This window comes from Sturnus vulgaris, chromosome 1 (genome assembly GCF_052056855.1).
Source record: "Sturnus vulgaris isolate bStuVul1 chromosome 1, bStuVul1.hap1, whole genome shotgun sequence".
Taxonomy (NCBI): domain Eukaryota; kingdom Metazoa; phylum Chordata; class Aves; order Passeriformes; family Sturnidae; genus Sturnus; species Sturnus vulgaris.
This window is the reverse complement of record NC_142243.1, coordinates 118,455,781-118,599,959: the sequence shown is the minus strand read 5'-3', so window position 1 is coordinate 118,599,959 and position 144,179 is coordinate 118,455,781. Positions and strand designations below refer to the sequence as shown.

Sequence of the window (144,179 nt, the reverse complement as noted above, 5' to 3'; positions counted from 1 at the left end):
CCTTTTTCTGCTTCCTAGGAGCCATTTGTAGCCCAGCAGCCAAAGAGCCAAAAAGAGCACTTTCTTTCAAAGTGCTATAGATGAAAACACTTCTTTCTCAGAAACAGCAAACAGGCATTTGAAGTCAATAAATAGTTTCATATTGTAACTTTTTCCTTCAAATCTTTCCTTGCAAACACTCTCCTGTTCTAATTCTGTCACCTAGCAATTTCCACATTCGTTTTCCCTGTTTCTTTAAGAAATGAGTTTTCTAAGGTGTTATCACACCATAGTTTACTGTCCTAAAGGACCATCAGATGCATGGTCCATCTGATGCAGTCTGTCCATCAAATGATTCTTTGCACAGCGACTTTTCCTCGGACAATTTCAACCCTTTACATAGCCCAAAGAGAAAAATAAAAGAAGAAATGTCAGTCTGGAACTTACTGGAAAAACATTTTGTGTGACAGGGACAACACATGCTTACCGAAAGATCTCTGAGTAAAACTGCTCTGGCCAGGAAAAGCTTTACCTTCCTCAGGAGCAGCTGCAGAACACCTCTGCTCACAGATCTTCTCTCTTATCTTCAGATAGAACACCTTGCTGCACACCTCTTCACTATGCTGACTGCCAAAGCCCCAGAGGCAGTTACATCTGCCCATGCCTCAGAGAACAGGGCAATTAATCTCATTTATATGATCAGAGGAGTTACTTTCCTGCCAAAACTAGTCCTGGCTAATGGTTGCTCCTAAATTAGTTACATTTGGAAAAGAAAGTATTAATAGTTCTAACGAGCAGGCAAAAATATTCAAGAAAAGGATTTTGAAGAAAAATTATTCTGATTCTACAACCCACAAAGGTGTGAATTTTTTTTTTCTAAAACAATACAGAAAACAGATACCCCATGACTCGGTTATCAATTAATGGGAAATATATTTTTTCCCTGTAAATCTACTTATTAGGTAATAGGCATCATAACATCAGAAATGAAGAGTGGCAAATAAAAAAAAAATTTGTGAAAGTAAATAATCTTCTGATATGTATCTTGAATGGCAAAATTGTAATTTCTGTGTATTATTTTACATCATTGCAAAATCAAGTATCATCTGTACTAGTTCAAGGTTTATTCTAGCAAATGTGCTATTTATATTTACACCTAAATACAGGAAGTTAGGGATCCCATGTGCCTGCATGCAGAGTTATAATCATGCAGACACCTTCTCTCATGCTTTCTGTGCTATCTTCTGATGACATGACTTTAAAACCACTATATGAATTTTTCTTTTCATTTCATCATACTGACTGTCTCAAATAGAAATGTGTTTTCCATTTAGTTTCTAAATTACTGTGCCATTATAAGCCTTCAGCAGCACTAGCCTTTAAATTGCATCTTTTCTAAAGAAGATCCAACAATAACATAAAGGTTGAAAATCCGAATAAATCACATGACACATCAGCTACAAGCACATGCAGTGTTAAAAAGTAAGTCTTCAATAACAAAGAATTTCTTTTATTTTCAGTATTCTATTTCTATATTTGTTTTGTTCTTTCAGTAACAAAGGAAAATGAATCATGAATCCTGTCTCAGGCTAAGATACTCTTGAAATTAAACAAAATCCAGTGCAACAGCTGGATCTCTATTGCTGCCTTTTTCTTTGAAGGCCCTGATGCTAAAGCAAGACTTGGGACCTGAGCATAATAAACCTTTCCCGTCAGAAACTGAAAGAACAATTTGGGAGGATCTTGGAGGGATTTTTCCTTCCTTTTGAATTATTCCATTGGCTCTTCCCTATCTCTTCAGGGAACCATCCCTGCTCACTGATCCTCCATGTTTTCCTTTGTGTCTCCTCCCTAGCAGATATTGCAGGGGGAGAACCTTTCAGATGGGTCTCCACTTTCAGTCAAAAAAATACCAAACATATTCCTTGAAGGAAGAGAGAGGTACCCTAAAACTCAGGATGGCAAAACTCAGGTGATGCCCTGTTTAGGGTCCATTCCCGGGATTTTGATGTCTTCAGCTTTTGGAGTTCTGGGATGCTTTCTGAACTGAATCTCCCTGCAAGGACACCAGGAAAGCTGTGCTCTTTAGAAAATATGTCTTGGTGGAGCTGCACTTCTGAGTAATGAACTTTCCTCCCCAGGCTTCTTCCTTCTCTGAGATATTGTACTAACAAAAAACACACATTCCCACCAACCTGCAGCTGGAAGAGGTCTCAGTCTAGTTCATCATTCCATCTGACAGAACCATTCTTGAAGCCTAAACCCTGGCAGTGCAGGAGCTTTCCCAACTGTGCTTGCCTGGTACAGGCTCTTTTTAAAATACCATTGATGATTTTTGCTCTAGCTCATGAGAGTTGAATTCATTCACTTAAAAGGAAACAGATTAAGAAACTTGCTTTGTCTTTAAAATAATTCTCCTTGAGATCAATATCAGGCTAAGCCAAGTGTAGCAGAATGAAAATTATGTGCATTTACTTAAATATTTTCTTACCCATGCTTGAATGAATTTTGCAAATGTGACACTTTCTTGGGATCACTATCTTTATAGATATCCAAGAGCTAGAAGAGCTGCAATTGCAATTTGTGATATTGCATGTCATTTCACAGAAGTTGTTCTAGGTAGGAAAGTCACAGTTTAGCTAAGGAAAATTAGATTCCCCAGTGTTTAATGGGATGAGAATTGCTTTTGAATGAAAAAAGACATTAATGGCTTTTTCATCAAGTTCAGAAAAACTATTATTAGCTCTATAAGACTGTTTCTTCATTTCACAGGAATCTTTAGACAGTTCGTCTTCAGAATTGCCCTTCTATGAAGGACGAACTTTTTTTTATGAGAAGCTGTGATATATTAGAGTTGCACTTTCTAGCAATATGTGGGAGTTAGATGATCCCTAACTAGCACGGAATAACTGCTGGCTAAAAGATAAATTAAACCTGGTAAACAGGAGGGGAATTTTTCTATACCCTGTATAATATGGTCAACAGCAATTTGACAGCAATTTTAGCTGTACCTCATGGTTTATAACATTATCTTGGAGAAAACTAACAATTGAGTTTCACAGATGTATGGCAGTACTTATTCATTTCCTGGCAACTTTAATTTAAACTTGATTATCTTACTGTATGTTCCATGACTGTGAGGTCCTTACTTACTTGCAGTCACTTAGTTTTGAAATTGCTCTCGCCAGAAAAACCTCACAATTATTCCTCCAATGTTCCAAACCCTTCTATCTGCAGAATTATGTGTTAGAGCTCATCCAGCAGAGTGGCTGCTGGCTGTGCTGAGATAGACATCTCTTGAGCTGATCTTGGTTATATAATCCAGCAAGGGTCTGTTTGAATTTTTTTTGTGCCCTCAGACCTTTATTTCATATGGGATACAAAATTTTGCAGCCTAGCAGCACATGTAATGCAGGGATAATGGAAAAGACAGAAAGTGCATTTCCACAATCTTCCCCATTCTCCAGATCATTTAGCCAAGCCATGTGCTTTCACTAGGTCTCTCAGAGTGAAGATGGAAAATACTGGAGCAGTGTAGTACTTTAGAACACCACTTCACTCTGGGATTCTCTCTCCAGATTGCTGGGGGCAGGCAGTGAGGACTGACTGGTGCTTGCCATTTTGCTCTCAAACAGCTTGGTCCAGCTTGGGGTTTTTTTCAAAAGATATGCTCTCCAAGCCATGACTCAGACAGCATGACTGTTTTATTTGCAGGCAGAACCCTTTCAGATTTCATTTTTTCTGTTTGCTGAGCAACGGGATGGACAGATTATGAAAGAGGTGACTAGAGGACACAAGGTACTGAGCTTGTCACTTCCAGGCAGAAGCTCAAGCTCCTGATGCAAAGCTGGCATGATGCAGGGATCAATCTCCTTTAGTTCTAATTATTGCACAAGCAGTATAATAGGGTAAGAAAGGAGTTTTCTTGGTGCCAAATATCTTCCTTTGATTTGACAGTTGTGACAACGAACAACTGTCCCTATTCAAGGAACGATTCGCCCAACCAGTCTCAGTGTTTCAGTGTCACTAACAGCTCCTTCCTTCTGTTCCAGTTCTCTCTTTCTTATTTTGCCATTTCAGTGACTGGTATATATATTGTGTTGTATGGTCACAAAACAGTCATATTTTTTTTCTTCCTTTGTGTAAATTGGAGTGCATAAGCAAATTGCTATCATGATGGGTTTTTTTGTCCCAGTCATTCTAGTAACAAGTTCCACCCATTCAATCGGATTGTTTGGACAGGCAGAGATGAAAATTTTTCCTGATGGATGCTTATAGATGCTTACAGCATCCTGTTTTGTATAGGCTGGGGAGGTTTGTGAAGAAAGCCCAAACTCAAAACAGTTTTAGGTCTTTCTTAGTCTTTTGCATCTCTTATTTCTGTTCTGCTCTCCTCCAAACACAGCAGAATTTCCAGTAGCTTATTTTAAGATACTATTTGCTTTAGATCCAGCAAAATGAAAAACCCCTGCTCCTCTTTCCTGCTCTATGGACCCAAGTGTAATGCATTTCACACACACAAAATAAAAACTGTTCATCTCATAGCTGCAACTCAGTTTAAATGTATCATTGTGCTTAATCTTGCTTACTTAACAAAGCCTGCCTTGCCTTGGTTTCTGAACTTCAGCTTTGAAAAGCTTCTTCAACTCATGAATGGGGCTGTTTAAGATCCAAGCTGCAGAATAACTCTCAGCCAAAGAGTTTAGAAAGGCTCAAAATGAATGAGATTCATAAGAAACACAGCTACAGAGATAGGCTGCAAGTTCTTAAAATATATCAAGTTTTGTGGGTTTAGATAACAGATATTTTCCAAATACCGAGAGCTGAAGAGAAACTTCCCTCATGGCGCAATGGCAAGGGACAGCCAGAGCACAGCAATTCAGTTTCATGACAACTTGGGAGAGTTTGGAATTCATTTTTGTCTTTCACTGGAGCAAAAATGAAACCTCTCCTATATATTCCCAAAGAAGATTTGTGCTAATCTCAAAACCTCTTTTTTAAATTTGAATTCTTCTCTAGCCCTTGTCTTCTCTTCAGAAATGACCAGAAAAGATGCCCTGAACCTTAGAAAAAACACTGCCCAAGTTTTTAACCCCTCAGCTATGTGGTGTTCACACACAGATGTTCACAAAGACAAATGCCTTTGTGTCAGCAAAAGGAAGAAACAGCAGCCTTCCCCAGCCCGAGTCCATTTTCATGCAGTTGTGAAGCACCTTGCTCCTTACAGCAAGGCATCAGACCCTGCCTGCTTTCTGGGTATGGGTCAGCGAATCACAGAATCACCTTGAGCTGGAACAGACCTTCAAGGGTCATCCAGTCCAACTCCCTGCCCTGCCCAGGACAGCCCCAGGAGTCACACCATGTGCCTGAAAACATTGTCCAAATGCTTCTTGAACTCTGTCAGGCTTGGTGCTGTGAGCACTTCCCTGGGGAGCCTGTTCCAGTGCCCAGCCACTCTCTGGGTGAAGAACATTTCTCTAATACCCAACCTAAACATCCTCTGACAGAGCTTAAGGCCATTCCCTCAGGTCCTGTCACTGGTCACCACAGAGAAGAGTGGGACCACAGGGAGCAAATTCTTGGTCTCTAAGCATCAGAAGAGCTTTAAGAAATTTCCTAGTTTTGGGGATTATTTGTTTCTCTCACATGCTCTACATACCCATGGATGGATGCAGCCTCACAGGAGCATGCAGGGGATGAAGAAGCAGCACCAAGCAGCCACACACACTCCTCCAGCTGACACTTGGACCCAGGACAGTGAGCACTCAGTGCTCCAGCCAGACACTCTGTGCTGAGCAGCAGCATGAGCTTCAGGACATCAGAGTTCAGATAGGTCCTGACACATGAAACAGGGCAACTGCAATTCTTCATTAGCAATTTCAAGAGTATCTCACTTGTTTTCTCTCTTTGGGGTTTTGTTTCCTCATTTATTTGTTTGCCTTTGTCTTTGTTAGGATTTCTATTTTCCCCGCACTGACATTTAACGTGACCACTCGCTTGGCTCCATGACTGACAGCAGCAGCATTAGAAAGGAGATGAGACCAGCTCTGGAAAGGATTAAACAGCATGAAGCCCACAACGACTGCTTTTCAATGAGGCATTCTCTGCCCAAGTGCTCCCTGCTGCTGCTGACACCAGCACAGGGGACAAATGGATGTGACAAGGGGGAGAAAATCTAGGGATGGGGAGCAGCAAGAGAGGATATTTGTGCATCCACAGCCTTTGTGAGAGCAGAGAGAGCCCATACACAGTGCAGATCTGGAGGGGCAGGGGAGCCAGCAAAGTCATGTGAAGACCTGCTTTAACTTGCCCAGTTCTGCAGCTGTTTGAGTCATAAAACTGACCTGAGCAGCAGCCACACAGAACACCTTTCCACTCTCATGATCACTGGACTCCTGAAATAAAAATTATTTCCAGAAGTTAAACACCTACCACTCAAAAAATAGATTTCTATTTTGAGTGAGCAATATTCAGCCTCTCTGAAAATCAGGACTACAAGATCTTTCCTCTTATTGTGTAATGGATTCATTGTGCACATTTTTACATTGCTATTTTGAGGTAGATTTGAAAAGCAGTATTTCATACAAAATGGTGGAGGCCACTGCTAAACTCAGGGAACAGCTGGATTTTGTTAAATTAGCTTTTATATAGCTATTGTTGTGCCATTTTTCCACCCAGCTCTTCTCAGAAACAGTGAATGAAATTGTATAAAGAACTTAACATAATAGTCATTTTAATTTGGAATACTAAATTATTTCTAGAAACTGAATTAAATTTCATTGAAACTTTCAGCCAATTAAATGAAATCATAGTATTTTGCTTCAGGCTGGCTTGAGCATTTAATGTAAAAATGTTCTAAGTATTTAATATCTATTTCATCTTCTTTTACCTTCTCATTTTGAACAGTTCTTTTAATTTTGAACATTCTAAGGTTTTAAAATGGGAAACCTTTCTGTGTCTGGATTTTGGTGATTTGAGGGATCTCTCCAGTGAACTGATGAAATCCTAGAATGAATTTCACTTTGCCTGTTCATAAAATCCAGGGATCAAACTCAGTCTTAATCCTTACAGTACATCATACAGTACAGTGCATAGTCTCTGCAAGATATCCATATGCTTTCCTCGAAATATAAACCCCAATACCAAAGCTAGTGATACTTTAAACTCATGCAATAATTAAGACTAGGTATGCAACACCTAAAAATGTGCAGCTCAGATGGTTATGTGATAAAAACTGCTCTGCATCTCCATAAAAAAGCAGAAAGAGACATGGTGGGGGAAGACCAAATAATAACCTGCCAGGCTTTTCCAGTGTCCATCACAGAGCCATTAACCCATCAAAGATTGTCCATCTCTACAAGTCAGAGGAGCACAGGGGCATGTGAAAAGCTAGATTATGGACTCAGAGGAAGGGACAGCCTGTCCAGATCTGTCCCAAGAGACCCTCAGCCCCAACATCCAGCCATGAAAACCACCACAATGAGTCAATGCTGAAGCATCTCTCAGACCGTGGGGGTTTGCTGCCTGAGGGTGTCAGACACAACACGGGACACAGAGAAAGAGATTGCACAGGGCTTACTATGGGATGTTGAGGAATTAAAAGAGCCAGTTCCTCACCAGAGTGAGCAAAATCAAGTGCCAGCCTCTGTGTTGGAATCAGAGCTGAGAGGCCTGTATATCCATGGTCCTGCTAAGATGGAGAGACTGGGATCCCGGGGTATCTAAATACATGCATATCTTTCCAGTAGCATCACTCCATCCTGATTATACAGAGAGGAGCTCAGGATGAGGCTCCTGACTGCACTGAGTGTTAGTGTGAGTCCTCAGAGTTTTTTTGGGTGTCAATCTGTATGGTTGGCTATGTGTGTGTGTGTTTATGACTTTTCATGGTGCACATGCTTACTAGAAACATATGCTAGCTGTGAAACTTGCTGCTGGTTGTACCTGGGGGAAAAGAGCCACACACATCTTAGAAGAGCTGGTGGTATCCAGTTTTATAACATGACCTTTCCCCCTAGGAAAGCCAATTACTCCATTATATCTTTAGAAATAGTAGTTGAGTTCACCCTGTCTTTGTGAAATGTGCTTGGTACTCGATCAGTTTAATCCTCACTGGGCTACACTCTAGGAGCAATAGAGCTACATTATTGCTTGGGGGGAAAAACGGGGCTACAGGTGAAGCCTGCTCCAGAAATTCTTAAAAGCAACATGAACCTGTGAAGTGTTTGAGCTCTACCCAGGTGATTGATGAACTGGAGGTTTCTGGCTGCTGTGTTGATGTTCACCAGGCTTTCATTGGCACAGCTCAAAAAGAAAGAGGAAACAAAAGAGATTTTCATTTTCTGCTAGTGAAGTTCTCTCTTTTGCGCCTGCTAGAGTGTTTTCAAATGCTTAGGACAGAAACAAAATAGAGCATTTTCAGTTCCCAAATTGGCATGACAGGCTTTTGTTCTTAGTTATGTCTTTCCCATATTCTCTTAGATTCCTCAGTTTTCCTTAAGGAGATCTCCACAGGCTTCCCCACACTTTCCTCCAGGATTCCAAAAAGGAAGATAAATAGTGAATCAATAGCCACAGCATGAGGATCTGCAGTTTGTCTGTTCTGAACAAAGGCAAAATCATTTTCAACTCTCTACAAATTTTCATTCTCATTTTTAATCCATCAAGTTGATGGGCTTACCTCATCTTTCATTTTTCAGATACGAATATCCCTCCCAAGTATGATTTAGCCATTTATTCAAAAATCAAAATAGAATGTGAGTACAGTAAACTGAAGTTCCTGATGTGGGCTGGTGTAACTGAAAACTGTGCATACTTGTTACATCCACAGTAAAGAAGAACATGACTAAGAAGACTGAATTTCACTCACAACATGAGACAGGAAAGTGCTGAAAATCTTGGACCTGATGAGACAAACTGGGGTCTCTCGGTGCTTGTCTGAGGCCCAAACCTCTCAGGCACAATTTGTGCTAATGTACAGGTCAAAAGCAGAGTTTTAGTCAGAGTCTGCAGCCCACTTCTGTTATGGTGTATCCCAAAAGCCAGCTGTGAGGCTACATTTTTTCTGTTAAAATGCCAGCATTATCCATTATTACAGTGTGATGGTGTCTGAGAGTTTGTGTATATCATTGGTGCTGGAACTACAGAGTTACTATAGGTAATGGGTAAATAGGTCTGGACAGATTATGGTTGCATTGTCCCATAGGAGTTTTTGAAGTTTTGATGTTTCTTTTGAGCCCATTTCAGAAAGAAAAACATGTTCAATGGTTTTCGTTCACAGCCAGCAAAAAGAACAAAATTTTTCTCAGCTCACTAAGATTTTTGGTTTTTTTACCTTTCTGCTCTTTTTACTTTTCCAGGGATGACTATAACTAACATTTTGGAATAAAGAAGGCTTTAAAAAAAAAAGACCTGGTCTGACCATCTGACTTTTTCATCTTCTCTACCACAGAGGAGCAACAGTCAACACAAAGCCCTTCTCACCACTTGTGTTTGCTAACTGCACATTGGGTTCAAAATTACAAATACCACTGATGGGTTTGAAACTGTAGACTCTTCAGAATAAAGGCAGTAGGGTAAGATGCCCCACAGGCACTTCTAGAATGACATAGTGAAAACCCAGAAAATAATATTCTCTTTAAGATTTTCATTTTTGCAACGACCTCAAATTCTCTGCCTTTAAAGAGGGCTTGCTTTTATGCGCTGTCTTCCTCTCTCATCTTTCGTAGACCATAATATTTCTTTTCTTATATGCAACACTTTAATATGCAACAGCCACTTCTGCCTGCTTCTTCTAGCCTTTAACTAACCATTTATTGAATCAATGAGGAAAATCCATACAGAATTTCCTCCATCTCTATAAAAGCTTAATCTTATATATACATAGGCTATGTGACTATTTGTTCTTCCCCTTCCACTCACTCTTAGTGACTTATATGAAAACCTGTTAAAAGATGCATGTTTGCTTTCCCTGAAGGAGTCACTCTAGAGCCACCCATTTACCAGATCTGAGAGGCAAAAACCTTAACTTATGTACATGCCATCCCAAATATCCATGAGATTAGAAACATGACCTTGTCACAAAAATGGATTAAGGCTGTATTTTTTTCCTGTATTTATATTTCAGAACAGATTAATCTGGTTTCAACTTTTGATATAATCTCTGTCTGAGTACCAAAGCCTGAATAAAATAAGCACCACAATATATTGCAATAAGCCATTCTCATAAGAACAATTTTGCTTGGAAAAGAGCTGAAAGCAGCGTGTTTATCCTTTATAAAAACAATCTTATCTTGCAATGAACACAACCAAAAGGTCTGGCAGCTATCAGTTCTTATGACAAAAATAAGCTGAAGAAGAGAAATTGCACTCAAATCTACTTGCTTCATGGTAGCTTGAAAGAGAATACAGTCATGTGTTTTCCTCCTTTGTTCCTTAGCATTGATAAGGGATGCAGAAACACAGTGGGATTGGAGTCTTTACACAGGAAAGTCCCTAATTGTGCTTTTAGAGCAACCAGCACAGCAAGTATTCTTTCTCAGCTGTGGATTGCCCAGTTGCCACACCTGCTGTTGCTCCTCATCCCAGGAGTTCTGAGTCAACCCCTGATGATGTAACACCACAGACAGGGATTCCCCCGTACAAACACCAAAGGTGCACATGTCAGTTGCTTCCATCATTACCAAGTGAGTTGCAAATGAGCTTTTTATCAGTATCAGCAGGGAATATCTTGTTTCAGCATGAGACAAAGAGCATACTGAAGCCAAAGTCTTTCTAGCAATATCTGTTTCATCTTCGGTCTTAAAACAAAGGCCAGAACTATCAAATTTGTCACTGCTCAGCAGCTTGGCATGGTCTTCAGAGAGCCATACCCTGACATCCACTGACACATCAGCTATATGCCCATTAATTTAATTTAGTATTTTTTCACTTCTGCTAAGCAAAAAGATAAGTTAATTTTCCATCTCTCGGTATTCAATTTCTCCACTTTTTTTTCCTTGTCTTTTCTCTCCTGATGTAGGTGTTTGAATATTTACAGGGTTGGTTTGGTGACTTGCAGGAGCCATCTGTCATCCCCGTGGTGTGCCACAGCTCATGCTATACAGTGCTACTCTGTTAGCACTCTGCTGTCAAAAGAGCCAGACCTCTGTCAGTTCCTCAGCTTCAAGTGAGTGCTGCAAAAGGCACAGCATGGGGGTAAAATGTACACTGAGAAATTAAAACAGTTGGATCACAAAGCACTTGAACGACCAAACACAGCTGGAGCTTTCAGAAAATTTGAAGGAAACACAGAGGTTTGAGGATAATGTTGAGGCCACCATCACCACACTTTTCTGAAGGAGCAAAGAAATCCCTTTAGCAAGATCCCTGTAAAACCCCTGTAATGGTGAGCAGTGTAAGGAAAATGGTGCTTACTTTTGCTAACTGAACCAAGAACTCGAGGCCCATTCCTGTAAAAATTGGGGTGGACATGGGATACAAAGCTAAATACAGAACTTAGGAAATGGAAGGAGACAATTTAGACACCACTCTTCCAAGACACACTGACAGTAAAAAGGAAGTAAATTGTCTGTAGGTGTCTCCAGGATGGTTGTTTGCACAGCTGCCAGATGAGGATGAACTCAGAAATGGAAATCAGGTGTTTGTGTTGCTGCTGCACAAAAAGAAAACTGAGTATCTTCTGTTGAAAAGGCAAGGAGGGTTTGAACAGGGAAAGATATGACACTGATGTATTTTGAAGTGCAAGGTTGAGCTTGAAATTCCCTTCATATAAATGCAGAGTATGCTTGTATTTATCCCAAGCTATAGGTAACCCCAGCAATAAGGAATATTGAAGAAATCTCTCATCAAACCTGGATCAGTTTTTCAGTGCTATGAGTGCTCGCCAGCTTTTCAACTCAATACCAGGAAAAAGCACAGTCATTTCCCATTAAACACTACAGATTAGATCTGCCACACAGGGAGCATGGCATGAAATTTAACAGTATTCCAGAGTGTGTCAACTCTCCTTAAGTCAAAGTCAATAATAGGGAGGGAGGATGCCCTTTTTTTTTTCTTGTTTCAATGCCAAACTCAACAGGAGACTTTCAACCTTTTGAAGGAGCAATAGAAAATCAAAGACCTAGGAGAGCTATATGCCAAGTTCATCCTTTGCAAACGTGTCACAGGGTACAGTCTATGCACGTTGCTTTCAAAAGCAAGAAATCATTTATTTTAAGGACATCTGTGCATCTTTAAAGGAATAAGGTAACTTCTACTGTAATTGTTATACACTCTGTGATGATTTTAATACAGTCTTTCCATAACCAAGTTCTCAAGCACATTTTAACTTAGCATTATTCACAACTGAAAAGTTCAGTTTGCGTTGACAGTCACAACATAAGTGTCTGCCAAGAGACGAATCCTGGCCATGCAAACGTTCAGACGGGATAGAAAGTTCTGTCAATGTGTGAAAAGAGGACAGGGCACAATAGAACTAAAGATGACTCTCTATTTTTTCATTTCCTCCTTTGAAAATAGAACTGGAAGCCCCAATCTCAGGCTCTATCAGTTAATTAGAGATTTTTAAAAATGTAATTCTATTTTATTCTTCCTATATTCTTCTATGAAGGTTACATATAATGCCTAATACATCTGACAAATTACCTGCAACACTGATAAAAGATCAAACAGATCCAGAGTTCATAGAAATATTTATAGAAATATGTTATAAATGGAGGAAGAGTGACGTATTCAATGAAGCCTTTTAGCAACACTGCTTTGATCTGTCTATATCTGAGTCCAGTCAGAGCAACTTTTCTTGACAATTTAAAGTTAATCATACATCAAAGAATGCAGTGTTTTGGAAAATTACATAGAAGTGTTACTTAGGTTAAAAAAATTGTCCTAAACAGGCACAAATAAAAGATTAATGAAGAAGATTTTGCTGGGGTTTTGTAGAACTTTATTTTACTTGTAGAAATTTGAAAGACAAACTGAAAAGAAGAGAAGATAACATCATTTATTCTTTTTTAAATGCTTTCATTTTAAAAATATAACTGGAACTAGATGATTTTTTTCAAGCTGTGCAATTGTTACATGATTTTGTTTGTTTCTTTGGGGTTTTTTTGTAAACTGCATCCTTTTATTTTTGTTTCAGATGAAATCAGAAATTCCTCAACTCAGTCTGCGAGCTGTTACAGCACTCAGCAATGGCACAGTAGGTTGTCAGGGTTGGTCTTGGTCTGATGTCTGTAGGTAATGTAGGAGCACAAATAGTGTAAAATTGACATTATGCAACAGGTCTGGCAAGACCATGAACAAGAGATGTGAGTACAGTTTTTATGCAGTGAGTCTCAGGGACATGAGAGAAGCTATGTCTGAAGGAAGCTGTATTCAATAAAAGCACAAAAGTACATAAGTTACTATACTAATTACTTAGAGGAGTAATTTTTGGTGGAGGAAAAGCAAGTTTTACTCAGATAAGACCCCACACCACTCACGTACTAGGAGAAACCCCTACCATCATCTGTGACTGCTGCTTGTGTTAGATACTAGAAAGAAGGGATGGATTAATGGACTAGCTAATGACCTTCCTGCCTCCATCAGCAATTCAGTATCCTGCCTTTCACTCATTGTATGAAAGAAATGGATTCTACATACACTATGACAGGAATAAGTCATGAAGGTTCATCAGGACACAATTTGTAGGTGATAAAAACATCCTCCATCCTGGGCCCTATTTTATTCCCTTCAGGACTGGTACTCCATAAATCCTTCCAAAGGAAAAGTGCCTCTCAGTGCCCATAAGTGCCAGTGTTTCTGTTCTTTTCCATCAGCCTGAATGAAGATCACATATGCAAGCAGCCAATCTTAAGGAATGAATCATTAATCTAATATAGGAAGCCACCTTGGTATATTTTCATTCCTAGACTGACTCAACATCTGTTTTAATTAGATATTCTGCATGGGTTCTGCTTTATGTTTGGTTACATATTCATTCCAAGAGGAAGAGGAACATGTAGAGCATGGGAAGAGTTGAGCTTTCATATTGAAGAAATTGCATTAATACTTAATAATCTGAATAAGCAATTGAAAGGAAAGTAACCAAAATGCACTGAAGGTATCTTTTCTACTGACAGTTATAAAGCTCTCTACTGAAATTCCAGCTCTTTTACTCCATTGCCATTCTCTTACTGCACTGCATTTTAACCCCATGGCCAAGTACTGACTACCCCTTATCTTATGATTATCTATGTTCTAAAACTGCAATGAAGAAAAACAGCAGAGAATTTAGCAATTTGGGCAGTTTCATCCCCTTAGGGACCGTGAAAATGACAATATGAGCAGTAGAAGCCAAACTCCAGCGTGCTGGGAAAGGAGTGGAAAAGAGGAACATCTCCCTTCCTCATTCACTCCTACAGCCAGAGGAGACCCAGATGCTTTCCATCCCTGGGCATCCTGAGCCATTCCTGGGACTGCACAGCCGTCTTTGCCTCCCTAAGTGCTAAGGCAAGCTGCCAATGAGATTAAATCAAGTAATGCTGAAGGCTGAATGTCTAACTGGAGCTAATATTTACAATAATGCCTGTGATGACATTCTTTGAACTATATGGAAATGACACACAGATAATCTTTGATGAAGGGACATAGTGACTTCATTGAAACATAATTCATACAGCAGTTAGTGGAGAAAAATCTGATGTTCATGGAATCACTACTTGGAAGCACTGATTTCAGCCCTACACTTTCAATCTCTAGGAGAAAAATTATATCAAGAGCTCTCCAGGCAGTTTCACCTCTTTGAACTGACTGGATGACAAAATGACAACAGCATTTCTTACAGTTGTTCATTGTTGATTTTGCCAGACACAGAGAATCAAATAAGCAAATCAATACATTTTTGGCAACTGGACGAAAAATACCTCTTTGGATCACTATAAATACACTACCTGTAATAGAAGTTAAACCATACCTGACCTAAACTGATGGAAAAAATTTAAGACTTTATTTAGGCCATTTCTTACGGTTTTCCTCTACAACTAATCAATGTACTCTCTGCAAGAAGCTACATGACTGGGCTTGCAGCTTTGCTATCAATCTTATTCTCATCTATCAATCCTTACTAGTGATGGCAAAATTCTACAGAATTTAGCAAATCGTCATCCATGGTAAATATGCCAGCAGTAGATCCCAGAGGGTTGTGATCAGTGGCACAGGGACTCATCGAAGGCATGTCACCAGTGGTATCCCCCAGGGCTCTACACTGAGCCCAGTATAGTTTCACATATTCATCAATACCTCGGATGAAGGAGCACATGCCTCCTCAGCAAGTTCACTGGTGATGGGCTGGAAGACAGAGAAGAAGTGTGTCAGTCCAGAGAAAACATTGGGAGTAAGCCAGAGAGGTTGTCGGGCTTTGGCCAGAACAAAGATTTAGTTGGCAGGATATGGCAGAATAATACACATGACTAATAAATCGCTATAAATGGATACAAATTAATGCAAATGGCCTGTTCTGGAAAAACAGGCAAGACAATAGAGAGGAAATGCTGGATAAATTAAAGAGACAGTATCCAGGCTGCTTTGGTAGGTGTTGGTTACAAACCAGAACACCAGGCAAGGCAGAATCCTCCAGAGCACAAACTGTGGTCCCTCCAGAGGATTTTAGCTGATTAAATGCCAGATGTAAAAGGGACACAGTAAGACACAGTCTGTGAGGGTCATGACATGTATCATATGCACACTTTCTATATGGAACCCAGCTGAAAATCCAGCCAGGTCTGAAAGTAGGTGATTTGCAGAAAATTCAGCAGTAATAGAAATGTGACCACCTGTTCATGTTATGACTGAAAATTGAACATTTTAACTGATTTTATTTTTTTCATAGAAATGTCAGATAATTCTTTGGACTTTTATCCTGACATCCAGTATTTTCCATGTAGATCTGTAATTTTTTAAAATGAGTATGTGTGGAAAGGCAATGAGAACAAAAAGTGGAGTTTTGCTTAACAGAACGCAAACCTGATAATTATTGCTAATATTCATTTGTGATGCGTATCACACTGAGCTGCCAAAGAAAATTCTTGCTGCCCTGCAATACTGAAATGCTTTCCACCAAGAACTGAGTAATTTCGCCTGTCAAGAAAACAATCAGCGTGCTTTATTCCATGGTGATGGTTCCATCACCATCTCTCATTCTTCTTCAAGGGGCAGAATCCACTCTCTGCTTAACTTTCCCATAAACACCTGCTTAACATTTCTTTTAAATACCACACATTGTCACCGTGTGCAATTAGCGATCTTTGGCTAAGTGAGGAACCTTATGTATGTTTCAGACTGGCTGACAGGTGACAGATTTACTTCCCACATCCACAAGTTGTTATGAAGCACAGCTCCCCCACTGAAGACTGACAGCTGCCTGCATTTGCAAAGCCAAAGCCCCTCTCAGACTGATTTGTACCAACACACCAGGCAAGATTGGGAAGATGTTCCTATTGCTTCATACACCCACATTGTAGGTGATAAAGCTGGTCAGGTGATCAGGTTTTTCACACTGCCACAAGCAATTTTCTGATTTAATATCCAGAGCTCCTAGACCAATTCACTGTTAATTCTGTAGGTTGCTTTGGGCTTTTTCCCTGCAAAAGCTTAATGAGATACCATTTGCTGCGCATTTCATGGCTTCTTACTCCTTCCTACCATTTGTGACATGGAAAGGTTTATCTCCATTTACAGCATTAAAAATAGGCTTTTGTAGCTCAATGGCTATTTCAGCAGTCACTTCATCTAAAGACTTTCTGATGAACTGTGGACTTGCCCTGGTATAGAAAGAGTCCCCACATGACTGAGCCACAAGACTAGCTAGAGTGACATGTAGAAGAAACAATTTCATTCAACGTTGCCAGAGGACTCCACAAGATAAAGAGATAAAGGACTTCCAGAAAAAGACCTTTATCAAGGTTTTTCAATTACTACCTTGGTTCTGATTATGTGACTTCTTCCACCATATAGGATAAGACCATTAGGGCTTCAAGGCACATGACAGGAGCTTGCCTGTGGGAAAATGAGGATGAAATCTATCATCCAAAGTTGATAGTAAAAGAAATCTTTTGGATACAAATTAAGGTGATATTTAAAACATTTAATATATCTTCTTGTCCAGAATATATCTTTTCCTTATTTTTCTTGGCCACTAATCACATTGAGTTAAATGTCACCTTGCAAGTAGGCCCCGGAAACAAGTGGAAATATTCAGCAAGGTGTTAGTCACTGACAGAAGGAGCACCAGACTTTGGAGAAGATACTACTGACTTGTGATTTTTTTTTATTTTTTTTTTTCTGTCAACAAGAAAATTGGCAGTACTTTTTTCCAGGATGAATGGACTGTCAGTCATCCCAAGGGGAGCACAGTCTAGCCTCGTGTGGGGTTTGATCTGTGCTGCAGGAGAAAGGAGAGGGAGTTAGAGCCGCTGAAATTGTTTCTCCTGCCAGAGGAGGGAGGGATCTACCTTGAAACCTGCTAATGGGAGTCATTGAACACAGGCTTGTCTTAATCCACAAACCATATAGATAACTTCAGCAATTCCACATGCAATCCACTCCACACGTGTTGTGTTTTAACAAGGGGAGATGATAACTTTACCCAGTCTTTGTGAAGATTGTTGTGCACTGGCTGAGGAAGATCCAAGGAGAACTGGCAATTTAAAGGACCTGCAATGAGCAGACTGTGACTATGTTACTGAACATATAAAAGAGATTGAGCAAAATGGGGAAAGACTAAGACATAGAAGTATATTTCTGTGGGTTGTAAGCTGCTTACAAAAAAAGGGTTTGGGGCTAGTTGTTATTTGACTGCAAATCAAATAGCTTCAGATCAAGAAATAAATCCATGAAGTGGCACACAATATGCCTGCCTGCACTCATATACATAGCAGGAATATTTTGGGGGGAAAATCCCAAGAATTACCAGTGGGATTTGCAATTTCTTGAAAAAACAGGAGAATTGTTTAGGAAACAGGCCTACTCAGATCAGCTAATCTGTGCCCAGAATCCATTAAGAAGCATAATTTCTTGTTTTGACAGAATTTGATTTCATTTAAATCATTAAATGAATGCAAAGCCCTATGTTCCATTATCACTGAGCTAATCCACAGCAAATATTTTTAATTCAATTATACGGAGATTAAAATACCTTAGAGATGATATAATTATGCCTCAGCATTTGGCAAGTGCACATGGGGATTTAAGAAATTGCTGAAAAAAGCAGGAAGGAAACCTTTTAAGTCTTTGATGAATAAGAACATGTACTGCAAAGTGGATGAAGTTCTCAAAACTATTAGACAATTCAGATTGTGAAAATTAAAATTCATAGGGATTCTGCAATGGAGCTGAAAATAGGCAATCTGAACAAAGTGCTTCCTTTCTAGCAACTTTCCATTTTTATCATTTAAATTATGTCATTACATCAAGGTTCTCCTAATTCTGAGGAAACTTTCAAAAACACCAAAGCACAAGTTTCTGATTTTCCATTTATGCAAATCTATACTGACAATATGTAGTCTTGTCATATATAATACCTTTGTCAAATGGGTCTAGCTCAGCTCCTGTTACTGTGGAAAGTGAGCCCAATGAAAGCTGATCTGGTTGCTTAAGATAGACTTTGATCTGCAAGAGCAGCTGCATGAACTGTAGTAAACTTTCTCATGCTCAGACAGCCAGAAATTTGAAATTTTACATTTCCTATTGACTCAAAAGGGAAGACCAAGGACAGATCCTAGGCTGAGTCTGTCTTTAGCTGAGTTTTATTTAAGAGCTGTCTCTTTGGGAAAAATTAGTTGCTGTGATGTCTAAGCCTGCTTCCCAAAGGAGGCACAGGTCCCTTTCCCTGGCTCCTGGGGCTCCTCCTGGAAGACCCTGTGGATCAGCACCTGCCTTGCACTGTCAGGTGCTGGTTGCAAGGTTGAGATCAGTGAGGAGGGTACAGATGTCATCCGTTAGTTGACACTGAGTGCAGGAGACTGAGTATGTGTTGGATAATAATGTTTATGTTGCCTCCACAAGCAAATAGAAACCCAGGAAACTGATCCATTTTTGCCAATCCTAAGGCAGAGGTTGTGCTCTTACCAGCTAGTGGGTCTGTCAGTGCTGGGGGCATGAGCCAGAGGGACAACAAAGGCCATCATGACATACTTCAGCTCTGAAGACCTCATGGGAAGGGCACCCTGAGCCATCACTGAGCTGCTGGGAGCTGGTGGGAAAAAGCAGTGCACAGGCTGCCCAGCACAGCTGGGGAAGATGCCTCTGGTGTGTCGTGCACAGCTGATAACACACAGGATCTTCCCTCACTTGACCCCAGTGCCCTCCACTCATCTGCTGGCAGATGGTGAGAAAAAACAATGAATTCTCTTAATACAGGGTATTGCAGTAGAGTCCTGGGCTGAGCAAACAGCAGTCTGTGGGGGCAAGCACTATCCTGGAGGTGTCTCATAGACAAACAAGTGGAGGCTGGCAGTCTGCACTGCAATCTTCAAGGTTTCTTGCTTTTCTAATATAGAATCACCAGCCAGGAATTAATGCCCTGGGACTTACCCTGAAGACCATGAGTTGCAAAGCTAGTGCAATATGTGTGCTGTCAGAGAGAAGGAGAGTGCAGCTCAGAAGTACCAAAAATTATGATTGCATTTCAGGTTTCACCCAAGTGATCATAGGAAATATGGGAGAGAAATGCACTCCAGATTTTAAGATTATAAATGTTCCATTAAACAATGAGAAATTACTTCAACAGGATACTGTCACTGGCTAACTGCTAAGACATTCTTATATTATGTAACTAAATCACTATTCATAACCAGCAGGAGTTGTTAAGGGTCTCTGCATGCAGTCCACTGGCATGACTACTTTGTTCTCACTAATATCATATGTCAAATGTTCATTTCACTGGTGTTTCTTCTGAAGGTAGAGAAAAATATAATACTCATCAAAGGTTCCTTTATCATTGCCAAGGCACAAAGACATCTTCAGCTCTGCTCTTGCTAAGCTGAAATTTAACATAGAATTATCATCTACAATGATACTCAGTGATTAATTGCCTTAGTACATCCCTAGCCAGAACCCCTGTGGCCAAACTTCTTATGAAATGAGTACCAATAGCTATTAGTACTGCTTTGAAATTATAATCAGTGACTGATGGCTCAAAAGATAACATAAACTCTCCCTGTAGAACTCCAGAATATATTTTTGTAGAAGGGAAAATTATAATTTTCAACTGACATTGAAACATGAAAACTATTAAGAAAATGTGCCACATTCGTTCTCCTCACTCTGGGAACTTACTCCAGTGTCCTCTTTCCATATAAAACAGGACAAAAATGTATAAACCTACAATTGGAATCTGTTCATGAAGAGCAGCACCAGATGACCATTGCTCTTTCTGGCAAAAAAAATAGAACATATATTTCATCCAAGCAAAGGAAATATATACTTGCTCTTGTGAAAGTTTATTGAAAATACCTACAGGAACTGCAGATGAGGGGATCTCAGTTGAGGTGCTCTGGGAAACAACCTCAAATAAGCAGTGGTCCATGTGGACAAGGTTGATTTTAGTCAACAGAAAACACCAGAGGTGTAACAGTAGCTGTAGGACAGTTGGGAAGAGAAAACAATTCACCACAGACACAGGTGTGCTCTTTATTAGCATTCACATCACGTTTGTGCCCCCACTAAAATTGAATTTTAAAAAAGTTACAGTGTATATAAAAACAATATGTATATAAAAAATACTTTAAAATACTATAAAAATTATCTTCCCAATTTGAAAATTTTATACATTTTAATTAATTTTAAAATGCTTTTTTGAATGTGTCCTTTAAAGATTTATCTTAGTATTGACTGAACCATAAAGTCAAAAATACAATTTCAGCAAAATGAAAAACTTTTAACTTTTAAAACATCTGAGGAGAATAATCTGGTTATTTTGAAAAAACTCACAAGTACGAAATACATTAAAACTGCTATTTCTCTGTGAAGTGTTATGAATAAAAAGAAATTTTATTTTACAATACATGAAATATTGCTTCAGAAAAGTCAGGGTTCTTTAGGGTAGATGGAAATGTAGTGACATAGGGTGAGGAGAGGAAGTCAGCAAGAAAATTCTCAGTTCTCAAAAGTTTTATTCTGAATCTGTGTTAAAGTTTCCCTAGGACTATTCAACTGTGAATTTACCATACTTTTTAATTCATGTCCATGATAGAATTGGCTCTGTATTGCCACTTACTCAGATAAGAAGTGGACCTTCACTTCTATTTACCTCTGAATCACAGGTCTGTCTTCACAGGTAAGATAATAACTGGTACCCAGGCTTCCTGAGTGCAGAAGTTAAAGGTATCTGACATGTTTGCAAGTGGTCAGATGACAATGACAAATGTCCAGGTCGACTTCAAGTGCCTCCAGAGCTCGTTCACTCTGAGCTGGAGGCAATCCCATCCTTGCACAGGGAGGCTGAATGGGAGAAATGAGCCCAGAAATCAGCCCAGCACAGTTACAGCTCAAGTGATGGCACTGGGCTAGCCTGGTGGCTGGAAGGGCAAGTGGCAGCAAGTTCATGAGCCCAAAATCCCCTCTTCTCTCACTACAAGATCAAGTCTCACCTTACTGTAAGTGCATGTAGAGCACAAACTCCCCTGTCCTTTGAACCCTCCATGGAGCCTGCACTGACCCCAGGGAGGGGGAAGGGGGTTCATTTCCCCCTGTTCTCCCCTGCCCTCTGCCACTCTCCCTGCCATCTCCAGTAAGGAAGATTCACACAGGGAGAGGCAAGAGTAGCTCCAGGAAGACCTCTGCCCACAAACAGGGTGCCAGAACCAACAAGAAATGCTGAATAATGTCCTTCACAAAGGTCGTTCTCACGGTTACAATTAGACCAGGGCACTCTCTGGACTGAGCCCTAACACACAGGCAGGCCCACATAGGGATCTGCATTCATTCATCTCTTGTTGCCCAATTCAGAAAAAAAGACACAAGGTCTTGCCTGTCTGAGGTAATAGTCCACACAAGCAAACAAACTCCATATTTCCTGGCCACGAAAGTTAGAAGGAAATTATCAACCCTTTCCAAATGCAGCAAAAGATCTGGTCCAACATGACTAGCACTGGTCTAACAAGAAAACTGTAGAAAACATTCCTTCAGCTTTTCTTTCCCTGTTAGTTTGATATTTTGCCTTTTTATTTCAACATCTGCCGAACCATTATCCCACTAAACAGCACTAAGATCACAGCCATTCCACTGACTGTTTACATTCTACCATCAAACACAGATTTTATCTTTACCCTGTCTGAGAAGAAACATGACAATTCATGTTAAAGATGGATTTGTAACACTAGCAGAAAGATTCAATAACTGTTTACAATTCCATCTGGGCAATTAAACAGTGTTAATTTTTGGTATCCCACTTCACTCAATAATATAATAGGCACTTTTCTGATTAATAAGAGATTAGACTATGCATAAACTCTCTGCTGGATGCTAAAAGCTTTGTTGTGACAAAAGTCTTTCACTGTGTGACAATTAAGACATGCATCTAGCTTCCTAGTTTCCAAATTTTTCCATGAACTGATATGCTCCTTTGTCGTCATAGCATCCACAGAAAATGCGCAATATTTTGTCACAGACACCTGCTCAGTTCAACTCAAAAAAAGGCTACATGAAAAGAGATGTTCCTCAAACACTGTTTCTAAAATATGAAAGACTTGAAAACCAATTTAACCACAATAAAGGGGAGAATTTATTTTGCTGAGTAAAAGCCATCCATAAGTACAAGGTGTGAGACAGGATGCTCTACACCAGTGACAGACACATCCTCTATCTAATATTAATTTGTCTTTTTTTAACTTGGTTTGTTCTTCGTGAATTAGATGATTTATTCCTTACCTAACTTTCTCCTGTATGCAGTCAGTGATGAGCACAGACAGAAAAAAAACATTAGGCAATGATGATATCCCACCATTCTCCATGCCCAGCATGACTGAACTAAATTTTGCCCTGAGTTTAGTGGATAGGCTAAAAGGTAGGGCTGATTTTTCATAAAATAGTTACTTAGGCTTACATGTTAGGAAGATTCAAATTGCTCTAGTTCTTAATTTGGAAAACAGTCTTTTATTTAGCTTAGAGTCCCTTTCTTAGAACAATGAAATCTAAGCAGGTATTTCTCTTTTCTTATATCTCAAGAAAAGCGAGAGAAAAGATATAAGGAAAAACTGTAGGTATTCCAAAGCTGTTAGGAAATCAACATTCAGAAAAAATCATACAGGTTCCCCAAGTTAAAATGTTTTATTCTTTTTTAGTATCCTCTTTTAAAAATGTTGACTGTACCATTTCTTCTCAAGCTCCTAGAAGTATTGAATTTTTAAATTGCCCCAAGAAAGAGGATAGCATAATATTCAATTCTCACCATTACTAGTTTTCAGGTTCCTTCTGGCCTAATTAAAATTCTCCTAAATTAGTCAGCAAAAATTTTGCTACAAGGCCATGGACACACATCACAAGCAAAGTTTCAAGCATTTCTAACATAAGGAGCTTGAGATGGAATTGAAACAAGAATTCTGTGAAACCTTTTCCAAGTCTCGGATACTTTGTTAATATAAAAGGTGAAATATGCCCTCTTTTTCCGAATTGTCAGTGATTTTAATTAAACTTGAAAATTCTAAAAATCCTGGGATAAGTTTAAAATAAAAAAAAAATACCCAGCAGCCACACGATCACAGTAGCCACGAGATAGGTCAGGTATTGTGTGTCAGGTCATCAATCAGTATTGATCCTTCTATTTTATCTTGAGATCCCACCAAGTAACCCAGTATTTTTTATATCTGTGCCAGATTACAATTCCTGTGCATGGTCCTATCCCTGTTCCTGTTGGTCTCTCCCATCATGGTATAAGAACCACTGAGGCAAGAGAGGCAATCATATTAACATGATTTAGCTAAATCCCAGAAAAAAATGTGAGATAAAATTTGCTAATACCTTGTAAAAATACTATCATTTGACAGACAAAAATAACATTTCAATACACTAAGTACTAGGTTTTCACTTCTTTTTCATTGGGAAAAAAACAAACATTATTGGTTGACTGATGTTTTCCCAATTATCTGCATTTCAGGCATCCAAGTTTTTCATACACCACTGTTACTGCCAAATTAAAGGAAAGTGTATATGTGTATATAAAAGGAAAATACATATATATTATATATACTAGATTATATGTATAAAATTGCAATAAAACCGAGGGAAGTATACATACAGTACAGTAGAAATACACATTTGAATATAATGTTTGTGAGTAAATTGGCAATGAGGAAACAGTGACACACTTTAATATAAGAGTGCAACCTTGGTTCTTATCCAGGATCCTCTTTTTTCAAGGAATAAAAGGCTACTGAGTATGTCTCAACACAAGGACTCATACAGGGCATGGACTTGAAATTTCCTATGAAACTGTCAGACAGAGGTGAAAGGTTGGTCTTTAAAAATGTTTGTCTATTTGTTTTGAGACAGCAAAGGAAAATATTTCTTTTTCTCTAATAGTAAGGTCAAAGAATTTGTTTTCTTCCCAGCTAGAGACAAAAACAATAATGGGAAGCTCTCCAAACTAATGTTCAAAAGAGGAAAAGGGAGCCAACAGATGATTAACTTCTCAGCAGGGAAGAGGTTATTACAGTCAAAAGACTTCAAAATCTCTTTTCTTATGTGATTCATTAACAGATTTCCAGACCTCTTTGCCCTCAGAAGAGGAGTGTATATGTTTCTCCAGTGGTGTGTCTTCTGGGGAGTTGAGACAATCAGTGCAAATCCTGTTGTCCAATGATTTGTCTCAAATATGGCACTTCTGGAAATGTCAGTGCTAGATGGGTATTAAAGTCATTCATCTGTGCATTCTTCTGAGTTTTATTAAACAATAAAAGAAAATTATATCTCTGCACTCTGGAAGAACAAAAAAATAATTTTTAATGACTTTACTGTTTCCTCACTACCCTCACTACAAATATCTCATGCAGATTCTATATATTAATGAAACTTCTAACACAGTTACTGAAAAATTTGAAAATGGAGGGAAAATCCATCTCCTTTCTACCACAACAAAAAACCTCTCTTGAAAAACATACTGTAGTTCCCATTATGGAGCACTATCTTGGGAGGAAAGGGGTGGATGTGTTTAATTTGCAGGTAAAAACACATTTCAGAAATAAAACTTAGATTCTAAACTCTTCATGAGATTATCTGAATATGTTTATCAGACAATAATAAGCTTATTTGTGTCACTTAATAAAGATATCTCATTCTCATAATTAATAACTACGTTATACTAGTCTTGAGTATTCTAAAAAAAGTTTAGTAGCTAGAGAATTTATGAAATTCATTTTCTGAGGCAACAAATACCTTCTCAATATTTACAAAAATCTCACAACTATGAAGATCTTTACAAGAACTTTATTATTAGTCACACTTATCCAAAAGGAAAAAAGAAGTGTGTAAAATATGCTATAAATATAATCCAGATATTAATTTCATATATGAATACACATAAGGCACAGCCGTGAAAAAACTATAATTAATATATTCAAAGAAATCATGATGTGATTAAAATCACACAGAAACACTGATTACATTCATGCAAATTGATACAGACATTTTCTGTATCTGTGATATGCTTAAAAATAGTAGATTGGTTACCTCAACCACAAAAATGATAAAAATATGTCCCCAGAGCTGACTCACTCTTTAAACCATCAATGGCGTCATTGTTTGCCTGACACTGTATAAACTGACTAACAAGGCATTTAAAATACGTGCACGTTTTACCAAAAAAAAAGGGAATTAAAGTAGAAAACAAGTGAATTTTGAGTGAGTGTACAGTACAAACAAATAATTCCTCCTGCTATCCAGCATAACATGCAATGGTAGAACATTCTGTAGGGGTCAGATATGTCCCCTGGTTTTGTTTTCTACAAATAAATAATTCCTTCCAGAAACCAAGTCTGGTGTATAATTTATGATTCTCAAATTTTAAAAAAATTAAATGCATAAACTGAAATCATAGACAAATATCTTTATCAGTTCAAAAAGTATAATTCCACATTAACAATATAAAAGACTCTATCTTAAAAGTCTTAATTTAACTTTAATAAACAAGAACTTTGCCAGCCACACAAACTTTTTAAGAATGGCACCACATACAGTATTTAGTATAACTACTATGTGGCAGACCATAGTAATTGTGACCATAAGAAGTCTGGTTTTGCTTTGTGATGGGGCACAAAGCTAACTCTTTTTTTATACCATCTCTAAATATTTTTAAACCTTTCAAGTTTAAAATACAGAAAAAATTGCAAAGCTTTAGAAAAACATCCTTTCACTGAGAATTTTACAATTCCTGAGAACACAGCTAAATCTGAAGGCTTAAACCTTCTCACAGGAAAATTTTAGAGGCAAAGGTTAACTTCTGATCAGTGGAAATATTGTATTTCAAATTCCTTTATATTTGGCCTCCTAAACTTTGTGTATAATACATTAAAATTCACTCAATAAATAATTTCAAAGTCAAAAACTTTCGTAATTTACTTCTTGCTTAGAAACTACAGTACTCAGAGAGCAGCTGCAACTTAGAGATACATTTGGATCCTCTTCTGTGAAAAGGCAAACTGCAAAGCCCCATTTAGCAACCCCTTTAATCCTGTATTTTTGAATACAGATAGGCTTATTCTCACTTCTGGTTATCCCTACTCCTCACCTTCCCCTACCTGAAGCTAAACCCATGAGCCAGCCCTGCTCCAAAGCTTAGTTTAGACCCTGGTCTTGCCTGTTTTACAGCTGCTCCCTGCTTTTGCCATCCTGCGTGAGACTTATTTCCCATCTGAGACTGAAGTCGTGAAAAGAGAACAGTTGAGCCATTTATTCTCTGATCCCTGAATTTCAAACCCTGTGTTTCAAAACAGCCATATATTGCCAGCATTTTGTTCCCAAGCACAGGATGACTACTAAGAGACTGGCACTGGCTGCTGGCTGCATGTGGCCCTTACAGATGGAGGAGTCCCAGGGAAATAAGATGGTTTCATGAGACAATCTTCTGCCTGTCTGCCCATCCCTTTCCTCTTACCATATGATGCCTGTTATGACTACATCACAATCCAAAAGCCAGTTATTGATATTTGTTTTGCATTTCACTTGAATTTAAAAAAAATCACTTCAATTTTAAGAAATCTGCAGTATAAAGCATTTTCCTAAAACTGCTAATCAACTACTAAGCAAGTGTTTGGAAAAGAGAAGAAGACACTTTCTAAAGAAAAATAAAATTAAAATTCACCTTAGCAACAGCCTTCCACAGCCCCCACAATGCCACTCACTGCGTGCTCACAAACAGGCTGCAGGGTTTGTCACCAAAGTGAGCATTGATGGGAAAAAGGCAAGTTAGAATTTTAAAACTCCATAAACTCCATGCTGGTTAGACCTTTCCATTCTCCATTACTCATCTCTGCTCTTTGTTGCAGAGAGACAAGAGGCTCAGGAATGGCACATGGCATGCAGAGCTGCAGAATGAGAAGGGAAGCTTACCCTCCTGCTTTGCAGGGAGTTCAGGGACCTCTTTACATGCAATTTCAAGAGTACTTTAATCCAAAATCCATCAAATAATTGATCCAAAATGCCTCATAATTAGTCTGAAACTATAGGTAGCCCTGTTTAGAGTAGATTCCCTCAGAGATGTGAGCTGAGGGCTCCTGCTGGCATCTGTCTTGGAGGTGTGTTCGTTTAATGGGATAAGACTATGGCTGGGTGGCTGCAGTTCTCTGCCCTGCTATCAGCCTAGGTCTGTATCACACATAACATCTCTAAACAGGTGCAAAAGAGTGTTAGAAAATGGAGGATTTAATTCCAGGGCATACAATAATACAGATTCAGCACCTTTAAATATTTCATCTCATAGTTCAGAAGTTTTAACAACAGATCAAACTTAAGCCTGAATTCCTAGCCCCTTTACTGTATTCATACAAAAAAATACATAAATAATTTCTAATATAGTCTTGAGTTTTCCCATGTCTCTGCTAAGAGGGCATTGTACAGTGGTGTTTCAGACTAAGACATGTTCAGTAAGGGCTGAAAGGGAAGCAAACAACCTCTTAGAAAAAAGAATGCCAGGGACAAAAAAACATACATCCAGCTGAGCACTGGGAGGAATGAAAGATACTTGACGCTGGAAATAAAGCAGTTATAAAAAATAGACTGTTTTAAGAAAAAATTACCTAAATCAATACCTAAAGTAACTTTGTTTCTTTCAATCTCACGGTTGTCTTCTCCTATAATGACAAAACAGCAGTAAAAATTCCCACCTCTGAATAATTACATGTGCTGATATTCTGTCAGTTAAATCAAAATGTTCTAAATGTCCAAGCAGGTGAGCATACTGTCCTTGACCCTTGATAGCAGCTGCCTCTTGCTGCTGCTAACACCATCCAGGCTGGATCCGGTTGGGCTGAATGTGGAGAGAAGGAGAGCTCTGGTATGGATGTCAGACTGCCAGGCTATGGCAGAGCAGAACTGGTTTCCTCCAGCTCCCTCTTCAATTCCTTCCACACCCCACAGAGTCAGCAGTTTATCTGTGTTTGCTCCACAAAAGCCACTCTGAGCAGCAGTGACAGACACATGTCATTTTTTTGCCTGCTGCAGAAGGCTGAAGCAGACACACTGCAACGCATTTTAGATTAGGATGCAGCAAATTAATTTTACAAAATTCAGGGGACCTGGCACTGTGGCTCTTGTAAAATTATAAATGAAAATGTGATGGATTGCAGGCACCGATGTGATGAGGTACAGGCATTATGCAAGTGAATGTACATTAACCTTAGGTTCATTAATATTAACCAAACAGCATTTATTACTGGATATACAGACTGTGTCTTCAGTTGTTCACAGAAGCTTACAGGAGGATATAAAAATCTACCAACTACTGATTATCATAAAAATAAACAATAATTTCTAGAAATTCTCAAGGCAAACTGAAGATTGTGTAAGTCCTCCTTAACTAAGACGCTTATAGAGTAGTCACAACAAAAATGCAAACTTGTGGGCCCATTTAATATTTTAACTTAGGCTAAATGTAGAGGAGCAAATGCATTTACATATACAAGGTATAAAATGTGGATGAAATTGAAAGCAAAGGCACAGAAAGTATGCCAGAAAAAGATGAAGATTAATTATTGGGGCATTACATTTTATTCTCCTGTTTCTATCAAAATTGTGCAATAAAGGACAGCTTGAAAAATACAGAGTAAAAACAATCAAAGTGATAGCATATATAAGGGAATGTTTATAGTTTATCAAGTTATAAAAGAGAAAATAGCCTCCCGTCAGCTTTGAAATATCCGCTTTCACTTTCAATTTCAATATTCATTATTAAAATCACTGATTCCCAAATCCAGGGATTGAAACTGTTCTGATATCCATATATTTGTTTGATCTGTCAAATCTCTCTGCATTAATCCATTGTTATGGGCTGGCAAAGCATTGAAATTGGTAAGAAAGCTGTTTTCAGGGAGTTTCACAGTGTCAAAACTGACACGAACACTGAGGGATGCTGCAGCATTTGGTCACAGTATGCCTGGGGGCTTGAGGTTGTAGCTGATGCTTCCTCCCCCTGAACAGGTGAGAGATAAACAGGATACAAAGGATTTTAACCCACAATCCATGAAGTAGAGATTTTGTACTTGTGGGTCCATCAGCACCTCTGCTGCCACCACAAAGATTTCCAAAATCCTGCTTTTCTGAGTCAGGGTGTTGTAAAAACACTGCTCCACAAGCAGCATATTCATGGAACTGATGCTCTTTTCTTGCTCTGGCTGGTTGCTCTTTGTCTTCTAAACACCACCACAAAAATTGTCTCTATCTACATATGTTCCAGCACTTCACCTCCACAGCAGTGCTCATGCTGGCTGGCCAGTACCCCAGAGATGACTGCCAGCTGGCTGATAAAAACCAGGGCTTCCACAGCTGCCCCTGTTTTTTTACCTTTTTTTTTTTTTTCAGTAATCTCATTCCCTGTACATTATGCATTCACCAGCCTGCACAGAAATAGTGAACACGTGGTTTGCAAACTTACTCAAAACAAATAAATAATAATTTCTCCTTCCTTTATTTAGGAACCCAAGCTAACACTGCTAGAAATTTTTTTTCCTGCTGTCATTGAGCACCATTATTCTGACATTTATTTTTCATGTTGTCTTCTTTGTCATTAAGGCAGCCCGAGCAATACAGTCCTTTCTGTTATAGGTAAGTTGGAAAACTCACCTTTACATGTCTGCCACAAGCCACAGCATTAGCAAACAGCACTGTACTGATGCTTCAATGACACAGGCTGGCAAGATCACTGTGCTGCAGCTCCTCAGCTCACGTCCTGAAAAGTACTTTCATGGAGAATGACTATTTTAGTCATGCTAGGGGCTGTGAAGAGTGTAAAACATCAGTGTGTGATGCACAAAATGAGCTAGAGGGAAATTGAATATGCATTTATGTAAGGAGTTGCAAAAGTAAGTACTTTATGCAAATAAATGCAAACTATGCAGCAGAGGCAGAATTTGACAGGAATTTGAGAAGGAGAGAGGGAGTGGAAAGATCTCAGACTAGAAAAGCACAAGAACCATCCAACAGAGCAGGGAGCTGGTGGCCTGTGCGTGGCTCAGCCTGGAAGTGCAGCAGGTGCTCTGACACAGCAGCTGCCCTTGCAAAAGACCAGCTGCCTGCAGGTGAAAGAAGAAAAGCAAACAGTGTTAGGAACATTGGCACTTCCACTGACGCTCGTGTGACAGGTAACACTGGGAATGTGTGAAGGACAGTGGGTTCACAAAGCAAACACTTGAGTACAGTCAACAGGAACACACACTGTGGTACCTGAAAATATGACCATGCATTTATCTTTTCTTCTTGGTAGGGCACGTCTGCCTTCACACTCAGCGAATAACCTGGGCAAATGTATGCAGGGGTGATTCAAATAATTCTTACTTGCACCTCCTGAAAAAATTTTATAGTCCCCCCTGCTCAGTCCTTGCTCTCCAACAGACTAGGAATGCAACTTTTAGTAGACAGTCATAGAGCCATGGAATGGCGTCGGGTGGAAGGGACCTTCAAGATCATCTAGTTCCAACCTCTTTGCCATGGGCAGGGACACCTTCCACTAGACCAAGCTGCTCAAAGCCCCATCCAACCTAGCCTTGAACATTTCTGGGGTGGGACATCAACAGCTTCTCTGGGCAACCTATGACAGTGTCTCACCACTTTCACAGTAAAGAATTTCTTACTAATATCTACTCTAAATCTGCCTTCCTTCAGCTCCTCTTATCACTGCATGCCCTTGCATAAAGGGCATTATCATTAGGGGAAAAAACCAATTATTTGGTATTGTCAAAAGCAAAAATTGTTCATCAGAGTTGAGATCGCCTGTACAACCTGAAAGCACCTCTAAGGCTCTTCAAGAGATAAACTGTGCCTCAAATCTGGCGTTCTGGCTATAGCCTATTTCATCTATAGGCTAATACACCTATAGAAAGTAATCTTTAGAACAGAAATACTGCAATGAATAATTAGAAATGGATTGTCCTAGAGGCAGTGGAGCTAGACTCAGATGGTACTTCACACTTACTCTTTTTAATTCCTTGGCTCACAGATACTGGAATGATCAGTCATGCTGGTAGGAAGTAGCCAGCATCTGTGTTCCCTTACATGTCTGGCCTTTTTAGGAAGTTAGGGGTTTTTTTTGGTTGCTTTTGCTTAACATTTCTTTAAGAACTAAGACAAAGAGAGCACAGTGAAGGTTTTCAAGTGCACCTGGACAGAAATTGTGCTGCTGCAATCTTGTTTTGCTGTTGTGTGTGCAGGAGCCCTTTCTTTGTGCAAATCACTTCTCAGTTCTCTTCTTTCACTTCACATATTTGGATAATGTTTTGTGAGATTCCTAAAAGTTTATGCAAATATTGAAAACCTGGGATGTAAAAACTAAATCATACCATTACTGTTAGCACTGTCTCCCATCTCTGTATACCTTCAAACAGTACTATAACCAAAGGTGTCATTTCATTCAAGATATGCCTCATAAGAAGGATTAAAACACTGGTACAGAAACAAATATCACAGAACAGAGGATTCTAGGGAATTCCTTCATCACTTAATCTTTCCTACAGGGAGTTAAGATTTGTCTGGGTGTTAACTCCAGTGCATTAAAAATGTTTTGGCTCGTGTTAGATCATTATTACTAGAAAGATCCAGAGGCAGTTCTACTTATATAAAAGAGGGAATAATTGCATAGAGATTTTTTTCCCCTTTTCTACAATGGAATTAATCCTTCTCACAGTGCAAAAGAGGCCCCAGAATGCCTAAAATAATGGGAAGAGAAGGGGCTGTGCTAAACTCAGTGGGAAGAGGAGGAAGCAGCCACTCAGCACAAGAGCACACAATGTACCAGCCAGGGTTTATGTAGGAAGTTAAACATTCTCTACCTTTCCAGTCTGTCTTGGGCCTGGAAGACAATGCAGCAGCCTCTTATTTCAGCTTCTAAAGCAAAATATGAGAACTCGTGATTTCCTTTTCAGTATACCTAGAGAGAGACAGCAAAGCTACGAGGAGCAAGTCCTGCATTTATGTGTTATCAGCACTACAGTCTGCACCAATTGCCTTCTAAAGGTTCATCTGCAAAAGCAGATACATCACTGTGGACAGGAGCCAAACTGTGTATTAAGTCCAGCTTGGGGGGGGACCTGCAGGCTGGACTAGACCAGGACTCCAAATACTGCCTGCAAATACAACAGGCACTGATTTTAATCAAGTGTGCAGAGGGTGATGAGGACTTTCAGACCAGGACATGCCCACCCTCACAGCTAATTTTAGCACCAGCTGGCATCAGTCTGAGTGTGGAGCATGTGAACAAAGAAATTCACTCATGAGGAAACTCAGGGTAGATACATGCCTGTGACAATGAGGCAAAGTGGGATGCAATGTCCTGAGGATCAGCAGAAAACAAAGAAGATCTCACCACCGTAGTGATGAAATGCTGGATCAGCAGATATCCACAACTTTTCCCATCTGGTATCTCCTTCCAAAGTGACCTGAGCAATGGATTGGGTGGAAGGGAGGAGATCCAGAGAGGCACAGCTGCTTCTCTTAATAAGGTAGGTGGGCTTGGAAAAGCAAATCCAACATTGAAAAGTAGCTCCAAGGCCCGACTGACTCTCTCGTGCGAATTTTAAAAGTAGTGAGGAAGGGTTTGAAACAAACTGAAATACAGATCTTTTTCTATGCTTACGTATTTGCTTAATCCATTCAAATATCCTGCATAAGATAGGTTCTGTCATTCTTCAGCAGAAAAAATGTGAACTACTGCATTTGATCAACAGGAGAGAAAAAGGGATTTATATTGAGCTTTCCTGGACCCCAAATTGCTGAGGTACTGAAAAATCCGAATGCATCTTGAGAAAAGATGATAGTACATCTCTTGATCAATGAATAATTAATAAAATACTTCATTGAAGTTTTAATACAGATCAAAAGTGTTTAATGCAGATCAAAAGGATTTAATATAGATTCTGGAGGTGTTCAAGGCCAGGTTGGATGTGGCCCTGAGCAACCTGATCTAGTGAGTGCCATCCCTGCCTACGGCAGGGAGGTTGAAACTAGATGGTCTTTAAGGTCTCTTCCAACCCAAATCATTTTATGATTCTGTGCTTCTAAAACAAAAATTAATAAAGTAGAAAGGGGACAATTCAGTGTAAGTATGCAATACAAGCTGTATATGACCTTTCCAAAGTTATTTTAAAAGATAAACTGATAAACCTAACATGACAATGGCAATAGTCATATTGAGTTTCAAGCAATTGCCAGGCCACCATGTGTGTGGATGTTGAGTTTTACAGGCCATTCACTCTGAAGATTTTCCCACATTGCACTGCAGTGTACAATCAAGTGATAGATAATGCCATGTAACCACAAAGCCTCAGGGAACCACTGATTATGATTGCCAGTGTCCACATCCCCAAAATCAGGAGACTTTTCAATTACACAGCTTTGTATTAAACATGCAATTGTCTTCCCACTGCACTCAGGAGAATTTTCCCCGTAGCCTGTGGGGAGCTGGATGACCTTCTTTCTCTCCAGCTGCCAAACTGCATTAATGGATTAAAAAACATACACAAGAGACATTCCTAAAAATACTTGTCAGTAAACAACAGCAGCCCTGCCACAGAGATGTTATGCAACTGAGAGTGCAAGCCACGATATAGTTTCTGTATTAACAGGGGGCCAATACAGCAAAGTGCTCCAAAAGTACCAAACAAAGTGGAAAGTTTAGTTAGCTAGCCTTGGTTATCTGCACTTTCTGCCCATTCTTCCTTTTGTTCACACTCTAGTCAAATTGCCATGTTTCCTCTCTGCCCACACTTGTACAGACAAACCTTTGTAACAGCTCAAATATCTGAACTTTTTAGTAATTGCCAACCTGGACACCCTCTGCTCCACAGGTCAACGAATTCTTTCTATGGGGGGACAAGTCACAATATTTCCTCCCCTCTGCAGAGCCAGTCCCTGTATTCATGAAATCCCTGGGGTAAGGTTTGCCATAAACATCATTTCATCCCTAACGTTTTCAGGTTAAACTGAATGAAGCACAAATATATCTCAAATCCTCTTTCCCGACAGTTACTCAGAATACATGACTTTGACTGGAGAATCGTCCCATCTCCCTCCAAAACAGAGTGCTGCTTTAGACTCCATTAGAGTCCATAATCATTAATTTCTCTGCTCTCTTCTTCTGGGGATGCAGGTCAAGAGATTGACAAAGATTTGAGGTTCCATCAAAACCACTCCAAATTCCCATTTGTTCGTTCTCATGCAAAATGTTCTAATGTCATCATCCCATGCATATTTAGCTCCCAAAGCTGAAATGATGTTAAAAGAAAGCTCCTTCAGGGTTCTGAGTCACAGAAACCTTCTGGGAAGTATTACAAGTTTGTGACTGTGGCCAGTCCACCCGGGTAACTTATCCTAGCTGCAATGCCTAAACAACAGCAGTACCTCAAGTAACACACGATTTTAGCTCTAGAGACCTTTGTTCAAGCTCCTGCAAAATCTTCCAGTGCACAATCACCCACCATAAGCATGGAGACCAGAAAAGAAGAAGAGAACAGGGAATGAATACGAGCATTTAAGTTAAAAATTCTTCATGGCAAGACTGAATGCAACTGGAGTAGATGACCCAGAAAGGTTGTGGCAATTCCATCCTGGAGAGTTTAAAAATTTGACTCAACAAGATCCTGGAGTACATGATTCCTGCTTTGAGCAGGATTCTGACCCAGACAACATCCAGAGATCATTTCCAGCCCTCATTTTGCTGTGATTCTTGATTCTCATGTGCACTGTTGTGCCTGGAATAGAGGCTACATGCACAGGAGCAGATGTGCCATAGTAAGATCCAACAGGACTCTCTTGTCAGCCACTAAAAAACCACTTCCAGTTGTGTACAAGGAGAGGATACCACGAGCAGCTCAGGTAGATACTTGGGCTCCTAAAAGGCTTCTGATCCCAGTCCCAAATATAATGTAGCATTGAAAGTGTTGAGTATAACAACTTCTGCAATTTGTTGTAAATCTGAGACAGGAGCTTTGAAATATTTCTAACTTCTCTCACAACAAAGAGGCAGTAATGACCAACTTATTTTCTGTGATGTTCAGGAGGGATACAGGAGGTATTAATGGTCTGTTAAACTCAAGTGAGAGACATCTACTTCATATCTATGGTTTTGGGGTTTTTTCCATTCAGTCATAGGACAGTGTTAAGTCTACAGCCATGACATGACAGCATTGCTCTCTTCTTGCAAGCACTGCCATCTTTTAACTAAACAAGTATTTTAGGTGTTTCATTTCAAGAGGTTCATGTCTGTGTTCTCCTGGAGGCTTCCTCTCCTCCCTCCTTTATATAATCGTCCCATAAACTATGACAAAATGTTGAATAATAATATGCAGTGCTGAATTCACACAAATCAGCTGAGGAATGTAAATTTATGTGGGTCATTATAATTCAGTAATTGTCAGGAGCCATTTTTTGTGCTGAAAGCAAGCATTTTAACAACTTTCAGGATTAAAAATCTCTGAAGTGACAACACTGAAAAAGTTTCCAAAGACAACCAATTTGATAAAGAGCAGAACTAATGAAACCTAAATTTGGAGTTTCTCTTTCCTTTGCAGATTCTGATGTCTGATAAAGGGGGAACCTCTCAGCACTTCTATCTACAAGGGGGCCTGTTGTCCTAAGTCTTTTAGGAATTTATGAGCTAAGAGGTTTCCAAAGTTTTGTTAAAGGGAATTGAAATTGAGCAAGTTCAAAACTTGTTATGGGTTGCCTGATACAAGCACATGCACACACAACAGGACTACACAGATCTTATTTCATTCAGAAATCTAGGTATAAAAACAGGATATGAAAGCAAAACATGTCTTTGGATGAAAGGTGGAAAATTATGAGGAGAAACTCAACATCCTGTTTCTGGGAAAAGAAAGCATTACTGTAAAAGGGAAAAAACCAAAACAAAACAAAAATAAAAATGAAACAGGAGCAACCATTCTTGTCCCCAGAGTATCTTTAACCATACGATGACAATATGGTAAAAGAGAGGTATCTACATACACTGAAAGCTGATGTGTTTTAAACTACACTTTGTCTAAGAGCCTGATAAGCAAACTGGGAAGAAAGGAATGGAGAATTTACAGCACCCCTTGGGGTTTCCATTGCCTGAAATGACTTTGTTGCATCCCATTTGTCTTTGCTTTGTTTTGAAACAATGAAAGCACCTGAAGGCCCACTAAGAAATGCGTCATCAGAGTATTTATTGTATGCCATGAGTGCTATTGAATATGTTTCCAGATAACAATAGCAAAAAGTATCTCTCACCAAGAGAGGCATTCATGAAATGCAGAAATAAATAAGACAGCACTCTATCAGCAATTACAAATACACAAATGAGCCATGTCTCACTGCAATACAAAAGGTCAGGGATCAATTGAAGTTATAAAAATTCTTGCTGATTGACGTGGCTAAACACGCACTGCAACGGTTGATTTTGTCAATTTAGTGGTAGGTGGTAAAGCAAATAGAAAAAATAATTTAGGGTGCAGTAATAGATACATTTATATAACTGAATATCTAGCATGTCACATCAAAAATGTAACATTATATCTCTATTTTACTCTCCACAATAAATTAGAATTTCACTTTCTGAAGCAGGTTTTTTTTATAGAAATAAAAATGTGAGGGGCACACACACGCACACACACAAAAATAGGTTTATGTGATGAAATACAGTGAAATACAGTTTTAAGCACCATGAATCAGGGCAATAGCTCATTTTTCTTGCCATTACTTTTACACATTAGTCACTGCCACAAGGTTTTCATCCCCACGAATTACATGCACCCCAATTCAGTACACTGAATCGCAGATCTTTCTGATTAGTTGCTTTTATTTAGCTGTCCCATAATCATTTTATTTTCTCCATTCAAGTACAAAACAGATCTGTGATCCATCTGTTAAGTTATAGACCATAAGTTCCCATCTGTCATCCATGGATCAGTGGTAGTCCCCAGAGCACTCTCTGTCTGTCTGCAGAGAGTTGGCTGCTCTTTTGGTGCTGCCTTCCCCTCATCTCCAGCTGTTAAATCACATTAAAAGATGGATTAAAAAAATGTAGAAGTAAAAAAAGTGAATAACATTACTTTTCCCTGTAAACAATTGCTTTAGCTGCCAAAGGGATGTTATTCAATTGTGAATGCACAGAACCTCGGAGACATCTGCCTTTCTCAGGGACAGCTTTGTGCACCCAAGATCCCTTCCAGAATGAGCAGCAAGGGCTGTGAGGTGCTCCTCCACAGACTCAGGGCCCACGTTCAAGGGTCACACCATTACCTGGCTCACTGCTCATCACTTCAACAGCAGTATCTACCACTTTAGGGAAGAAAGAGCAGTTCATCCTGCACCCAAAGCCCCAGCCCAGACCACAGCTAAACAGTCTTGTGACAACTCTCCCATTGCCACAGTTTACAGCCTGGAGTAGGAAACATCATTTTTGTTTACTTCAATCTGTTAAACTGATGTAGTTCAATAATTGCTATAGATTGATGGACATGAGGAACTAGTGGTGCATTTCAGTCATTCCAGTTCATTCTGGCCCCAAGCACAAGTTGATCTTGCCAAGCACCTCCTCCTCACTGTCTGTCAGGCCACGCTGTGGCCACAGCAGCATTGGTTTCTGTCCTCTCATCCCCAAGGCTCCCGACCCCACCCACACCACATCTGAACGTGCTCTGCAGCCCCCTCACTCACAGCCCAGCACTGTGCCATCAGTTCTGGTTTCTTTCAAAATAGCTCAGGCCTTTTCATGCCCAATCCCCAACAGATGATCTGACAGGGTAACTTCTTCAGCTATCACACCAAAATCTGACTGAGATCCTGAAAGCAATAATACCATCCCACTCTGTCTCACAGATACTGGAACTGTATGGACTGTCCTCCAGCCAGCACTCTCCAGGCTCTGCACACAATATTGCCATTGCAGATCAGCTGGAAACTGAGGATGCAAGAACATCTTAACCAATCAATATTTAATTTCACCTAAGAGTACCTGAAGGGAAGATGGGTGTGGCAGAGGATCTGTTATCAGATTTTACTCATATTTAACTCAGTGACATTTCCCATTTCAATGTGTGCCAAAATACTTTAAAGAGTTCCTGTGCACTGTGCCAAAGAAGTATAGGCAAGAGCCACTGGCTCTTTAGGCGAGACTTAGGTGCTTGTGGAGTTGGTACATGATGTTTATTCTACATGGCTGATCACCTGCAGCCCCCTGCCCACCTGGATCTGTTTGGTACAGCAAATGTATTTCTGTGGCAAACAGCACACACCACAGAGTAGTGCTGCTGACATCCATCATGACTTCTAACAGCCCAGCACAAATTTACTGCTGGGTCTGGTGGGATCATCCTTGCACAAACAGCTGGGACAGGGCTCCAGTTCATACATGTGGATTAACACAGAGCTCTGCTGCCAGTCCTCACAGCAGCAATGTGTCTAAAAACAGGCTGATGTGGGAAAACTCTGACATAAAGTAAAATATCCCTCACTTAACTACTCCCAAAAATTTTATTTCAAACCTGACCTACTCATTCTTGTAGCACACATGCATCCACTTACTGCCTAGTAAAACCAGACCTACTGACTCTATTTGAATTACAACATGAGTGAAGATGGGGTCCACTGTGCCAGGCTCAAGGTTCTTTGGCCACTTCAAATTCAAAATGTGCTTTAGCACTTTATAGAGCTTAATTCTGGATTTACAGGAGCCCAGAATATTCCATGCACTAAATATGTTGAGCAACTGACAGCCAATGCCCTCAGTGTCTCTCAGTTATTCACTTGGAACAAAAAGCTGCACTCTTCCTGAGCTTTATGCTTTGCTTTGCTGGAATTAGCTTTTTACCAGTCCCTAAAGCAAAAATCTGATCTCATCCAAACTTTGGGAAAGATGGATTTGGCTCCCAGCCCTATATTTCAAGGACATCTTTAATATAGAGCTAGCAAAGGGTTGGGGGGTTTTTGTGCCAATTCCCTGTTTTTGCATCAACTAATGGAACAAAAAGAAGGAAAAGCTGTCTAGGTCCTAGGAATATCATCTTCACTTTCTTTTGAACATAGATGATGAACCAATCAGGCTGTGAATGATAAACCACTGTCTTAAATAGATAAGAAGCAAATAGGCAAAGAGAAAATAAGGTTATTAAGGGATAATACTGGGAAACTGAGAAACAGATGATTATCTGAACTTCATTTAATTTCAAATTTAGCATTTATTTTATGCTCACTCCTATAATTTTTCTTTTCTCTATTGTAGAGTAAAAATACAGAATTTATCATCATCAAAAGCAAAAATTAAACAACTCACCAAAAAAAAGAAAATAGTACCTTGCCACAGGTCTCCAGGATTACATGTGGGGGGTCTCATGGAGAAGCCAGCAGTGGCTGATACAGGAACAGTTCAGTGCAGTTGGTAAGTCCTGCCCTGTCTGCCTACTTTTGATACTTGCTCAGGCTTTGTTCTCTGCTGTGCTGGAGTATGGGCAGAGATAATATGTGGTTTTCTATCCCAATAATGCAGCATCACTTCAGAAACTTTTGCTTGGAAAAGAAAATGTAAAGATAAAAAGATCTCCCTTTGATTTTATTTTTTTTTTTTTATTAATAAGATGAAACTTACTTGTGAGACATAGCAGTTCATTTTACTGTTCATTTTCCCTAGAATAAACAAGAAATTTTATTAACTGAGATTGTCTTAGCTTCATAGGACTGGATAGTGAGATCCTCTTTTACCCATATACACGGAAAGGGTTAAATGCTCTTTTGGATGGTCTTGATAGTTTCTGGACATGGGGAGAAGGAGGGGAAGATTGATTGCACACCAAAATCCATGGAAGGAGCAGCAATGTGCCTCTCATGTGGAAGTTGTCTATTTTAAAACTGCTGACCTGCAGCTCCATAACTCTGTCATGCACTGTTCCTAAAAGAGCCAACACCAAAACTTCAATCAGTTCTCTCTCCTCTACATTTGGAGACCCCAAAACCATCTGGCAGCTTCCATTCAAAAGTACAGAGCACCCTTTGCTCTAAATTTTATCACCTTGAGCAAAAAGAAATCCTCATTCTCTCATCCTCCCCACTCCCCTCACCTTACTCCATAGTATTTTCTCTTCAGGGATGAGTAGCTTACAACCTCTTTCAATAAAGTATTCAGCAGTTTTCCTATGCATGGTTTCATTCACTTGGCAGTTTTACAGCTGCTAATGCTACTGTGGATACCATCCTTTTAAATAATGCCTGAAACTATTGTCATTTTACCCTCAGAAAATATCAAGGTTATGTGGCTCTACTGGTACGTGAACACACCATCCTTTAACCAAAAAGGGTCATTATATTGTTTAAATAGTTTTCAATCTCAGCAACAAGGAAAGCATAAAAAAAATCCTGTTTTTATACAAAATTAAGGCAAAAGACTCCTGCAATAGTATCTATGATTTTATGTGCATAGGGCATACAAGGTGATATAATAAACGTCACTTTAGTGCTGATACTTTTCATCAAAAGAATAATTCAATATGGAATGACATCAGCATTCTAACTAAGGTTTATTCATTGGTTTTTGGCAAAACATCAAAGAAATGCTGTGAACTGATTTTTCATTCTATTTAGTTGAGGTACACAAGAAATATATAATGACTTTTCAGATAAGATATTGGCTAGTAGGAAATGTAGGACAGACATAGATAAACTTTAAAATTATTGACCAGAGCCATGGAAAACAACTTTTTCTTTGTGGAAAATTCAGACTACTCATAATCCTTAAAAGGATTCAGCCAATCAAGTTGTAAAGAACATCAGCAGGGTTTTATTGAAATTAACCTTAAAACTCAGTCCTTTTTAGTCTTTTGAGGTGGCTACTGTTTTTTACTCTTTGAGAGGAGATATTTAGCTAAATTTTATTTGATTTTTTTTTTTTAACTACATAACTGTTCTCAAATTCAGCTAAATTCTACATGACTGTAGACAAGTAGTCCCTTCTGTAATGCAAAACAACCTGGATAAAAGCAAGAGAGGAGGTCTTTGGGGAACACTACTGCACATCAGGGGAAATACCTGTACCTTGCCAGGAGTTAAACTCTGTGAATTTATATACTAAGTGAATTCCAACACAACCACAACTCTGCAGATAAGAATTTAATATATATGCTTTCTAGTTAAAAATTTCTTCATCCTAACATATCTTGGGAGTAACACTTACAAGAAAGTCCCCTAGCATTATTTCAATGGAAAAGCTTTACTGAGTTATCTCATGGAAATACAAAGCAGGCTAAATATAACTTCATTTGCCTACTTTGCTGCCCTGTAGCAGTTGTGTTCTTTGGGGGAACCTTTTACATTTACACCAAATTCTTTGGAAGTTAAAGCAAGAGAGACCCCATGTCCTCAGAGTGGAACTATAGAATAGAATTGAACCTGTATTTGAGCTTACATCTTTCTATAGTGAGAAAAATAAATGGACCATCACCATGTCTTTCAGAACCCAAGTGGAATGGAACACCAATGTAAAGCAGAACAGCTGCTGCTGACGAACAGCAGCAAAGAAATATTCTGTTGTGAGGATACAGTAAATCTAAAAAAAAAAACCAAAAAACAAAAAAAAAGGCAAACAAGCTGATATGAACAGCCTGCTGTTCATTATCCTCTTGAGAAATATGTTCAGAGCATCATACCGCCAGAGATATTGAAGAATCAGTAATGCTTTGACATGTCTCTACATTATCCTGCTTACAAAACAAGCACTAGTCTTACTGCCAGTGAAGCTTGGAATTATATTTCCAGTTATTCACTTTGTCTACCAAAGAACAATAAGGTAAAAGCTTATTACAATAAAGCTTGTGCAGAACTAGCATGGAGCATAAAACTAAATCATGTAACTACACTATTATTTGTGCTATGGTGCTACATTGTCTATCAAGTACAGCTACAGTGAAGCAATGTAAACGAATACATTTAGTCTTTATAGGTAATACAGCAAAAAGTCTAATCTGCACATCTAGGTATGCATTTTACTTTTACCCTAAAATATCTTTATAGAACAAGCGTACATCTGAGCTGATGTGAAAAACAAGTTTGCATTCATTTGTTTTGGATAGATGTGTTCCAAAGAACTGAGCCAATGTACGGAGCAGGAGCACTGCTCATACACATCTCAGGGTGGCTGGAAGCAATGGCAGTGATGGTGACAGCAGCACAGAGCAGAGGCAATGTTACCGAGCCTGAGTGATGCTTCCTTGTACACAGCCTGCTCAGCAGCCTTTAAAAATATTTCAGCCTAAAAGGAGGAAAAGATGTCTTCAGCTTCTGAGTACTTCAGAAAGTGGATAAACAGTTGCATGAGTGTATGCTGTTAGACATATGCACAACTTTCCTTCCCCCTGGACTCCTAAAACAGCTATTGTATATCCTCCCAATGTTCACACACATTATTTCTTAAGGCAAATAGGAAAGCCAAAACTAATGAAAACATCCCTATAAATGTTATAGAAGGAAAACTTTACTATATAAATCCATGGTCCATCCATGTCATGAACACAACACAGCTCTAATCTCCTCATCTTAAAGAAATATACAGAATTAGAAAACTTTCAGAGCAGGGAAGGAAGGGCAATCTGTTTCAAGACCAGTTTCTCCGTGAGGAACTCCTTTGTAAACCAATGTGTTTCCATGGAAAGGGAATATTGATGGAGATATATAAGAAAGCTGCAAAATCATTGGTGATCTGTAAAGAGTGGATAGGATTCAACTGTTCACTGCCTCTTCACATAGCAGAGCTACAAATGAAGCTACTAGGAATCATCTTAAAAAAGGATTTGAGTTAGGGGAAGCTGGTGGTCCTTCGCGTATGGAGCAGCAGATCTGCAGAGCTCCTGAGAGATGACCCTGTGAACTAAAAACTGATGAAGTTTTCAGGGAAGCTGCTCATGTGAGAGGAGTCCTTTCCTATGGGACACACAGGAACCCATCCAGCTCAGGAGATGCCCACACTGAAATAACTGAATGCTAAGAAAATACAAGAGAGAAGTATTACAAACGCTTGGCTTCCTGTTGCACTTTCCTAGACAGTGATGTAACTGAGTACTTATGGACACAGTGGGATACTGGATTTTGAACTAAATGGACTGTTGGTCTAAGCCAGGATGGCTCATTTTATTCGGGTGAGAGAAGGCAAATAGATTTTTTTGACAGGATAAAAATATTTTTTAAAATTAGCTTGATTTATGACCATAAATTCTTGTGCTTCACTTTAATGAAGAGAAAATGTATCAGTATCTATCCTGACTCCTGCTTTTTTAAATTTTTTTCCCCATCAAAATGTCACCAGTATTCAAGTTAAACACACTTCTAGTTCGGAAAACCAGCATTTCACAACCACATCTTTTCCTCAGCTCCTATTGATCAAGGGCTCAGCTGTCTTGAAGTTCTGACTACAGGATTGCAGAGGTAGGGAGGCAATCAAGCAATTTTCTACAAACATGTTAGAAAAAGAATTATAAAGACTGTCACCAAATAAGAGTTATTTCATTATGAATCTCTACAAACTTCAAGTGTTTTCTGGCTATTCTCGTTCAAAGTGTGTGTTAAGATCTTGCATTTTGAGAGCTATTCTCAAAGCCATTCTCCAGGATTGTTTCCTTTGTGTCAAAAATGTTGCTAGGGAGCACAGAGGACTCTGCATGTCCCACGCTGTGAGACAGATAACAGTGCTCAGATCAGTGAAGTTAATTTCCTGAGAGGGTTTTGTTCAATATAAAAAAAAACATTGATAAGCTTTCTGCATTTTTCAGCTCTTGAAAAATGCTATAAAGATTATTTTTGTAGTATTTAAGTAGTAAAAACTGTGCTTAGGATCTTTCAATCTGACAATTGTGTAAAAAGATTGCATAGAATATTAACTACTTGGAATAAAATCATTAATTGTCTTGTTAACAAGATAGCCATCAGCTACCTGGACATGGTGCCAGTGGATTGGCATAAAAGAGAGCTTTCAATGGGCTGGGGAGAAAAAAACAAGAGAAATAGTCAGGCTCTATTCTAATTGCTTCAGCATTAAAATAACTGCAAAGGGAGATGAGCATGAGTCATTTTCTTTGGGGCCAAATTTTTCTAATTTTGAGTCACGTTGAGCAATACCATGCTGCATGTGTGGCTTTGCAGAAATTAATGCAATACTCATCAAATATTCAGTGTTAATCAGAATGCCTGCAACTGCATTGTAGAGTTTGAGAATGAATTTTGAAACAAGCTTGGGATGAAGAAATAGATCATGGCATGGATCGAAGACCTTCCTCTTTTCAGTGGCATCTCCTGGCATCAGAGAGGGTTCATATCTCATTCCTATCTTTGTGTTTGGTTTCGAAACTTGCAAATTATCTCCCAAGTTTTCACACAATTTAGATCATCTTTCACAAAGAACAATCTCTCCTCCTGCCCTAAGAGGCTTTGACACGCTTGATTTTAAGACATTTTGGGAGAGGTGAAGTGTTGAAGGGGGAAGCTAACCACTTTGTACGGGAAGCTTGGAATCTGTAAACTGTCAAGCATTTGCAATTCCCAAGGATGTTGGAGGGGAAAAAAAATAAAACATCTGTTATTTGATTTATTATAAATATTTGTTGATGTTCCTGTTCATGTTAGAGACAGGAAGAGTATTTCTTCAGGTATGAGCTGAAATAATTGCAGATTCAATAGAAAACTAAGAAGCGTTTACCAAGAAAAAAAGTAGCTAACATTTGTCAATATTACAAAATAACTATGTCAAAAACATCTGATTTCCTTCTTTAAGATAACAATATTGATAAAGATCAGTGCTGGAATGATATGTCCACTTCTGGGATCAATGTTCTCTAAAGGCAGTAGGAAAACAGAAAGACGACAAGAACTATTTGAGAGTTGGAAAAAATCCTTTACTGTGACAGACCAGACAAGACAGACTTTAATAACTCATTTGAAAAAGTACATTTAGAAAAGATCTGATTATAGTGCATAAATACTACCCTGGAAAGAAAACATCAGACAGGAAAGCCTACGTAATATGCAGAAGGAAGATTATGCAAGGATCAAGAGCTGAACTCTAAGCAAAATTAATCTAAATTAAAAATAAGGCATCACTACTTAATTATGGGGAAAGAGGTTAATTACTGGAAAAAAACACTTTGGAAAGAATCTGAGCACTTTATCCCCACTGTACACCATTACAACAACATGTTTCTTCTAAAACCAAGGTGTTGCCTTGTAACAGGGTAACTGGATGGAGTTGGCTGACCTATGATGACAAGGTAGGATTGGCCTTAGTAGTCAATTTTTGGTCTTAAAATCAGCAGTAAATAACAAGAATAAAAATTTAGGAAGCTGAAAAATGTGCTTAATAATTACTCTGCAGACTTCATGGAATCCCTCTCACCTACACAAGTACTGCTGCTGAAATACCACAGCACTTTGGTGCAAAGTCATAGCCCAAAGGGCAATCTGCTGTAGTAATGCAAGGCAGAAAAAAACCAAACAAAAATATTTTGGTTGTCTTTATGCTTGAAGAAAATGGAAAAAAGTTCACAGATATTTTGCAGTGCTCACCTTCAGAACAAGAGAATAAAAAATTAAAAAATTAAATAACTTGCATTTAAAGTCCTTTCAATGAATTAATGCATCTGACTGATGGCTCATGATGGATGTACACAAGAATGGAAAGTACTTCAAATAGAATCTGAGTCTTTCTAAAATTCAGGGAATTGAAAGAGGAAATTTAAATAGATAGTTTTGACCCTGTGTGACAAGATGCAGGAGGAAATGGCATGGAAAGTCATTTCACAAATCCCAGATTTACATTTGAGGTTTTTAATGAAGATGTGTCCAATTTCATTTTAACAAGACAACTAATATGCACTATTTTCATGGAATTTATTGGAGGAAAATGATTCAAGAAGATACTTATTAGACCTTACCATTGATTTATATGATGATTATCCAATAATAACAATTTCTATGCTTGTGATAGCTTTAAATGTCATAAATTGGACTTTTTTATTATTGTTAAAATTAATCCTTCCTGATATCTATGACAAGAGGACATTGGGTGATTTTCTTCTTTCATTGCTATCATACCTCATTCTAAAAAAAAAAATCACTCTTCATCATCTGGCAACAAAAAATAGGATGCCTTTGCTTTTCAGGGCAGAAGAATGAGAGTTGGACTTAAAAGAGAAGCTAACATTTGTATTTGGTATTTCACAATGAAAAGGACTCATTGAGCACGGCTTTAGGCCCATTTATTTAGCAGCTGCAAAGGCTTTGTTTCTTTAAAAGCCAGCTAGTATGAACTCATTCTAGGGTACATGGGATTCAAATAAAAATGTAAGAACTAAGTTCTTGGTTTAGTACCTCTTTCATTAAAAAGTAATGTTAAACATCTTTATGTATATTGAACTAAGATAATGATGGCAAAAAGCATTGGCAGAACACAGGGACATGTGCACTGCTTCTTCAGGGAGCAGTACACAACAGACAGATACAGATTGCTCACACACAAGAGCACCACTTCACCCACAGACTGTATTTCTAAGGGAGGAAGTAATTGCAATATCTGCAACACTACACAGCAGAGAACTGGATTGGAATTTCTGGAATATTTGTCATAAATTACTAAAATCTAGGAAAACTGAATAGAAGTTGGATGAAACCTAAACCTTCATGAATTAGAGATGATAAAGATGTTCCTCAGCCACAGAACTCCTCAAAAGCATAATAATGGCATTCAAAATGCTTTGATCTCTGGGTGTTCCTTTGTGCCTGCAAACTGCTGCCCATAGATCAACATTGTTTGGCTACCATTTCCTTCTGAGCTTCCTACTAAGTCATGGAGAGAATCCTCTGCCATTTCAGCACTCCGACTTACAAGAAGGTTCTCTAGTGTGGGCTCAATAGTGGCTTGTTTCATTAAACAGCCTAAGCAAGTTGTGGCTTTTATAACTTTTTCAGTGGTCCATTTATTCCAGCAGTTTTCCATGCCAGCAGGACTGAAGAGCTGCTTTCTTTCCTACATCTTTAGATGAGACACACAGTGTTATGCTGCAGACTTCCAGGACTGCATTTTGCTTAAAGACCCATGCGTGATGAATAAACATAGATTTTTATCCCTTGAAAGTCAACTTTAAAATAAGAATAATCAACATATTTCTGTGACCGAGATTTTTATTGTTAGGCAAGACTTGGCAAGATAATATGCTGCCTAGATCTAGGTTACTTCCCAAAGTTTATTTCCATATTGACCAATTTGCTAAACAAAATTTTCTTTTCAGTTTAAGGAGTACATAGAAAAGGCTGTGATGTGCAGTCTGAAATGAAGGAAAGCTATCCTTTGTGCAAGTAATCCTATCTTATCAAATCTGTCTTGCAATAAAACAAGATGCAGAAAGTGATGGGTGAGAAATAATTTACTGTTGAGATAACCTTAGCCTGACTGAGCCTTGCAAACTGCAGCTCCAAATTATTTATCAGACTTTAGAGAGTTTGTCTTGGATTTGACAAATGTAGACACGTTAGACAAAGGTCTAACTGAAATCTGTAATCACATGTATTTATTTTTTGCTTCATCTGTTTTGCATCCTGCTGCCTCTCCGCTGCTTCTACTAAAATGGATAAGTTTAAAAATTGTGTTATGAAAAGTTTATATTTTCTGTCTCCTGTCCCTGAGTAGTAAAAGCATCATTGTCTAATCAATGGAAATAAAATTTCATATCCATGATGCTACCAACATTTTCTTAAACATAGCTCTCTTTTATGCATAAACAATTCCAGTGATAGACAGTTAACATTATCTGATCATTATCTGCCATTACCTACATTTTTCAAACTTGTTTACAGGATTGCTTTTGAAACTTCAAGAAATTGAAATAAGATTTTTCCCTATCAACACAAAGCATGAGGAGTCATCAGTAAGAGAAGCAGTAAAGCTGGAGCGTGACAGAGTAAAACCCAAGCAACTGAGGGCTATAGATGGCTTTAAAATAAATGTAAGTACCTATTTGAATATGAACAATTGCTTTGCTCGTTTATATATGTTTATAATAAATATGCAACAGCAATTTAGCTGAATTTAAAATTCAGCAGACTCTGTAGCACATGTATTTTGTGTACAAGACAATAAAAGTCCTTGGAATCTATGCAAATCAACACTTAGAAATGTGGCCACATAAACTCTGTTCTGTCAGCAAAGGAAATCGTTGTCTATTCTATTATGTTGTCTGAGATGCAGCAATGTGAATGTTAAATGGGAAATGTCATTCAAGAGGACACAGAAATAGGAATCACAAAGTTCTGATCTTCTCACTACTCATGAAGGTACAAACCTGAGATAACAAAGAAATGTCAAATTTTTGTAAATGTCACCCTTGAAAGGTTTAGTAATCTGTAGTCACTCTTCAGGTAAAGGCTTCACCTCCCCCATATTTTTTTCTCTAATGAAATATTCTCATATTTCATTAGAGAAAAATGACAAAGTAACATCAGAAAAGTTCAAAGCATATAGGAACACACAAAGAAATTAATGCTATATGAAGCAAATTTTAATAGTTTATTCTGAAGGAAGCAATTCAGGTAACATAGCACCCATCAGTAGGAATTACACTCATCCTTAAACCACATAGACAGAAATGCCGTTGTAAGAATGAGATTGACTAAATCAAAGGTTTTGAGATTCATAGATGGGAAGAGTACAGACTTTAAAAAAATTATCAAAAATTGTACTGAATTTTAAAATAATTTTTTTGATTCAGTTAAGTTTGCCTCTCCCAACAGTAACTGAATTAACAAGATTTTCAAGGTCTCTCTTCAATGTATAGTTATTTATGGGTTTACTGGTACATTCTTATTGAAATGTTGAAATAAACTGTGCATCAAAGCATCAAAATAAGAATTAAAGTGACCTTTCCTAAACATCCATACTACACTGATATACTGTTCCCCACTGCATAATTAAATCAGCTGTCTGAAACTAAATCAAGAGATAGGGGTGCCACCACTTACCTCATATGCAGTTTAATTTGGGGGAACAATCATTATCTTAAAAGGTTTTCCTGAAAAGTGCATCAGATGTTAGCTCAGTTTAATGTCAGCGCTCACCATCCTGCATCTCTCTTCTTCTTTCCTGGTGTTTTTTTCTTTATAATAAAGCAGTTATAAATCACTGTCTGCAATGGAATTAAATCAAATGATGCATAACAAGTAAAAAGATCAGTGCCATAAAAACTGGCAGACTGGAAAAATATTAACATGAGTACATGACACATAGACAAGAAAAAGTAGTTTTGAACTTCATCAAGACTACAAAATATGGCATCACTGTAGCTACATGAATTTGGACCAGACAAGATACTGGCAGTAATTTCCAAAGTGTGACACTTTATGAAAGATTCCTCATGGGACTGAGACAACAGATCTTAATTGTTAGGTAGTGATTAAGTAAGATTAGACAAGGAGATTGCTCTGAACAGGCAGGGAAAGGTGGAGTACTGAAAATCTCTCATTGTTTCATGGATTGTTTTATTAAAGAGTGAGTTAAATGCTGATAGGTGGGGTCCACTCAAGACAGCCAGCAGATTACCTGTAACCCTTTCCTTACACTCAAAAAAACCCAGCAGAACAAAAAGGAGCAACTTGGAGAGTAAATATTAGCAGGAGTACTATTGCCATGAGTTTCTTTTCTTTACTGTAATTTCTATCTATTTTGATATGATGTTTGAGAAGCAATGATCCATAAAAGTAGCAATTATTTAATACTTAGATCACTGCACTTCAGTACTATTCCCCCACAACTACCATATGTTCTGACTTGTAACTCAGGTAACACCACAAAAGACTTTAATCACAACTCAAACAAAATAAAGAGTTTCTTTTCACGAGATCAAGGAAGAAGTACACAATTAAAACCAAACCTCTGTTTTTAATCGGCCTCCTGGAACTAAATATGATACTGCCACATAGAAAATAGCCATAAACCTCTGCAAAAGAGTTTTACAAATTGATATTAATTCAGCCTTTGCAAAATGCGTTAGAAAATACCAGATTCAGTTCGATTATAATTTTCTTTCAGATGAAAAGTTTTACAGGAATGTTCTCATTCTGTAAAAATATATGCATTACTCACTTCCATGTATGCATAGTGGATATTACTGGATTCTGCACTTTCATAGTGGTAACCTTGTGAGGAAACTTTGAGTTATAATTTAATTAAACTCTACTGAAAACATTACTGAGAGATGAAATCACCACCTTTCTTTGAACTTCATATCATTCTATATTACTTACATCTAATTTAGCATTTTATTGCCATAAACAAAAACGAATTAATCCATATATGATTAATTTAAAATGTATTTATCCTTTAAAGAATTAAAATTTACATCTCTCTTCATTATTCTCCACCCATTTTGTAGAGTTTTTGGAATGCCTCATATTAGTTTCTTTCTTTGAAGAAATACAATAAAATTACTGTATTGAACTATGAAATATTCACATAAATCGTACATAAGACATAGATGTCAAAAAAATTAACACTGAATTTCCTTGCCTTTTGCTTTCATTTTTTTTCCTTACTAGCTTACCGACCATAATAACCTATAAGGGGTCCCTAAATCATAAGTTTTCGATTCTATTGCCTAACTTTTTGATGAAAAACTTTGCAGGTGTAAAATAGAAAGTGCACACTCCTGTGAATCCTAGCAGAGCAGGCAGGTAGCTTGTGGGAGAAAGGAAGGGGTGATTTGAACTCAAAACACTGAGATTCAGAAACAAGTGCAGTTCATCACAGTTAAACAGTCAAACCAGGTTCAAAGCACCAACCTTGGGTTTCAAACTTTAGTTATCTCCACACAGAGCACATTTTTATTAAAAGGGATTGGTAATTATTTTCTTGGACTCAAGTGCACATTTAGACTATGGAATCACTTCTCTCCTCCGAAGTAACTTTCAACAGCCCATGAAAAGGACAAAAAAAATATGGATATCAGACTAAACCTCATAATGTGTGTAAGATTTTCACCATAAGATTAAATAATTGGCAAGACTGAAAAAGATGATTGAGCCTTACATTTTCTCCCAGCTCTGTTTTCTATTGCTACAGCTATCTTTTTAATGAGAAGTGTTCAAAGGAGATTTTCATCAGGCCATGGCCCACCACACTCCCTGGAGACAGGGAGTTCCACCTGGGACACATCAAACACCCACAAGACTAAAGGAAACTGCAGACTAAATAAAGTAGAAATCTCTGGAATTGTATGTGTCTAGCAGACCTCCACAAAAACTACATTTTGAAAGACTTAGAAATTACTTAAATGAGGTATTTTCTCTAACATTCTTCTTCATAAGCTGTAACTTCGTTACATTTCACTGATTCATGGTTATGGTTTGCTGATTTATAATTAGTTTGCTTCACAAATCCTTTCTCTAGTCTTTCTTTCACAAATCCTTTCTGCCAGTCATGTTGGGCATCCCATCTGCAACTCTCTTCTGAGTTCATTTATGGTCTTAACAGAAGAACCAGAAGCTCCACTGCTGAGTGCTGTCAGAGGCTCCATGATTCATGATTCTCCTAACAAAAGCAGAAATGTACCATGAAGAAAAAAAAATTCTATCTCACACATATTTAGAAGGCAACTGGCCTGCATACTCTGTCAGTGATAAAATCTGCTCCCCTGTCAGGAACCTCTCCACTTTCTGGTAATTCTATATGTTTCTGCACTGTTTAAATGAAGAAAATCAATGGGCTAAGTAAGGCTCAAAACAACAGTCAGCTCTTCCATCTGCAATGGAAGCTCTACATCTACAATCCCATCTCCAAAGGGAAGCAAAGCACCTGTGAGATAATACACAGCTCTATCTTCCAGGGCTGAAGCCAGGAGCTGCACAACCAGATTGGTGACAATGGAGCCTTTCCTAGAAGCTCCCTGACCTCTTTGAAAGCTCCCTACCTCTTTCCTGTTGGTTTGCAGTGGTATTATTGAACAGCTGACCAGCAGTACACTGCTGCATTTTTAGAGAGTAATCCTCATTTCAGTAAATGCTTTATGTCTAGATACAGTGTGCCATGATAAAACTCCACCTCATCCTGAAGATGTGGGTGCGGTGGAAAGGCAGTTACCAGGATGCTCTCAGAACCAGGCACAGTGTCTGCCTCAGGCACTGATCAGCCCTGCTGCCTGCAGAGAAGTGGCAAATGCACAGCAGGAAACAGCAGAAAAGACAGAGAAGGACGCTCAGCTTGAGGAATGCTTAATGACATAAACTAGCCTAATCCCATAAAAACTTCACAGCTGTGACTTGCAGTAGTCATTATCTATACTTAAGGTGCTGATGCACTTGAGCAAGCTGAAGTACAGCTTATTACTGCTTAAAATACATTCGTATTTTAACACTGTGAGAGTTGTATTATTTTATATTTTACACCTTTTTTTTTCTGGGATCTTACCAGAAACCACACAGCAGTCTCTTTACCTTATATGTGTCTTAACACATCAGCTGATTAAATTCTAGGGTACCACTAGTACACAAGGGATACTCCAAAGGAAGTTCAAACCCCAAAGCTAAAAGTTTGAAATACCTGATTTTTTTAGTCCTGTCTTAGAGGTATATATACTATACCTCATATTTTAATTAACACAATCAAAGGCTATGAAATGGCATCAATTGTTTTATTGAGCAAAATGCTGCCAAGCTAGTCATTATCAGGTCGAAATTGGTAGCAGTTATTTTATGTTAGAGGGAAGAGGTGAATTCACCACGTTAAGGTGGCACAGAAAGCTTTTGCCAACATAGACAGTGCTGGTTAGCTGTGTAGAAATATTATTGCAAGCATTTTTATATTACAAATATCCTTGTATTGTACCTCCACTTCAGCAGTGGTTGCCACCCTAATTTTTCAAGCTTTCAAACTCACAAAGGAAAAACTAGATGTCATTATAACATGGGTATATAACAATAAAAATGCAAGATGTCCCTTTGCAAGTTGGAAAAGGAGTCAACCACAAGGCAATCTTCTCCAATATATTTATGTCATCTCAAAATAATCAAAACATCACATCTGTTGTTTTCCTTTCTTGTGCACTGTCACTGCACCTACATTTTCACTCGATGTAGTAAGTCTTCTGCTTCCAAAGCCATTCAGGGTCTTCCCAACTTCTCCTTAAATACAATCTTCAGATTAAACTTAGACCCCAGTTAAATTCAATACTTAACCTTCATGAAATATTTTCACCAGTGTGCTATAGCAAAAGCAATAAGGACTCAGATGTCCGAGGTCACTTTTAAGTTTTTGAAATGTTCAGTTATGCAGCAGGAGAAATGAAATTACTTTCAAGTATAAAGCAAGCAGCTTGGAAGGAAAGGAAAATAATCTGAGAAGGGAAAGGTCAGAGTTACGTTTCTAGGATTTTTAATAGAAATTCAAAGCACAAAGAGCTACAAACAATGGCCAGCAGAACAGGTCAAATATGTGTGAAATGAGGGAATGAGATAATGTTTTTTTATTTCATTTTTAAATGCTCGTAGGATACTTTTATGTCAGCATCTTCTTCCCCTTCCTAGCTAGATAACTTGATAAATTGAACCTTTCCTTCCCTATGGAAAAGTTTCTGGAGCATAACTGGGGGCCCAATTCGGGTAAAACAGCTGAAAATCATTCACCTTGAAAGAAAAATTATGGACCTTGAAAGAGTGCTTGTGAAAACCCTGTGTTTTTGTACCTTTCCACTCTATTTTTTGCATGGACATCATCCACTTAGTATTTGCAATTCCCTGGGGATTGCAACAGTGACAGTAGCTAATCCAGAGTGGACCCTACATTCGATGAGCAAAATGTTGCTTTTGCAGCTGAGGAATTCAGTGCCCTGGTGGGAGTGGAGAGAGCTCAGTGATCACCTGAGAAACACTCCGTGTTGTGCAGCTGGAAATCACAGCAACCTCCAACACTGCTTTAAGCTACATTTCTGAAGCACCCAAAATATGGGAGTTTCGAGTCACCTCTGCCTGCCCTGCAGCCCCATGCTGTGCCCCACGAGGAGGAAACCAGCCAGCCTTCACCCTGCCTGCATGTCACACATCAGGCTCTCCTCACAGCTACAGCCTGCAAAAACAACTTGTTTTGGATGCTGTGCTAAAGTGGGAACACAGCACTCCCCAACTGGGCAATAAAATACTAGCAATGAAAATGTAAGGCTGGAACTGGAGAAAAAGCTCCAAAATTCTGCTGCCTCAAAGTGAATAATCAGAAAATAATTGAAACTCGCATTCCAAATACATTATTTAGATTCTGTTTGTTTGGTTTTCTTAGTATGACTGAAGTGATAAAAATCTCTCATTTACAATTTTCAGCTAATCCTTCCACATATGCATTAGACACTGCAATCCTTTTCATAGATGGAGTCTAATACTTCCTTTGTAATTCATGGACGAGTTATCTTAATTGAAAAAATTAGGATAAATTGCTCCACTTATGTGGAGTAGTTATTGTCTTAAATAATAACCACTGTGTCTGGATTCCATCACAATTTATTCTGGTACTGAGCACCCTGTTTTTCTTCTTATTTTATTGGAAATACCTTTCCTATAGCCTCTGTGGAAATGAGAGAAACAGTGCTTTTATAAAAAATACATTTAGGGTTTTTTTTTTTACAGTTTGTTCAATTCACTTTGCAGCACATCATATTTACTGCAGTTCAGGCCTGACCTCAGAAATCTTGGAGTGCACATATTCCTCTCTCTCTGAGAAACAGAGGAGTGTTTAATAAAGTGAACCTCCTTGTATTTCCATAGACCAGTATAAAATTCTTGGCTTCATTGTTACTTTGTCTGATACAATTCCGGGTAAGTAAATGCACCAATAATTGCATTTGCTGCATTTGCTTATACTGAGTGGATATCACACTATTTCTTTCGCTCAGATAAAGTTGCAAGAAGCCTCCTTTCTTTTCAAAGCTACAGGCATCAACAACCACTAGGCGGGGACAATAGCTGTCAGTGCTCTTTCCGTGAAAATATCACCTTATTGCCACCAGATCTGTCCATGGTTTTGCCGTCTAAAAGAGGTGAAAATTGTTCAAAGGCAAAAGTATTATTAATAAGAGCCAGATTCATCTGAGATACAAAGTTTAGCATTCCAGTTCTTCACGTAAGATTGCCTTCAGCACCTCTGAGCAGGAATATCTGCATCATTGAGATATTTCTTACTTTTTTCGTATCTTAAATGATACACCTAGACATTTATTAAGGAATATAAAGATACTGGGAAGCACTGGAACTCTGTTTTCTAAAGGCACATTTTAGGCAATGCATATCAACTGTAATTGACTACCTCTCTGTATTATAGCTCCTCTCTGCTTACATTAGACATAATTTAATAAAGATATTTTAAAAGTAACAATGCACATCTTGTATATTCAGATTAATAACTCATGTCTTTTAATTACTTTGATTATATTTGCTATAGGAGAGTTGACCTGCAATGTTTTTCTTGGCTCTGATACCAGTTATGTATTTTCCCATTAAAAATTAAGCCCATTTAGGCTGAGGTAAATGGAACCTGACTGTTTGATCTTAAGAAATACTGTGACCTTTTACTCTGAGCTGAAGAAAATAATCAACATGCTGCTCTACATTCCCTACTCTTCAATTCCATCAAAAAGGTTCTGTGTTGTGAGGACGATTGCTTGAGGTGCTAAAAGGATGTTAATTTCATATTATATTAATTCATCTTCATTTAATGACTTTGTAGCAGCTTGATTATCATGACGAGTATAGTTTGGAAAGGAAAGCTGGTCCTGCAGAAAAGATACCAATGTGAATTCTAAGAGAGATTTCATTTCTAACTCAGCTGCTCATTTTTTGCTACACTTCAGAAATTCTTTCAAATTCTTTTCTCCATCAGTAAAATGAGGATAATTTCATCTTGGCTTCACCTTGTTCTACCTTGAGTTTGGAAACTAGACAAACCACAGGGTAACAGGGCTGTCCTATGTGCAACCTGGACAGTGCTGGCATTGCAAGCACTACTGCTCTAAAAGCAGTTTTTCTTTTGGCTGGTATATTTTAATGGCAGATAAAAAGGTGTTTGTGTCTGTGGTAATTCTGGATTATACAAATGCTAAAGTTCTTATCAATACCAGGATATTTTTATTATAACATCAGTAGCAAACAACAAGATAATGTCTTTACTGCCATGAAAAGTGTTCTCTTTCTCTTTCTCTCTTCCTATTTCTTCGTTTCTCATTTCACCATTGCAGAGGAAATATTACCCTCCATCCCTACAGTGAGTACTTTTCCTTAGGTAGTTTTTGCTCTGCAGTATTTTGTCAAATTTTGCCAATCTCTCTATTTGTTTCATCCTCTCTGTGCAAAGAATACTTTCCTTGTACAAAACTGAACTCAGACAGGGGATTCCAGAGCTTTCATCTGATGACACTGGGAAAAGTGAGCTCTTCAAGAAATATCCTCTACATCACTCCTTTCTTGTATCACATCCTCTGTGAAAATTAGCATCTTTCAGGAGGAATGAAAGGACTCTGTAGTAGGCACTGTAGGAAAGGGTAAAACAAGAGTGCAGCTGGGACCTTCTTCCCACTCTCCACCCTGCCAGGCCCTGGGAACCCCTTTAGAACCTTCATAGGGGTGTAGGTTGAGGACTAGTGACAGAGAGGAGCCAGCTAAAGATGCAAATGACAGATAGGGAGAAGCAGATGAACCAAAGAGTCAGGGATATCTGTACTACTTGCAACAGCCACAGCTGGATTTCTTCTGTCCAGTGCTGGCTCTACACAGATACCTCTGCTCTCTCTCTCACTTGCTGAAAATGTCCTTGCAGATGTACATTTCACACTAGATCTCTTCCCATCTTTTCCCTGTTTCCTACCATCAGCCAAAAGGCTTACACACAGTAAAACAACCCTCTTCACTAGTTCACTTCTACACAGAATTTACAAGCCTTTTATTTGGTCCTTTAATATGCTTTACTCTTCCTTCATCCTTTTTCTTTTCGTGCTGTAATCTGTATTTTACCCACAGGGATTATCTGCACCTCTACACACAGTGAGATTCTAACACTGGCTGGTTTTCATCATGAACAGATTAAGCACAGTGAGTGACATTAAACAGAGTACTGAAGGCTATGGCAGGCTGAGGAGCTGAGGGAGCTGGCTGATCACAGATGCTCGTGTGCAGAATGATGAAAGCAGCAGCCTCTCAGCCCAGGAACATGGGATGTACTCTGCCAGAGGAACAGGACACTATCTGTCCTGTCACACCGTGCTGACTATTAGAGTATCATGGCAGAGCTGAGAGTCAGTAAGTGACCCAGGAGGACTCCTCTGATGATGTCCATCACAAAAAGCTCTGCTCGTACTGAGCAACTTCACAGCAAAAGAGACATCAAATGTGTCACTTCTGTAGTTAGTCAGTGCTTCCCTAACCAACTCAGGAACAAACTTGAAAGTAATCCTGCTGATTCAGAGGCATAGCAATTTACTCATTGTTCCAAATGCAGATGCCTCACATGCTAACATAAATATACCCACTGGGATGGTTTTTAAAATGTCTACCTCTTCTCTTGAGGGTTCACTTACAAAGTTGGCTGATATTACTGCATAAAGAGAGAGTCTGATTCTCTTCTCACATACACTGATTATAAGCAAGAGCAATGCCTTTGGCTGGAATGGATGTATTTCTGAAAATCCACACAAACATCTGAGCATCCTTAACCTGAGTCTGATAGCTGATGTAAAGACAAAATGGTAAAAAAATCACGGTTTCCATACAGTAATAGTACTGACTTTTCTCTTGCTTCTAAAGGATAAAGATCTGTCTGTATCTCAGTGAGTGTGTGACATCAATGTACTGCAGCATCAGGAAAGGCAAATGAGACCTGGGGAGGTATAAATTGAGGTGTCTTCTTCCTCCAGGGAACATAATTACACATTATTGTCCTAATGAAATTTTAACTGACATACTCTGTTCTGTTCCCATCACTCATGCACAGAAATTATGAACTCCAACCATAGCAAATACAGAGCAGAACATTCACATGACATCTTAGGACAGACTGATGAAGAGCACAGCTTGTTCACTTCGGCAAAATGAGGACTAAAGAGAATAATCCCACCCCAGAGACACAGCAGGATGAGGGGAAAATGCTCTTTTAACTGAAGAACAATGCTGGAAGAAAATCAATTTAATATATACCAGCTAGAAATAATTAGGAGCTGGAAGCAGAAGTTGGCATCTGACAGTCAAAGAAATGCAGCTGAGCATGGCTGGGGCAGAGCACTCTACAAACAAGAGGTGTCGGGGATCAGTGTCATTGCTTTATGTCCGTTCCCCAAGATGTCAGTCAGAGCACAACAGTGAACAGCCCTGGCTGCTATGCTTGAGAACCTTGTAGAAGTGCTTGGAGGTTTGCCTCTCTCTGGTTCGTTCCTATTTGTGTTTTCCTGGGCACCAAAATTGTGACAACGATGCAAATCTACCCGTACTTGTGAGTTCCAGTAGTTCCAAATTAGAACCCTTGGTCTAATAAAATCTGCTTCCCTCAAATTTTACACCCTGTTTTACACCCGAGGCTCAGGGAGGGAGGCAGAAGACGTGCAGCAAGAACTCAGCACCAGCAGCTTGGGGGTTTGGCGGAGCAGCAGAGAGGGGGGAAACAAAGAAGGAAAAATGAATTAAAAACAAACAAACAAAGAAAAAGAGCCAACCAAACAACAAACCAACAAAAAGCAAGCCCATACCAAAAAATTCCCAAACCCAGTCCCACTCTCTGCGTTGTGCGAGGCTCTTTCGGGAGCCGGCGCCCGCTGTCCCGAGGAGTGGGGTTACCTCCGGGGGCTGCCGCCAGCCTCGGGGCGCCTTTCCCCGTCCCTCACGCCCACCCCCGCATGACTCACTCGCTGTCTCATTCCCCGCCCGCCCCCGGTGAAAACTTCCCCGCTAACTTTCGCGGGGCCGATTCCCCGCTCCCCTCTCCGCGATGGCAGGGGCACACACACGCCCTCATCCCGAGCCCCGCTGGAGTCACGGGCGGCGGGGCGGTGGTGCCGGGGGGGATGTCGTAGTCGCCGCGTCAGCGGGAGCCCGACGGCGATTGGGGGAGGCCGCCTTCTCCCCGCGGTCACGAATTATAAAGTGCCGCCGCCGCCGCCCGCACACGCTCCGCAGCGGCGCGCCCGGCCCCGGCAGCGGGCTCGGCTCCGCGCCCCCCGAGCCGCCCTCGCTGCAGCTGCCAGCGGGCCCCGGCTGTGCCCGCCTCCCCCGGGGCTCCTCCGCAGGCTGCTCGGTCTCGCTATAAATAATAGTGGCTCCGACGCCAAGGCTTCAGCAAGGAGCAGCTTCTTCCTCGGCAACTCCCGGGAGCCCCGAGGGCAGCGTGTGTGTCTGTGAGTGAGCGAGTGAGCTGCTCTGCCCGCGGTCGGGACCGAGGGACGGCCGGGGTGGCTCTGCCGGGGCTGGTGCCCGGCGTCGGGGGGATTGCTTGGGGCATCCCGGTGGGAAACCCTTCCCGGCACGGGCTGGGATCCCGTCCGTGCCGCTCCGCGGTGAGTCTCTTCCTCCCCCTGTGGTGCCGGCTTTTGCAGGCAGGAAGGGATAAAGTGTTTGGGCACGAACACTTTCACCAAACGGGATCTTTGGGGCGCTTCATCCTCCTGGTCCGTTCCTGCTCCGAAGGCAGCTCAGTTGCCTCGCAGCTGCCTGCTTAGTTAAAACTCCCGCTTACCTCGCTAGCGCGATCACCCCGGCTCTAAAAAGCGTGGGTTTAGCGGAGTTGGTTGGAATCTTTCACTCCGGCTTTTCCTTCTCCGGGGCTGGGGGAGGCCGTGCCGGGGATGGGAGCGGGAGGAGGCGGCTGCCGGCTGACCTGTCCTTCTTGCAGCTCCATGGCGCTGCTCCTGAGACTCGGCTGCTCGCTGCTGGCCCTCAGCACCTGCCTGCTCCCGAGGGCAAGGGCGGAATGCGGCCGGGACTGCGCCGCCTGCGCCTACCGCCTGGGACCCCACGCCGGCATCCATCCCCTGGTAAGGGCACGGCCCGGAGCCGCCCCAGCGCCCCGCGATCCCCGCGGCCGGGCTGCTCCCCCGCTAGCTGTGAAGGGAGGGAAGGGGGAGCGGGGACAAGCAGCGAAATAATAATAAAAAAAAAAACTAGTGGGGGAAGTGACCGGGATGGCTTGGAAGACCCTTTTTCTGAAGTGGGGAGAGAGGGAGAAGCGGGTTTGGGAGCGCTGGGCAGAGGGCGAGGAGCGAGCGGAGAGCGCTAATACAAACCCGGAGCGCTCCGAGGAGCCCTCAAAGCCCGCCCGTCCCTCCCGCTGCCCGACGGCGAGCGGCGGCCTTCGGGCACAGGGACAAGCGACACGGCACGGAGAGCAGCCCCGCGGGCAGCGAGGAAAAGGCCGAAGGAAAACGTGAGGAAGGGAAATCCGACCGGAGAGGGCATCTCTGCAGGGGAAGGACGGGTGGCTGCTAGGTATTCCAGCACCGACAGGGCTAGGGGAAGCCGAGCAGAACGGGAGGGAGGGTCTCGACCCTTGTCCGCTGGTTCCATGGTAAGATGAGCTCTCTCCGGGCAGGATGGCCGTCGAGCTGAAGAGATCTGCCTGAAACCTCACTTTCAAAAAGTGGGTTTAAAGCCTATTTGAGCAGCAGTACCTTCGCTGCTTCTCCTCTCGGCGCGGTGCTGCACAGCGCTAGGGATATGCCTGTGAAAGATATTGGCTTCCAAAACAAATAGTGCTTAATCCAGAATGAGGGAGACTGGGGTTGGGGGTTATCAGTAAACTTTATGACATTGAAATTATTTAAAAGAATAGTCACAGAGGCAACTGAACTTGAAATTTAAAGATTGGGATCAGTGAAAGTCTGAGATCTCTCAGCCGCTCCTGAAGAAGGTGAGAACTCTGGCTGCCAAGTACTTTGCCAGTGGCATCGATTGTTCCTGACCTCAAACACACACACACTGAAGCATCATGCTCTCAGCACATCTAAATGATCTTAAAAGTTTTGTTCCTATCATGTCATTGGTTACTTGCGAGCATGCAAAAGGAAGGACTTTGCTCTCTAGCCTTTCACGTAATTAGGAACCACTGAGTACTTCTACTTACTCCAAAAGCTCAAGAACTCCTAACCATAGCAGGCTCGGAAGGGCAATATTGTTTGGACAGCTGGCAAAATAATTCCCTCTACTTCTTTTCTCTTTTCTTTTCCCTTTGCTTACATTAGCTTTCGATCAAACTTTAGCTTTGATGTCAACTAAGGTAAAAAAGTGGTAGTTTGCCCTTATGGAGGGAGGGCTTTTCAGAGTATATGTTCTGCAGGTCTATATTGACAGTATCTCTTGTGCACATTCAGTAATCATTAAAAAAAGAATCAAAGTCCTAATCTGTAACAATGTTGATTATCTAAATAGGTAAAGGAGCAATGTAGCATACCTTGTATTTGTTAAACATGTATGAACAATTCTTGGAAACTATCATAACATAATAACTGAATTTATCACCAGGCTTTTCACACTGTACCTGGTTACTCACACTTACAGAGTACATTCATCTGACAATAGAAGGTTATTAAAACTAACTGAGAAAGGGGAGAGACCTATTCTTGCTTTGATTTAGAGCACTTCCAAAGTCAGACTGAAGCTGAAATCTTATTCTCTTTACAGCATGACTATAATATATAGTAATAAGCATGTAGTGTCAGTTAATTGTTGTGTTGCAAAATATACACAAACCCCTTTAATTTTCTTGTGATCATACAAAAGAAATCATATTTAAATTTCTCAGACTAAAGTGAGGCTCAAGAGACAGGTTGTGCAGTGGACAATGAGCTATCAGAGAGAGCTGTGCTGGAGTTGAATTTCACACTTTAAAGTGTGTTAGGATCCTCAGAACACATCATCTATAATCAGAATGAGTGTTTCTCTTATTGAAAATATTGATATTTTTTCTTTATCTGTTGTGGGCAAGAAGAAAAAACACTGAAATGACCTTATTTTACAACTGAAGAGGTAAATTCCCCTGACAGAGATAATAGTAGCTAATATCTGTGTTATTATCATCACAAGACAGGCTATGAGATATGCATAAGGTACTGAAAGCTTTTTTTATGTCGTAGCCTGAAAATTTTTCAGTACAGTCAGAAACAGCACAGCTTAGGATATTTTTCCCTCTCTTTGATGGTCACTACTTTCCAGGTAGAAAAAAATGGAACTTTGATCCTTCCCTAAGAGAGCCTGTATTTCTGCATTTCTATTGGTACACGTTGGAATGACCTGTTCCACAAAGAGAAACTAATGGCAACACACAGCCTTTAAAGCTATGCAATGTATTGAAGATACTGAACAGTACAGTGCAGCTGATTTCTTTGCAATGACCATGCTGTGTAACTTCTTTTCTAAAACTTGTGAATGATACTTTTAATTATGAAGACTGAATACTCTTTTACACTTGTGTTATGAAGCAAACCACAATTGGTTTTTAGCTTCCCAGTAGTAAATTAAAAAAATAAATCATAACTCACACAAGTGTAAGAGAGATGCAGGAACTGTACTTGTGGCTTCCTTTGAAACAGAAACATAGGGGCAACCTTGACATAGAGGACCCACAATTCATATTATCTGGTAGTCTGTCTCCTAGAGTGGGAGACTACCTTGTCCTTCAGAGAGGGATATGAATAACTACAAAACAGACAGGTACCAAATCATCTGTTCCCAAAGAGCATTTCTTCCAAGCCACTCACAAAGAAAGGCTGGCTCATGCTCTTTTATAAGCAAGTAAATCTAAGATAAGGTTGTAGCGAGGTGATAGTTACTATCAAATCCTTCTCAGTAAACCACATCAATTTTTCAGGCTTGTACACTAGAATGTGAAGGAAAACTGCCTTCTGCCAAGGCTTGGGAGACCTGCAAGGAGCTCTTGCAGCTGACAAAGCTGGATCTTTCTGAGGATGGCAACATTGCTCCGGGAGACAAGAAAGAGCTGGATGAGAACCACTTGCTTGCGAAGAAGTACGGAGGCTTCATGAAAAGATATGGGGGGTTCATGAAGAAAATGGATGAGCTCTATCGGGCAGAACCAGAGGATGAAGCTAATGGAGGAGGAGAAGTCCTGGCTAAGAGGTATGGAGGGTTTATGAAGAAAGACTCAGATGATGATGCCCTGGCCAACTCCTCTGATCTGCTGAAGGAGCTTCTAGGAACAGGGGATAACCCTGAAGCGGCGCACTATCGAGACATAAATGAAAACGACGGCGATGTCAGCAAAAGATATGGAGGCTTCATGAGAAGCATAAAGCGCAGCCCTGAATTGGAAGATGAGGCCAAGGAGCTGCAAAAGAGATACGGTGGCTTCATGAGAAGAGTGGGCAGGCCGGAGTGGTGGCTGGATTACCAGAAACGATATGGTGGGTTTCTTAAGCGCTTTGCCGATTCCATTCTCCCTTCAGAAGAAGATGGGGAAACTTATTCCAAAGAAGTCCCAGAGATGGAGAAGAGATATGGTGGTTTTATGAGATTTTAATACCGTTCCCTTTGTCCCTTTTGTCCTAAATGAGAAAGACTGCCTTATTTGTCATAACTTATTGTAACGTGTTGCTTGTACTGTACAGTTTTTTACTGTCCTTAGTTAATGATGCAAACTGCAATTTGTTGTTTCAGGTTCCGTGTTCTTTCAAGTCAAATAACTAATTTCTGGTTTAGTCAAGTTTCAGTCTGTATCGTAATTTCCATGCTAGATCTATTTTGATTACTGTATTCGTTTTCTTTAAAGAGGAACTACATCTACAGTAGAGTTGCTTAACTGTACATACAATAAATTCTTCATCCTAACTGCAAAAATTCTGAAGTGCTATTTCTCCTCTCTGTCATTTAATCAAATATCATCTCAATTTTTCCTTAAGCCATCAGAGCAATACCAAGTAGTTTTTCCATAACTACAGAATTTGTACTGCACACACCACAGTTGAAACATATTTCGGTCTTTAGTTTTCTGTTTCTTAGAACACTAGAATAATTCTAATCAGTTAACAGAATAAATATTTAAAGCCTAAATTTATAATTCATAGTTTTCAACAGTTGACATTAAAAAAGAAAAATTACAAGTGTGTTTGACTTTAAGCACTAAAATAATTTCTCCAGAGTACAACACAGTGATATGTTTGATTAGTTACATCTTTTATATACATGCAGGATAGGATTGTACACTTAGCCTTAAAATAATAAGCACTAATTTAAAAAGCGGTAAGATGGTTTGTGCAAAATAAACATGACCCAAAACTGCATAAAAAATACCTGATTTTGCAGGGCACCCGACAAATGTTATAAATCACTTTGGCACAACTGAAATATAGGAAACTGCTGGTCAGACTTCTCTGTTTCAAACAAAGGCAGTATAAATAAAGCTGAGAACAAACAGTAAAGCCAACACTAACGCTGTAGATCCTTTGCAATTTACACAGGTGATGCTTATATCAAAGGTCATATCTCATCCCAACTCCTTCCATAATTCTGACTGTCTCCCTCTATCCCTAATCTGTGAGTAGTTTTCCCCCACCTACTACTACTAGTTACTGGTCACTTCTCACCTAAATTAAAGTGATGAAAATTGCCTTGACCATGGCACTGCCTAAAACCTTCTGTGACTCTGCAATCAGTATCTGTATTTCAGTTTTGCACAGTACTACCTATTTACATAAAGGGAAAAAATTCTGACTTTAATTTAAAGGCAAGGGGATTGTCTAGGTGCTCATGACTTGTAAAAATTAAGATGTGTTTCAAAACGCACTTGAAGGCTTCATGACATACAGTTAGTTATGATGATTTTAGACTTGGCCCTTAGAGAATGGTACAGGTGGTCTGAAGTGGTTAATATCCTGCTTGTTAAAGTGTAAGGCATTCCTTTTCCTTCAGGAAAAAAAAAACAGGGCACCTATTTTCCTGCTGTACAGAACTGATATGAATTTTTAAATCCAGAAAATATAGGTGCCTGGAGAAGCTCCATGGCCTCTTCAGGATTCAGTTGTGTTCCCTATCACCTTTCTATAGAGCTCTTCAAGTGTCCACCAGCCACAGGAAAAGTCTTCTCATTCTTTCCTCCATTGCACCTGCCCATAGTGGCTGGAGAACAACACATCACCTGAGTGGTTTCATCCACAAGAACCTTGGGTTGTGCACACTAGGGCTGTTCTGGAGCACAAACCCACATATGGGATGCAGCCATCAGCAACAGGTTTGCTTTAAACATACACTCCAGGAAGAACTAAAATGACATCCTTCGTATTTCATGTCAACATTTAGTCACTTCTTTTCCCTAAAAAGTTACCTGTAATTTAGCCAAGGAGGGACCCTTGCTGGCTTTCAAACTAAAACCAGCATTGGTGTACCTGATGATGCAGTTTACCAGTTATTTTTACACATCCTTCACAGTTAACAAAAACTCAGAAATTTAACAAGGAATAAACACCCCAGATCTCAAGAGATCTGGTATGTATATTGAGGAATGAAGAGTTTTGACCAACCAAACCTTTAAATTTATATCAGTATGACACCTTTGCCACCATCTTTGTTTCCTTTTGAGCCCTAAAATCAAGAGCCAAACAAGGTTAGGTGATAAAATGTGGTTATGATTTTAATGAAGGTCCCTCCAGGTGCGCAACACCCCAAAATACACACCAAAAATGCACCAAGGATACACACATGATATAGGGCACGTAGAGTTTTATGAGTTTAGAAAATTAGCATAATTGACAAGAGTCCCCAGCTAGAAACAAGTGATGAAGTAATTCCCCCCTCTTGTTTCAACCCCTTCTGAAGCCCACCTTCTTTGCTAGTTGTTTATAGGAAAGTGTCTTGGGCACGTGTCTTGACTTGATTCCCATAAGAAGTGGGATTAGAACAGGCCCTCAGGAATTTGTTTGTCTAATAGGAAAAGTACTGAAGTTAGGTAACTGTATAACTATATAATAGCAGTCTACAGAGCTATGAATATATATGAACAATATGCAAAAGGAAAAATCATTTTGGCATCATCTCCTTGGCATACTCTTGCAAAAGCTGGCAGCTCATGGCTTGGACAGGTGAACTCTTCACTGAGTTAAGAACTGTCTGGTTGGCCAGACCCAGAGAGTGGTGGTGCTGCATCCAGTCATTAGTGGTGTCCCCCAGGGATCAGTGCTGGGGCCTGTCCTGTTTAATATCTTCATTGATGATCTGAAGGAGGGGATTGAATCAGCAAATTCATGGATGACACTGAGTTGGGTGCAAGTGTCAATCTGTTGGAGGGTAGGAAGGCTCTGCAGAGGGACCTGGACAGGCTGGATTGATGGGCAGAATCCAACAATATATGAGGTTTAACAACTCCAAGTGCCAAGTCTTGCACTTTGGCCACAACAACCCCTGCATTGCTATAGGCGGGGGACAGAGTGGCTGGACAGCAGCCTGGCAGAAAAGGTCCTGAAGGCTCTGGTTGACAGCTTCTGAACGTGAGCCAGCAGTGTGCCCTGGTGGCCAAGAAGGTATACAGCATCCTGGCCTGTATCAGGAATAGTGTGGCCAGCAGGAGCAGGGCAGTGATTGTCCCTCTGTCCTTGGCACTGGTGAGGTCACACCTCGAGTCCTGTGTCCAGTTCTGAGCCTCTCGGTTCAGGAAGGACTTTGAGGTGCTGGAGTGTGTCCAGAGAAATGCAACGAAGCTGGTGAAGGGTCCAGGGTACAAGTCTGGTGAGCATCAGAGGGAGCTGGGGTGGTTTAGTCTGAAGAAAATGAGTCTCAGGAGAAACTTTATTGCTCTCTCTAACTCTCTGAAAGGAGGCTGTAGCCAGGTGGGGTACAGCCTCTTCTCCAAGGCAGCCAGCAACAGGACACAAGAATATAATCTTAAGGTTCACCAGGGACCAGGGAAGGCTTAGGTTGGATATTAGGAAGAATTTCTTTACAGAAAGGGTGATTAGACATTGGAATGTGCTGCCCAGGAAGGTGAGGGAGTCACCCTCCCCGGAGGTGTTTAAGGAAAGACTAAATGTGGCACTCTGTGCCGTGGTCTAGCTGAACATGGTGGTGTTGGGTCACAGGTTGGATTCAATGATCTCAGAGGTCTTTTCCAACCTGATTGATTCTGTGATTCTGTGAATTCATATAGAAAAACAAAAGCACTTAGTACAAACATTTAGCTGGGACATATGCATGCAACCCAAAACTGGAGTGAAGCCATCCAAACTGGAGTTAGTCCCTTCCAGGGCTGAACAGGGAGGAGGCAATGTACATGGAAGGGAGATGTGACTTTGACTCTAGGAATGAAATAGTAAAACTGAATAGTCCCCATTCCTTCCATTATAAATGAAAATATCTCCAGGCACACGCTTTCTTGCTTTAATAATTACAATTTTAAAGATGTGAAATTACAATAAGATCTAATTTTTTCTGTTGATGTGGAATTTCTTATTTTATGCCATCATTCAGGCACTCTTTAACTCTAAAGTGTTCCAACATTTCCAGTAATTAACATTTCAGATTAAATCTGCTCAAAATCTGCCAGTGAATCAATCAAGGTTTCCTGAATCACAAATCAAAAATAAGTTTAAGATAGGATCTACTGAGCTGGGAAATGAAAAAAGGCATCTCTGTCTCTGTCCAGGTTCTGAAAGGCTCCACTAATTTTCCTCTTACAATACATTCCTAGAACTATCAGTTCATCAGAAGATTATTGAAATAGCTGAATTGCTTTATATAAATAAAACCAGAAAGGAGGAAAGCCTGATGTCTAGAAAGAAGATTAATTGCGAGAGTATTCTGAAGAAAGAAATGTCATTCTGAGACCAAAACCAGGATTCTACATTTCCTTTTTCTGGCTTTTATCATTGTTCCAGAATAGAATCATTGGTCTGAATATCAAGTATTAAAAAAAAAAAAAATTAATATGAACAATGTATGCTGGAAGGGCCCAAACCAGTCAAAGAGATTAATGCCTCTTCATTAGGAACAAAAGGGGAAAAAAGATAGTCTAATTTAGGTTAGACAAGGATGAGTTGGGCTTTTTAATAGGAACTAATTACAGGAAGGAACAACAAAAAAAATTATTTCCTGAACTAAATGGAGTTCACATACAGGAGAGAGACAGAAGCTGAATACACTGATTTCTGAATACCAAACTACTTGTAGCTGAAGCTCTGCCTGAAAACCTAATCTTAAATCTTTGGATAATGAGCAAAGGCCATAAATCTATTTCCACATTTCGGCTGAACTTGGTATATTCTGTGAGCTGAAATATGCAAAGCATAACTTTGAATTTCCTGTTTGTTTATTTCTGGGAAATTAAAATATAGTATGATATATAATAAATATAAATAACTACAATGTTATTACAATCATTATTTTGTAATTATTTCTAAATATTTACGATAATTTACTTTATAATTGCTTATAACTATATCATAAATACAAGTAAATATAACATCTAATGTTGTTAGCTGTTTCAGATAATGTTTCCCAAGATAGAATCTTTAGAACAGAAACATGTTCTAATTTAATATACTGAAATAAGTATTATTATACTGTGTTCAACAGAGAGTCTAAATATGCACTGGTTCTTTTTAATTCTGAAAGGAACTTAATTAAGAAGAACCTAAATTTTCAGTTTATGGTCTATAAGAGTCTCTCTGTCATTAAGAGTGGTTTTGGAGGCCTACATATAAGGCAAAGTGACAAATTCATGGCACAGCCCTGTAATTTATGTATACATCTCAGTGCCTCAGAAAGTTTTCCTTTTGGCTTTCTTCCTCAAGCACTACAGTGATCAGCTGGACACAATAAACAAAATTCCTCTTTATACCAACAAGACCATGATAGAACTTTCAAATTAAAAGGCAAATGAGTGGTAAAGTTTTCTGACTCTGTTTTGCTGTGAGAATTAAGAGATTCCTGGAACAGGTTAGCTGGCCCTGAAACCTGTGACACCCCAAGGAGCATGCTGTATTTCTGGTCTTTTAAAGCTGTAAAGAGAGATCTTAAAAATCATTCAGAGAACAGTGTAACCACTGCCCTATCAGAGTCATAAGGAACAGTGTGACTACTTCCCTGTCAGAGTCATAATGCTTCTATCCTTCTCTTCAGTTCCCAACAAGATCAGAGATTCAAGAATCACCCATGAGACTCCTCTACATGACTAAACTTTGCAGTCGGGTCTCTTTCTCCAACAGCAGACACTTTGGCAGTGTGCAGACTTCGTCTCTTCCACTCCCTTTGAAACCCTACTACCTCTTGCAGAAATCCCTTTGTCAGCCTGCACTCACAGCCTTGGATTTAATTTCACCACCCACCACACTAAGGTTTGCTTTCTGACTCAAACCATAAAAGACTCCTTTAATTGGTGAGTGACTGAGACCTTCGGTTCCAACTGCTAGCTGTGGAAGTTAGGTGGCCGTTCTTATATTTTTGCTTTTAGCATTTTGATCATGACTCTTTGCTCCCTGCAGTATTAAAAATAGTTCTATATGTCAACAGGAATACACTGGCTATATCAAACCTGTATCATACCTGCATTTCATTCTATCATAGCTATACCACAGTTACAGCATTACACTGTTCCATCCACCTGAGAAGGATAGGGAGCTATGGGCATAGCTGTAAGCAAGGAACAGGGCAGCAAAGCCAGCTGTAAATCATTAATCCAAGCATTCAATTACTAATCCCATCAGCCTCATTTAAAGCATTTAAACTGACAGTTGCATATCCAATTAACTGTTGCTATAGAAAATGAAAATGCTTAGAGGTATTTGACAGACAAATCTTTACTGGCCCAGCAGGGATTTAGACTGAATTTGTTTAATTAGATTGTGACTTTACCTAAATTGATCATTTACAGTTTCCTTGCTGAAACCATGGAATGAAATCTCTCAAGGTTAAATAGTTGTCACAAAATCACTCTGCTAAAAGATTAGTTAAAAGCTCTGCGCTGTGTTGCTTCCTCAGGGAGAAGGATGGCATTTCCTTGTGCACAGATCACAAGTGCTAAACGTTTTCATAGTTATCCATGTCTGTCAGGACATACATGACCTTTGCCTCTTGCCTCTCTGGCATTACTCTGTTTCTCAACACAGTCTGCCCCAGTCCACATGACTGCTTACAAGAGACCCTGTATTTCCCTACTTTTTAAATGTTTGTGCTGTTTGAATGAATGCACTGACTTGCACTCCAATTGCAGTGAGATCTGTGTGCCTTCATCTGGTCTGAGCTCATCACAATTCCAATCCATATAAAATTACAGGACACCAAATTAGGAAAACCACTCCTACAGTCCTATGAGAATCTGCATCTTAACTTTTAGACTTAGTGCCCCGCAAAACATTCTAAAGAACTTATTTAGGCAATGCTTTTTTCCTTGAGGAGGAGGCAATGGCAGCAATAGCACAAATGATAGGCAATTTTCTGTCATAAAAGTAGTTGAAGCAGACAAGCCACATAAGCCCCTCTTAGTACATACAAACCAGAGTTTTTCAATCATGACCTGCACTATAAATGGATTTACAGTGAAACTTTCACATTTCTCTACACTTTGATCTCTGCAAATAACTAGCTGACAAGGGCTGAAATTTCAAGTGCACCACATTTCTCTATCTAGAAAAATATTACGTGGAAGTATACCTTTTTATTTTAATTTTTGTTAATACAGCGTGGCTGTCATGCTATGACAGCAATTGACACAGTTAATGTGACAAAGTCATTCTCAGAACATGATTAACTGATTGCCCATCAACCAGAAGAAAAGCTGTCAGCTTCCATCTGAACAGACGCAGTGGAAATTAATCAAAGCAAAGCACTTCTATGGGAGTTGTTGCATGCTTAAACTTTGCTAACCAAGCTGTTGATCAGCAGATTGAACACAGGGGATGTGTTTCACACCCAGGTATCCATCATACTGAATTTCTCTGTAGTAACTGTGACAAAAAATATGAAACAAGGTTCTCAGGCTAGATGAGGTTCAGAAGTGGTATCTTCTCCCTGTGGATTCTTCAGAGATCCTTTAGACTCCAGGAGTTTCACCATCACTACATAAAATCTTGAATGAATCTGTTGCCAGTATCATCACCATTCAGAGCATGTAGTGCCTGCAAATTCCTTTTAAACTCACGAACCTCACTGTCCCAGCACCAAACCTGGCAGGCCCTCGAAAGGCTAAGGTCACTGGTGAAGATGACCAAAATGGTGACAGCATGACAACAAATCTGCTCTACATTCTTTGTGTGAATGTGAATACCATCGTCATTCAGTTTCTCAGTATCTTAATGAGAAGAGAAATTAAATTACTAAATGACCTTAACCTGAGGCAAAATAAATAGGCATAGCAGTGATAAAGATAAATTCTTAGAGGAAATCCTTTTCCGAATAATATCCCACACTACTGAAGACATCCCCTCCAGTTCTTGCACTGCTTTGAGGTGTTTTTGTGGTTTGCTGGCACTGTTAGGGTACTCCATCTCTTCTGGTCTCCTGGTTGCACTTCTTCCTGGGATAATTATTCTCTAGTTAGTGATTTTCAGACTATTTGATTATTCAAGTTCAGCAGGTGCATGAAGTCACACCTTGAAGAAGCTTCAGCTATTATGAAACAGCAGTTTGCCAGCCTAAATGCCCAGACATCCATCAGCGCATCCCCATCCCCTTTGTCTTCTACTCTGTATTGTTGTAGTTCAAAGTGTCTAATCCAACCCAGTCTCTGATCTCAGAAAGTGATCTCAGAAAAGGGATACTTCCTGAGCAGGAATACCATCTTTCCTTCCCCTTACTATCAGTCTCCTCATCACTGCTATTACTGCCCCATCACTATTAGGCTCCACAGCTGCACAGTGACAGTGAATATTGTTTAGTCAGGCTAAAAGAGATCAGTTAGCCCATTTTTTTCAGTCCTCAGTACTACCATCACTTAAATAAGAACTCATTTTTTTCAGTATACAAGAAAAAATGTGAATTATTAATGAGTACATTCAAGTGCCATTATACCTACATGTAAATAAACAACCTATCCTAGTAAAATAATGTGAATGCTTGTCATTCAACATGAAAAGAGTTAATGAGGGTTATTCCAGCCTTTCAATTAATTGGGAGGAAGGGAATACCATTTGACAGGAAGAACTGGTCAGGCTACACACAAAATAACTTTGTATGTCTGACTAACTTAAAGAAGACATCACTCTCTTCCGTGGTTTCCTTTGGGGAATATATTTCACTACAGGAAACAAAGCCAGTTTTCTACACATGACAGAAAACGTTATCCTTTTGTCCTCTATTAATTTACCTAAAATTGTCCCCAAGACACTTGTTTTTTCCCTTGTGAAGAGCACAGATAACATCAGCTTTTTCCCAAATGTTTCACATTTCTAGGGATGTGGAGCTCTGCAGCTTATATTCTTAAGTGTCTTTGGACACAATAATGACAGGCTCTGTGCTCTACGCCCTCTTCCTAGGGAATGTAGCATCAGCTGTGTGTTTTCACTGGAATGAAGCAGCAGACAAGCACTGGTGCCCTGCAGCTGGTGGCCCCACACCAGATATGACTGTAATCTCACACCACACCTGGATACTGCCAGGTCACAAACCAGGAGCTCCAAGCACTCCAAGCACCTTCTCAGTCACAGGGTGGAGCTGCCCTTTGACTAACATGGTAATTACCAACTGGCAGAGCATTAAGCATCTGCAGGGTTAGATGTGGCTGCAGACAAGCAACATGTTTGAAGATGGATGTGGCATGCACAGGCCTGCAGAGGGATCCCTGCACATCTCCACAGCTCTGGGGCTGCAGAGTCTCTCTAGGCTCACTGCAGGATGGCTTAAAATCATTAGCTATGGATTTTCTTTACAGTACTGAAAGTTTTTCTTGCATGCCTATTAGCAAAAACTCTCCCATAACTGCAGTAGCCTATAGTTATCCTCTGGATCATGCCTCAGCAGTATTACAACAGCTATCTCATATAGCAGTTACTAATTTTTAGTTCAGTGGAGGTTAAATTAGTTTGACTGACTGTGTGATTAAGTATATTGAACCAATTAAAAGAAAAAAAAAAACTACCATAGGAAAGGAGGTCTTCTGTGCTCCCTACTATTCTTCATAAAGAAAGCAATTCATGCTTTGATTCAGGACACAAGATCCAAGTTTTGTGAGCTGGAACTCATTTTCTTCTTCATTTATAGAGTGTACAGTCACTTCCTGCATATCTCTGATCAACTTCATCTTGAGGTAGGATGACAGGTTCACTGCAGAGCGAATGCTTAGTGGATGCTCCATTGTAGTCCTGAGTTTTGGTCCAAGCTGTTAGAAAGAATATGCACAGATCCGAGGGATACATTAAATTTGTGCTGAGGAAACATAAAAAACATTAAAAATTTAAAATGTTCCATTTAATAAATCATTTAACCAAAAAGCACCTGTTTTAAAAATCTTTGCCCTAAAAAAAAATCTCAGTTTTCTGAAAATAAAGCATAAACAAAACTAAAAAAAAAAAAAAAAAATAAAAAGAACCTTTGCTATAAAACATTTAATTCTTAAAAATAACACCCCATTAAAAAATGACCCACATCTACAGCTTTAAAAAGGCTGTAGAGTTAAAAAAAAATGTCACAATTGGAAGTCCAAGCAGATACAAATCATAAAAATAAAACCACAAAAAACTGTTTTCTTCCTTCTTATGAAAAAATCCCTACAGCTTCAACAAAAAAAAGTTCTCTCTCCAAAAATAAACTAAAAAAAACTAAGCTAAAAACTAATTATTATATGTTTGTTTTGTTATTATAAAATTTTTTTAAGTAGTCTAAAAAATCTTATTCTAAATTTATTTTTTCCCTTTGTTTGTAATACATTTCTTTTTTATACCCTCTTAAGTTTTAAGCCTGCCTTACCTTTAGTCCTAGTTGTCTCACAACAAAAAATAAATATATTTAATTTAACAAATCAAAACTAAAACATTATTTAGTGAGTTAGACAAAAAAAAATTAAATCAAAACATTTTTTAAAAAATTAAATTAAACCAAAACACACAGGAAACAATTGGAGCTTTACCTGCTGTTCTGAAAGTTAAAATTATTAAAAGTGGAGAATTAAGGTTGTCACATACACTGTGCAGTAAGGGATTCCCACTTGTCATCTTGTGTTCAATACTGGATTACTTTTAAAAGTCAATGTCATTACTTAATTCACTATCACTCTATGTGCTTCTTTCTGGTTCTTTAAAAACATGGACATTTTGTCTTTATAATATCAATTCACTAACTTCAACAAATGCTAGTGACCTACAGAGAGGTTCTTTTTCAACCAGTCTTTACCAGTGCTAAACAGTTCACCTTTTGAGGAATTATGTATATTTGGGGGTTATTTTGGTCCTCCAAATATATGAATGCAAATTACCACATGATTTAAACAATTTGAAACAAATTATTAGCACTGATATGACATGAAACCATTTTGAATGTCAAATAAAATTCTTCCACAAATTCAGCAGAGGCCTAAAGGATTGTTAGACCCTGCAGAAATTTGTTTTGTCAGAAAATGTTAGAATATCACTCGTCTGTATTTATCAAAGAATTTGTTTCTCACATCTGTTTGCAGCGTATGAATGGCTTGCATTAAATCCTAAAAAGACAAACCCAAGTCATTCATTATCAATAAGACAACTACTTATCAAGCACTTTAATAAAGTAATCCTATACTACTAAATCCATATTTTTCTTTTTGGGAGTAGATTTTTAAGTTTTACATGCTGGTAATACATTAATGACTTATTAATATATTGATAAATACTTAATAACTATTTATTAAAAGCTGTGGGATATAATGATTACCGGTAATTAATCACATATATTTAAAACACCTATTGCACCTCAGCAGTGAAGATACTTTTCAATACCATTCATCTGAGTGCCTTGCAAGTAAGCATCTTCACAATTTTAGTAATGAAAAGTATTAGTTAATGTATAATCCACCAGAAATATTCAAAAGGTCCAGCTGGCTTGAGGACAAGAGTAATTCTCTACCCTAATCTTTGCTACCAATCAAAAGGCCCATAAAATGAATTATGCTTACAATTACTATGCATGGCCATTAGCAGTTGTTACAAATTCATGCATCAAACAAACATATACTCACTGAAACACTGGTAACTTTATCACCTTGACAATTACAAATATGCCAGAGGATTTACAGCATGAGAAAACCTCAGCCAAATCCCTCACTACAGGGATAGATTTCAGCATATGTGTTTGATTGATTCTTATGCACATAGAAAAAGGATACTGAATTATTTCAATAGACTTGCTTGATAGACTTGATAGGCTTAATTTGACATGCCTCTGTGCAGGTTTTGGCTGGAGAAGTTTTCTTCACAATGGTTGATTTGGGTGTCATGTTTGGATTTTTGTGCTGAACACAGGGTTGATAATGATGGTTTTGTTGGTGCTGAGCAGGACTTACACAGAGCCAAGGTCTTCTCTGCTTCTCCTGCTGCCATGAGGGTATGGGAGCACATGGTAGGAGACAGAGTCAGGACAGGTCACCCCAACTGACCAAGGAGATATTCCAGATCATATGGCATCATGCCCAGACAATCTGGGAGGAAGAAGGAGGAGGAGGAGAGCCTTTGGAGTGATGGTGTTTGTTTTCCCAAATAACCATTACACATGATGGGGCCCTGCTCTCCTGGAGATGGCTGAATATCTGCCTGCCCATGGGAAACAGTGAATTAATTCCTTGTTTTACTTTGCTTGTGTGCACAGCTTTTGCTTTCTGCATTAAACTGTCTTTATCTCACGAGTTTTCCAGTTTTTGCACTCCCAGTTCTCTCCCTGATCCCACTGGTGGGGAGTGAGCAAACAGCTGCATGAGGCTTCGTTGATGTCTGTGGTAAAACCTCAACAGTCTCTCATGACGTCTCTTAATTTCTCATAACATGGAGTATATACAAAGTGTACAGAGGTGAATAGACACACTGGTGAACTGTCGTTTTTAGACATTCTTGGTTGTGTGAATATCCCTACTCTTGGTATTGTTAGTGATGTACTTTTAACTGTTAGATTGATCTATTTGTGCATTTGCCCTGTTTCCTACATTTAATAGATTTGTTATGATTAAAACAAATGCAAGACATGTGAAGGTTTGTTACTGGAAGGTCAATAATAAAAATATCACTCACAGAACTGTTTCCGTGGCTTCTCTAGCTGCAGCAATTTTCTGCTGTTGTTCTTTTTTTCAGTACAATCAAATGTGAACAAGCTTCTGGTACAAATTCAAAGCTAATTGCAGAGAAAGGTAAGTTTGGGGCTAGAGACCAATTATAGCTCATATATCAGTCAGGAGAAGAAGTTTTTGTTTGACAACAAAATTCAATGTTTTGAAACACTGGGACAAAAGTGAGACAAAACTGAGACAAAGCCACACAAATACTTAATTTCAAAATGCTAAACAATTCTCTAAAGGAATCATCAAATCTAGCTGGCAGTGGGCAGAATGCAAGCTATCTTAAATCACTCTGCATTCCCCAAGACCCTTGTCACTTACCATGTCCACTCTTTACCTCAAGATGGCAATGAGCTGTAACATTCCACTACCACACCAAAGTGTCTAATTTAGGTATATAAATTATTAATCATCATTGTCATTTTCATCACTTATAGAATGATAGCTGGCTGGTCCTTAGGCCAGGTCAGCATAAGAGCAAAGAAGTCACGTGTTTCCATACTTGCATAAGCATGTGCTTTGAAACAGGCTCCTCCTGCTGACTTACAGGTTACGAAGTCCTGGTTGCAACACCATTCCTCACCGATGCTGTTCACCTTGAAATGTCATCATAACAAGCAAGCATCTTCCCTGGTTTGTTTCATAACCAAGAATTCCTTGCTGACTCATTTCAACTTCCCTTCACCATAAGCTGCTGCTTTTGCCATGTAATTACTGATTTCAGCATAGGACACTTGGAGTTAGGTTACCCACCTATTTTGCATTTCTTGGCACCTTGTTTGGAACTACAGCTCACTGAGGCTTTGAGATCTGCCTTCATCCTCCATGCGGGTATTTCAGCTTCCCCTTTTGCTGACACCTAAATAGAATATTCAACAGTTAACTGTGCATGGAAATATATCCCTTCTATACAACTGTTTACACTGACAGAGTACAGTTTTCCATCATATTTCTTGGTGTAAATTACATCAAATCTTGTGAGCTATCATTTTATCTCAGCTTGTGAGAAAAATATCTTATGAATCCCCATAAATTGTAGTCTGAATGGTGTATACAACACAGATATGTACATCAAAGCACACTGTGAATTTATTCCATTTTTTTCCTTTTATGACTTGCCAATAAACAAGACCTCTAATGTAACTCATTTGAAATGCAAAGGACACCAAATAAGTAACAGATAAGTTCTCTTCATTGCCTTTTTACATAAACAGTGTATGGAAGATGTTATGGTGATTGAGACAAGTTGATGTCACAGGAGAAGCACATTCTTACAGACCTAAGTATGCGAGTGGCTTTCTATTCAAAAATATTGATGATACAGTGGTGTGGGGCTGCAGTTTTAGAGTTGGATAACGCATGTCTGGGAAACTGAGGACACACAAAAGTCATTTTAAAGGTGTGAAATGATAATCAGGGGATTCGCTGATTTAGGGCACGTGTTTATGATTATCATCTTTTGCTCCCACCCGGGCAAGCTGGAGAACAATAATTTATTCTATAGATTAAGAAGTTGTACGTCCAGCGAAGCAGCAGAAGCACAGGGAGGAGAGAACACTTGCCCTCCGATCTCCGGCCGGGTGGGATGGAGAGGCCAGGAGGGATGGAGCCAGCAGTGCCGGCCGGGCACGGGAGGGCTACCGAAGCAGCAGCAGCAGCAGCAGTGTGATGTCCCGACGTGGAAGAGGGCGCTGCCGCCCCGCAGGTGCCCTGGGAAGCTTCCCAGGCTGGGTTGGTGCCCTGTGCCTCAGAGCCGGGCGGTCCCGCACCCGCCCAGCCGGGAAGCGCCGCCCGCCCGGGCCCGCACCCCGCACCTTCCCGGGCCGCCCCCGCCCCCGCACGGAGCCAGGTCCTCGGGAAGGGCTGGGCAGGGCCGGGCCAGCCCTGCTCCGGCGGGCAGGAGGGTGCGGGACAGTCGGGAGCCGGCGGTGAGTGCGGCGGGAGCGGGCGCAGGGAAGGGGCGAGGATGTGACTGCTGGGGCAGGGCCGGGAGGGGCCAAGGGGCCGCAGCCGCGGGGGACGGGACAGGACGGGACGGGTCCGATCCGATCCGCCGAGACCGTGCGGGAGCTTCTTCTCCTGAGCCTCTCCTGTCCCGTCCCGACCACTGTAAAGGGAGCGGTGCTGCCTAACGCAGGATGAAAACCAGCGCTCCCCAGCGCCAGGGCCAGGCTTTTCCCAGTTGCTGGCAAATGAGAATACGTGGTGTGATTCCGGCAGCGCGGCACTGGAAAATACGCAAGGTGTGGGAACCTGGCTTCCGAAACAGGTCACGTTTCCTGCGAAGGAGGACAACCCTCCTAAGGTTGATATCGCACCACTGTGTTCAGTACTTTTTTGTTCTTCTAGCATCACCTTGCTGTGAAAACAAAGTGCTCTACAGCTATTGCCGCAACATGCCTGCCTAAAATCAGTATTACTAAATGTTTTTAAAGACAGAGTTGGAAGCTGAGGAGTCCGGGATGAAACCGGTCCATAGGATCTAGAGGAAGACATTTGCTTTAATCCTTCTAATACTAAGGCAGCTTTCACAAAACAAGTCTTTAATAATGTATTTTTTACCCACACAGAAGAACACTGCCAAAGAACTTGGTGTTTGAAGGTCAACCTCTCCTTTCCTTCAGTCAATATCCCACTGCTGCAACATATTGTGTTCTGGGTTTGCACAACAGGACAGTGGTGCTTGTATCTGAGAAATTATGTTCAACTTCAGATGCATCCAGAAGTTACTACAGTACCTGAAATTATTTTTTTTTTTACTTACTGAGAACATCTTCTGTGTATTTTCTCTACCCAAAAAATATTTTGCTGGTGAAATAGTGCTTATTACTGGCTCTGCAAATGGGATTGGAAGGCAGGTTGCCTTAAAATTGGCTCCTTTGGGAGTAACCTTGGTTCTTTGGGACATTGATGATGAAGGTAACAAAGAAACAAGCAGATTAGCCCAACAAAAAGGAGCCAACCGGGTGTTTGTCTACCACTGTGACTGCAGCAATAGGGAGAATGTCTATGAACAGGCAGACAAGGTAAGATCTGCATTTTTGCTTCTTTTTAATAGAATATCCTATTGAGTTTATTACTGTTTTAGAAACCATACTATTCCCTAGAGGAAAGTAATCATGTTTTTCAATGTCTTTCTCCTTTTGAATAGTTCCCAGATGGAACTTAAACTGTGGTTGCAACAAAGTAACTGGTTTAATCAGTTTTGTTGAGATTTATCTGTTTCTATTCTTCATTGCGAGATGGGAATGTTTAGATTAAGAGTATGGTAAAACATGCAGCAGGGATTATCTCCATATATTAACCTATTTAAGCTTTCTAATTCCTTTCAGATATCAATAAATAATTTTTAAAGAAAAGAACAATCAGTGGATATTGTAAAAGGAGGATTCTTTCCTTTGCCTATTTGTTTAGGAAACTGTATTTCTTTTAAGGTTAATTTGGGATATAATGTTTTCAGACGTCATTAGGATGTGGCTGGTCTCCAGTCAAATTGATGATTCAGCTTCAGTTCCTTTTTTCATCAATACAGGTGGAAAATAAAGTAAAGAAGAGCTCAATTTTCAATGAAACTCTTCTGCTGTGCTGACCTACGCTTTGTAAACTATTACCTTATTATTGTCAGAGTTCAGAAACTGGACATTGAATTAACATGATTCATTTTTACTGTTCCTTAAACTGCCTGGAAATGCTTCTCAGTGTAACTTCATTTAAAATTCAGTTAGCCACTCTGCAACTTCATCCAAGTGTAAACTTCTGTTAAATTCTCAATGTATATGCTTATATACATGACTCTTATGTCACATCTTTGACGTTCTGTGCCTGAAGGCATACATCAGAGAAATTAGCTAAATTATTTTATGATGTGAATGTTGATAGATTGTTTCAGAATAGACTTAAAATATAACATACGAGTCTTGGATGGCAAGGTGAGGACATGGGGGGGCTAAATTCTTTGTTTTGTGCTTGTTGTTTTTAATTTTAACCAAATCAGATTGAGTCTTTCTGAGCACAGTTATGAAAGTTTGAAACACCTTTTTTCCTCAAGAAACATTCTTGAGGAAAAGTACTTCTAAAAGGTAAGTTGGATTCAGGATCTGTAAGTATCTGGAACTGCAATTCTCATGCTTGCAAGTCAGAAAGGGTTTCTTTTACCCATACTCATAACTGGCATGTGGGCCACAGATCACTCACACTGTAAAGAAAAAAAACCGAACGTTTTGAAATTATTTGTTTGCTCTTACTTTAGCAGAATCTCAAAAGGTTCGTTTTGTGCCCCCCAGTAATTTTCGATCTCCAAACACATTAAGCAAATCAGCCACAGGACTCCAGCCTGTGGAATTTGTTGTGCTCAAATCAGCAAACACTATTCTGAAGTGCACACACTGACCTGCCAACAGAAACTTAAAGAACAGTTCAAATTTTAAAAATTGCTGTTAAGGTGTCAAATTATTGTTAACAACACCAACATATTGACAGATATCTGCATGTATTGTTCAGTCCTGCTGGAGACAGAAATATTCTTAGTAAAGAGTTTTTCAACTGCAGCCCTCCTCTCCTCTTGGAAATACCTGCAAATTTTTTGATTGGTAATATGAAAAGTCTTGATCTTGGATACAAGAAGAGAAAGCAATAGCAAGAAATTTAAATTAATTGGTATTTTCCCATAATGTAAGTTTTGTTTCTAGGAAAAAAAAGAGACCATTGAAGTCTCTAAAGAAGAGGTTTTGGAACAAACTGGTCAAGTGAACAACAACCAATTTTCAGGAACAAGAGGTGTCCACCTGGGAATTCTGAAGGAAATCAGACATGGATCTGCTGGGCTAGAAATGCAGAATGTGTCTTTTGCTGTAACAGATGATCAAGGAACAAAGCATAGCAAATATGCCAGTCTTAAAGGGCACTTGAGAGGACGCAAACACACTATGAACCTGTCTTACAAAAAACTAGTAGAAATTATGTTAACAGCAGAATTAACAGACACCTAAAAAATACATCATGTAGAATAATCAGCTTGACTTTTTCTAAATGGAAGCCAAGCTTCACACATATTTTTGTAGTAGTGAGTAAACAGGACAACCGATGGCATGGTAAATAGAATGCTGCTGTTGGTGAAGATATGTTGTCATGTTAAGAAAAAGAGGATCATCATATGGGTCTGACTAAAAGAGTGGGGGAAAAGTACAGATGTTTTCCTTGAAGGAAGAATTGAGTATTCCTGCCATACTGAACAGTGTCTAGGTTTGCATTAATTTATGCAGGTGGAAAGGGGTAAGTATCTGAGCCCTACGTGTCAATGAGAAGGTCTAAACCTGACATAGCTGGAGAAATATCAAATGAATCTCCACTGAATGCTAAGGTTCCTGAGAAAGCCAAAGGAAGGTCAGATGTTGGGACCAGATCCAATCACCTGTTTCCAAATTGCCAGACAGCAGCACATGAATTTTAACGTTTTTGTAGCCATAATATAATTTTTGAGATCTCAGATAATCATCTATCTTTAGCAGAGAAATCTGTGAGACTGATTCTTCATACTACAAGTAAATCTTGGTCATTTGCTTAGATATAAATTCAAACCATGGCACAAAATCTTTTGAAAACAAACCCAAATGGAACTAATGATGATTTTATCTATCTATTTTATGATAGATGCCATTGTGCTCAGAGGATTAGTAACCCCCAGTTATCTGAGCTGAATTCTTTCCACTTCAGTAGAAATTATATAGAAAATGGGTTGAGCAAGCTTGGTACAGGATTGCGGGTTCTCACAATTCCAAAAATAGTGGATTGGAAACATTCAGATTGCAGTCAAATGCTCACAGTACACACTAAAGCTTCATAACGTTTTACCTTTGGTTTTTGTGGAAGCCAAAAGTATTCTGGAGTTCAGGAAGCAATTAGGCAAATGTGGGAAAAGGGGCAGGGTGAAGAATCACTGGGATATATTAAAAACAATGATATAGCTATCTTATACCTCTCAAAATATCCTGAGTTGCAACATGTGAAAAGTTGAGCAGACAGGAGACCTTAGAGCCTGGATCCCTTTTTTTATTGCTTTCCACCATGAGACAAGGGTTGGGGGGCTTAGATGGACCTTTGATCTGATGCAGTACAACAGTTCTTGCATATTTATGTTTTCATACATATCAATTATTGCAAATATTGCTAAACATTTTCTTAAATGAAGTACAAGAGGCAAGGATACCTTCTAAAGCTTTCTGTTTATCTTTTTTTCTTTTATTCAGGTTAGAAAAGAAGTTGGGGATGTTACTATTCTAATCAATAATGCTGGCAAAATGATTGGGAAAAAGTTCTGTGAACTTACAGATGAAGATTTTGAAAATACCCTCAAAACCAACTTCTTTTCTCAAGTCTGGGTAAAGTTTTTGTGAGTTTTTTACTCCTAAGTGACCAAAAGGTACAGACAAGTATTTTGGTGTTAAAACCACAATTGTGGCATCTACCTTAAAAACTCAGCTCGGAATAGGGATGTGAAGGACCTTGATTGGGGAATATATGTTTTCATGACCATCCTGTAACTGGAGACAGTCTCCCCAGAATGTCTCAGTAATGTTAACACAAACCTACCTGGGCACTCTGGTAAATCAAAGTTTGTGCAGCTGTACCATGAAACACGCCCTACCTGTAACAGCTGAGGTTGAAGGCAGTGCTGACATGACGGCAAGTGACTTCCCTGCTCCTGATGGCTTTGCCTAAGAGACTTGCAGCATTCCTGGAGACACAACCATGGTTTACTGGCAGTCTTAGCAGTGTTACATTTAGAGGTGGACTCAGTGATTTGAAAGGTCTCTTCCAGCCTAAATGATTCCCTGATTTTATGCTGCACATGTTGGTCTTCAGGCTATGCTTTCATTCCCAGTCACCATCTGATTGAAGTACATAGAAAACTAATCTAGCTAGTAAGAATTTGGTTTGATTTTTTTACCTCTGAAGGAATTTGCAGTTATTTGAGGTCTCAGTAGATTTAGGAGGGCTTTTTTGTGAGAGAGTGTTACTATTGCCCCCTCTTGCACTTTTTGTTTATATGCCTGAGTGAACAGCCTGCATCGGGGAACAATACAGCATTGCAACTCCTTTGTTAAAAGGCAGTTCTCAACTGAAAATCATTGCAGATAGAAGTTCTCTAAGTACTCCCCAGCCACACTGCACCATTCTTCCAAATACTTGGGGAAAATGGACTGGAAGAGGCGTTCCCCCTGACAAGTCTGAAGAAACCCAGGGCAGGAGGAAAATGATGTACTAGGCACTCACATCTGGAGTCTAATAGGATTCCTCAGCTACTGAAAAAAAATTGTTACTGCTCTTGTCTCTTTTTCTTCTCTCCCCCTTTGTCAAACATTAGCATTCTTCCCAGTGAGTATCATCTACAGTGGTGTCCTGGATTGCTGGAATTGTCAGGCAGTTCAACTTGTAACAAAAAGGGCTCACAGACAGCTGAGCTCTCCTTAATATGTTGACTTCTAGCTCCCTCTTGTGTACCAAACCTTTGGCGATAGACAAATTGCGAGGAACCAGGAAAGCAGAGAAAATACAATATACAATATTGCTGCTTTTAATAAGATGACTTTAACGCTGCTAGATCTTCAGACAGAGGGCAGTTATTCAAGGAAATGTTGTCTCTCATTTAAAAAATATTACAGAGATAAAATGTTTGGGCTTCTTGTGTGTTGAAGATCCAGAAAGCAAGTCAGGTTGTATCACCAGATTTTGGAATGAAACATTTTTCTTATGCCTATTTATAAAGGGGATTTTAAAATTATTATATTTGTATTCTTTTAGACTCTCAAGGCCTTTCTTCCAGCCATGGTGGCCTGTAACCGTGGGCACCTGGTTAGCACAGCCAGTGCACCTGGATTAATAGGACAATACAGAGGATCAGGTAATTATTACCAACTGCCATTACAAATTAGATCTACATACTAATCACTTTTCTTGGTCACCTCACAAATGCTTGGCTTTAGCAGCCTGCACTGACAAGAAGCTGTGGGTGCCAAAGGTGATGGTGTCCTGGAGTGAGATGGTGTCGCCTGCCTGAGTGGAGCACTCTGCAGATTTTACTGTCTGGTCACTGACTGTCTTTTCTCCACATAAGGAGGACAATTCAGCTTGTACACGTGCAGTGGGAGGGAGCCCTGCATACAGGTTGTCTAATACTTTCTCATGACAGCTTTTCTACAGGTGAATGTTCACAGACCTGAGACACACAAGGATTATACCTGGAACTACATATTCAGCTGGAATATGGTTTTTCGAGTGCAGAAAGCAGAATTTTCAATAAAATTAATTTGAATTAATTGTGGTTTAAGCTATTAAAAGCTCAATATTCTCAGATGTTTCCCTCAGGAGAGCAGTCTGCTAGTCTAGACTATTTCATCAGTCTAGGTCTGCTGCCCAGTCTCTCCTCAAGCCTCTCTTTGATGTTGATTATATCTCTCAGGTCACCCTATGAGAACTTGAACTTTAGTGTACTAAGGATCTCTTGTTTCTTCTCCTGATTCATGGTGTTACAATAGTGTTTATTTGCTACCTGTTACCTAAGGGTTACCTTGATATATTATCAATATTTGGTATTGGTAATATAAGTCACATTCAACTTTCAACTGTAAGGTTCATGGGAGTGGGCCTATGAGTTTTGATTATCTGCAAGGATGGGGTTCCATACATTCATCAAACAATAAAAATCAGATGAGTTTCAGTCTTCCTGGGCAAACAAAATGGTATTGCAGTTGTAGGACAAATCAAAAGTAATAGGCTGAAGCAGCATTTATAAGCAGAGTGTTTTTATTTTACCATTAGAAATAGTTATTTCTGAAATGTAACCTGTGATATCAAAAGTTGGAGACATTCTGAACTGAAAGAATGCCTGGTTGGTATATGAGTATTTGAAAAATTGAAGAAAATGCTGAATAAGCTCATTTGCCTATATCTTTCTATAGTGCACTGAAAAAAACCTCCTCTGAAAAGAATTCATTTTATCCTTTAGGCAACTGTGCATTATTCATGGGAAGAGCCATTAATCTCCAGAGTTAGGATCACCAATATGCTTCAAATACTAATTGCAAGACTGTCAATGATAGAACTAAATAATATTGTGGCTTACATAGTATTACAAATAATTCAGTTCTGTATATACCTTTTACTGTGATGTTTTTAAAATTTTGGCTATTTCTCCTTTCTTCACTTTCTAGATTATTGTGCAAGTAAGAGTGCAATCATTGGAATGATGGAAGCCATAAATTCAGAACTGTATCATGGAGGAAAACGTGGCATTAAAACCACAATCATTTGCCCTTATTTTATTAGTACTAGGTTAAGCAGAGGCTTCAAAAGCAGGTAAGTAAAGCTTAGATTTATACTATTTCATATGTAAAAAACAATTGCCACTCACCGGGTATATCATAATCAGTTTTTGCTTGGTTGATTTGATTTTCAATTCAGTATTTTTGCCCTATTGGCACAGACAACTAGATTTTTGACATAAAGAAATGCAAGTCTTGCATGCAATCAATTACAAAAACTGTGTCATAACCTCACAGTCAAGGAACAGTTGGGGATACACAGCAGTATTTAAGGGTTAAAGGAACCTTATTTGTCAGGAGAGTGCTGATGTTCTCTGCCCCAAGTAATTTTGGCAGTGTAATTATGGTTATGGCTTTCAGGATACCAATGACCAGTCTTTATTAACTGTGCCCTGCTGCCTGTACAGGCAGGTACTGTACTTCTGAGTGAGAACACCTGTGGTGATGGTATCTGGAGATGTTGTAAGCACTGAAAGAGCCATTGCAGGAGTGCAGAAGCAGTGATCTTGGTCTTTCAGTGCTCTGCTCCTTCTTGCACCATTCATCATCGTGCAGCAGTGTATGTATGCAGAGCAGAGCCCTTCTCCTGGCTGGTGACAAAGATGGTCCTGTTCTATTTGGCTGTCACCTCAGCATTTACAGCAGAAAAGGACTGCTGGAGAGCAATGATGCATAGAACAGTGCATAGTACAGCTAAGTTTGGAAGTTTCCAAAGCAGCAGTCAGTGTGGGCATCAACTTCATTGTGGTCAGCTTACAAAAAAAAGTCATTAAATTCACATCATGGGAATGTTTGCAATTTATTTTGATGATAGCACAAAGTTTGGAGATTCCCTTTTAAGACAACTTGAAGGGAAGGTGGGAAATGCATAAATTATTTAATTATGTATGTGCGTGTGTTTATCTTGAAAGTAAAGTTTTATAATTTCATAACCCCTTTTTCTTGTTTTACAGAAAACCCTGTTTACTTCCTGTTTATGATCCAGAGTATGCAGCCAGCAGGATCGTGGATGCAATTAAAAAGGAAAAATTTTATCTGATCATGCCTCCAGCTGTACACTTACTTGGACTCAAAATGTAAGCATGTGACTTGTCTTCTAGCATTACCTTCTTTGCCTCACCATATGCCTGTAAAATCAGCAGGAAAGTTTAGTCAAAACAGTCTTTTAGTTAATATTCCTGCAGCCAATCCAGTTATATGTACCCAATTTTAAAGAAACAGATAGTTTGATATTTTAATAATCTAGGTGAATAACATTCCTCTGGCCCCTTCTGTCTCTAAGAAATATTTTGAGCTGCAGTTGGGTATAGAAACTTCAAAAATTTTCCTGAGATGGTGCACTGGGAGTAATGCCTGGTCTAGCACTGTCTGCTTCCAGTCCCTGCCACCACAGCAGGCTGGGCTTTCACAAAATGTCTTTGGTCTGTCATTCGTTTTCCCGATTTATAACATTGAAGTGCCAAATGTGTTACTGCCAGATGTTAGAAGTATTGAGCACATATAATTTATTTGTCTTTTTTTTTTTATTTATAGAGTACCTTTTTTGAAAAAAAAAATAGGCTAATTCAGTGTTTGTCTCATCAGTTTCCTTCCTAGAAAAGTAGTGCTATTCCTCGAGTCTTATATTAAGTTCCCTGAGAGTATGGAAGAAGCTTTTGGTCAGAAGAAAAAGGATTGAAACATAAAGTATTCTGAAGACCTCAAGTGCCATTTAATTGAACATTTTCAGTAAAATATATTTTTAAATCATATTTATTCCTTGACAAAAAAATTTACTTCTTTTATGCTATTTTATATTGGTGAGCATGACATTCAATTCCTCACAACTGTCTTTATACTTGGCAATTTTCTGATAAACTTTTGAAAAATCACTACAATTTAAAATTAATTTGGTATTACATCGAGTGACCAAGCAACAGCTTTGTATGGACTGTACTGTTTTCAGACTGAAACTTCGATGAGGTATTCTGTTAGTGTGGAACACAATTCTGTTATAAATCATGGGATAATGAAGACAGGAGGAGTACCTCATATATTCTTGGAAAATTACAGGCAAAATATCTCCATGTATTTGGAGAGAAGTCACATCCATGTTCTTCAACTGTCTTGAAATGAAATTACAACCTAAAGGTCCTAAAGAACAAAAAAAATTCCCCAATAGCAGAAGTCTGGAGATTAGTTACACAAAATATGTGCTGGTATTTAATCGATAAAAATCAATCCTCATGTAAATTTTCAGAAAATGCTAATATAAAATGTTCATAATTTAGAAACAAATAAATAAACTGCATATCAGAATAGTGAATCTACAAAGCCTAGTTTATAAAACCCTAAGGAATTACAGAGAGCCTTTAACAGTCATCTATTGACCACATTTGCCATCATAATTCAATTGTACTTAACTAAACTCATACTTACAAGCTCCCAGACACAAATAGTAATAAGAGTACACCCTATTGAAATCCTTATGTTTCCAAAGCATGCACACATTCAATAAATTCTTTCATGTACCAGTAGATACTACAGGGAAACTTTTCTCTGAGAGAAGGAAGAAGCTATCTGAAGTTTGGCTCTTCACTCTTGCTGTCTTTGGAAAGCAAGGTTTATTGATTTATATTGCTTAAAACTCTCTAGTACCCTATTTTCTAAGCTATATTTCACCTATTCTGCACAGCCACCCTGCAAAACCTAATTCTGTATTGCAGCAACCTCAACCAAGGGCTCATTTGGCTCCATATTCTATTCAGGATAATCTGCTTGTCTCAAGAAGGAATTTGTAAAGCTTAAACTTTCTAAGTCTCACAGTGATCTGTTAGATCTTCTTATCAGTCCTAGAAATCAGTAACTCACTCTTTTGCCTGAAAATACCAGGAAAATAGTTTCAGGGTTTGGGGTTGGTTGTTGGTGGTGGTGTTTAGCGGGGAGTAGTTTCTCTTTTTCATACAGAAATATGATAGATCCATTAATACAATTCATAAACTGTAAGCCAAAACCTTCCTATTAAAGCTCAGAAGATGCATTTGAATGGTGTTCCTGTTTTTCTAATAGAAAATTACCTTCGTATTTTGAAATATAGTGTTCCACTTAAGAAGTATCTCAGAGTTATCAACAACTCCTGAGTATTGTGTCCTGTCTTTCTTTGATGCTTTCATCTTATTTTTAATTCCTCCATGACAAAACTCTTCTTACAGGAGAAATTCTGTTACTACAGGAGCTGCAAATGAGACTGGAATACAGTTTATCTTAAATTTTCTCTTTTTTTCTCACTCCTTTTTCTCTGCAAAACTGATGAAGAAAGGCCTGTGTTGCTGTACAAGTAGTGACATAATCTGTGATGCAATTTCTTGCTCTTGTTTTATGCCCATTGGTACAGCATAACTCTTCAGAGCACATTTTTCATATAAAGGAAATTGTAGTATTGAGTGTCTCAGGAAGAATATTAATTCAAATTATAAGCCTTTTGAGAAAGAAACATTAGAAATATTCTGGGTCACTTTGTAATCTAAATCTTTGAATAAACCTTAGAGGCGATGATATGCAACTTTTATTTCTCATTAATTTCATTCTTCTACATTACTTAGTTCCTCTTTTACTTCAGAATTTAATGTTTCCACCCAAATTTATTATGTGTTCCCTATAAGTCATTATTACAGTTTTTCATAGATGCTCAAGTTCTTAATTTATATACCTAAGCATGTAACAAAAGCCCAGAGACACTGAGATGGAACTCACAGCAAATCACAGAAACTGGACTTTCCCAGAAATTCTGATATCCTGTTCTGCTTTATCACCTGAATTGCCATTGCCCCATTAAATTTGAAAATATTCCCGTAAAAACCTCTCTCTTTCTAAAAGCCTGATCACCCTCTATTATTTTAGAAGGATGGCTTTTATAGAAGACACTCTAGGACTACTCAAAGCTAATTTGAGGCTAGTTTAATAAACTTAAATGAAAAACGTATTTCCAAATCCTGCAATATTTGAAGTGTTTTTCATGAGTAACTCGTATTGTGTCAGCTTCTCTCTGGAAAGATGTTTAGTTCACAGTTCCCACAGGTTATGGGACAATTGTGGAGAGACGGATTTGACACTGGAAGTCAGGAAATTCCCTGTTTCTCTGTCACTACCTTTGTCTTTGACCTAACTTATACTCTGGGAAACATAACAAATAGTGAAAGCTGCATAAACTATGTATAAGTGTACTGTCTCTGTCTTTCATATTTACCTGTCCTGTGAAAAGGAGGCTTCATGTTTATACAATTTTTCATGGAAACTAGAAAAAGAATTTTCATCTCTTTACTTTTACACTTAGAGAAATGTTATTACTTTCTATATTGCCTGATGATTTTCAATATTTCATATAATTTCATGAGGAAATATCTGAATCAATCCAAAGACCCCAGTTATTAACAGATCAAAATTCTACATTGATTACTATTATGGATTTTTCTAGTTTCTTTCTGTAATCAATACAATGCCTCTGTTCAATACTTCAGATTCTTCAGGATGCTACAGACTGCTAACAAAGAATGACTTTAATTTTAAAAAGAATTAACGCAGCTCTAATTGCCTTCTCCCATTGCACAGAACTGTTGCTGAGGCCAAATAAATGGTCAGGTGGCCTTCCACTTCATTAACTAATCCCAGCTGGCAGCAGTGCCTGAGGTGGCACATTTACAGAGTCACCAGGCGTTGCTCAATGCTTTCATCAACCCCACGCTTCCCAGGTGCTCATCGACCCAGTGCACTGTGTTGGTGGAAGGGGCGTTCTAGCAGTTGCTCTGTTGCTTCCTCCATAGCTTCTTCTTCAGAAATGTCGTCAACAAATGAAGCATTAATAGTTCCAATATCCATTTTGAGCGCATTTACTCACTTACAGATACTTTCTTTTCTGCAACTGTATGGGCTGGCCTCAAGAGTCTGTGGTGTTGCCTGTCTGCCTGGGATGATATGCTAGGAGGTAACAGGAAATAAGGAATTAGATACTCCTACAGAACAGGAAAAGAAGCCAGAGAGTGTGATAGTCCAGAAAAGATCTTTGAAAGTTACTTAGAGTGTGGCAGTAAATAAATGAAAAGTAGGAAAGCAGGCTAGACGTGATGTCAATTTGTTGTCTAAAGCCCTTGATTACCTATTGTTTGGATTTCCCTGAAAGCTGAAGGAATATCAGTGCCCTGACTGCTAAACTGGCAAACCTGAGAGTCCTCATACAAATTTAGAGAAGACCTGTGATTCTAAAAATGTCTTCAAAAGCAGGAGATGAGAGACCACACTGTGGGACCATGCAGGAATGGAAATTAGAAGGAAATTGCTCCTCTTCAATATTTAAGAATATAATGCAATGTTGCATAGGACTCTGCTTGCCTTACATCTGTTTACCACCTGGTAAACTGGTGGTGTTTATTTAATATACATAATTCTTTAATATATAATTTCATGGAAGCTGATTTCCTGTTTTGCAAAGGTTTTACAATGACTTTCTAATCAATTATTTCCTTCCATTTGCACTTTTACAATCTGCTTTCCAAGGAAGGACCTTACTTTTACACAAAAGTCAGAAGCCACTGCAATAACTAAAGCAAGAATCAGAAAAATAAATGCCACTTCTTTTATATAAGGAACAAATGTTTTATAAATCAGCAGATACAACACACAGAATTCCTACATAAGGAACAACCTCCATAATTTGAGAATCATGTCAGAATGGAAAACTTACATTATTTCAACCACACATAATAGCAACTAATGCATTGTTGGGATAAATTCTCATCACACGTGCTCTGTAAATGAAAGGTGTTTCCATCTTGGAGATGGCATAATATCTAGTGACAATGATAACAACTAGTTTTAGTGGTTTCCACCACATGCAAAATACCTTTAAAATAACTCCTTCAATACTATTGCAACACAGATGCATTCAGGTACTTCTTAACATAACCTGATAAAATATCTAAAAGGGAAGTGCAGAAGGCTGCCATTAGTAGAATTTGATAATACTTGCAGCATTGCGATGCTCTTGTACTATTAATAGGAAACATCATCTTTCTGGGGAAATATGAAAAAGAAGCATTTAACATTAGGTGGTACTGCATGCAACAAAGAGGTTATACATGCTTAATTCTTGAGTGCACAAGTCTTGTTTTTGTCCTAGTATTTTTATATTTCCAGCTTTTTACTTCTGGTTTCTTTGCTTTCTTGCTAGAAAATTATCCTTAGTATTTCCCATATGCAGCTTTAAAATTGTCTCTGAGACAGTTCAGTCACTGGTAATCTTCTTTGAAGCTTTTGTATCAGTCTTATCACAAAAGCACACAAAATCACTAGGTTGGAAGAGACTTTCAAGATCATTGAGTCCAACCCATGCCCTAACACCTCAACTAAACCATGGCACTGAGTGCCACATCCAGTCTTTTTCTAAACACATCCAGGGATGGTGACTCCACCAGATCTCCAGGCAGACGATTCCAGTACTTTATTACTCTTTCCGTAAGAAACATTTTCCAAATATCCAATCTATATTTCCCTTGGCACAGCTTGAGACTGTGTCCTCTTGCTCTGTCAGTTGCTGCCTGGAGAAAGAGACCAACCCCAACCTGACTACAAACACCTTTCAGGAGGTTGTAGAGAGTGATGAGGTCACCTCTGAGTCTCCTTTTCTCCAGGCTGAACAACCCCAGCTCCCTCAGTCGTTCCTCACAGGGTTTGTGTTCCAAGCCCCTCTCCAGCCTTGTTGCCTCCTCTGGATGTGCTCAGTCATCTCAAGGTCCTTCCTAAACTGAGGGGCCAGAACTGGACACAGCACTCAGGGTGTGACCTCATCAGTGCTGAGTACAGGGGGAGAATGACCTCCCTGCTCCTGCTGGCCACACTATTCCTGATACAGGCCAGGGGCCATTGGCCTTCTTGGCCATCAGGGCACACTGCTGGCTCATGTTCAGCTGGCTGAACAGCACCCCCAGGTCCCTTTCTGCCTGGGCACTGTCCAGCCACACCGTCCCCAGCCTATAACGCTGCAGGGGGTTATTGTGGCCAAAATGCAGGACTCAGCACTTGAATTTATTAAACTTCATCTCATTGGACTCTGCACATCCATCCAAATGTTCCAGGTCTCTCTGCAGAGCCCTCCTCCCAGCAGATCAACACACGCTCCCAGCTTAGTGTCATCTGCAAATTTACTAATGAAAGACCCAATACCCTCATCCAGATCATCAATAAAAATATTGAACAGGACTGGTCCCAGCACAGACCCCTGAGGGACACCACTGGTGCCTGGTCCCCAGCTGGATGCAGCACCATTCTCCAGCACTCTCTGTGCCCGGCCATCCAGCCAGTTCCTAACCCAGCACAGAGGGCTCCTGTCCAAGCCGAGGGCTGCCAGCTTTTCCAGGAGTGTGCTGTGGGAGACAGTGTCAAAGGCCTTGCTGAAGTCCAAATAGGCAACATTCACAGCCTTTCCCCAAAAATATAAAATCAGAACTTCAGATTGTATGAAAGGCAGTTTGCCTTCAACTGAGAGACAGCAGGAGCTACCCTAGTGCTCTAGGTCATTGACAGAGAAAGCAAAAAGAGCAGCTTAGGTTGTCTGGAGAAAATTATGTGTATTGCCTACTAACAGGGCAAGGAGGAAGACCATAGCGGAAGGACAGGATTTCTTGCTTATGTGTTGTTATTCATTAAAGGAGTAAATCTTCCAAAATCATGTTTATTAAATTGTGACATTTAGGAAAGGGGATTAAACAAACTGGTCTGTGATCTTTTTCTAATTCAACAAGTTGTATCTTTTTCTAATTCAAGGAAGTTGCAAAAAACCACTTTAACTGTGTCTGTAATAAATATTCTTGGAAAGTACTTCACTTTAAGCTTTCCCATAAAACATATTAGGTGCTTTGGTCAAAGATCAGAATTAGCTGTAAAAATTGAAGTTTTTTCCCTTTGTCTGGCTGAGACTCAGAGTTTCCAAAGGGTACCAAGAAAGAAAAAGGAGAAGGAAACTTCTGGTTTTGCACTTTATGTTTAGCCAAATGTGTATGAGCAGCAGTGCCTGGTATACTGTGGTTTCAGGGTATGTCTAGGATCCAGGATAGTGTGAGGTTCTCACAGACCCTCAACCTTGCTGCTGCCTTCTGCCTGGGTGGCATAAGGGTAAAGCTCAGAGCTACAGCACAAAGACCCAGCATGATCTGCCTTCACTTGGCTCTTCTACCACACTTCTCATCACCTTTGCTGTCTGGCACCTAGATGTTGTTAAAATCTAACAGCCAAACAGTATTCCACTTATTGCAAAAATAAAAAAAACCAGCACATTTTTGAACTCTCATGGCTTGTAAATGATGCCCATTTGCAAGAGGCAAAAACTTCAAAGACTCTTTCTTATAGGGAGTACTTATCTCCAGATATATTTATTTCAGCCTGTCATAGCCAGAAAGAACTAACCACTTCGCCCAAAATTGTATGTCACAACAAGATCAATGAAAAACAACAAAATAGAAAACTAAATGAAAAAAAAAATTGCATCTATGATAGCAGCAACATCCTGCTTCCACACAAATGCAGGGGGAAAAAACGTAGACGTTTGCAGTCATTTTGAGAACCATGTATCAGAAAGGTACTGGATAAAAATATGTCTCCAAACAATGTAATATTTAGCAGAAATATTCTGTTAAAAGTGACTATTTCACTAGCAATACACATTTCCATTAATACAAAAACTGTTCCTACAAGTCTGATAAATGCCTAGCTGACTACTTGTCCACAGCTTAATTTTCCCATCCTGAAAAAAGGAACCAAGAGTAGACAACTTAGAAAAAGGAAAAGTGTGTTCAAAGTTGGCTGCCACCATTCTTAGTACAAACAGGCAGGCTAGTGCTTGGAAGCAAGGGCAATTTCTCTGAAAAATACTGCTTCACAATATTTAGAAAGGCAGAAAAGTTGTCTTCCCTGCCAGTAAAATTCTCTGACCAAACTAAAAATACAAAGGAGTTGATCTTTTTTTTTTTTTAACCAATCATTATGAAACAGATTTGATTAATAAATTTCAAACGTATTTACAGCATTTTTCTAGGTGTCCTATTTTTCCTCACAGAAAAGCCACAGAACAAACAATGCTAATTAAATCTATTTAAATCTTTCCTAATTTTCACTTTTTAATAACATGATGGCATTTGCTTTGCTTACACATAAACGCCTTCCTTTTAATCACCAACTATCCTGTAAGGTTCCTCCAAAGCCTAAACAGCAGAATGAACATTCCTGACGGTGCTAGTTAGAATTCAAAGTACATTACATAGAATTACAGCACACTTTAAACTGAAGATTGAACTGTGCAGCACTTGCTTATTCAAGCTAAAATGTATTTTCTCACCTGAATGATCCTGCAGCAGTAAATAAGTGATCTGTCTTATTTAATTTTTGTTACCTGGAGGTGAAGTGGCAGACCCAAACTACTCATTTCACTGCCTGATTGCTTTCTGAGAGCAGCAATTTATTTCCAAGAGCAGATGAGGAAGTTTGGATGGATTTCCTATCCTGAGATGTCCACTTAACTGTTTAAAAATGGAGTAAAGGAATTTCAACCTATATTCTTAGTGATATCGGCTCAAATATTCGGACATTTGATATGCATCACAAAACAGACAGTAAGAATATAGCTAATTTATATCCAAATTTAAACATATTAAAAATAACATATATACTATAACTACATGTAATGCCAAAACATCACCATGCCGTCGATATGTTGGATTATTCCTTCTTTCTTCACTTCATAGATTAGCAATTACTTATAATTAATAAACTTATACTGACTGGGCAAGCTGTAAACAATGGATTCTGAGTTGAGTGCAGCAGGCAATTGAAACACCAGATGTCTTCCTTATGGCTATTGAATTAGCAATAGGCATTCAAACTGGTATTTTAGATAAAAACCTTCTTCTGGTAAAATCTGGCTCACACCACTCTTTCTCCATGGAAATCAATGTGGAGTGAAAGGTTTTTGCACTTTAGAGGATATTTTCCTCAAAAATGCTGCTGAGGTTAGGAATGAGTACTACCCATTTCTAAAGCAGCTTTAGTGAATGTGGTCTTGGCTAAAAGGTTTGTCTGCCCTTTCTTATTTCACAGCTTCAGAAAGGAAACCATGTCCTGAAATGCACTGATGCAGACACAAAGATTGAGTTCAAGCTCTGATTTTTTTTTTTATCTCTTTATTATCATGCAAATTTCCAGGGTGCCTTTTAAGATTTTATGTTAATTAGAAATGCTAGTTTTCACCTATGCAAACTAAGCTGCTGTAAATGAGGAAATTAAGGTCCTTGTGTAGGTAGACAAGGCTTAATATGGAAGGACAACTAGGAAGAGTGAAGAGTTGATTTCCAGAGTGGAGCTGGGCAGTTTGGAAAACCCCAGAGAAACCTGTGCCACAGGCTGTGCTTATTTCATGTATTTGTTATTAATCTGGAATAGAGGACAAAGCAGCAAAATCATCTGACAATATTAAGGACACTTGAATTTATTTCACTCCCTTCTTCATTCAGCACCTTTGTGTCCCAGGCATCCCTAGAGCATATGTAATAGCTAGCTACCAGCTAAACTAAGGCAAACTCAGTTTCATTTTTTCCTCAAATGAAAACTGGTCAACATTTCCAGATTAGTTCATGGAAGGCATGACTGTGGGGATGGTGACCTGCATTATGGCCAGAATACAGGAGAAAAGAGGAACCACAGTGGCCCGTTATAAGTCTGAAAGAGAGGTACATGAGCAAGGGGGAAAGGTGTCATGGTCCCTGTGAGGCTGGCACTTGGGCATAGACATAGCTAAGCTTTATGTACCAACAGGTACACGAAACGTCAGAGAGCACCCTGGCACAATGGCATTCATCACACACAGAGATCCCTTTATGTTGGAAAGGACCTATAAAATCATTGACTCCAGCTGTTAACCCAGCACTGCCAAGTCCACCATTAAACCATGTCCCCAAGGGCCACATGTACATGTCTTTAAATACCTCCAGGGACAGTGATTCCACCACTTCTCTGGGATGCCTGATCCATTGCTTGACTACTTATTCAGAGAAGATTTTTTTTCTTAATCTCCAGTCTAAACCTCTGCTGGTACAATCTCTGACCCTCTTCCAATTTCCTCTTGTCCATGGTTTCTCTCCCATACAGTACAGTTCTCACTGAATTTTCCTTCAGCTCATCAACTGCTCCCGAAATTAGGGTAGGAGAGACCACGGTCCTGCACGAAAATAAACCTGCCCTAAACCTGCTCCCTCCTCCCATTCCTGCTGTTGCTGGCTTTTTTTTTTTTTTTTTTTTTTTTTTTTTTTTTTTTTTTTTTTTTTTGTTTCCCAGACCATATGATTTAAGCGCACAGCCCTCGGCGGCAGCACAGATTCCCTGGAGAAAGAAGAGGGCTCTCATCTCCCATGACAGCGATGCCTTGGGCAGAGTCACCGCCCCGATGGGAACCCGCTGGAGAGAGAGGAGCATCGGCAGCTCCGTCCTGCATCTCTAAGAGGCAATTTCACAGACTCTTCACTTGCTCCTCGAATGCTGTCCGCAAAATTTGAAAGGCAGAAGGGTACTTGTGCTGAATTCTTTACCTTTTTCCAGGCTATTTATATTTCCCGCTCACACTGGGGTGTGTGATTTAAGGCGAGAGCATCCAACACAGGAGAAGACAGAGGGGGTCAGTCCCTGTTTTCACTCCCTTCTTCAATCCCCGGCCTTCACAAGCCCCCAGATGAAAAGTTCGCCTTTCAGTGGCACAATAGAATTGTGAGAAAGACAGAAACATGAAGGAAACAGCTCACATAAAGCTGTTATAAAAGCACTAGATCCTAAATTCAGCTGATCTTGCCGGACTGTACATCAGCTTTGTGCACACAGGAGTGCCCTCTTCCAAATAACAATATCTGTATATTGAAAGAAATATTTTGCAGTGAACATTTAGAAGTTAAGAGAAATCGCCATAGTTTTGAACTGCAAGTAATTTTTTGCTTTTTGTTTAGAAAACTGTCCCGTGTATGAGAAAATCCATATACACCTTCTAAAACATCTTGTAGTCATTCATATGCCAGGACACTTCTTTGTGGTTTTTGACAAGAGCATTTATAATCCCTTAATCATTGAAATCCTGGAAACTAGAAAAGACAGGGCATAAGAGTGAAATTCATGCAGCAAATTTTTATGAAAGTACAAGCAAGTTACTTAAAAAAAGATGTGCAGAAAACTGCTGGATGCAAAAGACTAGACATGAGACAGAGCCAAATTTGGAAACCCTTGGTAACATGAAATAACAGAAGCCAATGATGTTGCTCAATGTTTATGGGGAAAGAGAAGGATGAACACTGAAAAATGCCACAGAGTTGGGGATGGAAAGCCATAGCTCCCTGCATATGGGGTAGGCTAAGAGTAGTGAAGATACAGTTATGAGTGTGGAATAGCAAGAGTGTCCTCCAGGCCCTGATAAAGAGGCAAATAAATCTTTGGTCTAATTTACAATGAAAAGTCATGTACTTGCAGCCATATGGGAATATACTTAAGTGTCTTTCTGAAGGACTGTTCCAACTACAAGACCTGATGAGGATCCATATGAAGAAATTTTATTTGTGCTTTTTTTTTTTGGTACAAGTGTACAGGTTGCTGTAGGAGACAGTTGCCCTCATTCACATTCCAATGAAGATTTCCTTTGGCATTACATGACTGAGATGTCCTTAATGGAGGTTTTTCACTTGCTGTTAACATGAGGATACAGGATGAAGAGAAGTGTCAAAAAAGAGAGATGTCCCTGTTGTACAGGTCTGGCACTCAGGAAGACCTAGTCCTCCTTCTCATGAAGCATATGAAATTCCCTGTGGAGAACAGGTACTCAGCAAGTATCCTCAGAAACAAACAAAGAAACTTGTTCTTGTGCAGACAAACAGTGTAAAAACTTTGTAAACCCCACAAGCTCTCTCACTTGCTGGCTCTGCAAAGCCTGCACATCATGTGGATGTATTTTACTGCCACATCCAGACCAGAGTGACCATGCAGATAATCAGTAGCTCTCTGAGGCACAGACACCCACTGCATGGCTACACACATTTGTGATTAAATCTTTGTGTGGTCCCGATATGCTTCAGTTTTGAAAAATAAATGCTTTCTCCCCATCAAGTCTAGATTTGGGTTGAACACCCCATCAAATAATATTGTAATTCTTCATGCTTTTCCTTCAGTTTCTGTTAGAAAGAACAGTTATTTCACAATGTTATAGCTCCTGAAGTGTAACAGAGCACAAGAAAGAAAAAATTACTTTCCCAGAAATGCTGGCATCCTTTTTAGTTACCTAGACAGATGATATTCCAAGAAATGTTGATAAGGTTTGTCCCATCAGTACAGCTCAACAGCCATGAGCTTCAGCTTTTAGCACATTCTATTTAATGAACTTGCTGAGAACTGTAACCAGAATTGCTGGCACGTATTCCACTTGCAGCCAGTGAAAAGACCAAGAAAAGGAGATGGAAGGAAGGTAAATAGTCTGAAGTACCACGGAGATTTTGAGCCCACTTTGTGCATAAGTGTGCAAATTAGGTCTGCCTTCCCAGAAAAGGATCCATACCATTGCAGGAAACTGAAGTCACCTTCAGCTGGCCCCGATTAGGCATGCATTTACAGGCACAGAACCCTGAATATTTATACATAGCATGAGTTAGTAAACATTTGAACAAGTCAGTTACTGTGGGAAAAAGTCCCATAAATTTCACCAGGCTCTGGAAGAAGTGTTATTTATTCATTGTTAAAATCTCACAATGTCTGCAGCTGTTCTTACAGATTTTATTGAGAGGTAACTCTGTGAGACTGGAGAATCGATACTGAAATAATTTGCTTTAAAATAAGAAAGCCAAAAGTGAAACTTTACACTTTTTTAAAATCCCTATTTCTTATTTTATCAGGTGCACATTTTCATTTTCTACTTAGACACAGGGTAAGCAGTCAGAAAGATCAGGCTTGAAGTTCAAGTGGAAAAACTCAAGCACATTCTTACTTAAGCACTTAAGGATGTGTCTTTCGTCTTTATGGTGCCTTTCTTCTTTTTGCCAAATATCGATTAGCAAATATCCATTACTACAAACCTAGTAAAACCATGCAATAAAATAGACTGTCATTTTCAATCTGAGTCACAAAGAAAATGTGTTTTCAAATTTTGTGCTTTAGATGAATTGGATTCCTATAGAGACACATGCTTCAGATATATTTTTCCAGTCCTATGCATGCATATATTTAGTCTGAGAATTTCCATTAGTCTAAAGCAGAATGCTCTGGCAAAATGCCCTCTGCAGGAGGAATCAACAATTCCCAGTTTCTGAAGCCTGTGTTACTGGCTGTTCTCTCAACTACAGAGGACAATTTAAGTAAAGGTCCTTGGTCATCTGCATCCTGAGATCAGCCAGGTCATGAAGAACAGTGTTGGAAATGTAAATGCAAGATTATATTTCTGTAATAGTTAAACAAAGTGTTGCAATAACTATATACTTACAAAAAAATTTTGTGAATTTAATGAGGGGCAAGGTTGTAGATATAATGAAGGATTTTCAGATGCCATTACTGGGGGCAACATACAATAGTTTCAGACCTAACTAGAAATGTCTTGGCTTGGCACCTCCAAAACTGTTGCTTACATTGTTCATTTACCTCACAGTCTTTCACTAAGTGAAATTACTCAGTTTGTTGAAGGCTTATGTAATGAAAAAGAAATTATGAAAGAAAATTAATCCGGAGATCATAAATTTCAGCATTTTAGCAATTTCTATTACTGCATTTACCCTTTGTTCTTGGTCATATGGGTTCTTCTACTTCTGTTGCCTCTTGAGCAACTTTGCAAATACAAAACATTAATAAAAAACCCCAGAGACTTAAATACCATGGACTATTACTTAACTACATTCATTTTAGATTGGTTTACTGGGGATGAGAAAGAAGAATGTAAATTTTACAGTATCTTAGGCTAAGAGGAAATCTGTATTTGCCACCTCCCTTTTGCAACAAGGAAAATAATAATATTTCCTCTTAATTACTTTAGGATTTTCAACTGCCTAAACAACATCATTGTTCAGAAAAGGAAAGACTGAAACTAGATAGCTTTAAAATATGGTTACCAGTGAATAAAGCTGCTTCTTCAGGCACTTGCAGAATTAATAAATTACTTATGTTTAATCTTTCTTTAGGTCATATTTTCTGTATGACACTGAAGATTTTTTCAGGATGTTATTTTTAATATCTGTTTAAACAAAAAGGTGCTGTAAAAATCGTTCTTTATTCTTTCACACATACAGTTCTGTTCATTATTTAAAAAGCACATAACACATTGAGTTTCACAATAAATCTAGCTGGACAATCATCTCTTTCTTACAAAGCATTAAAAGAAAAGTTATTTTAGTATATATTTACACTTCAGGTAAAGCAGGAACGTTAGTACTTTCACACGACGTTATTTTTCATTAATATCTGTTGTAAACTCTGTAAACTGTGCTTTATTCATCAGTAAATAGTTGGGAATTTGTTGTTTGCAATTTCTAACCTTCAATTTGATTGCATATGGGGCTGTGAACAGTGTTAGATTACTGCCGTCAAACAATAGGCCTGGAAAATATTTGAATGTAAACAAGATTATAATTAAATGAAGTATTAATTTTATTTTTTTAAAAGGGATATGCTATTACGGAGCAGGTCTAATTTCTTTCCTCTCTAAAAACTAGTCTTCGCAATAGATTTATGTGTAAAACTAATTTAAAAAAATAATAAGTTCTCAGAAATAAATTATTGAATTTATTGAAAGTTGAAGTTTCCCGGCTTTAGCCATATTTTTTTTTATTTTGAAAGCGTGTTCTACAAATGTGGGGTTTTTTCCTAATTACTTATAATTTCTTGAATTACAGTGTGGTGCAAATAAACCACAAAAAGAATTCCTTGCATTACGGCATTCAGCTACAAATTCCATATGATTGTGTGCAGATATGTACAAGTTTAAGCACATAGTCAAATAATACACACTCTGAATTCATATTTAAATCCAGAGAAAGATAATTCCTCTCACAGAGTATTCTGGATGCATAAAAGTAACTGACCACAGTTCCAATGCAATGCACAATTCACCCCAGAATAAAGAACCAGAGTCTCAGATTACTTCTGAAATATATTTGCAGTTTCTCGGTATTTTATTGGTCTCTGAAAACGGTAGCAGTGGATGTCTGGAGAAAATGGTCCTTCTAAAAGCAAAACCTTGCCTCTGTGAAGGGCATCAGCCACCCTATCACCTGTACCTGCCTTTTGCTAAAGCTTCTCAGCTTCTCCATCCCAAACTTAGTCCCATACCTGAAGAGGCTGGGAAGCCAAGACAGCGTGCAAACACAGTGGATTGGGTCAGTATGGGAGAGTAGCTCCAAGCACATCAGGCAACTGCAGGCTTCATAATGAGACCTGCTGAGAAAGGACAAGAACATACAAAGTATAAAAAAGATTCAGTGGTGGCTCTGGAATTTACAAGGAGTCTGAATGAAAATAAGTTTCAATTAATAGTGGCTAGACTTAAATATATATATTTTTTAGAAAAAATGTGGTGTCATTTATAATTGGTGTTTGCTCGGCACTATCTGCAGTGGTCAAAATTACCTACGACACTAAAAAAGTGTCCCTGTAGAGATAAAGTTCATAATTATTTATATATTGTGGGAAATGAGACATGGAAATTAATTTACTCTCGTGTGTTCCATGAAACTTTGACATGAATCTCTTCCACATTCCAAGATTGCTGGTTCCACTGCAAGTGTTTCTTTTGAGGGCATATAAATCTATTTGTTACTAAAATGTCTTACAATTGAAGTGTTAATTGTTTTTAGGTTTCTGCTGAACTCTCAAGAGGTAGAAGACAAAGCAAGATGAATTCTCATAAAGGCAGAACACAACTACATGGGCACTGTCTTCATCTGGTTTTATTGCTCTATTAGTATTTGGTTTTGCACTTTCCTATCAGTATGATAATCACTTTTTCTAGCTTGTATGTTTATGTGTTTATTAAGTCGGTCGAAGGGCTCTCATCATGGATAGGAAAGCTGTAAGCGTAACAAAGATATTGGCAGCTGGCAGAGGGAGCAAAAGGTGGAGTTCAAGGAGTTCCAAGTCTGGGGCCGAGCATAGAGAACTCAGCATCTAGGCCTCAATCACTAAAACTTAAATAAGAGAAGAATGCCAAGTTTGCATGTCATGTCCCATGGCAGTATTGCAAATGTTCAAGTAGCAGAACCAAATGCATTTGAAGAAAAAGGTGTGCTTACTTCTTCAATGCCGTTTACATGTTGCCCAAAAAAGCAGGTATCAAGGTTGCACCAAAAGAATAAAAATCTTACCGCATGAGAACTAGGCAGTGAGCAACTTTCTGCTCAGCTTTGCGAGAATTCTTTATACCTCACTAGCATGGCATTGAAAGTCATTCCAAAATACATTAAGCAGCATGACTTCCTGCTTGCTGCATGCTGTTTGTTCTCTCCTCTTGTTCCCAAGGGAAGATGCTTGGGCAGTGAAGTCTCGTCTATTTGGTAGAGTTGGTTTGATTATAAACAATTATGTTGCCTCAGTGTTTTTGCTAGAAGTCAAATAAATATGCCTTGAACTTTGAATGGAAGGTCAGGTTTGTGACTGTCCTTATATCCCAGGATATTAATTTCATTGTCTCAGAGTGGTCTCCAAGAACATTCTGTCTCCTAGACAGACAACTTTTATGACAGCATTTACCCCTACTGAGGTGGAGATAGGGAGCAAAGGGAATGGTCTGCATGGACAGATGAATGCAGTTGTCAACACCAAGCTCTAGACACTTTCTGGCCATTGTGGAAAAACCCCACTGTGACGAGAAGAACCATCTTCTTGTGGGGAGAGATTGTAGACAGCTGAGGACAGGTCTGATGATACACTCAAAGTAAACAGAATGGCTGAGGGCTTTTTATTGTAGGTGAATTGTTCTAAGTGCTGAAAGCCTGGTGACCAAACACATCAGACTCTTGTAGTCCAGCCAGGAAGCAAGTGAAGCATGAATAACTGAGTAACGTGTCATCGTCTGCCAGCATGGGATGGGGTCTTCTAGCCAATCAAAGCTTATAGAAAGCATTACTCATGAGTAATGCTATGTCCAAACTTAGCACAATCAAGGAATGCAAAAGGACTTCTAAATTATAGATTCAGCTGATCAATTACAGATGTGCAACGACTAACTCCAAAGTAGACTGCACTCTTCACAACGGCTTTCCTCACATCATGATTCTTGCATGGGTTCAGTTTCACACAGATGTTTTTCATCCTTGGGCTAACTTTGTCCAACTACAGAGCCAACAAGGCAGAAACAGCAGCATGGTTGTATGGAGTAAGTAAGAGAGCAATGTCTCATCTACCTATTTCTAGTACTTCAATTTATGCCACCTGATGAGTTTCACTTGATGATAAAAAAGACCCAAGAGCCATCCTTCTTGAACACCACATGTGAGCAGCCCGATAGTATCTAGCAATTATTCATCTGTGCAAGCCTGTAGAAAGGACTCAAAGCAACTTAATACATTCTCCAGCATCCTTCCCTTTCAGAGGAAACAACTCATTTTCATGGCTGACCATCTCAAGTGCTGTGGATATGGAAAGGATATGAGAGGGTGTGAGCATGCTAGCTCTCTTTAAGTAGTCCTTTCTCTTCATGTTCTTGACATTTAGACTGAGCTCAATGCTCTGCAGGTCAGTGTCCAGACCTGAGATCAAGTAACCCTATTTCTTCTGTAGAATAAGTATTTGCTTGTGGAAACTCACTGGGGACTGAGATGTCATCAATGCCCTAGCTCTGTAATGCCTGAAAGCTAATTTTCTTTAGTTAATTGATCATAATGAAGACTGAAGTTTTAGTATTTAAATACAATGAGTCTGTCAGTATTTCCTTCCCTAATTCTTTTCCAGTCATGACAGGACTTACTTTCTTATTCACACCACAGAACAAACTAGTGCTTGGTCAAAACAGACTTTCTGTAGTATCACTTTATATGTTCTACATCCTCATTGCAATGGAGTAGGAAAAAAGCAATAATATCTCTTTATTAATGGGTAGTTGCCTCTGCATAAGTACTCGGAAATTTTTGATGGTAAAATATAACTTCAATCAGCAACATTTCTTGACTGAGGAAATTATGAATGGTAGATGTGCAATGCATACATTGCTACTTACTCTATCAGAAGATCATTAAAGCAGTGCAAATAAACCAAGTAAGTTATATATTCCAGAAATATCTTTTGTTCTGCATGGTTTCAGGTGTCCATTTCCATTCATATCACTCAATGTATCTCTATCTATACTTAGTAGAGGCAATCATCTGTTTTCTGCAAATGATTGATACCAGAAATACAAAATAAACGTAGAATTTAATATACTTTTGGAAAGCTACTGCAATTGCCTCACAGATCTATCTCTGCATTAACCAAGAAGTCTACAGAAAGGGAGAAAAATTTAACACAGTGTATACAGATTCAAAAAGACATTTGACAAGATTTTAAAAAATTACACTGACAAGGTCTAGCAGCAAAACCCCTTGTGCTATTACAGTTGTTCAAAAAAACAGGAGTAAATGTCAACTGCCACAAACTGCATGGTGTTCTGATCCAAAGTGTTCATCATATCCGAAATGACCACAAAAAGGTGTGACTCAGAAGGAGACATGGACATGGTGTGCTGCTGATGTGGTTATTCAGCATCATGAGGCCTGAGAATGAACCACAGAAAAGCCTCAGGAGATTGAGTGACTAAGTACAAAAATACCAGAGGAAATCACTTTTATGTAAACAAATGTAAAATGACATACAAAAACACAATTCTAACTTTGCAAACAAATCTAATAATTGCCCCAGCTTGGCCATTACTCCTAGAAAGTGAGACATTATAGATATAATACATGATTACATAAAAATATCAACACAAACATCAGATATCACTGTTGAATAAAGATTAAAAAAAAAACAACTCAGGAAAATGCTATGAATTACTAGGAAATTAATACTGAAAAAGCAAAAAATGTCATTATGCCACTAGGTAAAATCAATTATGTGCATTATGAATACCAAGACCATGACTGAAGGGGCATAGCAGAAATTAAAAGGTAGAGAGAAACCTAGCAAGGATAATTTTGAACCATAAAGTAGCCTTCCTATAAGGAAGAGGTAAAATAGATTAGGGTTAATAAAACTGGTGAGTAGACAGCTGAGAATATAAGAGGTCAAGAAATCAAGGGTGGCATGAAAATGGTGAATAGAAAATCTATCTAAAACATCTGGGAAACATCAAATGGTACTTGCAACAAAATCCACTGTAGATACAAATGTGTAAATCATTACAGTTTCTTTTCATCAGAAGAACAGCTGCAAGCTCTTAAATAATCTAAGACACTAAATGAGCAGTTTTTATGGTACTTGAATTTACTAGCAACACTTCGATGTTTGCCACTGACTGAATCTTCTTTATGTCTAGTGAGACACCTGAGAAACCTCAGTCTCTTATGTGACTCCTCGCAGATACATAAATTCTTTGACATTTTTATATTGCAACAAATAATAAATAGGATGTCTAATCACTGAAGTTTACAAACTTAAATTGTCTTCTCAAAAATGAGTTGGCCTCAGTGCATGATCTCTGGCTTGTACTGTCCTCAAAACCATGACCTTTAGGGAGGTTTAGAGAAGGGCTGACTGATAAGGACAAAACCCACTAATTAATAATGCCACAGCATAGATAAACATGGGAGAGTGGTCAGGCTCTGATGCTGTTTTCTTTACTAATACAGATGACACACACTGATGAAGACAAAAACCAAGGATATGATGAATCTTCTCACAATCCCAAGGGAGTCAAGGAAGTCTGTGGTGACTGATCACTTCTTTCTTGTGACTCATGGGCCACTTGCTGCAGAAGTTTTTTAAAAGCTCACAGTACAGAGGTGCTCTCTATTCTTACGGAGCATACATCACCAAATAACCTGGGATGAGGACTGTAGGGGCATCATAGATATTTCTGTTATAAATTTGTGCCATATAGACATATATCAACAGCCAAATAATGATAGCAGAAATTCTGTGTAACCATTGTACAATCCAGAGCTATGTGAATGATGTCACTGTGTTTGGAATTATTCCTAAATCACATGAAAAATACTCATGGGCTGTACTAAGCACAGTTGAACTTTGCCAGCTTTCATTTCAGGAAAGCAGAATTTTCTTTTTCATAAGAGTTATCATAAGCACATCAACTGGAAGGTGTCTCTGGGGGTTTCTAACCCAAGTTTCCACTCAGCACTACAGCGTCAACCAGAGCTTTGTCTATTTGAAAACTGGAAAGAGATTTCTCCTCCTCTCAACTCACTCTCTAGTGCTGCACTACCAGTGTAATAAAGAAGTTTTCTCTAGTGTTCATCCTGAACATCCCAGGTCACAGTCTTGTGGTTTTTGCACCTTATTATTAGATGGCAAAATATCTTCCCACAATTTGCTGGCAATGCTCCTCCCAGTGTAGCCCACTATGCAATTGGCTTTATTGTGCACCAGAACACAGTCTTGGTCCAAATTTGACTCCTATTTGTCCCCTGTAACACCCAGGTAATTTGCAAGAGGACTGCTACTCAACCTTTGCTACCCATCCCTTTGCTGATAGAGGAGCATGTCTTTGTGTCCATAAAAAAGGACAGGTTGCTTTTTCCACCACATATTCGAACAATGAATGGGATCCAGCAGTAGTCTTCAACAGTGTCACTAAAACCAGAAGCTCTGAATTTTATTTTCTTAGGAAGATATAATCAGTCAAATGCTATTTTAGGCCACATATATATACACACCAGAGTGTGTAGCACATAGAATAACATCAGATATATTTGACAGTCTTATTTCTATTCTAGTATTCCTGTAAGAATTTTAAGATGGTTAATCCAAAAATACACAGTATTATAATGTGTGTTATAAATCAATTAGAACTTATTTATGCATGGGATTCTTCTTTAAATTAAGAAAACAATACTTCAACCTCAACATTCATCTTTTAAATGAATAACCTGTTTTGGAATGAGATTCTGTGGTTTATGCATGAAAGTTGGCCTAATAAAAACTGGTTTTATGAAAAAATATTTATGCCAAGGGCATGAGGAAAAAGAGTAATTCTAATTAAATAAAAGTTTATTTTGCTATGTACATTTTGGGAAGTTCATATCAGGGAAAAGCTTTTGATTCCTCAACACTTTATTTTTTTTGGTAAAACTGACTGCATATCAGAGCCAACACATTAAAGGTAAGATCAAAGACTATTGGACAAAACAAAATTTTATTTCATTAAAAGGCTTCAGATTTGACATGCAAATGCTATATTTCAGTGCTGAAAATTATCTCCCAACTAAAACATGAATAATTTTGAGATACAATGAATCAAATGTAAACTCTAAAAGTAGAAGAAAACTGCCATGACTGGAGTTCTTACCTACAACAGTAATTTAAGAGATTTTTAGATGGCAAACGTTCCTGCATAAGTTTCTGCATTACTTTTATTCAATACTACTTGCAGTTTCAAGGTGTAGTTCCCAAGTTTCTAAAGATTTTTCATGGAATATATTAATCCAGTTCTACTACTGTCTTTTTAAACAAAGAATGAATTTACCACATAAGCTGTGTGAAGTGAGATATTCTCAAACTGTAAAAATTGCTAGTTTCCTTATGAGATATCAGATAGTTGTTCCCTGACATGACAATGTGTACTTCGCCTAATTCAGACAGACAAAAGGCACTCATTGATATTGTGAGTATATTTGATTATACTGTATGAGGCTATGACTACATTATCACACTATTTGGTTCCAGAAAATACCACGTAACACATATGATGAAAGCTTGACTTGCTCTTTCAGGACCAGTCAAAGACCAGCATATTGTTTTCAGCAGGGAAGAAAACAGGAGAACTTAAATACATAATCCATTCACTAGGAACTGGAAACTTTTCTGAAGAAAAAATAGTGCACAAAAGATCAGCAACATACCGAAGCCAGGAAAAAAATTGAATACATCCCTGCTATTCAGAAGCCAAGCTTACCGACCATAAATCTGCAGTGAAATGCCTGGAAAACCACACAGCAGACTTTCAGCCTTGACAGTGCTTTTCCCTGATTCTGATGTTTCAGCATCAGCAAGCACAGGACACTGCTCCAATACTCTGGGTGGAAAATGGTGTCTCTCCCTTATCATTTGTCCAGACAGTATGTGTTTTATTCAGACTTCTCTCCCCATCAATATAGTCTCGTCTGTAACATGCCCCTGTTGTTGTATTTAAGTTGTGAAATAAGCTCTTGAGCTCTGTATTCTTCACTTCTATTTAGTTACAAAACAACCACAAGCAGAAATCATAACAACTGGGGTCAAACTGTCCAGGTTCTTACTGGAAAACCAGGTGGTCTCTTGCCCTGTCCTACTGGATGGAAAGCCCTCCTGCTGAATGGAGTTCTTCACGTCTGACTGACCTGTCCATACAGGCTGAAAGGAGGGGATGCACAGTGCTCCCTCCACTGCCATTACCTGGGGCAATCTCAACAGGCAGGCCTCAGCCAACCCTGTCAGGAAAGCTAGAATTTCTCATTTTCCACAAAGTTCAGTTCTATTTATTTTCTAAATTCCATCACCTTGTTTGTCTTGATGTGTTCAGCAATGAGCCAGCCTGGAACTTAACTTCCATTAACTGACATTCCATCTTCCAAAAGCAGTTCACTTCTTAGATTTTTGCAAGTGAAGTGGCAGAAAATATCAAACATCGAGAACCTTCAGCTTGTATAAATCTTTCAGTCTCACCATCAGGCTACACTTACACAAAACTCCGCTGAAGGCATTGCTCAAAGTGTGTTTGTTATTCATACTCCCTTGACCACATGGATATTTCTAAGGTGCAAAGACTTTCCTGGACTGATGAATTTGGTCACAAACAGTGGTACCTTAAAGCCAAGGAATAAATACTAAATTTGAGAAACAAGTTTCATTTTAACAGAATTAGAAAAGAGCAATGCCTTTTTACAAAGTCTAAGAAGCACTAGCATGCCAATTTTACTGCCACCTTCTTCCCAAAGCAAATTTGCCTTGCATTGCCGTTAACAAATCCAGATACTAAGTTTATTCTATTGAATAAGTTAAAAGGAATAACATAGGTATTTAATGGTCATAATTTCTAATATTACACTTCAAGAGATAAAAATACACTTTTTCTAAAATACCATCATAGATATTCTCTACTATTTGTTTTGAACAGGACTAATTTAAAGCACCAGAATTAACTGTTTTACACATGGTCTTCTAGATTCCTTTATGACAACCTACTTTGATTTTACAAAAGATAAAAATGAGGACAGACAATAGCTAGGATGGAAGAGAAAGAAAAATGAAAGAAAGAAAGAAAGAAAGAAAGAAAGAAAGAAAGAAAGAAAGAAAGAAAGAAAGAAAGAAAGAAAGAAAGAAAGAAAGAAAGAAAGAAAGAAAGAAAGAAAGAAAGAAAGAAAGAAAGAAAGAAAGAAAGAAAGAAAGAAAGAAAGAAAGAAAGAAAGAAAGAAAGAAAGAAAGAAAAGACTAGAAAGAAAGAAAAGACTAGAAACTCCAAGTAGTCATCCCATTACAAATTGTTTCTTTTTCTTAAGCTTCTTACAGAGGAAAAAAAAAACAGAGCTTCCAAAATATTGATGTTATGTATTTTTTTCCTCTTTTTTTTTTGTTCTTGTTTTCGTGAGTCTTTTTTATTGGTCGTCTCCTCCTTCCCCCACCCCCCACCATCCCCACTCCCCCTCATTTTTTTTGTGTTGGTTTGTTTATTTTGGTTTTAAGAGCAAGATAGTTTTCCTGTTTTGTTTTGGACTTCTGCCAACCGAATCTGTAGGCTTTATACCATTTGTTCTGCTAATTCAACAATACCCAGTAGGTGGCCTCAGTGTATAATCTATTTCTTTACTCTTTTTTCAGTGATTCTGCCTTGCTGTTTTCATTGCAACAATTTTATCTTCATTGGAATCTCCTGTGTTTATCCCTTATTTTCCTCGGGGCTTAGAGAAACATTTTCTTTAGAGAATATAAATATTATTCAGGTCCAGACCGACATATGGGCTGATAAATACAGCAACTCTTGGAGTCTTCAACTCTGGATTTTTCAAAGAACTGATTCTGAGTCTTGTCGTTCTCCCTTATCTCCACCTTGAGAACATAATTGACTTCTGGGAATCAGTCAGCCCCCGACTATGAACAAGGGTATCACCTACATATGTCATCCTATGGGCCTTTCAGATAAAGAAAGGGAAGTTCTTCTGGTTCAAAAAGTGTGAAATGAATTGTTGACCTGATTGAACATCTTCATTATCTTATTTATTACATTCAGGTATTTAAGACGTATTGAAATTCATGTGTCTACCCATTATCACAAAATAGGAAATATTGAGGTCAGCCAGTTAGTGGGGTCACTTCTATAGCATTTTACTTTGACAAGTTTCTGTATTCAGTCTGCCTTGTTAAACATCGTGTTACACGTCCTGCAGACAAGACCAGTTGGCATTTTCACTGTGACTTCTTACACTGAAAGAAGTGTCCACGCCTTTGCGAAAAATATTTACCAATTAAGTATATTTGTCTACGATGGAGTCCCCAAATTATCTGACCTGATTTTTATAGAATATTGATGTATAAACTCAGTCTTTGACAATTGCCAGTAAGCTAATAAGACAGACAGTCTTATAGCTTCCCTACCATAATGAGGCCTGAAACCAATTTGGCAGGGATCAAGGAAATATGAAGCCTCCAAATATTTCCGGAATTGCCTCACTATAAACTTTTTCAAAAAGGCAGATTGAAATGTCCTATAATAGATGTGCCTGTCTGCATCAAGAAGGACATATTTTTAGATTTGTGTTAACAAGAGCTTCCTAAGGAGAAGTTGATGTCTGGTCCTATCATACCCTAACACCACTTTCAGCTAAGTTTGTGACCTTTGCTGCTCAACAATGTGACTCCAGTACTGTCTTCACTTAAGGCTTCATTCATATGGGGCACTAAGGAAAATGATCAAGACAAATAATCAGATGATGTATGTAAGCACGGCTTTATTACATATTCATTTAGAATAAGGGCAGTTTTATTTTTTTCGTAGGCTAAGATATGGTGACCTAAGTTACAAAGACTGAGAACATCTACACAGAAGTTCAGTGCAACTTAGCATATGTGCAGTAATTTATTTCATTTTAACATTCCAAAGTGTCCTAGTGCAGGCAAGCCCTGAGAAAACAACATTCGCCAAAATGAAAACTTGGGTTTGCATTTGTTCCCTTCATAGCCTGCTCTGCTACCATGGAGACAGACAGCTCTGTCACATCTAGTAATCTCATCTTCAAAGAAACAAAAACATTCTTGGTGAAAGAGCCTGCAAAGCTATATTATTGGTCCTAAATGTGATCTTGCACTCTTCACTGAAATCCCACTTCATCAAAAAAGAAAACAGAACGATTCTCTGCCACCCTAGTTTTCTTCTCATCTCTTTCTCTAAATTGTAATCAGAGGTCCCAAATTATTCCATGGGCAGCACTACTAATGAGTCCTGCACAAAATCCTACACGTCCCCAGCAACACCATCACAGCACCCCGTCCACTATTTCATATCCCTTCCTAACCCTTCCAATTCTTCCCCACGAAGGCAGGACCCTGCCACACCTTCAGTCAACCCTTGCATGCCTAGCTGAGGTTATTTGGCTCACATCCTTGATGTCTCCTCTCCATAGCTCAGTCTCCTCTCCATAGCTCATGCTGGTTTGGCTGGGGATTGAGAGCACCCTGTTCAGACAGCACTGGAGGACTGGCCAAGCGTTGGCTGCCTTTGAGCAGGCAATGACTCAATTCTTCCTACATCTCTCTCAGTTCAAACCTCTCCTACAACTCTTCACAAAAAGTATGGAAATGTAACTTCTATGCCATTCTGCCAAATATTCCTGATGACATCACTGGCAGAGACATCTTGGTTAGTAATGTGTCACTGGTCAGAAAGTGATGGTCCTGGGGTCTCAACACATAATAAAAACCAAGTTTCACTGTGCTCCCTACAAAGTAACTTGACCTCACTCCTCGTTTCTTTGTGTATTAACAGAAACATGAAAGAGCCTATTAAAACTAAAATTCAGAAAGGTGTTGAAGTTTAAGACAACGGTTGTATATTGGCATACTGCTGTTTTTAGCACTGAAGAAAGAAAAGAGTAGGTCTTACAGCACTCAAGAACACACTGAAATAAAGAAATTAAAACAACATTCTACTGCTTCGGAATAACTGCAGTTTGGGGGTATATTCTGAATACCGAACATAATTTTGAAGGAACTCCAACTATTTTTAAGGAGAGAAGTGACACATGGAAGTTATTTTCATGTTAGCTGGAGAGACATCGAAGGAAATGCAAATTTAACCCTCAGACTGGGAAGGGCAAAACTGTAGCACATTCCACTTTCATGAGATTTAAATAAGTCTCTTCACGACAGACAAATAAAGCTCTTACAAGCAAATCGCAGATCTCAGCTGTGCTCCTTCCAGAAGCTGCTGCCAGAAAATCTTGACCTCTTATTTCTTTTAACCATGTGGTTATACATAATTTGGGTGACTATAGCAATCACAAGCTCTTTGTTAACATACCAGTGTTGTGCATAAACTATTGAGGAGTCAATGACCTGGGCTCATCTTCCACCCAAGGCAGTGATCTATCCTGATCAACATAGTGATTTAACTGCTGCAATGCATTCACGATTTCAATCACATCTTGGTGTAAATTCACTAGGCTTGAATATAAGAAGAGCCTCATCCTTTTCTTTTAAAGAAAAATAATGAAAATAACCACACCATTATAAAGAAGTGTCTCCAGGCACATCAGATAACTCAGGTAAGCCAGAACAGGAAATGTGAGATGGAAAGCACCAAATTTTTACATACTTGCATTGCCACCTACAAGACTTCAACAGGAATTAAAGAGGGTGAGCTGGGAATGCTGTCTGGCATAAAGCTGGTGTCTTTGGGGGGAAAGTGAGCAGGTAAGTGGAAAGAAGAAGAATGTCCCCAATATGCTGCAGGGATTTGGCAATTAAAACAAATTTTTTGTTTCTCTCATTGACCCCAACATATTTTAGCTGTTTTGAAGTATGAGCATTAGCCCTCTTCTCCTATAGAGCGGTGTACAGGAAGAGGAAGGCTAAGAATAGGATCATACACCAACCATGCACCATATTCATTGTCACTCAGACTTTTAAAGATAGGTAATAATGAGTTAAGATACACGCTAAAATCACTTAAATTTTGCTCTCTTTGAGCATCTGTAGTTTAATTAACATGAGTACATTTTGCCTGTGAAGATATAGTTCTAGAACTGAGGGTCTGACACTGATTCCATCTCATTGCCAAATCTAAGCACATGTCTACATGAGACATATTAAACTGCACAGCTGTGCACTCAAACTTTTAGTCTTGTGCCCAGAATTAACCCTGTTAAATTTTATAAGCTGTTATTTTGTTCTCAGCCACACCAACCCTTACACAAAGCTATCCTTTCATATGCCTATCATGGACCCCTACAACACATATAGACCATGTACATCAGCAGCCCTGACAAGAACACAGGAATTCACCACTGATACATGGTATAAAACTTGGCCAGAGCCATTCTGGATTGCTTAGGAAATCTTGGGAATCTCTTGTCTTCTTTTGATCATATAATGGGGTGATCATAGAATCAAAAATAGTTTGGGTTGGAAGGGGCTTTTAAAAGTCACCCAGTCTAACTCCCCTGCAATGAGCAGGGACATCTTCAAATAGATCAGGTTCTCAGAGCCCCATCCTACCTGAATGTTTCCAGGGACTAGGCATCCACCACCTCTCCGGGCAACCTGTCTCAGTGTTTCACCATCCTCATTGTAAAAAATTTCTTCCTTATATCTGCTCTGAATGTACCCTCCTTCAGTTTAAAATTTTTGCACCTCCTTCTATCATAACAGGCCCTGCTAAGAAGTTTGTCCCCATCTATTTTTAAAGTGCAACTTAAGTATTCAAACTCTGGTAAAAGTCTCCTTCTCCAGGTTGAACAACCCCAACTCTCTCAGCCTTTCCTCATAGGAGAAGTGTTCCCTCCTTCTAATCAACTTTGTGATCATCTGTTGGAGAGGGTCCAGAAGAGAGCCTTCATCCTCCATCCTGTACTGAAGGATGAATCACCTCATATCTAATTAACAGCTTTCTCAAGCTGTTCCGGCTAATCCCCTAACCCCTCAATTCAGCATCATCTGATGGGGACAGATGGGAACAGCATCAGGCAACTTCAAGTGATTATCACCTGTTCAATGAGGAAGAGCTAAGGTTACATTAGCATGTACCTTGATTCCACACTCTGATTTTCAATGTTATTGAACTGCATATCTTAAAAGAGTATGAGATATTACAAAACAATTTTGACAATGTGGTAGCACATTTTTCTGCAGTGAAACTTGCAGGACTATTGAACTAATGGCCAAGCTTTTTAAATCACAAGATCAGCCACTTCTTCCTCACCCTTCTGTATGCAATCCTCTCTTTTCTCATGTGACCATTAGGTCAGAAAAATTAAGACAGCTTATCTCTCATGAGTCTTTGATGCAGTGTTGGCCCTGTTTTTCTGGTTTAAGAGCTTATTGATGGTGTTATAGTGAGCAATAAACTTATTTATAAGCCTAGCAAGCTTGCATTTTACTTATACAAATTATTCTGTAGAGTACAAACAATGGCTATTTTCTTTCCATAAAAATAAATATTATTATGATTATTTACGATTTTTTTTAAAAATCAAACTGACATGGAATAGTGGAAAATAGCATCCTGCAAAGATGGTGTTCATTTTAGTTTTGACCTGCAACTGTGCTCTTAAGTGTTGCAAAATAGAGAAAGCAAAACCTGAACAGACACAGACAAATTTGAGAAGTTCATGAGGTAAGTAAATCTATCTACTGATGATACAAAATTATCTTACCTGTATGAGGCAACATACTAACTATTTAAAATCTAAGGTGGCCTTTTGATTTCTTCCTATATGAGCTCTAGTTCATATTCTACTTCTGAGCCTTCTCATCTCTGATGTCCATTCAACTCCAGATCTTTCAGGCCTTGAGAGATGATCATCACCAACTGGAACTGTAGTGAGGTTAGGTAAGACTGAACACAGCAGGATGACAATCGTTCCTGCTCCATTCCACATGCGTGTAATTGCTCAAATATGAAACCCAGTACTTCCTTATTACAGTTGTCCTATTTCTCCTTGGTAATAAATCAAATTAAGGTGTCATTTTATTATGTATCAAATATCTTGGTGTGTACCTTTTACTGTGGTTGCTACAGGCCTTAAACAAATGAAGGAGTGCATCATTACATCTTCACAGGAGCTGGCAAGACACAAGTTCACAGGATACAGTGATAAAGAAGAAACAGGAGACACAAAATGAAGGCGGAAATTTGCTTCAAGGACTTTCTACAAAGGGACACCAGTGAAAAGAAGATTAAAACACTGAGAAAAATAATTGCTTCACTGGAAGGACAGATCAGTGTGGGCATTAGATCTGAAAACCCGGCACCACTGGTTTGAACTCAGCCATTCGGGACAGTCAACTGTTGGCTCAACTGTTCAAGGAGTTGTGTGCCCTCCATTGCATGTGTTTTTCACTTAAGATTTCATGGTCATAGAGATTTAGCAGTAATATTAAAATTACAGAGGAAATTTCTCTACACTAGCATAAATATATCTACTTTAAAATGAGATTGTTTTGAGGATCATATTATCCTATTAAACCTGAAACTTCTGTACTGCACCAACCTTCATACATGCAATAGTCCAGTAATTTCCAGAAATATCTAATGGCCATCACGTCTTCAAACATCCACTATGTCTGAATTATCATACTCAAAAAGTAATTTTTTTTAATTGTAGGACCATCAGGAAATAATGTTGAGTATTATCAAATTTTCTATGGAGCATGTTAAATAATTCAGAGGAAAAATTAGAAAGATTATCAAGTTTCAAAGTGGTTACAGTTCAATTTTCCACATGCAAAGCAAGTTTGCCAAACATGAAGGAGGTTTACAGGAAAGTATATGAAATAAACTCCAGTGGGTTTCATTTTCTATCACACCTTATCACCGTGATGGCATAATAAATACCTGGCAGACAAAGAAACACAGTCTCTTTCTGTAAAAGAAACAAAACCAACCAAACACCCAAACAAAACCAGCAAGCCACTAAGTAAATTGTTCTTGAGCACATTGCTTCCTAACCAAATGTCATTTACAATTCATTACATGCAGAAACAGTTCTGTGGTAGTTAGATACAGCAAAAACAGAACTGATGAAGAGGTGGACAAAAAACATGATCAAATTGTGGAGACACACCTAAATATTTGAACATTCAGCAAGATGTAGAAAGTATTTAAATCAGACGTTATTTGTAAGGGTTTAGAAAAGTTCTGCCTGTGGCCAAGGTATTCCCATAATTTCTTATGAGAGAGAAACTTTGCAATTTACAGTAATCTTTTAGTAAGTTACAATGGGTAACTTAGTTCATGGTTGGCATTATTCAGGCCAGTACCTTCTTAGTGCCAAGGAAAAGAAGTCATGGAGCACAGGTGCCAGTGTAACACTGCTGCTCCCCACTAGCTCCGGTTCTCAGCCCCTGCAGCAGAAACTCTCTTATACTGCAGTCCTAACCTGTGTAAGCCTGGCTGGCAAAGCACGTTTCCATGTGCTTCTCTATCCCGGCTTTGACTACTGCTGTTTCACCTCAGAGATGAGGCTTCTCTGAGGGAGCAGCTGGTGTGTGCATCAGAGCATCCTGTCCCTGCTTTCTAGACCTAACACAGAATGAAGAAAGAAACAGACCCCGTGGGTCATTAACAAGGCATTCTCCATTCTTACATCTCTGATGCTAAAGAGGTTCTCTGGCTTTGCTGTATGGGGGACTGATCTGCTAGCAGCCTCTCATAATTTTCTACACGTTTCTGTGTCCTGATAGTCAAGTGTCTGGGCAACCTCCTCTGTGGAAAGTCTTTCTTTAGATTTCTGAGGTCAATGGGGAATGAGTGAAACATAGATACTATTTTAATGTTGCAACTTTTAAGTAAAGGATTGATTTTTAAGATTTAAAGAGGTGAAATAAAAACAAAATTGAAGAGACTATTTAAAGGTGGAAAGAATAAAACAGTGGTCAGCTGCCTAAGTAAGAAGTACTGTAGAGTCTTAGGAGTGTTGAACTTAGTAATGCACAAAAAGGGAGTGGTGAGAGAGCTAAGAACCTAGGCCATAACAAGGTGTGTGTATACGTCCAAATGTCAAAGAGCTGATACTTGGGAGACTGATAGAATTACAACATGTAGTAAATATGAGTTGGCTACGGTCCTCCTCAGTGGAACTGGACAAGATTTTCCTGAAGGAGAGACTGTGATGTTTCTGATCCCAAAAGAGTTAAGGAGAGCATACGACCACCAAAGGAAAGGCTGTAGGGAAGACAAGGCAAGCCAGTAGTTCTGGATGAATGAGTTTTTAGCATCACAGACACGCAAAAAAGAGATTCCAGACCTGGTGCCATGGAGACGGTCTGGTTGAAACACAACCTGTAACATTGAAACCTGGCACAACTAGAAAATGAGCACAGAGTAACAGGATAGAAACCGCCTCGCAAGTAAGAGCCCATCAGTGTTTCCCACCCATGGAAATGTTGTCACAGGGCACACCTAAGCTCGAGGCCGAGAGAAAACATTTCGGGACCCACGTTGTTGTGTCAGGTGCCTATTGCTCTATCAGCCCTCGTTGCTTAAGTGCCACCATTGCGGCACCGGGGCCCATCGCCCTGAGGGACGGGACGGGTCCGAGCCGTGCGCGGCGGCCGCCCGCCCGCCCGTCCGATCCGGCAGGTGCCATTTTGTGGCACCGCAGGCCCGAGCCGCTCCGGCGGCCCCCGCGGGGCTCCCCCGCCGCCGCCCCCCGCCCAGGCGGCTGCGGGCGAGGGAACGGTGGGACCCGCACTCTGCCCCCGCCACCGCCGCCCCCGGGCCCCGCGGGCCGGGCCGCCCCTCACGCAGCCCCCGCCCGCACTACATTTCCCGGCAGCGTGGGGCGGGGACCGGCCGGGCCCGGCTGGGGCTGCTGGGAGGGCCGCTGCTTCGCCTCCTGGCTTTCCGGAGCGTCAGGAAGGGAAGGGTTGGTCGGGGTGGTTTTATTGTAGGTGCAAGCCGAAAGGGGAAAGCTCCGCAGCCTAAAAAAAGCATCACCGCTTCCTCAGTTCCCAGCGGGACCGGTAACGGCAGCGCCAGTCAGTGAGGGGGGCGCGGACGGGGGAATCCAGCCGCTGCCCAGGTGGCTCTACAGGGGAAGCAGTTCCTTCCTCTGCAGGGCTGTGGCACTTCAGAGGTCGGGTTTTAAAATCATTTATTTAATTTATGGCTTCTACAATCACTTCGCAGGCATCCTGGAGGCTAACAGCTGTTGGGGGATCGTGGTGGCTCCGGGCTGGGGCTGTTTGTGGGTGTTCGTTCCAAATGCAAAGTCAAGCCCTTTGAGGATGTGGCTGAACACTACTGTACACCTTGCCAGGAAAGACGAGGAATGTGAGGTTGGCATCTGGGCCATCTCCATGGCCGTGCCTTCCTGGCCAATGTTTTGTTTCCCTGTGTTACACCAGATGTAAAAAAGCAGCCTATGAAGTTACATAAACATGCAAAACAAAACTGTACCCACCAGTATTTGGGAGTGCACATGAACAAATGCAGACAGTGTGAAAATGAGAACAGAATCTTTAAAGCTCAGGTTTGGTTTTGGTTGCTTCTAACTGAAAACTGGTGCCCGAGCTGGCCTGTGCATTTTCTTCGCTCAGAAAGTTGATAGTTTTTCTTCAAGAACTATGGGTGACCTGTCAATTAAAAAAAAATAAGGTCTCTGTTGAACATGATGGAAAGCTTTGTCCCACCTTCTTTACTGACTTTCCCTACCTAATGTGTTTTTCAATCTCAGTTTTCAGATGTCTAGAAATTTTCCAATGGAGCTACATGTCCCCATATGGCAAATGTAAGCCCAGTGAGAAGAGGTTTATTTTTTTTCAGTTGCTTTTGTCATATGTTGGGCACAATCCACAGATAAAACAATCCATGGATCACATCTTAAAACGCAACAGGTAGGCAGATGTACATTGTTTACCAATTCAGTGGTACCTTCAATAATTAATAGTTCCTCCAATTGCACAATATAAATATTATGTGCCTATTCTCTAATGCCTACAAGGGCACATAAGTGAGATAAAACCCCAAGACTTTAATTATAGGTGCGTGACATACTATCATGGACAAATCAAAAACATATACCTTCCATAGAAAAGGTCTTTTCCCTAAGGGAAAGTTTACAGACATTATCCCGAGATCAAAAGTCATAAAAGCAACATTCCATAATTATTCAGAAGCTGCTGTAATGCACAAGCATGTCAGTTATATTTTCTTCACTTATCCATCCGGAACATTAAACACAGAACTGTTCTCGGTGGCTTAGGAAGTCCCTGACTGAATGTGTCCATATGCACTGAAAGAGCACTTGTTTGCTTTTCCTGTTTGCCTAAGTATGTGCTGCTGGCTGCATGAGGAGTAAAATACAGGGTTAAATAGATGTTTTGACTAACACAGTGTGGCTGTTCTTCTGCAATGAACAATGTTACTGCCAGTGCCGTATAGGTATCAGTCGTGTCAGATCAGCTGTGTAATTCAGCTTTCTGAAATGAACCACTTCCTTCTTTAAACTGCTGCTCCGAGCAATAAGACCATTCTCCACAATCACTTTGCCAAGTGTCCGATACTTATTACATACATACATAAAATGAATGAATCTCTGAAATGGGACTTCTAGTAGTCAATCACTAAAACCACTGGGTTTTAATACACTTTTTCTTGTGTATGTATTCATTTTATAATCAACCTGCATAAAAAAATTAAAGTTTTCACCATGAAAATCAGTCTGCTTTCCAGGACTAAGGGTGTAGAGGGAAAGGGCAGTTTCTTTTCTTTCATTTACACCAGTCACTTGTTACCACCTAACTTGTTTATTGTGACAAACAGAATAATCGCTCCGTTCATCCACATTATTTGAGATGTTACATTCCTCTATCACACCTCTCCCCTCTCAATTCTTCCAAGCTGTTGAAATGGCTCTTAGGCAAAAGCTATTGCAGTGTGACAGCCTGTTCACTCTCTGGCATACCTTCCAAGTTGTTCTAGATCTTTTCTGAGAATTAGTTCTCACTTAGCATGGAAGGCGTGGGTGGTGTGCTTATTGCTTTGTGTTTTCTTATCCTTCTTCCCTGAAAAACTATTATGTCACTTTGCATGTTATTCTGATATACTTCCCAATGCTTTCCGAACTCTTTCCCTTCTTCAGAGACCATCGATTCGGGCTTAAAAAGCAATCAGTTTTCAGCTTGACAGATTTTGAAACAAAATCCAGTCTAAAACTAGGTGGTCTTGTGGTCTTGTTTTCTCCAAGCGTAATTTTCAGGGAACAGGAAGGAGGGTGAGGAAGATAACATTGGTGGAACTCTCCTTCAACCACAGGAAATTAAATGGGCAACAGTGAAGCATTTTAAAAATGGCTTTCTTTGGCTTTCAGCTATGATATTAACATGTTACAGATTTCAAGTCTAATACAGAAAAATATTAAGTGAGCAATAGTGAGAAATACAGACACTTCAGAAAAATGTAAGGGACTTACTTTATATTCAGATATATGAAAAGTGACACTGTGAGTGCTCAGATAATATCCTGCATTCAAATGGAACAAAAATGGGGGGAAAGTTCTGTCTCTGTAATACTGAGATGATTTCATAGCATTTCTGTGGGTGAGGTTCCACACTTAGCAAGTGATGTCTTGGGAAAAAAAATCACAAAAATCAACATCTCCTGCATAGCTATGGAAAGTCAGCTATGGAAAAAAGTTTTAGTTTCTCCATTTCTAGTATAAAATACAGTGAAAGATAAAGGACTACAAAAGCAGTAGTAAGTTTCTTCCTTAGGGGGTTAGCTGAGAGTAAAGATCTCCTGAACAGGTTTCCTGTCTTCACAAACTTCCTTGAGACTTTTTCGTCATACCACTTTGTGCTGCTGTGGCATCACATGCACTGGCCCTTCGTCACAACAAACATGATGCTCAGTTTAGCCCAAAATAGCCAGCTACTACAGGCATTACAATCAGAGCTGAAATGGGACAACAGTGAATTTTAAAATAAGAATATTACATATAATAAAAAAAGATACAAAAGTTTATTGTAGGGAAAATGTTTTAACAAATGCATTGGATGCATTTCAAACAAGTGAAGGCAAATGGATGTAACAAAATCATCAAGTGTAAATATAGTAATAAAATACAACAAAATGTAGTACAACTTTAAAAAGGGTTGAGAAAAGTGACTAAAAGAGCTGGATGGGATTTTTCTACCTGCTTTGAAATGTCTTTTTCCTTATAGTCTCTAACTTTCTAACCTACAGTGTACTGCATAGGTCAGTAGACTCATTAGTAGTCAAGACCTCAAAGCCTTGAATACAAATTTCCTCCCCAGTTTAGATCGAAATTTTACATGACGAAAACAGCAGTTTACACTGCATGTTGTACCGTGCAGCACAAGTGTGTAGCACTGAGGCACACCTAGAACCACCATGTGGAAATCAGGCCTGTACACTCTTAGCTTCTTTTGGGGAGTTCAACTTAAATATTAAGTGGACTGTTAAGTGGACCACTGAAATCCAGATTTGCAGATGAGGGAGAGTGACAGTTAAGTTTGAATCAAACCTGGCAAAGCAGAGGTGATGTAATCTCTGGTCTCTCAGAAATCAGCTGGATCACTCTGAAGGTAGTAGGTTTGAGGCTGTTTTGAAGTAACCAGGGGAACACAGTGAAACCTTGTCCAAGCTAGTTCACTCCTGTAAATACTTCATGCTCAATGATCACGAATTTATATGTTCTCTGAGAAAACAGTTCCACCAAAATATTTGTGTGGATTTTCTCTACAACTGAAGACCCTAATAATTTAGAAATTGTAGAGAAAAAGGGAAGTTAAAATCCAAAAGCAAAACAGTGCTGTGATCTTGCATGTAGCAGAAACTCGGGGGTTAATGGCATTGCAGCTGGCAGCTAAGTATGATATGTACATAAAAGTTAGCATAAAAATATCAGCAATTTTTCCTTTCATAGCATTTTTTTCCAATTTGCAGGCCAACAATACAGATGAATGTATCAGCCTTTATTTTCTTCACAGACATTAGCAGCATTATCTCAGCTTTTGAGAAATACACAGCAAGCCAAAATCAACCATCACAAGACATGCAAGTATATTCTGGCACACACAAAGTTTTACCGAGGGACAGAGGGTACTTTCTGTCTTATTGAGAGGTATTTAAATGAGAATAGGCAAAAATCCTGATACTTAATAATCACATCAGCTGATACCCTAGAAAGTATGGTGCAAAGCTGGAAACTCCCATCTCCTTTAGCAACAAAGCAACAGAGGAGCAAAGGAGCAAATTTTTTTTTCATGGTAGCTTACAGTGATACAGGTATGGAATGAAGCTGAACACTCAGAGAATTAGTAGCCACACTTTACAGAGTGCATTAGAATACACTAGAAACTCTGCACCTCGCTCTCCACAGGCTGTTCAACATCTAAAACAAGACAAAAAGCAACAGAATTTGAAAAGAAGGAAAAATAGAGAGATGAAGATTAGATCTGGAACAGAACCATTATTCATTTCCTTCTCACCCTATAATTTATCTTCACTTCTAGCCCCTACCTGTATGTAAGGCTGCCCTGGCTTTCTATCAGGGCACAGATCTGCAAGCCCAGATGAGATATTCATGACTGCCACACTTGGAGTCTTCCCTACAGCACATGGAGGTTTAAATTAGTTCTTTGGTTATACCTTGCTGTTTCCATTCTATGTTCTCCTCCAGTCCCTTCTTATTCCTGTACTAGAACACACTCTCCAACCCACTGCTCTCCTATATATTCAATTAATAAATTAAAAACCTAGCTAACTCTTCTTTCTGTTAACTGGATATCAGCCTTACTGTCTCATTTCCTAGACCTCCAACGTTTTTTGGTTGGTTTTGCTTCCCTGCTGTGTCTAATTTTTCCATGTCAGAAACCTTGCATTACTCTTTATTAGGAAGCATTTCTTCCAAGTCCCAAATGGTAGGGAACTGCCTCATTCTCTTTGCTATCAACAAGAATTATGAATTATCTTCTTTTTTTCCCAACTTCTCCCTTTAAATCCATGCTGACAGCCTGTACATTGTAAATGATGTTTTAGCCCAGACTCCCCCAGTAACTATTCACAATTTTTTTTTTTCCACAAAGAAAGGAGAAAAATCTCTTGTGGGACACTTCCTCCTGCAGTACAGGTAGGTACTCTAGTAAGGATGCTAATAAGAACATACCATGGGCACATAGGGGAGCATGCAAAAGCTCTGAGCAAACAGCTACATAGCAGCAGAATCTTTGCAGCGGATTGTGGCAGCCATCTGATTATCTGTGTTCATTGTGCATTGAAGTTACAGCTTATATACTGGCAAATAAAATCCTAGTGTGGGATCAGAAAACACACGCTGCTAAACAAAGCTGATTTATAACAGCTCTTGGACACAATACTTGAGCATATGCTGTAACATTTCTGTATCACACTAGAATGCACCCTTTTTTTTCATTCATCTCACTGTTTTGAATAAAGTGGGTTAACTCTGGAGGCAGATGGGAGTTCAGCCAACACTGCCTGGTTACCAGACTGATATAACAGGCATTCCTGTATGGGTAAAAAACGTAATTTCACACACACCCCTGTGCACAATACTACCATTGCCATGGTTAGAGGCAAGAGCACCCATACTCCACTTTCTTATGGCATGGGAGCCCCAGTTAAGTTAGTCTTGTTTTACAAGCTTTCACTTCTCTTGCCACACCATCCTCTGCTCTGTATGAACATATGATAAATTTCATCAAAGAGCTGGCCCATATCAGCACATTTTCTTGTTCTGATGAGGTTCACTGCCGAAAATGCTTGGGGAATTAAAAACAATCTATCAGGTCCTGACATTGTAAACAGACAGTGAACTATGGGTTCTGAGCATCCAGTGGCTAAGTCATGGTGATACTTAGTGCTGGCATATTCCTCTTCCAGTGAGAACTTGTTGCTCTCCTAATGTTTGAGGAACACCAAATCTCCTGGTTATATTTGCTGTGTAGTTCATAAATACTTTGAGCACATGTTAATGCAGCACATCTCACCCCCTCACCCTCACTAAACAGGACTTGGCACTTTTCCCAGATGAAATGAATGGGGCACAAGTGGGTCATAGTTCATCATTTTTACAATTCCTGTATTTTCAAATCTGCTAATAGAGGGAACTAGAATTCCATAAACCTCCGTTAGATGGTAAATATCACTCAAAGGAAATGCACATAGTAAATGAAAATTCAGAATGTCACGTAGTCTTCTGTGTTCAGGACAATAATCCTTGCTATTGACTGTAATCTCCTTTGCCCCAGCTATTTTTCTTCTGCAGGAATAAAACGGAAAAGTCAATTTTGAGGAACTCTGGCTAAGTGATGTTTGCCCTGTTTCCTTCAGAGGCAACATAGGAGACATCTGATTTCTGTGAGCAAGGCACTGGGGTTTCTATGAAGACCCACTCCTCTTTTAGAAATTGTAATGTGTGACTAAGGACAAGTCTGTGTAGGCTGCAATTGCAGTGACATACCTACAATTGCTAAAGTAGCTGATACTACCAATGAAAATTTATCATAGAATTATAGAATACACTGAGTTGAAAGGGACCATCAGGTACATTAAGTCCAACTCCCTGCCCTGCGCAGGACACCTCAAGAGTGACAACATGTGCCTGAGAGCATTGTCCATTGATCTTGGTGCTGTGACCACTTCCCTGGGGAGTCTGTTCCAGTAGCCAACCACCATCTGGGTGAAAATCTTTTCCTGACATCCAGCCTAAAACTCTCCTGACTCAGATTTATGCTGTTTATTTGAATATTTGATAAGAGTGAAGAGATCAGTACCTGCCCTTCTGCCCCTCCATTTCCCTCGTGAAGTCGTTGAAGAGCACAATGAGGTCATTTTAGAATTCTACAGTAAGCATTCAAAGAAAGCAGAAAGAATGTTTACAAGCATATTACACTATTCCATTTCAACAGCTGGGTACATGGAGGATAACTGATGCTTTAATATCAAAATATTTATTGCATTTTGAGTGTTCTGATAGAAAAAAAAAAGGAAATAATATGAGGGCTTTTAAAAGAATATGGCTCCAACTGCATGACAGGATATTCTTGTTTGTTTTTTTACTCTGAAGTGAGGATGACTGTTCTAATCACCATGCAATTGCATTTATCCAGCTTAGACCAATCTTAACTCTCTATTTGATTTATTCATGCTTCTTGTGACACATCTATAATCAAGATTAAGTGGTGATGACTTAGGTGAATGTAATAAAACATCTACCACAGATTCACACTTAGCATAAATAGAACTCGAATACTACCGGGTACACTGTTCCAGCATAGGTGCCAATATCTACCCACCAACAGATGCCAGGTGTTTCTTTGAAGTTAAGGTAGGCCAAAATACAATACAGCCCTCAATAAAAAAGGCTACAGACTAGCAGTTCGCTTACACAGCATAAGTACTACAGACAAGCAGAAGTGACAGCACTTACGAAGTTCCTCAAGCATGTTCTTATGACTTGAATGACCTTGGGTTCCTTTGAAGACATCCAGTGGGACATTACACAAAACAAACAAACACCACCAGTCCCAGTTCTACACGCACTCTGACAGCACTCTGTCTGGAATTCTGACAGCACTCTAAAATCAATCCAAAAGTAACATGTGGCAAGAGAGAGGCATCCTCATCTGATACAAATTAGAGTAGTTCCATTTCTAGACTAGAATCAAGAATAATGAATCTAGCATCTTCTCTGACACAAGACTGTGAAAGATGCTAATCTGACAGTCTCAAAAATGGTTACTCTACAAACTAGTTTTAGTCTTTCATAATGTAAACTAGTAAAGTGAAGCTAGCTGGTGTATTTTGTTTCAGCAAATTTTATTCAGCAAGTTTCTTACATGCCAAAAATCTTCATACATGGTGGGGAAAGGGGATCTGTCTCTCACCTTCTAGCCTCCAACTCCAATCACAAGGTCACTCTCAATGTTAAATGCTATCAATTTCCAAGTATTAGTGCAAAGCGCATATTTAAACCTTTTAAAAATTAAATAAATGGGGTGGGTTTTTACATCTTGTTCTTTTAAGTGAGCCGTTTTAAACAATACAATCCACACACAGAAAGCAGCAGCCAGTGTCACTGCTTGACTATCATTAGCCTCCTGAATGTACTGCTTTAATGCAATAATATTGGAAAGCAAGCATATTAATGACCATGATAATGATTTGCCAAGCAAATGCCTTCAGTCATATTTTTCTGGTGGTACTAATCATTCTCTCATCATACAAACTTTCCTTGAGATTGTGAATGTTCAGCAAATTACATTTTCAGAGTTCTGCTGCCTAAAGATGAGCATATGGTTTAAAAAAACCCTCCAAAACAATGCTGCCCTAAGGACTTATGTACATATAGCAGTAAACGAAGAGCATTTCACTGAGTTAGCAAACCCAAGACTCTGGTCTGGGTACAGCCAGAACATATTTTCTAAGCTGAAGTGTCGTTCATGCCCTCGAAAGGACTCCACCCTGAAGGAGTCATGCTCACCCCAGTGAAACTCCTTCCATGCAGCACGGCTTCACCCAGGCCAGGTGACCTCTTTACATCAATCACGCCTTTAAGGTGCAGGTCTCAGCACGGAGTCATAACCACCTTATATGTATAAATACTTTTCTTAAAAAAACAAAAAACAAACAAAAAGACCCCCACAACCCCAACAACAACAAAAAAAAACAGGGGAAAGTGCGGGGGAGTTGTCCCGAGGGCCTCCCTCAACAAACTGTTCCGTCATTGGAGCTGTTGACCCTACTCCGGCCTCAGCGAAGAGCCCACGGGGCTAAGAGTCCTCACGGCCGCCCGGGGCCGCAGCTCACCTTCCCGGGCAGGACCCCGCAGCTCCGTGCCGGGCCCTCCCGGCTGAATCCCATCCCGGGGGCCGGCAGCCCCGGGGAAGCGCGGACCCCAGCCCGGCGTTCCGCCGCTGCGGAGCGGACAATGACCATCCCCGCCGTGCCGTCCGTCCCGTCCCGCCCCCGGCCATCCGCTCAGCCCCGCGCCGGGGCGGGCTGCTGATAAAGGCAGGGCTGCTCCGCTCCGCCCTGCTCTGCTCCTTGCTCCCTTCGCACCGCTCTCATCCGCTCGCCCCAGAGCTGCTGCGCCACGCCGGGAGGCGGAGGTGCCCTGCCTGTCCTTCAGGCCGGCAGGCGAAGGTACCGCGGGGCCGGGACGCTGTGGGCCGGGACAGGGTGTGCGAGCTCGGTAGGAGGATCGAGGGCCGCGGGCAGCCGGGCGCTGCGGGGCAGCGACGCGTCCTGGGGAGGCGGCCTGAGCGGGGGCGAGCCGGTCACTGCAGCTGAACGCGGCTCCTGCGGTTTCTTATGATGCCGATTGGGTTGGTAGGCGCGCTGTGCCAAGTGAGAGTTAGCTTATCCAGCATCCCCAGGGGGCGAGGAATTTACTGCTGCACTTGGGCAGCCTTGGCTACAGGAATACTATACGTTTGTGGGATTGCAACTCTCTCGGTACAGTGAGAAAAATTCATCCTTGCCAAAGCTGCTCAGGCGATTGCGTGATCAGACTTTAGTCCTTCGACTAGCAGAGGTGGTGTCCCTTCAGCTGCCAGACTCAATCCTGTGATTCGTGAGCAGCGGTGGTCCGTGAGACTCTGTCAGGTCTGTAAAAGCCTGTCGGTCGTGAGCGGTGGCACACGGGCCAACAAGCCTTTGCCGGTCAAGTTTATCTGCACTCGATATCTGTCTGATACTTCCCTACCGCATAAAATCCTTCCACACTTACGTGTGTCTGGACACAGGCATACTAAAAAACAGTACAAGGCATCACAAGTGATCTGAGGCTGGCCACCTTGGTTAATTCATCTGTAAATACATCCCTGCACACTTTAGTTGACAAGCCAAATCGGCCAAGTGAGTGGCAAATTTAATTGTCTGTATGCATATGCTTGGTTACAGTAGCTGGTGTAATCAGCAATACTAATCATTGAGTGAGAATGGAGACCCAGTCAAACCTGGTTAGGGGAGAGATGTGTCCACGGAAATTAAGCATCTCGTTGAAAGACGCAGAGTTAGTCTTCTAAACAGGAAGCCTCCTGTGGTCTGTATGCAGACTCCATTAAGTGAAAATAATACTTCTCTGAAAGATCTAATGGGCCTCTGACCTATACAAGCCTAATATATGAATATTTTACTTAAAGAATTACTGTCGTGAATTTTAAACTGAGTTTAGGTCAAATTGTGTATTGCCTCTGACAGCAATTTTCTCGCTTGGTTTTCCGTAGGGATTATTTTTAACACCCTTATCTATGCCAGAGATACCAGTCCCCTTTCATGCAAATGGAGGGTTTGATGTTGAGTGCATTAAATTAGTGCAATCAAGTTAAATTCAGCAACTGCATTTATTTTAAAGACTTGTTGCTTCTGTTTTAGACTCAACAAAGAACCTGTGCTTCCAAAAACTTGTACTTTATAACTCTATTGTTGCTTAGAACTGTAATAGCTCTATAGATAAGAGAGCTTATTACAGGAAATGCCAATATTGGCTCTGGAAAAATGTTCCAGTGCTCTTTTGATATTTGTTTCACTTGTTACTGGTGTAACTGCCTCCGTGCACATTTTGTCACATTTTAATGAAAATGAGGAATAGAAAGTACTCAGCGGAAAGCATTCACCCCATAACTTTGCCAGAAAGATCTCTTTCTGTTTCTAGTTTCTTTCTTGTTTTTCTACCCACTATGTCTTTGACAAATGTTTTTCTGTTATCAGAACAGTTTTAACATGTCCTAATGTTTCTGCCAGAAAACTTTCTGAAGTAACTAGCTCTGCTCTAGCAGAGGCCTGTTTCTTTTCAAGACTGGCCTAGTTTCCCATGTAGAAAACCTGAGACTCATGGTTACACGTGTGCGTTCACATGCTGAATTTCGTGAACTTTGCTCAGAGTAGCAGAGACCTAAGTGACTTATCTCCTGGCACTTGTCAAACACGATTGCCTATACACATAGATAGCAAAGTTAACTAAGAGATGTAATCAGACTGGGCATGTAGTGCTGAAGGTTGAAGTGTAAGCGCCAGTGTGCTCTATCTTTAGCTGAGAAAGAAGATGTCATTGCTTCATAATGTTGTTAGTCAAAGATTAAAACCTGTTTTGACCAAAGATGAATTTCTTGCACGGCTTTTGTACACTGGGAAATAAAATAACATTCCTCCAAGGACTTGAAGGCCTGCTTGGTGTCAGCATTACTGGGATGTGCACAGATTGTGAGGTTAAACTCATACCTGAGGTAGTATGATTCCTATGACAAAAGCTTATATTTGCTTCATGCAGGGAGGTGAAGAGAAGAAACTCAACAACTTTGCAGTGCATTTTTAAAGAACTCTGTTCAACTGCAAAAGCAGACTCTCCTCAATAATGGTAGTACAGGTAGCTGAAAAGTCAGTACTGACAGACATTTATTTGTGTCCTTTGGAGATTAATAAGCATATTGTCTTCTGAAGCTCCTTATACTAATGTTTTTTCAGCACAATTGTGACTGTGACTTGTTCTGCATATGATTTCATGGTGACAAGGAGTGCCTACAGAGCAAAAAAAGTTGTAGTCCTAAAAACAGAACTTTTCCTGACCTATAGTACTAGTTTGTGAGCACAAAAGCTCTTTGATCAAACCGTAAGTTTTGATTTGTAATTGTCATGCATTTCTGTTTGAGATGCTGAATGGGCAGATTTTTGTTAGTAGTAGTAGTATGCATTTATTTATTTTAGATTTTTGTCCACATTCTGTCAGGGCATAGAATGAAACCCATGGCATGAGGGATGAGGAATTTCTAAAGTAGATGAAGGTAGGTGTTTCCTACTGCTGCTGAATGGTAAATTAATTGTGTACTGCATCCTGGAGGAAAGTGGAAGCAACCTGAAAATGAAACAGAAACAGGACAAATGGTGTAAGCCTGTGTATTTTTTTGAAACAACAGTCAAAAGCAGGCTAGAGAATATATTTAGAATGGATCTGAAAATATTTTTGCAGTGTTGATGTTTGCATTTTCTCTGTGGTTTACCCGATCTGGTAAATGTTTTGGGTTTTTTGTCAGGTATCTGAAGAAATAACCTGAAGATGAACTTCTTCCTGGAAACATTAAGATTCATTGTATTTTTTGTTTATTACTTACTGGAGTCACTGGTGTTCTTGGTTGTTCCTGTACGGAAGAAGAATGTTAGTGGTGAAATCGTATTAATAACAGGAGCAGGAAGTGGCATTGGAAGACTCTTAGCAATAAAGTTTGCCAGCCTTGGAGCCACTGTGGTCCTCTGGGATATTAATCAAGAGGCACTCAACTGCACAGTTAAAGTGGCCAGAGAAAATGGAGCAGGAAGAGTACACTCTTATGTCTGTGACTGTAGCAAAAGACAGGATATCTACAGAGTAGCTGACCAGGTAAAGTATCTTCTTTGTGGCTTTGACATTATTCTGAGTGTAAGCGTGGGTGTAAGATGCATGATTAAGTTTTCTAGTGGATTCAAAGCAAGAGATTAAAGTTAATTCATTCTGAATGTATTGTGCTTCCTATCTATTTCAAGAATTTTGGTTTTTAGAGTTGACTGGTGTATCTCTATTCCTTAAAAAATAAAAAGAGACGGCTTTCTTTTTCAGTAGCACATTTTAACTGGGTAGCTTCTCATTCATTCATTCAATTACCAAGCAGGCACTTAATCGTGAAGTGCGGAAAATCAATTTATTGAAGCTAAAGCAGTATTTCAAGTTCTGGCAGCCTTTTACCAAAAGACCATACATTGTAAAAAGGATTAACTGCTTAGGCAATTTTCAAATAATTCCATTGCTGTGAAGAGATTTTTGCAGACTTACTTTATCTGAATTAATAAATGTATCTTGATGTCTTAAATATTTCTTTCTTTCATTTCTGAAGAGTTTTGTAAACATAGTGTGGGGTTAGATAATTTGGACAGACTAGCAGTATTGCCAAAAGCTAAAATTGTTAAACAGTTTAAAGTGTAAGAACCTGTTCTCATTGGCTTAGAATTTGCTAAACGTAACTGTTGAACTAAGAGGTTTCCACAGTGAGTATTGCCCGGCGATGAATTTTTTTTGAAAGAAGTTCAGCTGTCTTCAGGAACATCTGTTGGCTGAAATAATGTTTTGGTCCTCTTTAAGAAGCTCTAGCCTTCTGTCTTTTTCTATCTGTGCAAAAATTACTATGACAAGCTTTCAGATGCATGCAGCTTGTGCATGAATTGCAGCTTGTTAGGGGATGGTGCTATTGGTTTTGTATTCTAGTAATAGTGATCAGCCTTAGTCCCCCTTGCAGCTCTGTTACACCAGCTGAGCTGGACATCTGCTGTCCTTGCAGAGAAGTTGCACATCTCTCCACAGTCCTGCTGTGGACCTGCTGAACTGGGAGAACTGGAGGAAGAGTATTGTAGTGAATGAAGCAGATAAAAATTAACCTTTAGTTTTGAGGACTTGAATTGAGGGCGCTGTGGGCCCATGGAGAAAAGCAGTGGCTGAGCCATACTGGCCAAATTGAAAAGAGAACAGGGTGTAGATCTGTGTGAGATAAGTTCAGGATGATGCAAACAGAGCTAGGCAGGAAAAAAAAGTTGTATTAGGGTCCAGTGCATGGTCCCTCACTTGAAACCTTCTGTCAGCAGTTCAGCAACTGTCAAGATTCATTAATAATCCTCATGCTGATCTGCATAGAAGAAAACACCGTACTACCATTATTGCAGAAATGGCATGTCCTGCTGCTGATGTAGAATCATCCAATCTTACAGTTACAAAAATACTTTAGTATTAGGTGGTGCTCAGTTTACTTCATGCAATGTAGTAGACTTTGGTTCTTAGTGTTCACCATCAGCCTTTGCAAGATATGACAGCAAGGTTCCAGGTCCTTTTTTCCATCTGGTGATTCAGCTTTATGCAGACTTGAAGTTTTGCAGGACTATATTCATGTTGGCAGAGCAGGATATTTTTGAAAACTTTGCTCCCAATAAAACAGTCTTAAAGCCAAAATGAAATGTATGTGAATCTTTAATATATACTTCATCAGCCACACAGAGACACCACGAAAAAGTTACTTTGGTAGGAAGAAAACCCAAAGGTTTTGCATGTATCAGGTCATTGTTTCTTTCCAATAGGAAATAATAGGATCCAATAGGATGAAGAACAATCTTTTAGCTATTAAAACCTATAGCTTAAAATTTATTTCTAATGTCCCTGTTCCAGAAGTACCCAGCTCCTAAAGCTTAGTTAAAAAAATAGACAAGATTGGAGAAAGTTTAAGGAAGATTTAACTTAAGCTAGAATAAAGGATAGGTGATAAATTGGTCTTTAATTCTTCACTGTTATACCCATTTCATTTTTCCCAGATAACTCAGATCAATGACCTGTACTTCAGATTCTATATTAAATATTTTCATTCTCCTTTGGAGAGCTGACACAATATCATGCTATCAGCTGGCTTACAGTTCTCTCAAATCAGTCTGTTCATGAATGTTCTCAGTCTGGAGCTAAAATGAAAACTATGCTTCCTCTTACTAAATTAAATGTATAGATATTATTTTTATTCAACTTAATTTCTGGGGTAGAGTGCACCAGATTCTAACCCAGAATTGCTCTTTAGTTTTAAGATGTGTTTACTGTGGCAAAATACTTTGTTATGTTAGTTAAGCTTCCTGCATTAAAGACTTACCTGGAACATTTGTCCTCGGAAACAGAGGTGCTGAAAGCAGAAGCTTGTGTGGAGCTGTTGGACTCCACAAATCTGAAGAAAATCCATTTGAGAGCTCACCTTTAAAAAGGCATCAGGTGAGACTGCAAGAAGCTGAGGTGTTTGGATCCATAACAAGCATAAGTTCAACTTATTTAAATGTATAATATTTCTCTTTGTTAAGTTTTCATATATAATACTTGGAAAGAATGTTTTGTATTTATTGCACACTATCTTGGTGCTTTTTGTTTTAGGTTAAAAAAGAAGTTGGCGATGTCAGCATCCTGATCAACAATGCTGGTGTTGTAATTGGGAAGAGATTTCTTGATTCTCCAGATTCACTTGTAGATAAAACCATGGAAGTGAACACGATGGCACACTTCTGGGTAATATCTGTATTTTGTATGTACATACTAAGACATCCTTTTAACATGTTTTCAGTGTTAATTTTGCCTTTTGGAAATGAAGAAAACGTGAGGATATAGAGCTCTTTGGAAATTCAGTCAGAAATTATACAAGAAATTACTTTGCTCTGGAGTCTGTAAAATTTTTTAAAAGTGTGGAAGAATGGATCCTTTGGGAACCTCTAGTGTAGCTAGGTGGAAGCACTTCACATTGAGAAATTCTCTTAAGAACAGAAGTCTACCATCTGCTAAATTCTGAGGTTAGTCATATGTTACAGTCTCATTATTAATTGACATGAAGCTGGCCCACCCTAAGAGTTGCTGCCCCTAGTAACAGAGACGTGTTCAATTCTACTTCAGTTCTTCTGCTCTGTTAGTGTTCTAATTGTTCTGTAGCTATGATAATTTCAGCAAGAAACACCACATCTTCTGATAATCCTCTTGGTAGTAAGTGAAGCTTTTATCTAGATTGAGTAACCTGGTGTGTTTTTTCTTCTTTTCAGTGAAAACAGGTCACCTATATGGTGTTTCTACCATAAAGAATTGTAAAGAAAATATTCAATCACATTTCAGTTTATCTAGAAATAAATTTAATTACAGAGATTTAATGAATTTAATAGAAGGAAAACATGAAATTAAAATCTTTGCCATTTCACAAAATTTGCAGTGAACACTTAATTCTCATTTGAAAGAAACTTCATGACTAGATTAAGTTATATATTTAGCTTTCATGAAGTTACCATCTGTCTTTGGTAGTACTGGTGCGGTAGGAACTCCCCATTTAAATAGCTGAAGGTTGTAGTTCAGACAAGCTCCACATACATACACACATCCTTTCCATAATGGAAGGGGAAAAGCTTATTTAAACTGTTGGGAGAAATTCTCTAAAATCAACAAGCACCTTCAAAATATTATGCCGTGTAGCTTACTTAGTAAACTGTTACATTGCAACTCTGTTTTCTTTTGCAGACTTACAAAGCCTTCATCCCAGCAATGATTGCTGCTAACCACGGACACTTGGTTAGCATCGCGAGCTGTGCAGGGCTGTGTGGAGGCAGTCAGCTTTCAGGTAGTGCATTAAAGCTAATAAGTTCGATTTTAAACTCTGCAATCAATATCCATGGGTGAAACAAAACACTGTAAGTGTTTTGTAAGCAAGTAGTCAGACTTCCAAAACAGCTGACCTTAAATAGACTGTTTCTTTACAAAGCATTTTCCAGAAGCTCAGCAGTGCTGTTAAACAGGTTTTTCTGCCAAGGCAGAAGGATCTAGAAACCATATAGAACTTTGGAAGCTGAGAAACTCAATGTTGTTAAAATTTAATTGTAGGTTTCTGATAGGGAAGAGGCCACTTTAGATTTAGAGGAAGCTCAGAAGGCATTTCTGAAACATGTATACAAAGAGGGAGGAATATGAAATGAGGTGGCATAGCAATAAAAGAAATCTAGCTTCAAGGGAGTGATAATAAGTACAAATTGAGTTTCAAATTGAAACCACATTAGAGAGCCTTGAAAACATGAGTTTGAGGTATAATAAGTGAGTGCATGGATTTAAAGAAAAAATGGTATGCAAAAATAATTTAGTTGACTGTTGTTCCTTAGAAAGTGGAAAAGTGGTAACAGGGATGACTTGAGAAACCCTCTGTCAGTCTAGAACAACAGTTGATTTAGGAGAGGAAAGAAAAGGAACAAATCACATCAAAAGCAAATTTTAACCTAATCCTGAAAACCATTCTTATTCAGATGTGAAGTGGTTTAGTATTGGACAGTAAAGTTTAATTTGTAAATTTAAATATTTAACTGCAATTAATGTTTTATTTTACAGATTACTGTGCAAGTAAATTTGCAGCAGTTGGTTTTGCAGAGTCAATTGATATGGAGCTGAGAGCTCTGAGAAAGACTGGTGTTAAAACCACAATTGTGTGTCCTTTTGCCATAAACACAGGAATGTTTGATGGTGTTAAATCCAAGTGAGTAAAGTCTTGTGAGGATTTTATGCATTTTTAGCATGCTATAAACTCCTATTTCCTTTATGAAAATCATGAGCCAGGCTTTTTTCTGCTTGTATTATTTTTAGGGCTTCAGATTGGTGTTAACAGTGCTATCCAGTGACTAGGCAACTCAAAAGTCCTAGGTGCTTTCACATTTCAGCTTAAATGAATAGCAAACATAATCGGTGTCCTTTCCTCTGCAGAAGCCAAGTGCTCCATTTGTCCTCTCTGGTTTCTAAATCCCCATTCTCCTCCTGAAATTGATGGCATAGCTTTGCTCATTATGCATATATACTGACAAAGTTTAGGAGCCAAATAAAAGTCTGGTGTGTCTTAACATGAGATATCTGGTTTTATCTTATGAGAGGTCATACGGGGGAAAATAACAATATCCACTCACTCTAACAAAATGACAATTCTGTTGTTCATAGGACTTGTGGTATTTATTTCTTTTTTTAGTTGAATAACTGTAAAATTGAGACTTTTTTGAATAAAATGTGAATCCAAAGCAATTTGTATTATAGCAATAAATATTTCCTTTTCAGGTGGCCAAATCTGCTTCCTGTGCTGGATCCAGAGTATGTGGCTGACAGGATAATCAGTGCTGTTCGGCAGAACCAAGAAATGTTGCTCATACCACGCATCCTTTATGTTTTACACTTTTTTAAAAGGTAAGTTATGTTTCTTTTCCCCTCTCTCTTTTCTGTCTGGGGATGCTTAAATTATAAAAGAGGCTTCTGCTCATTGGTGTGAATTTTCATGAAGTTATGCATGTTTTTGAAAGGGGTTTTTTTTGTTTGTTTGTTTCTATGGGTTCAGTCTACCCTTGGGCCACAGAACAATGACAGAAATGTCCAACTGTGCCTTGCTGGCTCCATTGGGGTGCACTTTTACTGGGGGCTGTAGAGACTGGGCCTGCTTCTCCATGACTGTATGTCAGAAAATTATTGGTTGGAAAAGACCTCTAAGACCTCTGAGTCCAACTGCAAACCCATCTGGTGTCTTGCTCCAGCATTTGGGCCTTCTAGACTCTATTGCAAGTCAGGTTGGACTACTGATCCAATAACTCAGGCTGCCAGATGAGTGTAAATGTTATTTTGAGAAGACCAATGGGTCTACATTCTAAAGAGTGTACTGCCTTTGCCAGTATTAGCCGTGTTAAACTAATCCTGTGATAAAACTGAATAACTTTTCTGATGTCTCTCTGTTCCTTTTTATCTTCTTCCTCCATGTCCCTACCTTACAGCTTCCTACCAGTGAAAGCAAGTGTTCTCCTTTTAGACTACTTTGGAGGCCTTGATATCATGAATACCTTCAAGGGTCGACAAAAGAAAGAGTGAAAAAGCACAAAATTCAGAGACCAGCAGCTCTAAAGTGGGTGTTGTTAAAGGTGGTGGTGGGAAAGGTTCGCTTCACTAGCAGCTATGAACTTTGGGTGCCTCATCTCTCAATAGTAACAAGATTTTCAAGAGTTGCTTTTTAACTGGCTCTTTATCAACAGCTTTTATCTGAAATATTTTTTTTTTAGTCCAGAGAATTTTTTTCTTTTCACCTCATTATGAAAATACATTAGTTGAATTTAGTTGCTTTGGTTTATAATGCCTTAAATGTGATCCTGCAGCACAAACCAATATTTGGCAACTTTGGGGGAGGAGAAAAGACCAAGAAACTACATGTATTTACCAGGTAGCCAGAAAAGCCCGTAGTGGGTCTGACTTCTTGCTGCCATTCAGTGAACCATGAGGATAGGCTGTACTGCCATTACCATTCCCTGGTAAGCTGAGAAATTCAAGAATTTCCTCAAACAATATTTCTAAGTCTTACAAATAAAAGTTTTGTGAGATAAAAATATGCACTGTGTTGGTGAAAAAAAACAATTACATTTATTAATTTTTGGAGGTGTGATCTCTCAAATCACAGATGACAATGGATGTTGGGACAGGGAAGGGTATATAAATTAAGCATTTGTGTTGCTAATGTACATCGTGCCTAATTTACTTTGAAAGCTAATACCATGGCTGCAACTTTGTAACAGAAGCTTTTGTATCTTTTAAGTGCAGTATTTTAAGAACTGCTTTAAATTTTCATCTCCTAAGAAGAATAAACTTGTTTTTATGAAGCATGAGACTGCCAGTCTAGGTGGTTATTCAATGTCTTGTCAACAAAGACAACGAGCTACTAAAAGCAAGGGTATTGTGTTGTACAATAGGAGTTTCTCTTGGGATTATTTCAGAAAGGAATGATGCTGACAGAACTGAATGATATAATTACAGCCATCCTTTGAGTAACAGCATAATGTTTTGCTTCTCTGAGTCGTGTAACAGGTTGCCTGTGTCTACAGAGGCTTGTTTTACTTTCCCTTCTCTCTTAGGACTGTCCACTTATTTTGAGCATATGCTGAAGAGGCATTACCGCTTTTGACAATGGATGCTTAGAAAGCTACCTTGACTTTTTGTAATCCAAAACAAGAAAAAAGGAAGCTTATGTGTATGTCACGTCTGTACATGTTAAGTCCACTTCATGACACAGTTCTCTGCTAGCAATTGGTACAGCAATTGAAACAGTGTGGAGAAAAGGGGGACTTTTTAAAAGGGAAGTCATTTTTTCTTTAAATGATGACCTAGAAACTACCTTCATTTCCCTTGTCTATACAAATAGTAAGGTTTATTAGCAGAGAAAGGTTCACATAGAACTATTTCACTACTGATGAGCAAGAGACACTGAGTAAAACAGTGTGTTAAAAATCACCTTACCTTTATGATGGATTGATGAGAGCTATTCAGAGCTCAGAGAGAATTCAGACTGATGAAGAAGATATTTGTTTCAATCTCCTTTCAGATCTTCAGCTTTTCTTTCTCAAAATTTTTTCTCCTATTACAGTACACCTTAAGAAACAGAGGTTAACCAAGTAAAAAAGAGATTCTCTCAATGTGCAGTCCATACACATATTGCACTGTTCACAAATTCTACCACTGATAACTATGGGGTGTATTTGTGTCTTAAACCTCCTTTTATGCTAACAGAACAGACTTTTCCTCCTGGCTAAGAAATACTAGATATGCAGAGTTCTGGAGCAAAGGGTAAAAGTGAACTGTGCATATGAACCTTGAGTATCAAACTCCAACTCTAGTAAGAGTGAGTAGATTTTCATTTTTAGTGTCTTTGTGAACACATTCTGCTGAGGAAAATTAGAAGCAGTGATTCTGGCAGTGGGATTTGGGGTTTCTCAGCAGGTTCATGTTTGTCACAGTTCTAGGAGGATTTTACCTGATAATCTGTGCCAGATAAATACATCTCCAAGGGATTTTACTACTTCACAGAATCAGTGGAAAGGACCTGTGCTCAGTTAAGTTTTGTATATCTCTAAGGCTGGAAACTCCACAACCTCTCTGGGTAACCTGTTCTAGTGTTTGTTCACACTCTGTTTCAAAACAAATAAATTAAAATTATGTGTAAATTGAATGTACTTTTTTTCATGTCCTTTCAGAGGATACCGCTAAGAGTCCGAGTTTGTTTTTAACACCTTCTTTTTAGGTACTTTTACACATTGGGGCTGAGCCTTTTCTCAAGACTAAGCAGTCCTAGAAATCTCAACCTCTCTTTGTGTGGCAGGTGCTTCAGTATTTAATTATCATTGCAGCCCCTCACTGGACTCACTGAGTATATTCAAAAACTAGTTATGAGTGTATTCACATCTCTTAGAGACCAATTTCTGTACTAGACTGAGCATGCATAATATGTCATACAGAGCTTCAGTAGAAAATCTCTGCTTACTAGCTGTCCTAGTAGGAGTACACAAATAATGCCTTTATACAAATGTGCTGCTACCACATTGTATATTGTGGTCACTAGTAAATTACATCATGTGTCTGGAGGATAACAGCCTATCCTGTGGTGGTTTTTATCTCCCCCAACTCCTATGCTGGCAGGACAGATGTGGAGTTGTATTCTGGAGGCCAAACAGCACACATCCTTCCCCTGAGTTCAGGAGACTGCACAGAGCAAGTGTTTGGATCTTCAACTGAGATATGTCTTGAGATAAAAGGTGGCTTAATTCCAGCATAGCAGTGATCTTGACTGATTACTTTCCTGATGCCAAAACTGAGTCTTTCCTTCTGCTTTGGCAAGAAAACTCATGGAAGGATCACTGTGACACCCAAACAAGAAGATAAAACTAGAAAAGGAAGAGCATTTCAGTTGTGACAGGATAATGTCTGACTGCTGGATGGTAAATCAGACAGCTCCCACAAAAGAATTGATTTCATGGCCATTGCTTGAAATTTTAAATAGCCTCTCCCCAAACATGACAGCCCCAAATTTGACTGGGATGGCTCGATTGGCCTAATAATCATGGTTATGGTAATTCAAAGTCAATCCATGGTATTTTATTGCCTCCTGTATTTCTTTTCCATGTGAGATCATATTCCTGTGGTAGCTAAAATCTTGCTGTCCCTTAATGCTTCGAAACATGGAGAACATAGTGCCAAGAAAAATCAACTCGATTAAATCCTCTGAACTAAATTGAGAAGGAAAACAAACAAAAAGCCAGCAGCTGAGATATAAGCTCCATTATTGTTTTATTAATTTGGAATTTGTACCCAGGAGCTATGTGCACCTGCTTGGAATCTGGTGTTCATGGTGGTCTGGTTTCATTTTATGAAGGAGCCCAGCAGGTACTTCTTCTTTGGTAACCTTCCTAGGACCTTCCTTCTTCTGAAGACACTGGTATGGACTGCATTCTTTACTAAGCAGCTGTTCAAAGCCATAGGCTTTGTAAAATAAGCATTTTAACAAAGTAACTTCACTTCTCTCACTGATTTTTTCTTTGCTGTGACAGTCAAGAGAAATGGATTTGGATCCATAGTTACTGGATATTCTAGGAAAATGCAGGGTTACTGTCTCTGAGGTGACACCTAAAAATGTGTTATCAGTGCTTCAGTAGGTGGGGGAGCACTACAAGCAGGGACTTTTGTCTACTCACGGTATGACACACCTTCTCTCTAGTCTTAGGCATATCCAGCTTGATGATATTTTCTCTGCTTTTCAAAGCCACCAAGCTCACGGCCTGAAGTTCTGTGAGAACTTCACAGATAGCCTGTGGCCTATGGCTGAGGAAAACATAGCTCTGTCTAGGAAAGAGAGATGGAAAAATCACACCTTCTTCCTTTGCCCTTGGCAATGTCACACTAGGGAAATGAGCATCCTTAGGACTGCCACAGAGATGTTCAAGACAAAGGTGTGACAAAGGCAGAAGTTCTATGCCAAGGTGCTTTGTGGTGTTGCATCTGCTGGGTTAAACTGCTCAATTAAAACAAACCTTGGTTCTTGGTACAGCCGTGTGGAGAAATTTCACCCCTTATCCAAGGTCATGCATAACTACATCTAACGAAATGTTGTTCTGCACGACTTGTAGTGGAGTAGTCTTCCACAATCCCTGCCCAGGAGGGAAGAACCCTAAGACATATTTTGCCTCTCCATGTCTTGGGGTCCAGAGGCAGCAACCCCGACTTTGGCACAGACAGAAGAACAGAGCCAGAACACGAGAAGCAACAGCAACACTGTCAGCAATTAAAGAGGTTCTTGCTGAACAAGTCTGGCCTGTTGGCACCATAAACTTCATGCTTAGAAGGTGCCATGGTCTAGGATATGGAAGCTGGGTGATGGTGCAGGGGGCAGGTACCTGGGCAGGTATCTGTATCACCTCTATTAACTGTATTGCTGTAAAGGCAGCTTGCTCAGAGATTAATGCAAAGTGATATATGATAGCTGAGGTATCTGTTGAGCACATGGTCTTTAGTGATTGTTTCCCAGAAATGGGAGTTCCTGTTGGAAAGTTAACATGGAAGGTCTTCTCTATATTAATTCTAGAAAACACACTTTGCATTATTTATTGTCTACATATTTCTCGCATGATAATGATTATCCCTGAAGCACACACACAATGCTCTATGCACAGCTAATAAAGTTACAAAACTGATTTGAATCATGTTACAGTAATTGCAGAATCTGTGTTCTACCTGTGTTTTGGGGAGCTTTTAATAAGTTAAGAGAGAGCTGTCAATTCCAAGTAATCACATCTGTCAAGGGTGTTGTATCGAGAAGGAGCAAATATCACTAGAATAGCCAGGTAAGGTGCTTGTTTGAAGTGTTTCCTTCAGGAATTATGTCATTTCTACCCTCTGGTATTTAGTCGATCTTTAACAGAGGATGGGAGTAATTGACAAGGTGCCTAGTTGAAGTTTCTGTGTTAAAATTTCCTAAAAAAAGAAATACCATGTTAATTCCACCAAAAAGAAAATAAAAATACTCGAAGCAGTTAGAGCCTGCTGTAGCAATTATCTCTACCGGCAGCAAGAGGCAGAAATCTGCTTCCAACCTTGCTTCTGAGCCAAGGACTTGGAAGACAGTTATGAAACTAGTTTATTCAACCTTTATTTTTTCCACATTGACAATGAAATGTCTGACTGCCATCTTTCATGCTTTTAGATCCAGATAATTTTATCTGTAATGACATTTATAACAACATTTTAGGGATTATGGATTGGTCCTTCGAATTCAGATAATTGAAAAAACAAAGTATCTTTGCTTTTAATTTGTGTGTGACTGTAACTCTGCCTGTCTAAATGGGTCAGGTTTTCAGCTCTCATTCAAAGGGGAGAGAGTGCTTAAACAATCACTTCACATTCAAGAAATAATGTCCTGACATCTGCTTTTTCCTAAATTTGGAAACATTTGTTGGAAAAGACCTACAGTATCCAAAGTGGAAAACCCCCTCAGAAAAGAAGGCTGGAGGAGGGATAAAAAAAGTGAGGAACTTTAATTCACCAGTTGAAATGAGAGTCCACTAAATATGTGGAGAGTGCAAGAGAAGAGGGGAGGGTGATATTGGTGATGTTGTTGATGAGTAATTAGTTGGTATATGGTCTCCTTGTGGGATGGATCAGAAGACTTCCTTTTGGTCCACGGGATTCTTGAAGGCTGGATCAGTTTCTACTGTTCTAGAGAATTTCCTGGCCTAAAATAAGGGTCAATTTGCATTGTGTCTCACAAACGAGGGATTTTGTAAAAAGGTAAGCACTTCAGAAAAGCAGAATATAGGATATATATAAACAACTTCAGGTGCTATATGTGTGTATTCATACATACACATATATATATATTCACACTCCAATTATACATATATGAAGTATAATGTTTAAATTTTGTTTTGCTTCTGCATGCACAGAGGTATGAAGAGGCAGACATGAAGGTTTCCAAGCCTATCCCCTTTTAAAAATCTTTTCAACTAGTTTTTGCAATTTAGTATACTGTAACAGGCTTGAGATTTACATCTGAAGCCGGGTAGTGACTTGTCTGTCAGATTAAATAATCTCTTATAGCAAGCATTTTACGGCGTAGCACCCTGACTGCTAGGAATCTAGACTAAGGAGACAGTGGCATGTTCACAACATTTATTTTTATTCACCCAGCCACAGGCTTAACCTTTTTAACATTATTTTTCA

The 144,179-nt window shown here is 39.3% G+C and overlaps 3 protein-coding genes and 1 long non-coding RNA gene across 16 annotated transcripts; 3 read left to right on the top strand and 1 right to left on the bottom strand.

The window, feature by feature from the left end:
* Positions 1–59,809: 59,809 nt before the first annotated feature.
* On the top strand, positions 59,810–64,515 carry PENK (proenkephalin). The gene is made up of 3 exons (XM_014873001.2): positions 59,810–60,065; positions 60,560–60,701; positions 63,530–64,515. The coding sequence occupies exons 2-3, from the start codon at positions 60,564–60,566 to the stop codon at positions 64,196–64,198; spliced, it is 807 nt and encodes a 268-aa protein (XP_014728487.1). The 5' UTR covers positions 59,810–60,065; positions 60,560–60,563; the 3' UTR covers positions 64,199–64,515.
* Positions 64,516–78,703: 14,188 nt separating this feature from the next.
* Positions 78,704–117,279, top strand: LOC106851222 (short chain dehydrogenase/reductase family 16C member 5). Of its 12 annotated transcripts, none has more exons than XM_014873002.2 (7): positions 78,704–78,819; positions 79,462–79,917; positions 83,137–83,268; positions 84,692–84,791; positions 86,101–86,245; positions 87,165–87,287; positions 87,796–89,752. In XM_014873002.2, exons 2-7 carry the CDS (start codon positions 79,591–79,593, stop codon positions 87,887–87,889), a joined length of 921 nt encoding a protein of 306 aa, XP_014728488.1. In that variant the 5' UTR covers positions 78,704–78,819; positions 79,462–79,590; the 3' UTR covers positions 87,890–89,752. The 12 variants fall into 12 exon arrangements, 9 of the variants coding, with proteins under 9 accessions (XP_014728488.1, XP_088031326.1, XP_088031320.1 ...); XM_088175200.1 differs by lacking the exon at positions 87,796–89,752 and adding an exon at positions 97,564–102,388 and having other exon boundaries at positions 78,719–78,819; XR_015807406.1 differs by lacking the exons at positions 78,704–78,819; positions 87,796–89,752 and adding exons at positions 97,564–99,078; positions 107,052–108,444 and having other exon boundaries at positions 79,066–79,917.
* Positions 117,280–119,706: 2,427 nt separating this feature from the next.
* Positions 119,707–128,559, bottom strand: LOC148225451 (uncharacterized). Its single transcript, XR_015807401.1, has 2 exons — positions 128,426–128,559; positions 119,707–120,204 (listed from the first exon to the last, which is right to left on the bottom strand). It is a non-coding gene; the product is annotated as an uncharacterized LOC148225451 (long non-coding RNA).
* A 26-nt stretch (positions 128,560–128,585) lies between these two features.
* SDR16C5 (short chain dehydrogenase/reductase family 16C member 5) lies at positions 128,586–138,802 on the top strand. Of its 2 annotated transcripts, none has more exons than XM_014873084.2 (7): positions 128,586–128,761; positions 131,650–131,993; positions 134,538–134,669; positions 135,657–135,756; positions 136,512–136,656; positions 137,223–137,348; positions 137,924–138,802. In XM_014873084.2, the coding sequence occupies exons 2-7, from the start codon at positions 131,673–131,675 to the stop codon at positions 138,015–138,017; spliced, it is 918 nt and encodes a 305-aa protein (XP_014728570.1). In that variant the 5' UTR covers positions 128,586–128,761; positions 131,650–131,672; the 3' UTR covers positions 138,018–138,802. The 2 variants fall into 2 exon arrangements, with proteins under 2 accessions (XP_014728570.1, XP_088031291.1); XM_088175165.1 differs by having other exon boundaries at positions 128,674–128,755.
* The last annotated feature ends 5,377 nt before the right edge of the window (positions 138,803–144,179 follow it).

What these genes read in the sequence shown, in the direction of transcription:
- SDR16C5 (XM_014873084.2), top strand. Translation starts at nt 131,673, where the DNA reads ATGAACTTCTTCCTGGAAACATTAAGATTCATTGTATTTTTTGTTTAT. An exon ending in TGGAGGCAGTCAGCTTTCAG is followed by an intron (nt 135,757 to 136,511) that starts GTAGTGCATTAA and finishes TTTATTTTACAG; the next exon opens with ATTACTGTGCAAGTAAATTT. An exon ending in TTTGATGGTGTTAAATCCAA is followed by an intron (nt 136,657 to 137,222) that starts GTGAGTAAAGTC and finishes TTTCCTTTTCAG; the next exon opens with GTGGCCAAATCTGCTTCCTG.
- LOC106851222 (XM_088175200.1), top strand. Translation starts at nt 79,591, where the DNA reads ATGTTCAACTTCAGATGCATCCAGAAGTTACTACAGTACCTGAAATTA. An exon ending in AGCAGAGGCTTCAAAAGCAG is followed by an intron (nt 86,246 to 87,164) that starts GTAAGTAAAGCT and finishes CTTGTTTTACAG; the next exon opens with AAAACCCTGTTTACTTCCTG. An exon ending in CACTTACTTGGACTCAAAAT is followed by an intron (nt 87,288 to 97,563) that starts GTAAGCATGTGA and finishes TTTGTTTCCCAG; the next exon opens with ACCATATGATTTAAGCGCAC.
- PENK (XM_014873001.2), top strand. Translation starts at nt 60,564, where the DNA reads ATGGCGCTGCTCCTGAGACTCGGCTGCTCGCTGCTGGCCCTCAGCACC. An exon ending in ACGCCGGCATCCATCCCCTG is followed by an intron (nt 60,702 to 63,529) that starts GTAAGGGCACGG and finishes TCAATTTTTCAG; the next exon opens with GCTTGTACACTAGAATGTGA.